Source organism: Hemitrygon akajei, chromosome 13 (genome assembly GCF_048418815.1).
Source record: "Hemitrygon akajei chromosome 13, sHemAka1.3, whole genome shotgun sequence".
NCBI lineage: Eukaryota > Metazoa > Chordata > Chondrichthyes > Myliobatiformes > Dasyatidae > Hemitrygon > Hemitrygon akajei.
Window position 1 is genome coordinate 60,859,586 of NC_133136.1, and position 102,678 is coordinate 60,962,263.

The 102,678-nt window shown below is 41.1% G+C and overlaps 2 protein-coding genes and 1 long non-coding RNA gene across 6 annotated transcripts; 1 reads left to right on the forward strand and 2 right to left on the reverse strand.

The window, feature by feature from the left end:
- Nucleotides 1–22,514: 22,514 nt before the first annotated feature.
- Nucleotides 22,515–43,106, reverse strand: gnpda2 (glucosamine-6-phosphate deaminase 2). 3 transcript variants are annotated; one of them, XM_073064728.1, is made up of 7 exons: nucleotides 43,009–43,106; nucleotides 37,833–38,013; nucleotides 34,651–34,752; nucleotides 33,222–33,404; nucleotides 31,682–31,866; nucleotides 29,315–29,489; nucleotides 22,515–25,814 (listed from the first exon to the last, which is right to left on the reverse strand). In XM_073064728.1, exons 2-7 carry the CDS (start codon nucleotides 37,954–37,956, stop codon nucleotides 25,750–25,752), a joined length of 834 nt encoding a protein of 277 aa, XP_072920829.1. In that variant the 5' UTR covers nucleotides 37,957–38,013; nucleotides 43,009–43,106; the 3' UTR covers nucleotides 22,515–25,749. The 3 variants fall into 3 exon arrangements, with proteins under 3 accessions (XP_072920829.1, XP_072920831.1, XP_072920830.1); XM_073064730.1 differs by lacking the exon at nucleotides 43,009–43,106 and adding an exon at nucleotides 42,930–42,950; XM_073064729.1 differs by lacking the exon at nucleotides 43,009–43,106 and adding an exon at nucleotides 42,638–42,819.
- An 11,933-nt stretch (nucleotides 43,107–55,039) lies between these two features.
- LOC140737926 (protein YIPF5-like) lies at nucleotides 55,040–86,680 on the forward strand. 2 transcript variants are annotated; one of them, XM_073064736.1, is made up of 6 exons: nucleotides 55,040–55,143; nucleotides 65,300–65,424; nucleotides 71,519–71,688; nucleotides 74,215–74,360; nucleotides 76,433–76,614; nucleotides 86,401–86,680. In XM_073064736.1, exons 2-6 carry the CDS (start codon nucleotides 65,312–65,314, stop codon nucleotides 86,561–86,563), a joined length of 774 nt encoding a protein of 257 aa, XP_072920837.1. In that variant the 5' UTR covers nucleotides 55,040–55,143; nucleotides 65,300–65,311; the 3' UTR covers nucleotides 86,564–86,680. The 2 variants fall into 2 exon arrangements, with proteins under 2 accessions (XP_072920837.1, XP_072920838.1); XM_073064737.1 differs by lacking the exon at nucleotides 55,040–55,143 and adding an exon at nucleotides 56,813–56,933.
- Nucleotides 75,397–101,349, reverse strand: LOC140737927 (uncharacterized). Its single transcript, XR_012101266.1, has 3 exons — nucleotides 100,574–101,349; nucleotides 94,633–94,699; nucleotides 75,397–79,090 (listed from the first exon to the last, which is right to left on the reverse strand). It is a non-coding gene; the product is annotated as an uncharacterized lncRNA (long non-coding RNA).
- Nucleotides 101,350–102,678: the final 1,329 nt, after the last annotated feature.

Sequence of the window (102,678 nt, forward strand, 5' to 3'; positions counted from 1 at the left end):
GAGGACGTCATCCGGGCAAAGATGGACACACACACAAATCCCCACTGATCTCATACGTTTCTCCTGGTGTGTCTGAAGGGGTTGTTCCCCAGACCCTCTTTTATCCTTACTCACGGGGCCTCAGATGTCAATCAGGTTGGGATGATGCAATCCCTCAACCAGCCCACTCTGGTCATTCCCTGAGGGCTTCAATGAATAGTACAGTACTCAATAAACAATTCCGTCACCAAGAGACAATGGCCGTTATCCGTGGCTTTGTCTTGCTGAGGCCAGGACACATTCCAAAACCTTGAGGATTCTCTCTCATTTCCTGGGTCCCAGACCCGAATTAATAGCGATCTTGCGATTCTCAAGAAGGAGGGGGCTACTTTGTACCCTTCGCCCCCTCAGAGTTGTGGCACATTCGTAACACCATATACACTACATCTACTACTCTTCCTTCATCAATGTGTTTAGTCACATCCTCAAGAAATTCAATCAGCGTCGTAAGGCACAACCTACCCTTGACAAAGCCATGCTGACTACTCCTAATCATATTATACCTCTCCAAATGTTCATAAATCCTGCCTGTCAGGATCTGCTCCGTTAACTTACCAACTACTGAGGTAAGACTCACTGGTCTATGGTTTCTTGGGCTATCTCTACTCCCTTTCTTGAATAAAGGAACAACATCTGCAACCCTACAATCCTCCGGAACCTCTCCCATCCCCACTGATGATGCAAAGATCATCGCCAGATGCTCAGCAATCTCCTCCCTCGCCTCCCACAGTAGCCTAGGGTACATCTCATCTGATCCCGGTGACTTACCCAACTTGATGCTTTCCAAAAGCTCCAGCACATCCTCTTTCTTAATGTCTATATGCTCAAGCTTTTCAGTCTGCTGCAAGTCATCACTGCAATCACTAAGATCCTTTTCCTTAGTGAATACTGAAGTAAAGTATTCTTTAAGTACCTCTGCTATTTCCTCCAGTTCCATACACACTCCCCACTGTCAGCATTGATGGGTCCTATTCTTTCACTTCTTATCCTCTTGCTCTTCACATACTTGTAGAATGCCTTGGGGTTTTCCTTAATCCTGCCCACCAAGGCCTTCTCATGGCCCCTTCTGGCTCTCCTAATATCCTTCTTAAGCTCCTTCATATTAGCCTTATAATCTTCCAGATCTCTAACATTACCTAGCCCTCTGAACCTTTTGTAAGCATTTCTTTTCTTCTTGACTAGATTTATTACAGCCTTTGTACACCACAGTTCCTGTACCCTACCATAACTTCCCTGTCTCACTGGAACATACCTATATAGAACTCCACACAAATATCCCCTGAATATTTGCCACATTTCTTCTGTACTTTTTCCTGAGAACATCTGATTCCAATTTAAGCCTCCCAATTTCCTGCCTGATAATTATCCTTACTCCAATTAAACACTTTTCTAACTGTCTGCTCCTATCTCTCCGATGTTATTGTAAAGAAGACAGAATTATGATCACTATCTCCAAAAAGCTCTCCCACTGAGAGATCTGACACCTGACCAGGTTAATTTCCCAATACCAAATCAAGTACAGCCTCTCCTCTTATAGGCTTATCTACATATTGTGTCACTAAACCTTCCTGAACACATCTAACAAACTCCAGCCCATCTAAACCCTTTGCTCTAGGGAGATGCCAATCAATATTTGGGTAATTAAAATCTCCCATCACAACTCTTATTATTACACCTTTCCAGGATCTGTTTCCTTATCTGATCCTCGATATCCTTGTTACTACTGGGCGGCCTATAAAAAACACCCAGTAAGGTTATTGACCCTTCCTGTTCCTAACCTCCACCCACAGAGACTCCGTAGACAATCCCTCCATGGTGTCCACCTTTTCTGCAGCCGTGACACTATCTCTGATCAACAGTGCCACACCCCCACCTCTAGCCTCCCTCCCTGTTCTTTCTGAAACATCTAAAACCCAGCACTTGAAGTAACCAATCCTGTCTCTGAGCCATCCAAGTCTCTGTAATGGTCACCACATCACATCTCCAAGTACTAATCCACGCTCTAAGCTCACAACACTCTTTGTTCACAACACTCCTTGCGTTAAAATAGACACATCTCAAACAATCGGTGTGAGTAAGTCCCTTCTCTATCACCTGCCTATCCTCCCTCTCGCACTGTCTACAAGCTTTCTCTATTTGTGAGCCAACCTCCTCTTACCCTGTCTCTTCAGTTCGGTTCCCCCCCCCCCCCCAACAATTCTAGTTTAAATTTTCCCCAGTAGCCTTTGCAAACCTCCCCGCCAGGATATTGGTCCCCCTGGGATTCAAGTGCAACCCGTCCTTTTTCTACGATCACACCTTCCCCAAAAGAGGTCCCAATGATCCAGAAATCTGAATCCCTGCCCCCTGCTCCAATCCCTCAGCCACGCATTTATCCTTCACCTCATTCTATTCCTATTCTCACTGTCGCGTGACACAAGCAGTAATCCCGAGTTTACTACCTTTGAGGCCCTGCTTCTCAACTTCCTTCCTAATTCCCTGTAGTCAGCTTTCAGGACCTCCTCCCTTTTCCTACCTACGTCATTGGTACCAATATGTACCACGACCTCTGGCTGTTTTCCTTCCCACTGCAGGATATCTTGGATGTGATCCGAAATATCCTGGACCCTGGCACATGGGAGGCAAACTACCATCCGAGTTTCTTTCCTGCGTCCACTGAGTCGCCTGTCTGACCCCATAACTATAGAGTCCCCTATCACTACAGCCTTCATCTTCCTTTCCCTACCCTTCTGAGCCACAGGGCCGGACTCTGTGCCAGAAGTACGGCCACTGTCACTTCCCCCAGGTAGACTATCCCCCCACAACAGAACTCAAACAGGAGTACTAATTGTCAAGGGGTACAGCCACAGGAGTACCCTCTAGTACCTGACTCTTCCCCTTCCCCCTCCTGACTGTGACCTGGTGTGACCACCTGCCTATAGATCCTTTCTGTTATCTCCTCGCTCTCCCTGACCAGGCGAAGGTCATCGAGCTGCATCTCCAGTTCCCTAACTCGGTCCCTCAGGAGCTGCAGCTTGACCACCTGGTGTAGATATGGTCATCCGGGAGTCTGGGAGACTCCAGGGCCCGCCACATCTGACACCGAGCACGGAAAACTGGCCTCACACACATAGTTCCTCCTTTCCGCAATTAATACAGTTAAACCTACCTTGCCTCATCCCGTTACCGCCTAAGCCCGTTGAGCCAAAACCCTATCACTCTGCTGCCTCCTACTCCGCTGCCCGGTGGGTACGGCGGTCTCCATTTTAAACCTTTCGCATTCTACTGGCTGACGTCACGCGCCTGTGCAGTCTCACAGCTCTTTTACCCCGAGTAGTAAAAAAAACTCCCTTTGCTCTGAAAAATCCACCATTCACTCGCAGCCTTCTTGCTCCGAATACTTCAGATTTGGAATGTTAAATGTAAAAACATCAAGACCATGTAAAGGTGCTCGGTGCTCGTCCCTCTATTTCTCTTAGAGGTGTTGCACTGTGATCAAGTCCAAAGTGATCCCAATAGACAGAATCCAAACTTTGATTCAGTCACTGGAGGAAAGCAATAAGGACTGCTGTGGTGATGATTTTGTCTGTAGGAACAGTAGGGAGACTCCTCCATAAACACTGCAGTTGGATTTGCCTTTTTTATTAGCTCTGCCACTACATTCTTCCTTTGCCCAGAAATGGGGTGGTGTAGATTGTGGCTCAGTTTTATCATCATGAAGTTTTGGAGCGTATCCATGGATACTATCTGTGTTAGCGGTCTTGTTTCCTTTTATTTGGCAATGACTATTTTGACTTGTTCAGATAATCCAGCTCTGATGGACCAGATGGGCTGAAATGGGATTACCTTAAGGCTACTCATGTCAGAGAGAGAGTCATGGTTGAGTGTTCCTGCCATTGAGTATTGATTGTTGTCTGTCTTCAGTACTCATGTTAGCACAGGAGTGGCAGAAGAAAAGCTGTGAAAACTCAAGAAATTAGTAAAATATCCTGATGGATGAAAAAGGGTACACAAGGGCTCCAAGACTGAGAGAACAGGGACTAGTTAGGCCAATTAGGCTTGTTAATTTGTATTTGTTATAATATTTTTAAAGCAATCAGATGAATATTTGAACAAATTAACTCAATAGAAGCAGAGGACAGGAACATGACTCTTAATATATTGCTGTTTTAAGGGAAATAGTAAATATTTAATCATATGATTCTGTTGAATGGCAGTGTTTCAGTTATGCAAACATACTTGCCATATTTAGCATGACTATTAAAATAATCTGCAAAAAACATAAGGCTTTCAACTGAGGAGGTTGAAAACAAATTGAAAAATTAGCTGATCTTTTAGAGATTTACATCCATTGTTATAACTGAATTTCAAAAAAATGTTCAACCAAATAGCTTTTTGTTTGAATTCTTTAGACTAAAACCATCCTGGTCTTGCTGCATACTAGTTCTTCCATTGATGGAATATTTAATAAGCATCTTCTATTAATTAAATCCCAGAATCAATTCTCAAAATTGCAAAGAAATTTTGGCTTGCAACTCAAAAGTTTTATTTTCAGTTAAGTTAGGGTACTGCTGATGTGTTGGCAAATGAATGGCAAATCAGCCATGATGGTATCCATGCCCAACTCACTTTGAGTCTTGAAGAATGGTATTTAAAAACGTTCATTCATCTTATGTAGTTAAATTAATTAAATCATATACTTCAAACCCCAAGATACAGTAATTGTCCCATTCTTGGCACTTGGGAAAGAAAGTACACTCCTTTCCACAAACAAAACATACACATGAAAACTTACAATCCCATTGAGAGACTGCTAATTTTATGCCAGTAAAGTGCAGTGATGGTCGGTTATTAAACTAAGATTAATTTCCTTATATACATTGGGCATAAATAGCAGTTCTGGAGAAAAAGGAGATCAATCAACAAAAAATTTTGTCTGAGAATATTTAAACAAATAGGTAAGAAACTAGACAGCCTTGTAGTTGAAGGGATTATTAACAGAAACTTCCCACATCTTTAACGGTTTAATATTCTTTCTTGAAAGAAATTCTTATGAGCCCTCCCTGCCATCTAGATCATCCCTCTTCTTACTGCTGCCGTCAAGAAGGTAGTAAAGGAGCCTCAGGAATCACACCAGGTTCAAGAACAGTTATTAACCCCCCCGCCCCCTACTCAGGTCACTCAACTTTTCTTGCCCCATCACTAAACTGTTCTGTGGACTCACTTTCAAGGGCTCTTCATCTCATGTTCTCAATATTTATTTATTTACATTTTTTCTTTTGTATTTGCATAGTTTGTTGTCTTTTACACATTGGTTGTCTGTTGGTTTGCATTAATTCTATTATGGTTATTCAATTTGCTGAGTATGTTCACAAGAAAACAAATCTCAAGGCTGTATGGGGTGTCACATATGTACTTTGATAATAAATTTACTTTGAACTTGAATTTTGATTTGTACCATGTTTGTCATTTTTCAAAGAATATTTTTAAAAATAGCAAATGCAACCAAGTTAAAACAAGGTAATATGCCTTAATGACTACTGCTTGGTGGCTCTGACATCCACCATCATGAAGTGCTTTGAGAGGTTGGTCATAGCGCACATTTCCTCCTGTATAACCACTGCAATTCACTTAATGCAGTAATAGGTCAATGGTGGATGCCATTTCCCTGGCCCTGCAATCATTTCTGGAACATTTGGACTGGAATATTAGACCATTGTTTATTGACTATAGTGCCACGCCTTCAGAACTAGAATTCCAAGCAAATTCATCTCCAAATTCTTAGACCTGCCACCCAACAGCTCCCTTTGCAACTGGATCCTAGACTTGCTGACTAACAGACAAATCAACAAGGATAGGCAGCAACACGTCTGACATTATTCTCAACACTGCTGCCCCACACAGCTGCATCTTCAGCTCCCTCACTCTGCTTGTATAGTAGATACCTCCCGCACAACAATGTGGCCACATTCTGTTCTAATTCTACCCACATGTTTACAGATGTTTACCACCATGGTGAGCCATATCTCAAATAACAGTAAGAGTACAGGAAGGTGATAGTCTAGTGACAAAGTGTCATGATAACAATTCCCTCATTTTTGGCAAATCAGAAGAGCTGGTCATTGACTCCAGGAAGGAGGATGGTACCCATGTTCTTATTTACATCAATGGTGCTGAGTTGAGAGGGTTTAGAGCTCCAAGATCCTGAACATTACCAATGGTTTCTCCTGCTCTGACTATGCAGTTACCACAGCCAAGTAAGTTCACCAGTGCCCCTACTAGCTCAGGAAGCTGAAGAAATTTGCCATGTATGCTTTGACCCTCTCCCTTTTTTATGGATGCCCCATAGAGAGTGCTCTATCCATTATATAATGGCTTGGTATGGCAATTGTTCTATCTATGACTCCAAGAAGCTGCAGAGAGCTGTGGACACAGCACATGATGAAAACCAGCCTTCCGTCTATGAGCTCTCTACACTTCTTAGTGCGTCAGTAAAACAGCCCACATAATCAAAGAACCCATTCATGCCAAATATTTTCTTTTCCCAAACCCAAGGTGCAGAAGATAAAAAAGGTCTGAAAACATATACCATCAGGCCCAAGGACAAAAAGACTTGAGTAAATCCCTAGTATGATAAGATGGATTCATCTTCACACTCTACCTCATTGTGGCATTGTAATGCTCTTACTCTGCAAGTAATACCTCATTCTGCATTTCGATATTGTTTTAATTTGTACTATCGCATTGTACTGTTGTAGTGAAATTATCTGTAGAGAAAATATGCAGGATGTGTTCTTCACTGTATGTGTACTTCACTCGTACATGTGACAATATTAAACCAATTTATCTATTTGGCCTTTGATTAACCAAGTTAGCTAAGGTGATTCATGGTAGTGGTTTAAAGTTTTTTTCATTCAGACAATTCACTGCACACATAATAAACTGGTAATAGGTTACATTCAGATTGTGGTGCCTGAATAGGTTTCTCAATAATCCACTGCAGTTGGAAATGACCTACTTAAGCATAAGGCCAAGTATATGAAAAATAGTGCTGGTATAAGAAAAAGTAGATAAAAGCATAATATTATAAACATTGACATGATAAATGATTGGGCAGAAGAATTGCAGCTTGTAAAACTTGGGCTACTGCCTCTTCAGATGGATAATTAGTTTTGGAAAGAATTCAGTACTTTACACCAAGATCAATTTTGCTGTCTTTTGAATATGTAACTTTCAGGGAAATGACTTCACTTAAAGAACTGCAGTGGTTCAAGAAGGTGTACCTGTGCCATCTTCGTCAATTAAGAATGGACAATGAATGTTAGCCATGTCTATAATTCCCAAATTGTGAAAATTAATTAAAAAGATTGAGAGTTTTAACTGTAAGGAATCCATATGTGTGTTGGAAATGTTTCTGTTACAGGAACTTACCAGAATGTGGTGAAAGAAAAGTTTCTGCAACTAAGAGAAGACATAGCCTGAAAACCAAAGGGATAATGTTCAAATTGTATTTTCTCCAACAAAGCTATATATCATACGTAAAATAAAAATATGAGAGAAATAGACTTTTACTTTCCAAGGGCATTAGGAGATATGGGCCTAGACTTGCTGATAAAGCTAGAATGATCAGCCAATTCCTCCAAATTTGCTGAGGGCCCAAACTAACCTGTTTGGAACATTAATACAGCAGTTGGCTTTTAAGTCCCTTTCAGTAGAATAGACACAAGCAATTATATCCTATCCCAGTGTCTTTCCAATGTAAATTAATTAGAGGTGTTTTAAGAATAAATTGACAAGTCTTTATCCAATAAAAACCAGTCTTGGATTGCTACTGTGTCTATAATTATGTGGAGTTGGCAGATTGCAACTTCATTTTAACTAGAATGACTTCTGGTAATACGTAATTCCACTGCATTGCCCACTAGTTACTTAGAATTAAATTAATATCACAACATGAAGTAGTCATCCAGCCAAATCACTGCACTATCATTTGATGAGGGCTGCTGTTGTCTTGTTCAAGCTGATGGATGGCTCCACGACATGCCATCTTCCATCAATTTACAGGCAATGACATGAGGGACTTGGACTACCTTTTTGTTATTTATTCTTCTGCTATCACAGTTATATGTTCCGTGCATTGTGTGTGGCTATTAATACTGTATTTTGCACCTCGGACCTGGAGGAATGCTGTTCCATTGCGTTGCATTCATATGTATGGTTGAATGACAATTGAACTTGAAATTGATATTCATACCGGAGTCCCTAACCTCATTTTGGATTGCAACTCATGTGCAACTCGTTCTTTTACGTTCAAAGCCCTTAATGATTTTGACCCGTTATAATGAGTTAGACTTTGTTTGATGAAACAGCTCCCGATGGCCTTTCACATTCCTACAGCGGACAGAAATTTAATTGCCTTTAATAAAAACTTAGAATTTTATAGCATCGATGTGGGGTAGAGACAAATCTAAAGAAAACCCTAAAATAAATCAGATTGCGTGATGGTGATAATGTCTTTATTTTGATTTTGTAGCCTGGGTAAAAATACACATGCAGGACAACAAATACTTTTTCGGGTCTTAATTTATTTTATCTGTTTTAGATGTTTTATTGCAGAAAGAGGATATCAAAATAAAAACAACAAAATAAATTTTTAAAGAAGTTTCTGCTACTACGAGTCCATGAGCCAATAGGGTTGGTCGATATCATCTGAGGGGAATAATGCTCATAGTGATTTTTGGCAAGGTATACATCTCTAGAGTTAGAAAATATGTGATAGCATTGCACCAGTGGTAGCTTTATGTCTCCGGTTTGTTCATCAGTTCTGGGGAGAGGTCCCATTCCAGACCCAACTCTAAGAATGTGTCTTGAGTTTCCCTGTTGTTTTAGGGCACTTGTTTTCCCTTTGCCTGCAAAAGCACTTACAGTGTCACATCCTGTATATGCATGCAACCCGATGAGAGCCCTACAAACCTCTATGCCAACAGTGGCAGCAACCTTCTTGATGTCTACAAGCCATGTACGGGTTCTAGTGTCACACTTCTGGAACAATGGGGCCTCAATCTTGTCACAAAATGCTAAAGACATGATAAAGACATCTGTGTCTTCTGAGCAGATCACTACAGATTGGCATCCCTCTCTTGTGGCATGGGCAGCATGGAGAAGTAGGCGGCCATCTGCTTCTTGTTGACACTGAAGAGCTGACATCTCCTCACTGTCTTGAGATGTGATTCTGTAACATTCCTCATTCACAGTTGCATACAGAATCTTCTCCTGTAGCTTTGCTCTGTACTCCACTTTCCACCATTCATGGACAAAGAAACTAATGAGACTATTTTTGTTACCGACTTTGATCAGGAAGCTCCTCCACTGCCTCACCATCTGTGTGCCTGTGATAGCTTGCAACTCATGACCAGTCTCTTCACCCCATACAGATCTTTCACTATTCTTGATAGAGTTCTCCTTGTACATGTCGAACACAACATCTATTCAGCTACTGTGACTGCCTTCTCTCAGAGCCATACCCAGAATTGTTGTGGCAACATCTCTGAAAGTAACTTGATCACCTTTCACTCTTTGGACCAAGTTCATTCCATCAACCACTGTAGCAGAGTTTCCTGGGAGTTGCTCTTCCACTGCTACATTTTATGCAAGGTTGTGGCTAAAGTAGCTTTATTTCTCTTTCTCAGCAATCCTTCTGGTGTGGACAGGACCCAGGGCAATGGTCCAAAGGGATGAGAAAGGATATGCTCCATACATAGACTGTGCTCTTGTGCCATCACTATGATGCGTCCAAACAAAGACCTGTCTGCTTTCAAGATGATCACCCTCCCATTCGATTTCACTTCTCTCTTCTTACACATATCACTGAATGTTTTTAGCTTGTTGGTTATCATTGGGTCATGGAATTTTTTTGTTGATGGATCTTCCTCTACTCTCTCATCCTTGAAGGTTGCATAGCATTACTCATCAATCTCATATGCCTTCATCAGGTCAGAGGAAATGTCCTTGGGGGCTGCCTTTGCTGTAGAGATGCTAATGAGGTCCCACTTCTCTGCAAATGGGTTGACCCATTCATGTATGAGGCTAACCACTGCTGAAAATGCTTCCTCATCACTTTGTTCAAACTAAAGGTGTAGCCATGGGCACCCATATGGGTCCCAGCTATGCCTGCCTTTTTGTTGGCTATGTGGAACAGTCCATAATCCAAGCCTATACAGGTATCCGTCCCCCACTTTTCCTTCGCTACATCGACGACTGCATTGGCGCTGCCTCCTGCACGCATGCTGAACTCGTTAAATTCATCAACTTTGCCTCCAACTTCCACCCTGTCCTCAAATTTATCTGGTCCATTTCTAACACCTCCCTCCTCTTCCTTGATCTCTCTGTCTCTATCTCTGGAGACGGCTTATCTACTGATGTCTTCTATAAGTCCACAGACTCTCACAGCTACCTGGACTATTCCTCTTCCCACCCTGTTAGTTGTAAAAAATGCCATACCCTTCTTTCAGTTCCTCCGTCTCTGCCACATCGACTCTCAGAATAAGGCTTTTCATTCCAGGAAGAAGGAAATGTCTTCCATTTTTAAAGAAAGGGGCTTCCCTTCCTCCACCATCAACTCTGCCCTCAAACACATCTCTCCCATTTCCTGCACATCTGCCCTCACCCCATCCACCCGCCACCCCACTCGGGATAGGGTTCCTCTTGTCAATAGACAATAGGTGCAGAAGTAGACCATTCAGCCCTTTGAGCCTGCACCGCCATTTTGAGATCATGGCTGATCATCTACTATCAATACCCGGTTCCTGCCTTGTCCCCATATCCCTTGATTCCCCCATCCATAAGATACCTATCTAGCTCCTTCTTGCAAGCATCCAGAGAATTGGCCTCCACTGCCTTCCGAGGCAGTGTATTCCAGACCCCCACAACTCTCTGGGAGAAGTTTTTCCTTAACTCTGTCCTAAATGACCAACCCCTTATTCTCAAACCATGCCCTCTGGTACTGGACTCTCCCAGCATCTGGAACATATTTCCTGCCTCTAACTTGTCCAATCCCTTAATAATCTTATATGTTGCAATCAGATCCCCTCTCAATCTCCTTAATTCCAGCATGTACAAGCCCAGTCTCTCTAACCTCTCTGCATAAGACAGTCCTAACATCCCAGGAATTAACCTTGTGAATCTACGCTGCACTTCCTCTACAGCCAGGATGTCCTTCCTTAAGCCTGGAGACCAAAACTGTACACAATACTCCAGGTGTGGTCTCACCAGGGCCCTATACAAATGCAAGAGGATTTCCTTGCTCTTGTACTCAATTCCTTTTGTAATAAAGGCCAACATTCCATTAGCCTTCTTCACTGCCTGCTGCACTTGCTCATTCACCTTCAGTGACTGATGAACAAGGACTCCTAGATCTCTTTGTATTTCTCCCTTACCTAACTTTACACCGTTCAGATAATAATCTGCCTTCCTGTTCTTACTCCCAAAGTGGATAACCTCACACTTATTCACATTAAACGTCATCTGCCAAGTATCTGCCCACTCACCCAGCCTATCCAAGTCACCCTGAATTCTCCTAACATCCTCATCACATGTCACACTGCCACCCAGCTTAGTATCATCAGCAAACTTGCTGATGTTATTTTCAATGCCTTCATCTAAATCGTTGGCGTAAATTGTGAACAGCTGTAGTCCCAATACCGAGCCCTGTGGCACCCCACTAGTCACCACCTGCCATTCCGAGAAACACCCATTCACCGCTACCCTTTGCTTTCTATCTGCCAACCAGTTTTCTATCCATGTCAATATCTTCCCCCTAATGCCATGAGCTTTGATTTTACCCACCAATCTCCTATGTGGGACCTTATCTAATCCTTATCCTTACCTACCACCCCATCAGCCTCCATGTCCAACATATAATCCTCCGTAACTTCTGCCACCTCCAATGGGATCCCACCACCAAGCACAACTTTCCCTCTCCCCTCCCCCCCCACTTCCTGCTTTCCACAGGGATCGCTCCCTACGTGACTCCCTTGTCCATTCGTCCTCCCATCCCTTCCCACTGATCTCCCTCCCGGCACTTATCCTTGTAAGCGGAACAAGTGCTACACCTGCCCTTACACTTACTCCCTCACCACCATTCAGGGCCCCAGACAGTCCTTCCAGGTGAGGTTACACTTCACCTGTGAGTCGGCTGGTGTGGTATACTGCGTCCGGTGCTCCCGGTGTAGCCTTCTATTTATCAGTGAGACCCGACGCAGACAGGGAGACCGTTTCACTGAACACTTACTCTCTGTCTGCCAGAGAAAGCAAGATCTCCCAGTCGCCACATATTTTAATTCCATGTCCCATTCCCATTCTGATATGTCTATCCATGGCCTCCTCTACTGTCGAGATGAAGCCACACTCAGGTTGGAGGAACACCACCTTATATTCTGTCTGGGTAGCTTCCAACATGATGGCATGAACATTGATTTCTCTAATGAAAAGCCTCATCCTGAGAGCAGATGTGGTGGAGACAGAGGAATTGTGAGAAGGGGATGGCATTTTTGCAAGAGACAGAGTGGGAAGAGGAATAGTCCAGGTAGCTGTGAGAGTCAGTAGATTTATAGTAGATATCAGTAGATAAGCCATCTCCAGAGATGGAGATGGAGATGGAAAGATCAAGAAAGGGGAGGGAGGTGTCAGAAATGGACCAGGTAAATTTGAGGGCAGGGTGAAAGTTGGAGGCAAAGTTAATGAAGTCAATGAGTTCAGCATGTGCGCAGGAGGCAGCACCAATGCAGTCGTCGATGTAGCAAAGGAAAAGAGGGGGACAGATACTTGTATAGGCTTGGAACATGGACTGTTCCACAAAGCCAACTAAAAGGCAGGCATAGCTGGGACCCATACGGGTGCCCATGGCTACACCTTTGGTTTGGAGCAAATTGGAGGAGCCAAAGGAGAAATTCCTGACAGTAAGGACTAATTCTGCTAGATGGAGGAGAGTGGTGGTAGAGGGGAACTGGTTAGGTCTGGAATCCAAAAAAAAGTGGTGAGCTTTGAGACCTTCCTGGTGGGGGATGGAGGTATATAGGGACTGGATGTCCATGGTGAAAATAAGGCGGTGGGGGCCAGGGAACTTAAAATCCTTGAAAAACTTTGAAGTGTGAGAACTGTCACAAACACAGATGGGAAGGGATTGAACAAGGGGGGATAAAACAGTGTCAAGGTATGCAGAAATGAGTTTGCTGGAGCAGGACCAAGCTGAGGCAATGGGTCTACCTGGACAGGCAGGTTTGTGGATCTTGGGTAGGAGGTAGAAACAAGAAGTGCGGGGTGTGGGAACTATGAGGCTGGTGGCAGTGGATGGGAGAATCCCCAGAGCTGATAAGGTTGGTGATGGTATGGGAGAGAGTGGCCTGGTGCTCCTTAGTGGGGTCGTGATCGAGGGTAAATAAGAGGAGGTATCAGCAAGTTGTCGCTGTGCCTCGGCAAAGTAGAGGTCAGTACGCCAGACTACAACAGTACCCCCCTTATCAGCGGGTTTTATAGTGAGGTTGGGAATGGTGCGAAGGGAGTGGAGAGCAGAGCGTTCAGAAGGAGTGAGGTTCGAATTGGAACAAGATGTGGTGAAGTTGAGACGGTCGATATTCCGTTGGCAGTTATCGATAAAGAGATCCAGAGCAGGCAGAAGTCCAGAGTGGGGTGTCCATGAAGAGGAGGAGGGTTCAGTGCACTGGAGATCTGGGGTCTCAGTGCCAGTGATTATCCATATGGTGGTTATTTGTCAGTGAAGCTGGAGCTCTCGGAGGCTGATGTGGGAGTGTCTGAGGTCCTGGATACGTTGGTGCTGATCTGTCTGGACCCTGGAGAAAGGTGGCATTTCAATCCTGGTGGGGGACCAACGCTTCTCTGGTGAGGAGGCTCATGGGGACTGCAAGGAGAAGGCTGGGGAGAGCTTTCTGGGAACATTGCCTGTTCACCCAGGGTTTCGAGCTGCTTTTGAGGAAGTGCATGGCTGCATGGAGCTGGGTACCGCATTTACACAAGGGACTGTGTGGTTCATCCAGTCGAAGCCAATTGTGTTATGGCCTGGGGAAGTAGCGAGAGTGATGGGGACCCTCAGATTTCCTGGAATGCCTGAGGGCGAGGCCCTCTTAGTGGACACTCTGGAAGATCACGTGGGGGCATCGAGATTTCCTGCTGGGGTACTGGTGAGGCCCGAATTGCAGAAGCCCTCGGTTGTACAGGCGAGCAGGATGGCAGTGATCGTCAGGAACACTACGAAGAGGGAGGTCACCTTCAAGCGGGGGATACCACTGGTGCATCTGTTCCTGGTGACGGTAATGTCTGGTGCCCCTGTGAGACAAACCGGGGAGAAACCCTCTGCAAAGGGGAGAAAGTTGACCGCTAAGTCATTCAACTTTGGGGACTCCCCGGCATCTGCGGGTTGGAAGACGAGGTAAATAAAGAAGATGTTGAAGCTGGAAGGGTTCTTTTCCACTGACGAGTTTGATGTGGGTTATTCCAAAAGCACTCGTCACACTATCCACGTGACCGAGGACAGCCCGTTCAGAGAGAGGTCGCGGCGACTGGTCCCTGCAGAGGTGGAAGACGTTCAGCAGCATTTGTGTAAGTTGACGGAAGCTGGGATCATCACTGAGTCCCGTTAGCCCCTATGCGTCCCCAATAGTAGTGGCCAGAAAGAAGAATGGAAAGGTACGGATGTGTGTGGACTATAGGACACAGAACAGGTGAGAGAGCTTTCCTGCCCCAGGGGTGAAAGCCATGTGTCAGTTTGCCATCACAGTGTAGGCGGACAGAAAGCAAGAGCAGGATCGAGTGCCCCTGGGGAGCTTCTGATGACGCCATTCCACAAGTTCACTGTAACCTAACCGGTCTGAAGACAAACCAGTTACTGGATTTGAGTTCTGGAGAAGTGGCAGCTGCTCAGCGAGATGATCTGGGTATCAGTACTATCTGGTCAGTGGTTGAAAAGGGAGACATGGCTCAGGCGGAGAAGACGAAACACACTTTGGTGCCTCCATTACTGAGAGGATGGCCCCAGTTGGAGTTGAGGAACCAGATCCTATACCAGGTCACGTCACCTCCGGACTGACCTCGGCATTCCCAGCTGGTTCAGCTTGAGAGGTATCAGAGGATTGTGTTGAAGTCACTTCATGATGATTCTGGACAGTTGAGGGTTGAAAAGACCTGTAGATTGCTCAGAGACCGGTTCTACTGGCCCCGAATGAAGTCGGAGGTTGAAGAATACTGCAAGTCGTGCATTTGATGCATAGGGAGGAAGCCATTGCCTACGTGGGCAGCTCCCTTGTCCCAAATGCAGACTGCAGGGCCCCTTGACCTGGTGTATATGGATTTCCTGTTGATAGAGCCAGATGCCAGCAACATGGAGAATGTCTTAGTCATCATGGATCACTACACCAGTTATGTGCAGACTTTCCCTACCAAGGACCAGAGGGTGTCCACAGTGGCCAAAGTATTTATTATGGCCTCCCTGTCGGATACACAGTGATCAGGGATGGGATTTCGAGAGTAAGCTCATCCACAAGTTACTTAGCAGGCTTGGAGTTTAGAAGTCGAGGACTACTCCCCATCATTCACAGGGCGATCCCCAGCCTGAGAGGTTTAATCAGACCTTGTTAGACATGCTTGGGACCCTGGAGATCAGCAAGAAGAGCAGATGGAGTCAACATATTGGGCATCTGGTCCACAGTTACAACTGTACTCGAAATGAGGCTACCAGGTACCATACTATCTGATGTTTGGGCGTGAGGCGAGGTTGCCCATTGACCTTTGTTTTAGGACTGATGTGGGTGACCTACCACCGAAGACTTATCTGATCTATGTGTCTGACATGAGGAAGGGAGCTGAAAAAGGCTTATGAATTAGCTGGGGTTGCGGCTGCTAAGCAAAATCAAGGAAATAAAAGGAGGTACGATCAAAGTTTAGGTTCTCCCAACTCCCGCTGGAGACAGAGTCCTCAAAGAATTTGGGGCTAACTGGGAAGCATAAGTTAGCCAACCACTGGGCAGCCACACCCTATGTGGTGGAGAATCAGATGCCAAACACACCAGTTTTCTGTGTGAGACCAGAAGATGGGGATGGGCCTGTCAAGTTTCTCCATCGGAACCAGCTTCTGCCTCTGGGACACAAGGTGCGGGTTGATCCAGAGCCCGATCTGGAGCCTACACCTAGTAAGAGGACTCTGCGGCGACGTGGGGCAACTGCAGGACTAACAGAGGGGAGATTAGGCCGGGCCCTGCCCCTGAGATGGATACTAATTTGGAGGATGAGGACATGGAGGTGTGGCATATGCTGCCTTTTGCTAACTCCCCACTTACTGAGGAAGAGACTCCCAGCCCTTCTCCAGCTGAGTCAGGTGAAATTGGTGGGGGGCCACTGGTGGACAGCTTGGGTCGCAGTGGGACCCTGCCAGGGATGAAGCATGGCTTAGCCCAGGGAAAGAGGGGTCAGAGTTTCAGGTGGGTATGAGTGATAGGCCAGGGAAGACCTTGCCAGATAGACCAGAAGTATCTCCAGTCGTGTCAAAACCTGAAGAGGTAGATGAGGGGAATGGAGGTCTCACAGAATCAGGAGACCACTGGATAGGCTGGCCTATGTAGCACCGGGGGAACAGACTTTGGCTCCTACCCTTGTGGGGAGCTATGTCACTGGTTTTTACACCGGGGTTGGACTCTGTGCTTTGCAGGAAGGGTTGGCAAATTATTTCAGTCATGAGGACGTGACTAAATTTGGTGGGAATGAAGAGTGTAACACTCTGTAAGGTTTCACTGCTAATGTAATGGCTTCTGTGTAGCAGCAGTATTTGGGTTATGACTAGAGATAATGGGCCTTTGGAATGTGCGCCAACCAATGAGAGGAGTGTTATCTCCTTCTTGTGTGTCTGAGAGGAGGTACTTGCAGTCATTTGTCGGCAAGAGAGAAGACACGAGGAGCAAGCTGGTAGACCACGGGGTGGAGTGGACTTGGAGTGAGGGTCCAGGAGTCAACGACGCTCGGAGAAGGTCAATGGGGAACTAATGGATGGAAAACCGTGAGCTCCAACATGCACAATAGACTGTTTCATTAAACTGGGCCCTTTTCTTTTTGTTGTCTTTACTAACCTTATAGTCAAATTAAGAATTATAAAGCTCAGTCATTTAATTGCATATGGTGTACCGTCTGATATTTCGTGGTACCGAGTTGTAACAGGGAAACTCATCACGCAGCATCCACATGAACAAGATTTCACCAGGAAGACAGTGGAGACTAACACCACCAGCCGACCTGAGGGTTACACATGCATTTTCCAACATAGTATTTCATTTGTCACTTTTTTGTCCATTCTCCTAATCTGTCTAAGTCCTTCTGCAGCTTACCCATTTCTTCAACACTACCTGTCCCTCCACCAATCTCCATTATCATCCGAAAACTTGGCAATAAAGCCATTTATTTCATCATCTAAATCATTGATATACAGCATAGAAATAAGTGGTCCCAACACCGACCCCTGCAGAACACCACTAGTCACTGGCAGCCAATCAGACAAGGATCCTTTTATTCCCACTTGCTGCCTCCTACCAATCAGCCAATGCTCTAACCATGCCAGTAACTTTACTGAAATACCATGGGCTCTTAACTTGTTAAGCAGCCTCATATGTGGCACGTTGTCAAAGGCCTGCTGAAAGTCCACATATATCACATCCACTGCAGCCTTTTTATCGATCTTACTTGTAAAATCAAGGAATTCCAACAGTTTCATCAGGCAAGATTTTCCCTTAAGGAAACCATGCTGACTTTGTTCTACTTTGTCCTGTATCATCTTAACAATTGGCTCCAATATCTTCCCAACCACTGAGGTCAGGTTAACTGGTCTATAATTTCCTTTCTGCTGCCTTCCTCCTTTCTTAAAGAGTGGAGTTACAATTTTCCAGTCCTCTAGCATCAATGACTTTTGAACGATGCCTCCACAATCTCTAATGCTAGCTCTTTCAGAACCCTAGGCTGCAGTTCATCTGGACTGTGTGACTTATGTACCTTCAGGTCTTCAGATTTTTAAGCACCTTCTCCCTTGTAATAGTAATTATACGCAATTCTCTTCCTTCACACATTACAACATTTGGTACACTGCTGGGGTCTTTCACAGTGAAGACTGATGCAAAATACTCATTTAGTTCATCTGCAATCTCCTTGTCCCCATTATTATTTCTTCAGCCTCATTTTCTAGTGGTCCTATACTCACACTCTCTTTTATTCTTATTACGTACCTGAAAAAGCTTTTACTTTCCCCTTTGATATTGTTTGCTAGCTTGCTTTCATATTTTCCCTTCTAATGATTCTTTTGGTTGCTCTCTGTAGGTTTTTAAAAGCTTTCCAATCCTCTATAGTCCCGCTAATTTTTGCTTTGTTGCATGCTCTTTTTTTTTGTTTTTACATTAGCTTTGACGTCCCCTGTCAGCCATGGTAGTACTATTTTGCTATTTGAGCATTTCTATTTTTGGAGTACATCTGCCCTGCAACTTCTTCATTTTTCCTAGAAACTCATCATTGTGCTCTGCTGTCATCCCTGCCAGCAGCTCCTTCCAATTTATTTTAGTCAACTCCTCTCTCATACCACTGTAAGTATTTCCTTTACTCCACTGGAATACTGCTGTCAGACTTCACTTTCTCCCTATCAAATTTCAAATTGATCTCAATCACATTGTGATCACTGGCTCCTAAGAGCTCTTTTACCTTAAGAACCCTAATCGTCTCTGGTTCATTACGTAACACCCAATCCAGTATAGCTGATCCCCTGGTAGGCTCATTGACAAACTGCCCTAAAAAGCTATCTCCTAGGCATTCAACAAATTGACTCTCCAGATCCATTACCAATCTAATTTTCCCAATCGACCTGCATGTTAAAATTTCCCATAACATCGCCCTTTTGACACGCCTTTTCTCTTTCCTGTTATAATCTGTGATCCACATATCAACTACCGTTGCGAGGCCTGTATATAACTGCTATCAAGGTCCTGTTACCCTTGCAGTTCCTTAACTCAAGGATTCAACACCTTCCAAACCTGTCACATCTTTCCACGGATTTGATGCCATTCTTTACCAGCTGAGCTATGCCATCCCTCTGCCTACCTTCCTATCCCTCCGATATATGTAATCTTGAACATTTAGCTCCCAACTACAACCATCTTTCAGCCACGATTCAGTGATGGCCACATCATACCTGACCATCTGTAATAGTACAACCGTATTTCTCATACTCCATGCACTGAGATGTAACACTGAGTGCTGTATTTGCTACCCTAGTTGATTCTGCATCCCTAATTGCTGCCTGCCCTTCCCGGCAGTCTGACTGCAAACTATCTTTGCTACTTATTTTTTTAAAAACATCCATCCTATCCCAAGTCTCTTCATTATGGTTCTCAACCCCCTGCCAAATTAGTTTAAACCCTCCCCAACAGCTCTAACAAACCTGCCCACAAGAATATTGGTCCCCCTTTGGTTCAGGTGCAACCCATTCTTTTTGTACGGGTCATATCTCCCCCAGAAGAGATCCCAATTATCCAAGAACCTGAAGCCCTGCTCTCTGCACAAACTTCTCAGCCACGCATATCTGCCAAATCAACCTGTTTCTACCCCCACTAGCACATGGCAGAGGTAGCAATCCAGAAGTTACTATCCTGGAGATCTTGCCTCTCAGCCTTCTGCCTAGCTCTCTAAAGAGAGGTCTTTATACAATTCCCATCAGGGTCTTTTTACCCTTGCAGTTTCTTAACTCTATCCACATGATTCTACATCTTCTGATAATATGTCACCTCTTTCTAGATTTGTCGCTACCCCCTCTGCCTACCTGTCTGTCCTTTTGATACGATATGTATCCTAGCGTAATCACAGGACAAATTACAATGACCAATTAACCTACTGACTGGTACACCTTTGGAATGTGGGAAGAAACTAGAGAACCCAGAGGGAATAACATACAAACTCCTTAGATGACAGAATTTAACTCCAAACTCCAACGCCCCAAGCTGTAATAGTGTCACACTAACTGTAAACGCTACCACGGCACCTTACCTTCTTCAGGGAGTTACTGAAAGGCTGCTCATAGAATTAAGAGGTTACAGTAGGTAAGTGAAGGGTGAAAATAGGCATCAGAGGTGGAGAAAGCTGACTGTAGAAGGGATGGGGTTTGTGTGAGGGAAAGTAGCCAAAAAAGTGGGTGTGGGTAGGGATAGACATGGCTAGAATATATCCCAATGTACTTGGAAGATAGCCAAGCTGTTTTTTTTTAAATGTATGAGCAGTTATGGGTGCAGCTTCATATCCAGTATCTGTGTGTGCAGCAGACGCTGGTCTCCAATCATCTTGCCTTCTGATAGCTGGTGTGCAGCAGCCACTCCACTTTTAAAGTAAAATTCAGTGTCTGCAGTCTCCTCAGGAGGACAGGAATTAACATGAAGACAAAAATAAAACAGACTTAATATTTTTCCATTCAGCAAATGTTAACAAAAGAGTTTATCAATGTGCATAGAGTCTTGATTTTCCAGATAAAACTTTATTAATGTTTTGGCTGGAAGAGAAAAGTGCTCGAAAAATCAAATCAATCAAGTGGTTTATAGTTTTATTTATATTTTTAATTCATGATCTCTGGATCCATAACAAACATTATTAACTACAACTTATAACCAGGTCTTGACACTGGGTCCAAGTAAAAATGGTAAAGGAAAACTCTGCCATGGAAGCTCCTAAGCCCAAATACAAGAGGAGGAGGGTTGGGCATCCATCGCATAAAAACCCAGTGCTACAGAAATGCTAACAAAAGCTCCAAAGACATCTCTAATCTATGTCTAGAAAAGTCATATGGTGAAAGTGGAAGCCATAGGATTGATCAACCTTCAGCCCAAGACAGATGACCACAGAGAGCTATTGGCTGCCTATGCCCCAGTGTGGTGTGATGGGCTTAAGAGGAAGGACAAGGAACGGTTAGTAAATAATAAAAAATTGAAGAGTAAAGTGAAAGAAAAAAAAACAAGTAAATTCAGAGAGGAACAGTTCTCTGTCCACATATTTAAAGTAGGATATTATAGTTATTTATAGTGATAATTAAGTTGTCACTGAAGCTCATTAAATTGTCATTATAAAATAATGCATGGGAGTTATCCAAAACCTCCCATATCAAAAGAACAGTGCATTGTATTAAGTGTCCATTGACTTCAACGCTGATGGTCTCAGCAATCGTAGAATGATTTTTTTCTCTGGTGATTAATTTTAGTACTTGGTACAATGAACCACTTCCTTGAAATGCAGGCAATATTTGTCAGATTGATTCAATAATGAAGAATGTCACTTTAAGCTTGAGAAGGCCCATTATTAATCATGAATGAATGTACACAGTAATTTATGCACAAAATATAAGACTGCCATTAGCCTACGAAATCATTCACTTGCATTGAATAACTGATATCTCACTGTATAAAGTGTCAACAAGAGCATTTACTAACGGACTTAGCTGTGTGCGCACAATTAGAATCAGAATTGCTATTTTGAACTAGTGTAATTGTCACTAAATAAATCTTAGATTTGAAATAACATTGTAATTTGATTACAAAATGCATATTTTAAAAAATAAGTTACAATAATTGCAGAAATTTTGTGCTTTTGAACTAACCATTGCTTCAGTACAACTGCAAATATGACAACCCCCAGAAATGGAAAATACTAGTACTGCATCCTCAAAAAGTAGATGAAGTCCAATTCACTCAACATCATCTTTACATCATTGGACTTCTTCAGTCTATCATAACCATCAGGGAAATGATAGAAAATGCCAATAATACTCAAGCTGCTTTTCTGTCAGAACCTATTAGTTGTAAACCTTATCACAACCTGCATCCAAGCAAAGAACCGAATTCCAGAAGGAAAGCAAGATAATTGTTTTTGATATCAAGGTGGTATTTAATGTAAGACGAGTGTAATTCATTCCACTGGCTGGAATGAGGAAGCTGATTCTGCTTATTACCCATTTCTAATTGCTCATTAAATTCCTTCCAGCAGATTATTTGATACCATAATTACTAATGACTGCCAAAACCTGTGACCAAATAAATACATTTCTGTTATAATTAATATTGCTACACACAAGTGTAAAAGTGGCATTAATAATTCTGTTTGGTAATAAGCAAGCTTTCATTTAGCAACTGAGAACTGCCAAGCAGTCACCCTATTAAGCTTTCATTTCAAAGGTTCAGCTAGAGGCCCCACCTACCTTTTCAGGCAATGAGAGGGCAGATTACATGAAAATGCCATAACATGAAGTGTGGCCTCCATACATGGTCTTCTCCAATGTCACAAACAAGTGTTCAGTTCAACATACCATTGACACTGGTAGATCTTGGCAAAACCTTATGACTGTTGAGTTTCTAAAGTGTCCAACGTATGTCATGTTTTCCCAAATTCTTTACAGCCAGAGTGCAAAGAGCAAGATCAATACAAAATTCATTCCAGCAAGAATTTAATGTAAGAGTACAGAACAAATGTTATTGAAAAGGTCTTTGAGATCATACATAAATCAGTGAAGGTTAGTTAGATTAAGGCATAAAGCTACTGTGTTTTGATACACAACTTTGACATCCAGGTAAAGCTGCTAATACAAATGAAAATTTAACATGCAGATCTACAACATGATGAAGCAGCAATTAGTGCAGCATTTGTATCCTGTACAATTTATGCACCTTTCGGGAATCAAATAGCCATAACATTTAATTAAATGGTTAAATGTGTGAAATATTCTAAATTAGGATTTTTTGCAATAATACTTTCGCAAGTAAACACTTAAGCTACTAATATTTCTGATAACATTTCCTTATAAACAATAGAAATAGAACCAGGATAACTTTTTTCCCCTACAATTCCCATGATTAAAACAATGCAACATGATCTCATTAATTGCACTTTATAATACTAAAATACACACAGGAAAAGCAAAGTACTGGTTAATACCATGTCATGAAGTAGTGAAACAATAAACATTAAAAGCGCAACAGGATATTCATACCAGAAAAAGTTTAAAATCCAAGCAGTAGAGTTTCCCAGTTGCTTTGCAAAATAGATATATTCTATGATCCACTTAGCTACATATGAAATTTGTGACTTTGTTATTAATATTAATGCTTAATATTGTGTAAACAATGTGCCATTGTTTAATAGGGGAGAGGCATAAACAAAATTGTATTTCTTGGGTTGGTTAGATTGTGAAATAATCAAAACAATTGAAATGCTTTTGAAATTTGATTACATTCTTTCTAAAATTCAGCAGATGAAGATAAAGACATTACTCATTTAATATTTCCACAGATGCTAACAAAGCTTACAATAACAGAAACTTGTATTTCAGCATGTCGGTCCTTTGCGTGCACATTTTAATTCCTAGGTACTGAGTGGAAGCAAAAAATACTGAGGTAATTGAAATCTGGAATCTTTTATGTAGTAATCTGTAAACATAATTGTACTTTGCAAGTACAGGAGTTACCCAGGTAATGGATAACATGACTTTCAGAAAACTGCAAGCAAATTTTCTCAGGTATAGTTTTTTTAAAAAATAAACATAGATAGGAAAGTTATAAAATTGAAAACTAGTGCAATGTAAATGAATACAAAAGTGGGAAGCAGTGTCTATATATGCAGTCACATTAGTAGCACAATGCATGTATCAGCCACATTGACTCATAATATTGAGAATAATCAACCTTATCTGCATTGTAATAATGAGATGAAAGTGATAAAGTAGTAGCAAGAGTAATGGTCCTTCTCACAAGAGTAAAGTGATTGATTTAAAGCAGTACAAGTATGAAGGAGACAGAAAAGTTCATTTCATCTCATACAAGCTTTGTCTCACTATCTCAATACTTAAAGCTATTTAAAGATAAGGAATATAGAAAAGGAATATGTAAAAGTTTTGGCATCTTTAAAGTCAATTGTGATAACAAAGCAGCGATCAGGTGCTGTGAGATGAAGAAGTTACTTTATAGCTGGAAGATCACATTTAAGAGAGAGCATTCCACTTTGCCCAAAGCTGATTCAAGATAAAGCTAGAAGTTTTTCCTAAGACTTTGATGATGCTGATCTCATCACTAGTCATTGTCTGTTGACTAGACAAGACTTGTGCTGATTCACATAATATGAAAATGTGTAGCAAGACTGTCAATACTAATAGAAAAGCAGAATTGTTTCCTGATATGTCTAAAAAAAAATACATTGGAGGTTACATGGCACAGCAAATTTTTAATCTGGGATAGAACTTTACTTTTCCAAAGATGGTGAAAAATGCCTAGTTTTGAGGATGCAAAAAATCAGCTCATCCTTTTGCTTGGAGGTAATACCATTCGGAGTACCCATCAGTATTTAACCACATCAGCAAGGTGACCTTACCAATGAACTTCCATGCAAATACAAAGGGTTGAGTCCCATTAGCAATTGGAAGGCTGGTCCATGAATCGATTATTCTTGAAATAGCAAATACTGCAGAGACTAGGACATCCCATTCAAGATTTTGCTGTGGTTAGTAATGCTCCTGGACACCAGCACATTCACGGGATTGTCACAGGAATGTAAAAGTTACATTTCTTCCATTAAGCACAACTTCACTTGTCTATACTATGGTGTGGGGGAGGGGTGGTGAGCTTTTGATAAAAGCTTCCAAGCTTTTATCATCTTGGTAGGAGCTTTGCTATGAGAAAGATTGACTGGAAAAAACTTTGTGATATTTACAAATGATAAAACATTTATCAAGGCATCCAGAATACTGATGAGGCCTAGGTAGGGGGTTACCGAATATTTTTTGAATATGATATGGAATAAGCTGTGCCTCCAGTTTGTACACAGCTTTAAAAGGTTTCCAGAAAGATGAAACTTACAAGACGACAGATTGAGAAGCTTGCCAAACAACCTGAAGTGGAAATTGATGCTGAGAGTGTCATGAAGCTGAACTTTCAAAAGATGATCTGGTGGAATGTGAAGCACGAAAGGTGGCGGAGATGAAACAGATGAAAAAAAATCACAATGTTCCAACAATAAGGAAATGACAATGCATTCCGTGAAATTGTGTTGGCAATGTCATGATTTGAGAAAATGGACCCCTTTTTTATGATTCTTTAAAGGTATGAATAAGACACTGGCCCATTATGGATATGGTAGCCATATTCCATCCAGTCATCTTAAGGAAAACTGAACAACCTGCACCTTTCTCATTTCCACTATCTTCTACCTCCTCAGCTCCCTATCCACTTCATTACTGTATCTACTGTATTATTCTGTGTCCACTGAAATGAAATTAGAGGAAATGTGTGGACTGATATAATAAGGGTAGCTACAGTAAACAAGTTTTTGACTTGTAGACAGTTTTCAGAAATATAACCTTGGGACTGCCTGTGGATGATTCCCATCTTTGCTTTTTTCTTAAACTTATTCATTGTAGCAGTTAATCTTGAACAGCTAGGCAGTCATAGGTTATGGCCTTCCAAGTACTAAGAACACTGTCATAAAACAAAAGAATTTTTGAATACCCAAGAGCAGTTTCTAAATTACTTCACAATCACTGTGTAAATGTACATGTAAATGTGTAGTTTACATTAACTCTTCAATATATAAAGAAAGGTTGCATAGAATCCAACTTAGCAATTCCCTTTTCACGTTCCAGTCAGCTGAATTATGGGAAGTTTTCTCTTGCTTTCTTCAGTCATTGTAACTTTTCATACTGTGCAATGGCTTCACAAGTTTATTATGAACATGCATTAAACCTAACAAGAAAGAACAGCCTCATTAGTGGGCAGGATTCCAAAACCACATTAAACCATAAACTACATGTAGTATCTTCTATTAAGGCACAAGCTAAATTAAAATCAGGGCACATTACAATACAAAGTACTACCATTCACAGAATAAAAAGCAAATCAGAACAAATGGCCTGGCGGAACACCAAATAAGCTAAAAGGCTTAAATGAAAACCCAGACAGTCAAATTGAGGAATTCCAATGAGTGGATTATTTAAATGGAGATGGTTATGTTAATGATGATATGGTCAATGCTTATAAGATTCAGCAAAATCACAAACAATAATAAACAAAGTAGAATTCCATGATGACTACTGTTCTTGATCTGCATTAGGACGGGCAAATCAAATGATAATGGACATAACACTGCTAACTTCAATTAAAAGTCAGTGTATAATATATTATGTCTATCTTTGCACAAGAACAGCACAGTTCCCAGTTCGAAACACAATGGTCACTTAACATATTTCTGCACTTGAAAAGTTAAAGGATCAAACTTCATAAAAACAACTGTGTTTACCTGGAATAATTATTTCATGAAATATACAGAGTTACACTCATGTTATCAAATACAGAAAAAGCTTAAATAAGAGGTGCACTTCCGTAACATCCAACCCAAATAGAACACAGGATTTCTGTAATATGGTTTGAGATCATGCATCGAGCACGGAATTCTTTCAAATGAAAACTGCAGATGAATCTGGTTGAGGTGGGCATCTATTTTTTATTAACAGATGGTATTTTGAAGAACTAGTCTGGATTAGTTTTAAATTACATAAAAGGATTGAAGAAAAAAGAATGTTGTGTTTTCCTCCAATTGCCCCAAGATATTTTGACTTTGTTCTTGCCTCTTGCAATGACTGCATTGTGAGATGGAGAGGGCTCAGTGAATATAGTCATGTGACACACTGACCATAAATGAATGAAGGCTGTTAACAGCCTTAAAAATGGTCAATAGCCATGTAACATGTAGCACAGTGACAAATTAGAGTAATTCCTTGAAATATATACAGGTTTCCCCCGCTATTTGAAGGTAGAGCATTCCTATGAAATGGTTTGTAAGCCGGAATGTTGTAAAGTGAAGAAGCAATTACCATTTATTTATATGGGAAAAATCTGTGAGTGTTCGCAGACCCAAAAGATAACCTACCAAATCATGCCAAATAGCACATAAAACCTAAAATAATAGTAATATATAGTAAAAGTAGGAATGATCTGATAAATACACAGCCTATATAAAGTAGGAATACTTTTCTGCAATTATTGCAGCACTGTCCACCGTAGCCAAAATCTTACGCAAGTGTTCTCTGCAGAAACACACGGATCTCATCGTCGTGTTTCCATCAGGGCAGGCAGGTCATCTTCTTCTATGTCTGCCTGCCTCGATGTTGAAGGTCGCGTTTTGTCGTCTGCTGTGGCTGATGTGGAAGGCTTGAAAAATGACAGTATGCTCGACTGCTTAGCCTTGCGCATTTTTCTATCATACACTTCTTTGAAATCACTCAAATCATCCTGTAAATATGCCCTAAACCTACGTACCCTTTCAAAATTAAGGCATATTTTTCTGCAATCATTGCAGTGTTGTCAATCGCAGTGAAAATCTCACGCAACTGCTTCACGTTCAGTTCCTGGACGACTTCACTTTCGGGCCATTTGCTACTGCGCTCGGCTTCAATTGTTATCCTTTCCTCTTCATCAGTTCTTCATCTGTCAGTTCTTGGTCATGGGATGCCAAAAGCTCTTCAACATCATCTTCGTCAACTTCCACAAACCCTTAGCCAAACTCACTATATCCTTACTTCATTCACCACGATCGAAACGCTTTATTATATCTAGTTTTACGCTAAGTGTAACACCCTTACGTGCTCTTTTAGGCTTTTCCAATACCCTACAACTCATCTTGCTAATGGATGCTCATAATAAATCGACATAAAGCACAGATGCTCACAGGTACGCACTCTGCCTTTTTTCACATGCTACGTTTTTCGTGCGCTGCCTTTTTTCGTAACAGTGGAAACACCTTCTGTTAGCGAAAACAGGTAACTAATGTAGGTCTTTTGTAACAGTGAGGTGTCGTAAAGCGAACGTTCAAAAAAACGGGGGACACCTGTATTCAAATTAGAGGTATGAGAGCGCACTATTAAAGAATGATTGCCATCTACATAAAAACATGCAAAATAATTTATAACAGTTAAAAAGGCTGAGAAACTTTGCATTTTAAACATCTTGATTTGAAAAAAAATGGCAACTGCCAAAATAATTAAATTCACTCTATTACACCCAATTTATTAAACACAAGCAGCATACAAAAGAAAAAACATGCAACATGTAAAGAATTCTGGAAACCCCAACAGGTCAGGCATTGTCTTTGAAATAGAACTGGGAAAGAAGAGACAAGAGTGTTTTCAACCAGAAACGTTATCTGTATTTCTCTTTCATAGATCAAATTCCAAGTTTATTATCAAAATACATATATGCCACCATATACAACCCTGGGATTCATTTTCTTGTGGGCAAATGGTAAATATAAAAAATACACAATAGATTTACTGAAAGACTGCACCCAAGAGGACAGACAAACGAACAATGTGCAAAAGTCAACAAACTGTGCAAATACAAAAAGAAATATTAATAATAATGAACTTGGGATGAAGAGTCCTTGAAAGTGAGTCTATAGGTTCTGAGATTACTGCAGTGATGGGGTGAGTGAAATAATCCCCTCTGGTTCGACAGCCCGATGGTTCAGAGATGATAACTGTTCCTGAACCTATTGGTGTGGGTCCTGAGGCTCCCGTACCTTCTTCCTGATAACAACAGTGAGAAGAGAGCATGGCTCGGATGGTGGTGGGGGAGTTCCTTGATGATGGCTGCTGCTTTCCTGCGGCAGCGCTCCATGTAGATGTGCTCAATGGTGGTGAAGGTTTTACCTGTGATGGACAGGGCTATATCCACTACTTTTTGTAGACTAGTCCTTACCGGGCCAGATGCAATCAGAAAATATACTCTTCACCACACCTCTATAGAAGTTTGTCAAAGTTTTAGATGCTATCTGACCTGGCGAATGCTTCAGCATTGTAATTTCAGATTTCCAATTTCCACAATTTTCTAATTTAGTTTTATTTTTTGAAACAATCAAAACTGCAAACATCTCCAATCAGGAGTAGATGGACATCCAGCTCCCACAGAGAAGAATACAGATTTGTTTAGCTATTTGTAACATCAATTCATCAGCCTCAAATGCCAATACTGGCACTCTCACTTAAGACTTTGATCAGTTATGACATCAAGGAATTTATTTTCAACTTGAGCAAACTCTAAATTTCCAATGTGTATTCTTGACATATAGAATTCAATGCTAAGGGCCCCACACTGAATATGACTTTCACCTCACTGCCCTTAGCTTCAATCACTACTAGCTGTTATTTTTTTCCACATCAAATTGAATTTACGACTTAAAAAAAACATACCTTGGAAATATTTCACAGTTTTAACCTTAAGCTCCAAAGTAGCATCCTCATCACAAACAAAGATTGTTCGTGGGTGCTGCTGGAAGGCAGAAACGGTCCACATATGATTGACACCCTCTTCTATTGCCTTGTACAATGCAAATGCTTTGTGTGCTCCTGTGATGAGAATCAATACCTATAAAATAAATGTTAAAGCTAATTTAGTAAGCTTAATCTTAGATATTTTCACCTTGAAACAAATGATATTAACAACGTCTGATCAATAAATGCGGACTGAAAATTTTCAAATTTAAACTAGTTTTCTCTTTCCAAATAAAAATTAAAAGGTGTACATCTTAAAACCTCATCTCTAATTCCAAAATAAATTGAATTAGATTTTGAAAAGGAAACTGAACAGAGAAGCCAACAGCTTCACAAGGTTAGCGTGACAGAATATGGTATTGCTCTACAAGGAGCTTGCATGGACTCAATAGGTCAAATAGCCACCTCCTGTTTTATAAAGACTCAACACAACGTTTTCAACTCTCCTCTCATTTTATCCATCCCTGCCAAGATACCAATCCTCAGTTTGCTGTGATACAGCACATAGCTGACCTCACAAGTAACTGTTCCGCAAAGCATAGTCTGGTATGCATGGAATTATTCTGAAAGAGGAGAATCAGCTGGGAATGGCATGAGTTCAACCTGCACTGCTGCTAAATCCAGTGCAAAAGACCCAGGGAGAAAGGCTTAGCCCTTCTTTCAGCTGCAAGTAAGCCTATATAGGCACAGCAATTACACATTACTATCACGGGGGGACGACCTACAAGGGAGAAGCAGCAGCGATCAGGTCTCTGGCACTGAGTCTGGCTCTGTGGCTCAGAAAGGAAGAGGGAAAAGAGAACTGCAGTCGTGATAGAGGATTCCATAGTTAGAAGAGTAGACACGGGATTCCGTAGGTGCAAGAGACACACAGATGGAATGTTGTCTCCCAGGTGCCAGGGTGAGGAACTTCTTGCATCAGGTCCACAATGTTCTAAAGGGGGAGGATGAGCAACCAGAAGTATTGGTATATATTGGCACCAATGACAGATAGGAAAAAGGAGGAGGTCCTGAAGAAAGAATTTAGGGAGCTAGGTAGAAAACTGAAAAGCAGAACCTTCAAGGTAATATTGCTGCCTGTATTATGCGTGAGTGTAAGATTAGGATGATTTGACAAATGAATGTGCGGCTGAGGAAATGGTACAGGAGACAGGGTTTCAGATTTCTGGATCATTGTGGGAGGCGTGACCTGTACAAAGGGGATGGGTTACACCCGAGTCTGAGGGGACCAATATCCTTGTGAGCAAGTTTGGTTTGGTAGAACTATCGGGCAGGTTTTAAACTAATTTGGCGGGGGCTTGGAAACTAAGTGGTAGGGCAGAAGATGGGGCAGTTGGAATACAAGTTAGATGCAGTGTGTACCGAGATTGTGAAGGAGGACAGGCAGATGATAGGGCAAAATTGCAGTCAGTGGATTGAATTGCAGTGTAACGGGGGACAAAACAAAAAAGGTGATGAATATAGTCCTGAAGATGTAATATCTGAATGCACACAGTATACAAAATAAGGCAGGTGAACTTGTAGCACATTTAGAGATTGGCAGCTATGACATTGTGGCTATCACTGAGTCGTAGCTGAAAGAAGATTACAGTTGGGAGCTTAACATCCAAGGATACACATTGTATCGAAAGGACAAGTGGGTATACAGGCGGGGTATGGCGCCTCTGTTAGTAAAAAATGAAATCAAACCCTTAAAGAGGTGACACAGGACCAGAAGCATGCATTTACAATGCAAACAGCATTATAAAAGTGGTTTGAAGTGTTAACAGTGCAGTGACTAAGAAAATAGATGGGGGGGCTCGGGTGGCTTGCTTACTAAAATGATTGATCAGATTAACTGCTTAGGGGAAGAAATTCTTAAAATGGCATTAAGTTTTTGTTTTAAAAGTCCTATTGTGCTCTCCAGCAGGGAACTTTTAGAAAAGGCAGTTTGCTGAGTGGCTAGCACCCACAATCATTTTACCTGCCCGCTTCTTTGTCCTGGACACATACAAGTCCCGCAGTGATGGTAAAGTGCAGCAATGACCCTTTCAGCTGACAATGTAAAAGACTGTGAACCTTTAAAATACTATAAAGAACAAAGGACAACCAAACTTTTGAATTTTTTTTTTGAACACACAGAATTTTATGTTCTGGTCTTTTAATGTCACGTGCCACTCCTACTATGCCTCCACTGAAACTTAACAATTAAATGTTTGGACTAAACCTAGAACATGTTCAGAAAAAAAAAAATGACAAGCATCCTGCAATTCTAAACCTGTATTCTTTCAGATTCGGAAATATTACCTCTTTAGCATCCATCACTGTTCCGACACCAACAGTTAATGCCATAGTAGGTACTTTGGACAGATCACCATTAAAAAATCTGGCATTAGCAAGAATGGTCTCTTTGGCTAATGTTTTCACCCTTGTTCTTGACACCAGGCTAGAACCGGGTTCATTGAAAGCAATATGCCCATCAGGACCAATGCCTACAAGGAAAATGTGAACAAATGTTACAAATTTTAGACTGAATTATAAAACTTAAACAATATTTACTTCCAGTTGATGATTAAAGCATATACCAAAATTAACCAGAACTTTAAAGCTATAAACCATGCATCAGTAAGCTTCTTAGGTATATAATGATAACCTTTACTCTTCTATGAAAACACAAGACTAATTAATATTCACTTAATTACCATATAGAAAAGTAACAGACGAGGAAAAAAAAAGTTATGAACATGATGGCCAAGAGAAGCTATTTGGGTCAATATATTCTGACAAATACTTGAGATATTGACCTGGTTTGGAAAACTGTAATTTAGGTTTGTTTGTAGGCTTAATTCAAGACTAAACTGGCTCAAACAAAATCTCTCTCACCAAGGAAGCCTTAATGCAGGCTGTCCCCAAGTAAAAGAATCAGGTTCTTAATTTACAGATGGCCATAAGTTGATTTTTGTCTTCAAGTCAGAAAACAAGCAAAAACAAAAATAATTTGACACAGTAAGTACAATCTTCACAGCACTCTAATGAGTGGAACCAAAAGCACACAAGACTGATAAAAAAACAATTCTGGCTGGAGGCTAGAGATAGGATTCTGAGATAGGAACTATTATTGGTCAGACTTTTGCATTTTATATTATGGGCACTTGCTCATAGGTGTCAATTAGTTGGGCATCCGTAATCCAGGGATGATATATAATTTTTTAACCTGAAGCTAAAATTAGAATGAATATTAGTAATGAAAATATCACTAAAGGAAGTTTCCAACTAAAGTGCAAAAATTTTCAGTTTTCATGATTTAAATAGCAATTCACTGTTGCATAGTTTATTTTCAAAAAAAGCATTAATACTTTAGACGTGGATAATTAATTGGAAATAACCAAACACTGGCTTTCTCCCTTTTTTACTTAAAATAACATTAGAAGCCGGTTATTAGAAATATCACTTCCAATTGCTAAATTTACCAACTGAGGCATGGTGCAGGGGAAAATGCGTTTTCCACATGCTCACTAAACCCATATCATTCACATCTGAATCATTTCCTAAACTACAGTAGTCAAACTTCTGCTCAACTACAAAAGCACAAATACCATCTTAGTCAACTGCACATTTCCAGAAAAACTGGTGTCTTGCTGTAATACTTATTATTACAGACAATGCAATAAACATTATGTAGTTTTGTTTCAGAATAAAAACCTGCCTCCAAAAGGTTTGACGGAATTTGAGTACACTGTAAAAACTTTGCGCACTGTTTCTCAGCGGCATGGTTTTAGTTCAACGTGTATCTTTTTATTTTATAGTATCTATGTAACGCTTTATCTTAAATGGACACAAAATATACCTCCGACAAAGAGCTGAATTCCTCCGGCATCAGCGATTTTCTGTTCAAATGCATCACACTCTGCTTGCAGATCTGGTGCATTACCGTCAAGAATATGAGCATTGTTCGGATCTATGTCAATGTGCTTAAAAAAGGAATTCCACATATAGGAATGGTAACTTTCTGGATGATCCCTTGGAAGTGCTAAACAGCAAAATTAAAAACAGATTTTAAATCCAAATAGAATATTGATTTTCAAATGACTGCAAGTAGATACATAGGTCACCATTGTTGACAAAATTTCAGATGGAGATGAGAGAGTGTAGAGGAGCCAGGTATACCAGGTAGTTGAGTGCTGTCGCAGCAACAATCTTGCACTCAACATCAGCAAGACCAAGGAGCTCACTGTGGACTTCAATAAGGGTAAGACGGGGGAACACAAACCAATCCTCAGAGGGATCAGAAGTGGAGCGAGTGAGCAATTTTAAGTTCCTGGGTATCAATAATTCTGAGGACCTAACATGGATACAATATATTGATGCAGCTGTAAAAAAAGGCATGACATCAGCTACATTTCATTAGACGTTTGAGGAGATTTGGTTTGTCAACTAAAACACTTGGTAACTTCTACGAAAGTGCCATGGAGAGCTTTCTGATTGGCTGCATATCCGTCTGGTATGGGGGGGGGATTACCGCACAAGAATGAAGTTGTAGAAGCTTATAAAAGTAGTCAGCTTCATCATGGGTATTAGCCTCAATAGTATCTAAGGCATCTTCAAGCAGATGCCTTCGGAAAGTGGCATTCATTATTAATGATCCCCACCACCCAGGACACGCCCTCTTCTCATTGTTACCCTCGAGATGGAGGTACAGAAGCCTGAAAGCACACAGTCAGTGATTCAGGAACATCTTCTTCCCCTCTGCCATCCAATTTCTTATATATATATATACACACACACACACAGACATATGTAGATACACATACACTTATTGTAATTCAGTTTTTCTCTATATTTATTGTACTGCTGCCATAATGATTAACAAATTTCACAGCATATGCCAGTGATATTAAACCTGATTCTGATACAAATCACTCAAGCTTTTATCTGCATTAGCCCCAAACTTCAGAATTATACTCTACATACACAGTGCATGTAACTTAACATCAGCTATCTGAAAGAAAATGATATTTGACCTAGTGCAATGCATATTTCAAATACTACTTTATAGGTCATGTTTAATATCTTACACTAATATTCAAATGATCCCAAAAATAATTTTCTTCACCCAGCAGTCTGCTCTGACAGATGGATACACAGTAGGTTCCTGAAAGTGAATTAAAACTTCAATATGCGGAAGTTTTTCTCTAATACTGTTCCCCAACCTTTTTTAACTGCTGAAATGCTGACAAACTCATTTCACGTTGTGAATCTCACTCTAAGCAACTCACCAACATATTCGTCCATGTTAAACGTCTTCACATATTTAAATGAAAGATGGCCACTTTTATAATATTCAATCAGCTTTTTGTAACATCCAGAAGGTGTGCTCCCTGAATAAAAAAAAGTCTAATTTATATGTAAACATCAAGTCATGCAACACTTACATAGCCAAATGGGTTATTATAGCAACTTTTCACAAAACTGACAACAGTTAACATACAGTGCAGCTGCATTCAATTCTGATTCTATAATAGAAGTGAAGGCAGCATTCAACTGAAATCATACAATGCAAGTGAAATCTAGGAGGGGGCGTACTTCAGACTTTTGAAGATCCTCTCGGGGGCAAGACTATCATACAAAATCCAAATCCCAAAAATATGTTACTTCTGAAATGATAAAGCATAGGTTCTAAATCAGACACTTATAGCTGGTCAGTTCATGCAGTCTATCATTTGTCTGATAGCTACCTGATCTATAATGAGTATAAATGCAAACAGGAACTTGGCAACACAGTGCAGGTAACAGCAAAATGAAAGTAAACAACATTCATAGAAACATAGAAAATAGGTGCAGGAGTAGGCCATTCGGCCCTTCGAGCCTGCACCACCATTCATTATGATCATGGCTGATCATCCAACTCAGAACCCTGTACCTGCTTTCTCTCCATACCCCTGATCCCTTTAGCCACAAGGGTCATATCTAACTTCCTCTTAAATATAGCCAATGAACCGGCCTCAACTGTTTCCTGTGGCAGAGAACTCCACAGATTCACCACTCTCTGTGTGAAGAAGTTTTTCCTCATCTCGGTCCTAAAAAGCTTCCCCTTAATCCTTAAACTGTGACCCTCGTTCTGGACTTCCCCAACATCGGAAACAATCTTCCTGCATCTAGCCTGTCCAATCCCTTTAGAACTTTATACGTTTCAATAAGATCCCCCCTCAATCTTCTAAATTCCAGTGGGTATAAGCCTAGTCGATCCAGTCTTTCTTCATATGAAAGTCCTGCCATCCCAGGAATCAATCTGGTGAACCTTCTCTGTACTCCCTCTATGGCAAGAATGTCTTTCCTCAGATTAGGGGACCAAAACTGCACACAATATTCTAGGTGCGGTCTCACCAAGGCCTTGTACAACTGCAGTAGAACCTCCCTGCTCCTGTACTCAAATCCTTTCGCTATGAATGCCAACATATCATTTGCCTTTTTCACCGCCTGCTGTACCTGCATGCCCACTTTCAATGACTGGTGTACAATGACACCCAGGTCTCGTTGCTTCTCCCTATTCAATCAAATTAGAACACTTGTTATTAATTTCTATTAATCTGATTAAGGATCCCCAATTCAAAAATTCACACACCGGTAGGGGAGTGATAGCTATTTGACCCAGTGCATTAATGTTTATCAACAATAATAAAGGGAGAAAGATTTTCAAGCCTTGTAAATTGGGTTTCAAATACTTTAAAACTCAATTAAGATATGTGCTGCTAAGCTTTTTAATTTCTATGCCCTTTTGTCCTCAAAGTTGCAATTTTCCAATGCTCTAATTCTCTGCAAAATGCCTTGAAACTACAGTATGCCCTCTGCCTTTAGACTTCCTCACCAAGGCAGAGTTGTTTTTGGAAAAACTCAAGCTTTGTACTCAACTAAACCTTCCCTCAGGCGCCCATTCTAAATGCAGTATACTCAAATAAAATTCCCGTCTGGAAATGTTCTCAATTCTATACCACCTGCAATTCAATCAAGAGAAACCACAAGTTAGCACAGATATATTGTGAGAGAACTCAAGACAATGGAGAGGTTTCTGATATGAAACCCACTACTCTGCTCTCTCTCTACACATGGCTGCGTGGCTAGGTACAGCTCAAACGAGATCTGTAAATTTGTCCATGACACCACAGTTGCTGGCAGAATCTCAGATGGCAATGAGGTGTGTACAGGGGTGAGACAGATCAGCTGTTGCAACAGAACACTGCACTCAATGCCATCAAGATCAGGAATTGATTGTGGACTGAAGGAAGGGAAACCTGGGGAGCGTACACAATCCTGCTCGAAGGATTAGCAGCAAAATGGGTGAGCAGCTTCAGGTTTCTGGGCAACAACATCCAGAACTAACACATTAATGCAATGACGAAGGCATGCCAGTAGCTACTGTATACTTCATTAGGCATTTGAGGAGATTTGGTATGTCACAAAAGAGAATATGCTGACTGGTTGCATCACCATGTGATATGGAAGTTCCAATGTGCTAGAATGAAAGTAACTGCAAAGGGCTGTAGATTTAGCTAGCGCCATCATGGGCACAGCATTCCACATTAATTAAAACATCTTCAAGATGTGGTGCCTCTAGGAAGTATCATCCATTATTAAGGACCCTGACCACCTGGGATATATCCTTTTCTCATTACCACCATCAGGAAGAAGGTACAGAAGCCTGAAGACCACACAACGCTTTAGGAACAGTTTTATTCCTCTGCCATCAGATATATGAATGGTCCATGAACACTATCTCATTATTCCATGTTTGCACTATTTATTTTTTGTAACTTATAATTTTTGTCTTTCACCGTACTGCTGCCACGAAACAGATTTCATGACATATCTGGGTTTATTATCACTGACATGATTCCAAGACAGGAAGCCTTAATGTTGGAAGGGAAGACAAGATGAATGAAATTATTAAAAAAAAAAATACCACAAACACAAAACACCTCTGGAAAGAGGGACAGATACTGTTCAGGCCCTAACCTTTCTCTTAGCTGTTTCTCTTACCACAGATGCTTCCAGACTTGCTGGGTATTTGCAGCATTTTAAATTTTTATTTCAAATAGCCAGCACCTACAGTTACCTTGATTTATACTGAATGTAATTACAGAGCAGAATAAGTAGTAGAGCTCGGAGGGATGAGGGCACGAGTTATTTGTCAATTTTAAACAGTCATAAGATGACCATCCCAGGACCACAAAGAACAGAGAAAGGTTGGCTAGGATTCAGTGGGGGACTGAAAATGCACGTTTGTAGTATCATTGGATAGTACTACCACTTTTGACTGCAAGATTCCCAACAGTGGTATTTACTCACCACAAAATGTCTTCCTTTAGAATATAATAATCTACAGAAATGCTATTTAAAATACATCAAAATTGTTAAATATCTGAACAAAATAATCTCATTTGAGCGGAGCAGAAATGCATACCTGTAGGCAAACCCAAAGTAAAGTAGCGATCTGGGCCTGGCTTGAATTGAACAATGGAATTGCAGATGTAACTGGCTGCCCATTCACTGGCCTTGTCATAGTCATCCAGAATAACCAACCGCATTGTAGTGAATAACCTCTTTCCCCCCCTCCAAGGAAAGATTGTCAATCTCAGTTTGATCTGAAAACAAACCAATTCTATGGTCAATGTTATAGCTAATCTTTCAGCAGTTAAGATGTTTCAAGCAACTGTTTTACCTTAATAACTTAAAATGAAAATTTAAGTACAAGTAATAACAAATTGATTATGGAAATAATTTTTTTGCTACAGGTTAAATTCTATCTTTAGTTCTCCATTCAATTCCTGAACAAAAAATATCACACAAAAAAAACTTAGGACTCATTAGTGTTCCAGATCCAATTTTTAATCCTTAATAAACCTTTCAACATTATGTACATGCAAAATCTTTTAGGATTTACATCATTTTCCTTAGGGTCACCAAATTCAGACAACATGACCATAAATTACACATTTGCCAAATTACTAAATGGTGGTTGGCATCCATCTCAAAGGACAGTGGGTGATGATCATCGTTAGAAGCTTGGGTGGAAAAAATTAGTAAATACACATTGGTATAAACAGGATACATGTAAGATACTCTCATTGTCAACTACTAGATGACTGAGTCAGGTATAATTTACAGAGAACTGTCATCTGGCCTCAAAAATTAGTCCAAGTGATAAGTGAAACAGCAAGAATTAAAACTGGATTGTAATTGAACAATTCTATTCAAGTAGAGGAGTGCCCAAAGATAAAGACAATATACCAATAAAAATAAGAGTATCAGGAAAATGTGAAAAATTACCTTGGCAGCTATTAAAATTATGGTTAGGTAATATAGATAAAGTAAAATAGAGCTGGAGATTTTCAACAGATCAGGTAGCATACAGGAGAGGAACTTCTCTCTCTCTCTCTCTCTATATATATATATATATATATACAGTACAGTTGAGAGCATTTGGAAAGAAAACTGCCTTCAATGTGAAACTATCTCGGCCACAAGGAAGCACAGTAGATCTGAGTAAAGTTTAATATCACTGATATAGGTCATGAAATTTGTTAACTTTATGGCAGCAGTGCAAAGAAATACACAATACAGAGAAAACTGAATTACACTAAGTATAAGCAACACACACAAAATGCTGGAGGAACTCAGCAGGCCAAGCAGCATCTGGGAAAAGAGTACAGTTGCCATTTCAGGCCAAAACCCTTTAAAACTCTGACAAACTTCTACTGATGTGCAGTGGAGGGTATGCTACTAACTGGTTGCATCATGGGCTGATATTCGAAACACCAAAGCCCTTTAATGGAAAAGCCCACAATAAGTAGTAATTTAGCCCAGTCCATCACGGGAAAGCAGCATCCATCATCAAGGACCCCCACCCCACCATCTGGCTACGCTTTCTTCTCATTGCTGCCACCAGGTCGGGGGTACAGGAGCTCAGGATCCACACTACCAGGTTATTACCCCTCAACCATCATGCTTCTGAAGCAGAGGGGTAACTTCACTCACCCCAGCATTGAACTGTTCCCTCAAATAATGGACTCACTTCCAAGGACTCTTCATCTCACGGTCTCAATATTATTGATTATTCTTATTTTGTTTTGTACTGCACAATTTGGTGCTTTTTGCACATTGGTTATTGTCTATCTTGTGTGCAGTTTTCATTGATTCTATGGTGTTTCATTGTATTTACTGTAAATACCCACAAGAAAATAAATCTCAGGGTTGTACATGGTGACAAACACGTACTTTACTCTTGCTTCATTAAACAAACTTTTCAAAACCTAGGAGTGATCCCTATTGGTGACAATAATTACGAAACTAAGATGTAATTACATGCACAAGAAAGAATCTCTGGTATTTTGGATTATCTTTCTGAACTCTTTATCTAATCACTTTTGAACATTTTCAAAGCAGCAAATAAAATTAACAAGCTAGCAAGTAGACATATTGTTTCAGCTTGTACCTGCCCCACTGTACTCATATCTGCATACCTCAACTCAGTTTTATCTCCCTGGTTCAGTCCCTTCCTATCTACATCAGTGACATGTGGCATGCTCTTGATCTTTTCAATGAGTTCAAGTTCTCTTATTTTCTATCTTTTTTTCACCATGGATGTCCAGTCCCTACACACCTCCACCCCCCACCAGGAAGGCCTCAAAGCTCTCCGTTTCTTTCTGGAAACCAGACCTAACCAGTTCCCCTCCACCACCACTCTCTTCTGTCTAGTGAACTTGTCCTCACTCTCAATCATTTCTGCTTTGGCTCCTCCCACTTCCTTCAAACAAAAGGTGTAGACTTAGCCATTTGCATGGGTCCCAGCTATGCCTGCCTTTTTGTCAGCTACGTGGAACAGTCTATGCTCCAATGACTGCACTGGTGCTGCTTCCTGCACCCATACGGTGCTCACCGACTTCATCAACTTTGCCTCCAACTTCCACCCCACCCTCAAATTTACCTGGTCCATTTCCAACACCTCTCTCCCCTCTCAGTCTGTCTGCTTCTCCTGACACAGCTCGTGTTATAAACCCACTGATTCTTACAGCTACCTGGACTATACTTTTTCCCACCCTGTTACTTGTAAAAATGCCATCCCCTTCTCTCAATTCTTGTCTCCACCACATCTGCTCTCGGGATGAGGCTTTTCATTCCAGAATGAAGGAGATGTCCTCCTCCTTCAAAGAAAGGGGCTTCCCTTCCTCCACCATGAACACTGCCCTCAACCGCATCTCTCCCTTTTCGCGCACGTCTGCCCTCATCCTCCTCCTGCCACATCCACGTGCCTTCATGTCTAGCACACAATTCTGCATCATCTCCAATGGGATCCCACCACCAAAAACATCATTCCCTACCCCCATTTTTTGCTTTCCGCAGGGATTGTTTCCTAAACAACTCCCTTGTACATTCATTACTCTCCACTGATGCTCCAACTGGCATTTATCCTTGCAAGCAGAACAAGTGCTACACCTCCTCCCTCACTACCAGGACCCCAAACAGTCCTTCCAGGTGAAGTTATACTTCATCTGTGAGTCTGTTGGGGTCATAAACTGTGCCTGGTGCTCCCAGTGTGGCCTCCTATATATCGGCGAGACCCGGCGAAGATTGTGAGACCTCTTTACCCAGCAGCTATGCGCCGTCTGCCAGAAAAAGCAGGATCTCTCATTTTCATTCCACTTCCCATTCTGACATGTCATTCCGCAGTCTCCTCTACTGCTGTGATGAGGCCACACTCTGGTTAGAGGAGCAACACTTTATATTCTGTCTGGGTAGCCTCCAACCTGATGGAATTAACATCGATTTCTCGAACTTCCGGTAATGGCCCCCCCCCCCTCCCCCATTTCCTATCACCTTTTCCCTCTCTCACGTTAACTCCTTGCCTGCCCTGGCCTCACCCGGTGCTCCTCCCCATTCTTCTCTCTTTCATGGCCTACTAACTTCTATTAGATTTCCCCTTCTCCAGCTGGGAATCTCTTTCAATAACCAACTTTCCAACTCTTTACTTCACTCCTCCTGGTTTCACCTACCACCTTGTGTTTCTCCCTCCCCTTCCCCCATCCCCTAACCCTGACTCCTCATCTTTTTTGCTCCACTCCTGCTGCAGGGCCTCAGCCCAAAATGTCGTCGACTATACCTGCCGAGTTCCTCCAGCATTTTGTGTGTGTTACTTGGATTTCCAGCATCTGCAGATTTTCTCCTTTGTGAACTAGTACTGTATAGTTATTCCTGCTAAAAGTTATACAATCTGAGATACGGGAACTGGGGATGGGATCCTGTCAAACTGGGCACCTCCTCTAAAACCATAAAATCTATCTATTGAGATAAGCCATTTGAGCACGCCACCCGTCAACTCTTGACTGAACCCTAGAGTAATCACAGGACAATTTACAATGACCAATTAACCTATAAGCCTTTGGACCGTGGGAGGAATGCCATGCCGTCACAGGGACAACATACTCCACACAGGTAGCGGTGGGAAATGAACCCTGGTCGCTGGTACAGTAAAGTGCTGTGCTGACCACTACACTACCGTGCCACCCATTACAGTTAAATGTCAAATGAGACTTTTCAAATACACAAAATTGTGTTTCGTTCAGGACAGCTGCATCCCTATCAGCAGATTTTCTCTTGTTGCCTTCTCCTCGAAACCTCTGACACCTTTACTAATTAACAGCCCATCATCCTCTGCTTAAATACACCCAACGACTTGGCCTCCACGGCTGTTTGTGGTAATGATTCACCACCTTCTGCCTAAATTTGCTGTTCTTAAAGTACGTCATTTTGTTCTGAGGCTCTGCCCGTTGATCATAGACTCTCGCACTATGTGAAATATTCTTTCCACATCCACTATATCTAGGCCTTTAAATATTCGGTAGGCTTCAATAAGATTTCCACCCCCTCATTCTTCACTATAATTCATTCATAATGAAGGATCTCACCCACCCTGGATATTTTCTGTTCACCCCTCCTATATCAGGTAAGCCTGAAAGCATGTACCACCCTTCTCAAGGCCAGCATCTACCCTACTGATACAAGACTATTAAATGCTTCCCAGCGTGAGGTCTCAACCTCACAATCTACATGGTTATGATCTTGAACCTTATAGTTCACCTGCAATGCACTTTCTCAGTACTGCCAGTATTTCACCTTGGATTACTTGAATGTACTATGTATTGAACTGATCTGTATGAACAGTAGGCAAGGCAATTATTCTCAGTATCATGATAATAAACCAATTCCTACCTATTTACTAGGCTTTCCTCATTCCCATTTCTTGCCCAAGCGCGTCTGCGACCTGCTATTAATACACACAAATTGCCAACCTGGGTGCGAGGTCAGGAGCTACACATAACCCCCTTTAGTGCCAGGTGGCAAACCTGCTCGCTGGATAGGAACAACTCGATGACAACCCTCCGACCTGATACCCCCGCCGCCCCCTACAGCACCCCCTCCCTCCCATCCAATCTCGGGGGAAGGGGGGCGCCACGATCCCAACAGCCTGTCCCACACCCCTGGGGGCCGCAATCAATCTGACCTGCGCCCTCTCAACGATGCGCTGCCACCCCCACGGCGGCAGCACCGCCCCCGATGCCCCCGGACCCCTCACAGCTCACCGTCTGCTCGCTCGGTACACCTGGATCACGAGACGCAGCTATCACATGATCACACACCGACAAATGACAACCACGGGGCTGAGCTGACGTCACCTCCGGCCGGAAGACGCGGAACGCTTGAAATTGGCTTTGCGCTCTCGGTGGTTGTGAAAGGGGGATTAATTTCTTATTTTAAAACTGCAGCAGCGGTAATTTGGGCAGACGGTGCAAAGTGCTGTCTGTTGTGTAGACAGCTAGTGGCAAAATCGCACTTAATCGTAATATTGTTATAAAGCAGCCAATGGGAATTTAGTTCAGATTCGTTGTGAAGGAGGTTTCAGGGAAATTGTGGTTCTTGTAATATTGTTCCTCCCTTCTGTCAAACTTCCGCGAAAGTGGCGTTAAAATTTTCAGAACTGCAACTGCACTCCAGAACACCGTCACTGAATGCGAAGTAATTGAACAGACGAGACGATGGGCACAAGAGATTCTGCAAATGCTGGAAATAAGACCATAAGACTAGGATCAGAATTAGGCCATTTGGTCCATTGAGCCGGCTCCACCATTCCTTCATGGCTGATTTATCATCCCTCCCAACCGCATTCTCCTACTTTCTTCCCTGTCTAATCGAGAACCTATCAAAGATTCAAAGTACATAAGCAGTATGCAACCCTGGGATTCTTCAATCTGCTTTATATACACTCAATGACTTGGTCTCCATAGCCAATAAATTACAGATTCACCACTTTCTGGCTAAAGAAATTCCAACTCACCTCTAATGGGATGCCCTTGTATTCTGAGGTTGTGCCCTCTGGTCCGAGTCTTACCTTCTATTGGAAACATTTTCTCCACATCCACATTATCTAGGCCTTTCAATATTCCATAGATTTCAATTTCTGCCCTCATTCTTTTAAACTCCAGCGAATTACAAGCCCAGAGAATCAACTACTCCTCAGACGTTAACCCTTCCATTCCCATGAACCTCCTCTGGACCTTTTCTAATGCCAGTACACCCTTTGTTAGATATGGAGCCCAAAACCGCACACAATACTCCACGTGCGGTCTGAGCAATGCCTTATAAAGCCTCGGCATCACGTCCTTGCTCTTGCATTCTTGACCGCTCGAAATGAATGCTAATATTGCATTTGCAATGTTGCTCAAGTCTTGAGCAACTCCCATAAATTGCTGACTGCACCATATGTGTTTGGAGTGTGGGAGGAATCCAGAGCACCTCACGGAAATCCACACAGTCACAGGGAGAACACAAACTCAGACAGCAGCAGGAATTGAACCCAGTTTACTGCTCGCTGACATTGTAGAGCTATGCTACTGTGTCGCCGCAATGTGATCATGGCTGATCTACCTATAGAATAATGTATTAAGGACCAATAACCTGGAGTACTCCAGTAGTTACATACCTTCAGCCTAAAATAAACCGATTTAATCCAACCCTCTTTTCTATGTCTATGCTTACACACTTACTTCAATATTCTCAGTGAAAGCAGATACTGATGATGAAATTTGCTGTGTCAGCATAGCATGGTATGGATTGAGGAAAAGTGCATTGGGAGATCAAGACCTTGTACCTGGACCAAAACATATGGTCTCCCAGGCAACAGTGCTCTCCTGATCTCCTTTATGCTTCTGGGATGTGTACTGCCTGATGCATGCACCTCAAGGCACTTAAAAGGTTCAAGCATTTATTTCTTTGCAAAAATCATCAAAATTGCAGGAAAGGTCAGTGACCCAATGTTAGTGGCCTCTCTGGCATCTTCAGCAATGATGCTCAAATTGCTCCCAGTCTGTTCCATTGGAGAGGCACAGGATTTGCATAGCCAACTCCAGAATTTCAAAATTGACACTATTCTAAACTCTATTGTTGAATAAAATTACCCGGCAGACAGAAGAAAAGATCAAGGGTGTCTTCAAACCTCATTGGAAATACCCCAAAGGGGAGGGGGAGCTTTTGTGTTGGGAATCTTAAGCTGCACTGGGACTATACATAGATTGTAAACAGCGGAAGGAATTCATCAAGAGAAATCCTGCAGATGCTGGAAATCCATGTAACACACACAAAATGTTGGAGGAACTCAGCAGGCCAGGCTGCATATACGGTAGTGATTCCCAAAGGGAGTGGTATTGCCATTCAAGGGGGTGGGTACATGTCCTAAAGGGGTGTTAGGGGAAATAGAAGACATTGGGGGCGTTCAGGAATCTTGGGGGGTGTGGGTGGTAAGTGGCACCCTAACTTGAGGCATGAGACCTGACTGACTGTTAGTAGAGCAGGCATTTCCAAAACAACAGGATTAGGCACTGAACACAGGAACAGCCATAGCTCTGCTGGTGGTGAGCACTCGTCATCACAATGCATCTGAAACTTGACAATTTCATCCGACCTTACCAATCAGACAGACATTATTGGAGATGCATAAATTAGCAACCAGGGTGCCTAACAGTTCCCTTTGATTCACGGCACAGATCAAGTTCATGCAACTTAATTGTTGGTAAGTCAAGCAAACCCTCTTAACTTCCTCTACAGAACTATGGATAAGCGGTCACACAACTGGAACCAAACGGTGAAATAGAGCCAATCAGAGAACCTGCCAACCCCGAGGATTCCTCTTGAGGTGTTCCGAAGCGACCTTGGCTTCATATGCGTGGTCAACTCCCACCTTTGGGGATTATGAGACCTTACGTGATTGGTCAATCACACTAACTGGAATAGTGTAAAGGTAACTTGCCCAGCACCAGCTCTATGCTGACTAACATTCAGATTCCAATCTGAATCCTTGTCAACATAATTTTCACTGTGGTGATCATCTTTATCTTCGGCTCACCATTCCTTTACATGCTGCTACCATTGTTCCAACCATGTCAACTCACTGCTGTCATCAACATCTGATAGGCATTCTCAGTTTGTGTTCATTTTTAAAATTTTTATTTAGCCCCACTAATGATGCATAAATACGTACGGTTTGATCTCCACAAGTCTGAGGGTGTTGAAGCCCTGAATTTTAATCCTGTAAAGAAACAGAAAGTGCATCAATACAATGTTACATACCTGGAGTGTGGTTTCATTCCATTCCTGTTGGCTCAGCAATGCCCCATGTGTCCCATTTGTAATATTATACTGTCTAATGAAGCCATGAAACCATCAAAATTGCAGAGAGCATTTGAAGAGCATTTGAAAAGCATTGCACACTCAAGTCATTGGCAAAGTAAGCTAAAAGTTACATTGATAGTGGTCTTGTTGCTTCTTATAACATTTCCAAAATTATAGCAAAGTGTGGAAAATCTCATACAATTAGTGAAAGATTAATAATGCCTGCTGTATCAGAAGTGCTCACCACCATTCTCAAAATGGATTCCAGTATTTTAAAATCAATTTCCCTGAGTAATAACTGTCATTGTATTGACAAAATAAGTGAAGACATTGAGTATCAACTATGCACAGGGCTACATAAAACAGAATTTGGGCTACAACTGGACGAGTCAACTGTGCAAGACAACGAGGCATTGCTAATGGCATAGGTACAGTTTATCAAAAATGTTAAAGTTTATGAAGAGATTCTCTAGTAAGAAGTTAAAAGCAAATATCAATAGAGAATCAATCTACAATGAGCTTAAAATGTATATTGAGGATAAAAGTACTTTGATTGGGAACATGACTTCTTGTGCAACAGATGAAGAACCATATATGACAGGTCACCACGCTGGTTTAGTGGCATTTATGAAAAAAGAAATTCCAAGTCTATTTGCAATCCATTGTGTAATCCATCATCAACATCTCCTTGCCAAAAACCTCAGCCAGTGACTTCTCAAGCATGATTCTTGTAATATCTGCTGTCACCAAAATTAAAGCTCATCCATCAAGTAGCAGAATATTTCACCAGTTATGCCAAGATAACAATGAAGAGTTTGAACGCTTGTTTCTTCACACTGAAGTGCATTGGCTGTCAAAAGGCTGCTGCTTAAAACATTTCTTTGATCTTTTTGATGCTGTGATTGAATTTTTGCTCAAAGTCGACAAAAGCTTGGGAGACAAGATTGAACAACGTGGAGTTGCGGCATACCTAGCTGACCTATATGACAAAATAAACATTCAAAATATGAAACTACACGGTGAAAATTTCCATTTTATCCAGGCAAAAAGTGCAGTGTCTACTTTTAATGAAAAACTGGACATCTATAAGCAAAACAAGAGGAGAAGAATGTTCTCACAGTTTTGCTGCATGGAAAGTATGGCACTCTCATTCACAGACGGTGATTTGCAAGTGCACTGATTACACCTGCAGACATTGAAGAAGGATTGATTCAAGGATTTGAACAATTTGGAAATTCTGGACTTGGTAATTAAGCCATTCCTTTGTAAGGTGGAAGAACAGGAAGAAAGCTTGCAAGGAGGAATTATCGAAGTTCAGAATGATGAAGGAGCAAAAATGCTTTTCAAAAATATTGGCTTTTGTGGTATGTTGCTACACTGTCACACGAAGTTTCCTGGTCTTTGGAGAAGAGCCAAATTGTTCTTCATTCCATTTCCATCCTCCTACATTGAGGAAAGAAGCTTCAGTGCAGTGAACCACATACTCACAAAAAACAGAAACCACTTGGACATTGTTATGCACGGGGACTTAAGGCTTTTACTTTCACAAGTTGAACCCTTGCTAAAAAACCATCAAGCTCAAGGATCACATTGATATCGAAATTGCTGTACAGGTACTGTGCAAGCTAAGTTCAAAGACAAATAAAAATTTAAAGCAGAATAATTTTTCTCATGTTAGCATATGGTGGACAAGTTTTTACACTATGGGGGTGCCGGAAGTATATTATGCCCCAGAAGGGTGTTGGCAAGAATGAAAGTGCTTTAGGGGGGTGTTGGGCTAAAAAAGGTTGGGAATCACTGATCTATGGAAAAGAGAACAGTCAGTGTTTCAGGCCAAGACCTTTCATCATGATGAAATGAAAAGAATGGCTGTGGAGTAATCAATGGGCGGGCTAATGAGTGGAGGTGTTCATCAGCTTATTGCTTGGGAAAAGTAACTGTTTTTGAGTCTGGTAGTCCTGGGTGGATGCTATGTAGCCTTCTCCCCGAAAGGAGTGGGACAAACAGTTCATAAGCAGAGTAGGTGGGATCCTTCATGATGTTACTGGCCCTTTTTCAGTATCTTTCTGTGTGTGTGTGTGTGTATATATATATACACACACACACACATACACACATATATATACATATATATCTTTAATGGCCGTTGATGCGTTGGGCAGTTTTAACTACCTGTTGTAGAGCTTTCCTGTGTGCCACAGTTTAGTTTCTGTATCATGCAGCGATGCAGCAATTTAGGATGCCCTCTACAGCATATCTGTAGAATGATGTGAGAATAGATGTGCATAGTCCAGCTCTCTTCGGCACCCTCAGAAAGTAGTGGCGTTGGTGAGTTTTTCTAATCATGCAGGATGTGTTCTGGGGCCATGAGAGGTTGTGTGTGATGTGCACTCCCAGAAAAGTGGGAAAGGAGAAGCTGAAACCATATTGCTGAAATGTAATTGCTATATATTTACTAAACTTGGCAGTATGAGTGCTATGCATTCTATGAATTTAGTAATGTGTTTACCATAATGATCTATAAAGCTTCTCCCTTGAAAGGAGGGCCACTGACATTATGCTTAGCCTGAACTCTGATTACCACAAGTGCAGCATCAAAGTTGTTCCAATTATTGTCACATCAGGCAATTACACTCTTTTTTAATTAATAGTATAACTGGTAAAATATAGGCTGCTAATATTTTTTGCCTCACCACCATGAAATAAAATCTTTTGGACTTCCTACGTTTGCCATATTCCCATCACCACCCTCTGTACACTGGTATAGTCACTTTTTTTTAGACTGTACCACCATGCAAGAGTTTGGTAATTCCTCACTCGATATGCTGGAAATGTATTGTGTCGTATTGCAACCCATCCCACACCACCGTCCCCTCCATCCACAACCAGTGGCCAGCAGCTATCCCCAGCCAGAGCTCTAAACGAGCACCAAGAAGAAAACTTGCTGAGACTGTCATCATGGTGTTATGCCTATTGTCTGCAACCGCAAAGGTGCCTGAAGCTTCTAAGCATAGACTTGCAGTGTTCAAATTGAGGTTGATAAGGTGATGAAGGAAAAAAATTGTGTTCCACATGACAATTTGTTCACATTAAACAGTAATGAGGATCAAGAGCGTGATGATTTTTCAATTTTATAAAGCAAGATCTGGGTTACGAAAGAGTTAGATTTTGGAACAAAAGTAATTCTATCAAGACCAAGCTGGACCAGTCTCTAAACATAATAGATTCTGCTGATGCTGAAAATCCAGAGCAACACACACAAAATGCAGGAGGAACTCAGCAGGTTAGGTAGCATCTATGGAAATGAATAAGCAGTTGGTATTTTGGGAGAAGACCCTTCCTCAGGATGTAGAGGCTCATGCAGTGGAAAGTGAGAACAAGAGGAACTGTATCATTGTTAAGGCGGTGGGAAGATGGGATGAGCGCAAATGCCAGGGAAATGGAAGAATGCGTGTGAGGGCAGTGTCAATGGTGGAGGAAGGAAACCCTGTTCTTAGAAGAATGAGGATATCTCTGATGTTGTTGAAAGGAAAGCCTCATCCTGGGAACTGATGTGGTGGAGAAGCAACTGAGAAAAGGGAATGGCATCTTTATGGGAGACAGGGTGGGAAGAGGTGTAGTCAAGATAACCATGGGAGTCAGTAGGTTTATAAAAGCTGTCAGTAGAGAGTTTGTTTCAGAGATGGAGACAGGGAGATTGAGGAAAAGGAGGGAGGTGTTTGAAACAGACCAATTGGATTTAAGGGCAGGGTGGAAGTTGGAGGAAATTGATGAAATTGTTGAGCATGGCATGGGTGCAGTTGTCAATGTAGCACAAGATGAGTTGTGGAGCACTACATAGCCAATGAAAATGCAGGTATCACTGGGGTCCATTCAGTGCCCATGGCTACCTCTTGAGTCTGGGGAAAGTGTGAGAAGCCAAAGGGGAAAGTGTTGAGGGTGAAGACCAGTTCTGTCAGATGGAGGAGGGTGGTAGTGGGGGGTGAACTGGTTGAGTCTTTTGTTGAGAAAGAAGTGGAGAGCTTTAAGGCCTTCTTGATGGGGGATAGAAATGTACAGAACTGGACATCTACAGTGAACATAAGGTGGTCAGGGCCAAGGAACTGAAAGGTGTTGAGATCGAGAGTATGTGAAGTGGTATGGATGTTGGTGGGATGGGACTGAACCAAGGGGGAAAGAATGGGGTTGAGGTATTTGGACACAGGTCCAGTGGGATAGTAGCAGGCAAAGACAATAGGGCTACCCAGTCAGTCAGGTGTGTGGATCTCTGGCAGGAAGTAGAAATGAGCTGTGTGGGGAAGGGAACTATGAGTTTAGTGGCTGTGCATGGGAGTGCTCTAGAGTTGATGAGGTCGGTGATGGTTTTGGAAACAATTTTCTGATGGTCCAGAGTGGGGTCCTTTACAAGGGGTAGGTAGGAAGAGATGTCTGAGAATTGCCACTTGGCCTCAACAAGGTAGAGGCCAGTTCACCACACTAGAACAGCACCTCTTTTGCCTGTGGGGTTGATGGTAAGGTTGGGATTGGTACAGAAAGAGTAGAGGGCAGTGCATTCAGAAGGGGTAAGGTTTGAGGAGTGAGCGTTGCTGAAGTTGACCCAGTTGATGTCTCATCAGCAATTAGAAAGGAAAAGATCCAGAGCAGGCAAAGAACCAGAATAGACAATAGACAGTAGGTGCAGGAGTAGGCCATTCGGCCCTTCTAGCCAGCACCGCCATTCACTGTGATCATGGCTGATCATACACAATCATACACAATACAGAATGGGGTTTCCAAGAAGAGGAGGAGGGTTGGAGATGGATAAAGGGGTCATTGGTGTGGGGTAAGGAATTCTTGCCAAAGAAGTCAGAGTCAGAGGCAATGGAAGAAGATCTCGGCATCATGACAGGTGTGGAACTCACTGAGATGCAGTCAAAGAGGAACCAAGGTAAGGGCCTTGCAGAGAACAAAATTTTCTGCCTCAGAGAGGGGAAGGTCAAAAGGAGTGGTGAAGACATGGCTATTGGATCAGTTTCTGTTTGGAGTGGATATCAGGCGTGGATTTCACAGAACTTAGGCTAGAGTGATTGCTAGGATTTGTTTCAATCATCATTATTTTACAAAATAATTTCCCTCTTAGACTGCATGAATAAAGTACATAATATTGGATCCCTTGCTGAGTTGAACAGGGATACTGCATTATCTCAACTGCTGATAAAGTGAAAGGTGGAAGCAGGAAAGAAGCAGTCAGCATGTTTTGTGACAGGATGGTACTGTGGGAGATTAAATGAGCAAAGTTATGATAATACAAAGTAACAGAAATCTGAAAAAGATGAAAATGTACAATTATCTGAAATGAATTTGATGAACCTGTGTTGTACTCTCTTTATCACAACTCAAGTACAGAGACTGAACTTATATATAATATTCCCAGTGTTGCCTCACCAGAGCCTTGATTAATTGCAATGCAACATACTTAATCTTTTACTCAAATCATCTTGTAATTAAGGCCAACATGTTATTTGTTTTCTAATTGCTTGAGTGTCTGCACATTATTTTACAGCGATTTGTGTACAGGGACACCCACATTCCTCTGAACACCAACACTTGATAATGACTCACCGTTAAATAAAAAAACTCCTTTCTTTTTTGCCGAAGTATATGGGCTCTTATTTTTTCCACTTTATGTTCCATCTGGCACGCTCCTAGCTGTTCACGTATAGTCCCCACATTTTACTCCCATCAGGAATAGCGCTCCAATGACTCACAGCCCCTTGAGAGAAAACAAAATCCTTATCTCTCCTTTAAAGGGGTGACTCAACAGTGTCCCCTATTCTCCCACAAGAAGAAAAATCTTCTCCACACCTACCTTTTTAAGATCCCTCAGGATCTTCATCGGTTTCATTTGTTCACATTCATTCTTCTCAACTCCATCAGACACAAACCACAGCTGTCCAACCCTTCCTCATAAGATAATCTCTCTATTCCAGATGACAGTCTACTAGATTTTCTCTGAACTGCTTCCACATTCATCCTTAAACAAGGAAATCATTCTTATCCATTGTTCTTCTGATGTGTGGCTGAACTGATGTATGGCTTTCCTACTAATGGTATTCAATTCCCCTTGTAATAAACAATAACTTTCCATTAGCTTTCCTATTGTAATGTTCTGATTAAGATTTTTATTTTATCAGTTTTCTACAAAAGCAGCGTGTGCTGCTAGAAAGAGTGTTTTGGCTTCAGCCAAAGATAAGCAGCCACACTGACCATCTTAGGGATGTTGTATCAGCCAATATGGATTGTCTTGGCAGTGGGATGCCATGAAACATTCGAGAGAACCGGGTTGGATCAGATTTCTGAAGGACAGTAGTCTGGTTTGGGGTCTTTTGGCAGGAGCTGCAGAGTGGGGCACAAGGGAAGATGCCTGCAGAATGCCGCTCGAAGGAGAGACCCCGTTGTACGAAGTGCTTTGTGTAGACAATTGATTCCAAAGAGGAAGTGCCAATTTTCCTGAGTTAGCCAGTTCATTCGAGATGGTCTTTGAGGGTAGTTCCAACTGTGGCTGGTGTTTCACACAGGATGTGGGTTCAGCACTGTGGTGAACTACACATACCTGTCTGGACACGCCCCCTGCTGACTGCTCCTGTGGCCCCTCCCACTGACCGTGGCTCCTCCCACAGATCCCGGTATAAAGGCGATTGAGGCCTGAGCCCAGCCCTCAGTCTCCAGGATGTAGCATGGTGGTCCACTACTGCTTGTTCTTTCTTCCAGTCAATAAAAGCCGATATCTCACCTTCACGTCTCAGAGAGAGTTATTGATGGTGCATCAAGCACATGAGTAAAGTGATACACTCAACTACTCTAGAAATGAGCTCCAACATTTATGTGCACATTGGGCTAGTTGAACTGTAATGGGCCCTTTTATTTTTCTTTTCTTTCTCATTTAGCTGTTTGTTAAAGTTGAAATGTTGGTCAGTATATTTCCTTTGTAATTTTATGTCTGTGTACAATCTCAACTTTCTAGTGAACAATAACTTTGCATGGAACAGTATTTACACAGCATTCACTACAATCAACGTTCTTTCCTGGAACATTTCAACTTTCCTGTTTGGTTGAACCCCAAATCATACCAACCCTAGTCATACAGTGCTTATGAGAGGCAGCCTTCTCACCATTGAGTCACATGGCTGTTAGCAGAGTTAGCTAACAAGCCAAGTTTGTATATGAGTCCAGTGAAAGGGTTGCACTATTTACATGTCAACAGTGTATTTGTCTTGAAAGTCATGCACTTGGACACAATTTGCACCTTTTTCAGTTTTACAAGGGGCCCAATATTCCCCAATTAATATAAGATATTTTCTGTTCTTCAAATGAAACATCCCAGTTTCCTTGGCTGCATAAGTCTAGTGAAGACAACCTCTGGCCCGCCAAGTTTTAGAGACTGAGGCACAATGGATCCCACCCCAAACCTCGGTTTGTGTGGATGGTGTGCCATTTGCTACCCTGTTACAAATTAATGCCACAAAATAACAGACAGTACACTGCATATGATTAAAGGAATTATATTTATGAATCTTTACTGAAGGGTTAGTAAAGAATAACAAAAAGAAAAGGGCCCATTCTAATTAAACAGTCAAATGCGCACAAGTTGGAGCTGATCTTGAACTTCTCTCTCACTCACACGCTGGGCCCTTGGTCAATGTGAAAGCACACACCACCTTCCGAACGTTGCTCGCAATCCATCTCGAACAAATGGGTTTCCCATTGGATCGTGTGCTATTACCGGTTCTCCCCAAAGTCTTCTCTCTTCATCTCCTTTTGAACAAAAGCTCAAGACCAACCTTACTGTCCCTCACCAAGAAAAACCTCCCGCTAATTGTTTGGCACACATTCCACATCATCCCTTATCTTCAACAATAACCCAAAGCAGAACAAACAGCTGTCTGAGTGTGTTTGTAGGTTTGAAAAGCCTTGAAAGCTGTGGTTAATCTGACTGGACCTTCATCAAGACAGCAGCAAAAACTAGCAGGGACATCAGACAGAGGTAAGGAGCAAAGCAGAAAGAAAAACATAGTCATCCCATATGTCGCTGAGTTCAAGAGAAACTCAGAAGGATATTCAACAAGCAACAAATCCCTGTGTAATTCAAATCTCCAAACACACTCTGACAGAACTCTCGTCCATCCCAAGGATCCTACACACAGACATAAACAGCGCAATAATGTATATACTATCCAATGTAGTGAAAACTGCACAGATCTGTATATTGGCATGACAAAACAGCCACTTCAGAAATGGATGGCCCAAAATAGGAGGGCTAACACCTTAGATTAAGACTCGTCTGTATATTTACACCTAATGGACAAGGGATACTCCTTTGATGATAACAATATGCACATTTTGGACAGGGAGGACAGATGGTTTGAAAGAGGGGTTAAAGAATCCATCTTTGTCAAACTTCAAACCCCATCCCTGAACAGAGGGGGTGGGGTATGTCACCTATCAGCTACTTACAACATAGTCCTAAGATCATTACCCCGGTGTCTGCACAATAGTTCATACCTCCATTCAAGCAAAGATAAAACTAATGACCTTCTCATTATCTCTACCACCCTTAACAGCCCTCATGTCATTACTATATCTTTAAACAACTCACAGAATTTATAAGCCGACAAACTACCTACCATGGATTAGAACGGAATAAGCCTCTGAGATGAATGGTGAAATGTCTTCTACACAACACAGCAAGACCAGTTGCCTGAATTTACTACTGCTTGGTTTACTTATATAATTCATACAAGTAAAAGCAAGTGAGTGATGTAATAGAAATTTGAAACAATCATCTAAGTGATTGGAGTGTAATAATATATCAATGGTGCTAAAGCTGCAAATAACATTCCATGTTAGATTTGGATGCCAGTTTGTCTATGGCCTAAAATTAGAACTTATATATATAGGTCTTGTTTTGCACTCAGTGATTGGTCATATTTAGGCACTGTTTCTTCACTGTCCTTCTTGATACTGCCAAGAAAAGGATTCATTCGTGCTAGGTGTGATCTTCTGCCTTATTTAAGGTTTGTCTTATTAACACTTTCACAACTAACAGCAGAAATGACACTTTTTTTAAAAATTTAGCTTTTGATCTAACATTGACAATTAAAATGGGCATGGTTACTGTTAATGGAAAATATCAACGCCACTAACAATTTCTACTTATAGTAGATAGCAAACAATCGTTAGATACCTTCTTCTGAATTAGTTTACCACCAAACTGTATTTGTGAAGACTTAAAAGGTGAAAGGAAAATACATTACTGAACATAAAGCATCTTTTAATAGACTTCTATGCATCAAGATTATCATTAGCTGTTAAGTAGTTAATATTTGTTTTGGGTATGGCTTAGTTGCATTGATTGGGCCTATGACCTGTGCTGGCCTTGTTGGTAAAATCAGGTGTTCCAGTTTAAGGAGTAATATGTTTCACCAAAACAGACAGTCCCTAATGTTGACAAAGCTAGGCTTATTATCGAAACAAGAATTATTTCAAATCTCATCTGACCAAGGTTAATTCGAGGTAACTGTCTTCAACATTTCTTCAAGATGGTGGTGCGACGCAGTTTGCAGCGGCCTCTCCGGAGTTTATATCTGTTATTTGTCAAGTAGGGTGCTGTGCACAATCCTAATCTGATGAAAAACGGATGTGGGAGCACGGAGAAACACCTGGAAATCTCCAGGAAGGCCTTCTTCATTGCTGCTGCAGGGTCCTCAGGGTCGCGTGGCCAGTGGCGGGGGCATCGTAGTGCGCTCGGCAGAGGATGGTGCTCAGAGAAGCTGTGCCAGAGAGGATGGTCGGAAGCTCGGAGGTTTGACGGACTCGGAGTCTGCTGCGGCCGGGGTGCTTTCATTGTGTGCTGCGTCTGTGAGGCCGGGTCCGGCAGCGCCGTGGAAGTCTGTAGCAGGGGTATTCCCTTCTGCCGTGGAAGTCTGCGTGGGATGACAAGTCTATCGGGACCCTGAGGGCTTGTGGAAACTGTGTGGTGGTTTCTTTCAAACTTATAGTCTTTTAACATCTTTGGACTATTTTAACTGTGCCCATGGTCTTTTTTTAAAATCAATTATGGTATAGTTTGCACTGTTGTAACTATGTGGTTTTGTGTAGGTCTTGTAGATTTAGTTTTTGGTTTGTTGGGTGGTAGAGTTGGTCTCCTGACTTGGTGTGTCTGGGTCTTTCCGGGGAATGCGCTAAGATATTAATACGCAGCAGCCTCTCCAGACTCTGGACTTGGGGATTGCCAAATGTTATGTGGATTTTCTGGTGTAGTCTGTTTTGTTGTGTGCTTTTGTGATATCATTCTGGAGAAACATTGTTTCATTTTTTAACTGCATTGCAGTTGTGGTTTCTAAACGACAATAAACCAAAATTCAATTCAATTCAAATTCAATTCAAGTGTGAGTAAGGAGGAATTTGATGACACAAAGCAGAAGCAAGTCCCAAGAACTAGACAGTTTCCGTTCCAGCATTTTAAAGGAGTAAGCTAAGAATATTGCTGGGCCACTGATTTTACCACACTGCTGTCATTTCAAATAATTAACTTATTCTGAAAATTTCTGTTTATTGATTTTCTATGAACATAAGGAAGGAGAGCCAGTAAATTATCAGGCTGAACCGAACTTCATTAAGCCTGAAACCCAAATTTCCCTTCGAAAATGGAGAGGGCTGACTGAACTAACCCCATCCCTTGCACCCAAAAGGCATCCAGCCATGTGTAAAATGGCCCTTTACACCATTTATGCCCTGGGCAACCTACTGACGAAGCTGCATCTCTGAAGCACATTGCCAACCTTCAGCTAAAGGAAAAACTGAGGTCAGAGCTTCACTTTGTATCGAAGTCTATAATGCTTAGGAACAGTTTCAAATTGCACCTGATATAAGAGCTATTCAGATTGATTATAATAATTTAAAAGTTCAAAGTAAATGTTATTATCACAGTACATATATGTCACCATATACAACCCTGAGATTCATTTTCCCGCAGCATACTCAGCAAATCCATAGAATAATAACTATAACAGGATCAATGAAAGGTCAAGTAGAGTACAGAAGACAACAAACTGCAAATGCAAATATAAATAAATAGCAATAAATAACAAGAACATAAAATGACAAGATAAAGAGTCCTCAAGGTGGGATCATTGGCTGTGTGAACATCTCGTTGGATAGGCAAAGGAATGTAGTTATCCCCTTTTGTTCAAGAGCCTGATGGTTGAGGAGTAGTAACTGTTGGGCCACTAAATGTAAGAATGAACCATTTGAACACTTAGAAATTAAAAGATTTGAAACAAAATAAAATACAAATAAAATGAACTTTCTTCAACTACCTTTCCAAAAAAAAATAACCTACAGGGCTGGAAAACTCCATTCAAATTAATAGTCATAGCTTAGTGCCATGATTTTCTGGGCAAAGCCAACACAATTGAGTTTTGTTGTGATAACCACAGCAAAGCACCCTGGCACAGTGATTAGTGCTGTTGTCTGATAGATGCATGGACCTGGATTTGAGCCTGATCTCAGGTGTTTTCTCTATGGAGATTTCACTTTCCCCCCATAACCACACTGGTTTTGAAGGTTTCTGTTTCCATCTATGGTACAGATCCCAAATGTTGTCGAGTAGGCTAATTGGCTTCTGTAGGATACTCCTCAATCCAGGTTGATGGGGGAAAAGAAACAGTGGGGAATTGGGAGAGATAATAAATTGGAGGGCACCAAGAATTGAGAGGGGGAATGAGACAAATAGGATTGACCTTCTGGAAACTGTCATGGACACAAAGGACTGGATAGCCACTTCCATTGTTGTAAGCATAAGACTGAACAGAGTGACAGATGTGCCCACATCTGGCATGTAGAACACTCTGGATATATGGCTGTACTGTGGAAATCCATGGTTTAATTACTAGTGAGCAACTCAGTTCAGCCCTTTATTTGTAGAACATCTGTTGTTGGGATTTTGCTGGGATTTGTTTTGTTGAGTTAATCTACAAATAGTACAAGAGCAAAGAAGCATGATCATTAATATAAATATTAAATATAAAAAGTAATTTAAAAAGCCAATAGAATGCAGCCCTCTAATGCAAGAGGGTGCAGGACTGCAAGGGCTATAAAACAAAGGGGTGCAAGTTACGCAACTATACAAGCCTTAAACTGCAGTATTGAAAGCAGTTCTGGGCACCACAACTTTAGGAAGGATATGTTAGCCTTGGAGAAGGCGATAATTGGAATAAAAGAGTTCATTTGTAAGGAGCTACTATACACACTAAGACTGAATTTAGAAGATTAAGAAGTAAAATGATCAAGGTATATAACTTATTAATGAGAAATGATAAGGTAGATAATGGACAGCAAATTGCACAGTTTTGCAAGTCAAGACTAGGGGGCACAGTCTAAAGGTTGGAGTCAATCCTCTTTCAAAATATATCCCTACACAGAAATAGTGCCATAAGTCTTTGACACAGGTTAATCATTAATTTTAAAACAGATTGATAACTTTAAGGGCTACAACACAAAAGAAGACAGACAATTAATTTACGGATACAGAAAAGTTTTACCAAAAAAATTCCAGGATGAGGGACAATAGTTAGAATTGGTTTGGAAAACCTGAGTTGTCCTCCTGGAAATAAGAAGCTGGGAAGAAACCTGATAGAGGTATTTAAAATTCTGAGCAGTCTTGGCAGAGTATAGAGATGGACATGATTCTACTTGGTAAGAAAAGGAAAGATACAGTGACAAAGATTCAGATGATATAATAATGGTTGGACTGCAGTCTACTGGGTACCTGTGAAAATGGATTCAATTGCAGTGTTCAAAAGGGACCTGGATAAATACAGTATATCAATGGAAAGAATTTTCAGAATGGTGGGGAGAGGACAGGAAAAAGAGGCACCAGCTGGATTGATCTTGCAGAGGAAAGATAAGGAATGGACAGGCTGAGTGACCTTGTGTGCTGTAACCATTCTGTGATTTAGATATAATCTCAGTGAATAACAACGCATAATCAAAAGGCTCTCTACTGACCCTCTGCTCCATTTGTGTATTGGCTCTATTTCTCTCCTAGAAGATAGGACATTGAACAGTGCAGCAAAGAAACAGCCCTTCGGCTCACAATGTTGTGCCAAACCAATTAAATTAGTAATCAAATGGCTAACTAAACTAATGTCTTCTGCCTATACAATGTTCGTATCCTTCTATTTTTCTCACATTCATGTGCCTATCTATATGACTCTTAAAAGTCTCGAATGTTTCTGCCTCTACCACCACCATAGGCCGTGCATTCAGGCATTCCCCACTCTGTGTAAAACACTTGCCCTTCCCATCTCCTTTGAAATGACCTCCTCTCACCTTAAATGCATGTTCTCTGGTTTTACACATTTTAACCCTAGGAAAAATATACTGTCTGTCTCCTCTCTCTATCCCTCCCATAATCTTATAAACCTCTATGATATCATCCTTCAGCCTCCTCCGCTCTAGAGAAAACAACCCAAGTTTGTCCAACCTCCCGTTATAGCACATGCCCTGTAATCCAGGCATCATCCTAGTAAACATCTTCTGCGCCCTCTCAAAAGCTTTGACATTCCTCCTCTAATGGGGTGATCAGAAATGTATGCAATACTCCAGATGCAGCCTAATTAGAGTTTTATAAAGCTGCAACATAACTTCCTGACTTTTGAACTCAATGCCTCGATTAATAAAGGCAAGCGTGCTATATGCCTTCTTAACCACCCTATCAAACTGTGTAGGTATGAACATGGACTCTAAAATCCCCCTGCTCAGAATCAGAATCAGGTTTAATATCACTGGCATATATCGTGAAATTTGCTGTTTTGTAGAATGATAATAAAAAACTATAAATTACAATAAATACATATAAAAGTTAAATTTAATAACTAGTGCAAAAAGAGAGTGGAAAAAATACCGAGGCAGACACTGTTAAGATCCTGCTCTTAACAGTGCACTACCTCTTGGCATTTGACCTACCAAGGTGCAACACTTCACATTCAGCCAGGTTAAACTCCATCTGCCATTTCTCTGCCAATATCTGCAACTGATCTATATCCCGTTGTGCTCTTTGCCAGTTTTCTTTTGCTATCCACAATACCACCGATCTTTGCATCATCTGCAAACTTACAAACCCACCAGTCTACATTTACATCAAGGTCATCTATGTATAAGCAACACAAACAGCAGAAGTCCCAGTACACCAGTAATGACAGATATCCAGGTAGAATAAGTCCCTTTGACCACTACCCTCTGACTTCTGGGGGACAAGCTACTTCTGAACCTAAATGGCCAAATCACTATGGATCCCATGCATTTTAATCTTCTGGATGAGCCTCCCATGAGGGGCCTTGTCACATGCCTTACTAAAATCTACATAGGCAACATCCACAGCTCTGCCTTCATCAATAACCCTCACCTCCTTGTCAAAAATCTCAATCAAGTTAGTAAGAAATGACTTGGCCCACACAAAGCCATGCTAGGTCTCCCTGAATCGGTCATGGTTTTCCAAATGCTTATAAATCCTATCCTCAAGAATTTTCTCCAGTAATTTTCCTGCTGATGTGAGACTCACCAGTCTATAGTTTCTATGCTTATCCCTTGTTTCCTTTTTGAACAATGGGACAGTATTAGCTACTTGCCAGTCCTCTGGGACCTCACCTGCAACTAGAGTGGATATAAGGGTCTGGGTCCATGGCCCAGCAATCTCTTCCCTTTGCCCTCTCAATAGTCTGAGATAGATCCCATTAGGCCCTGCGGATTTACCCACCTTAATGCTCTTTAAGAGACTCAGCACAAGAGGCCCAACACAAAGGATGTCCTTTACCTCAAAATGCCCTAGCATATCAATACTGATCTCCCTGTCCTCCATGTCCTTCTCCTTGATAAATACTAATGTAAAGTACTCACTATGGACCTCACCCACATCCTCTGCATCGAAGTAAATGTTCCTCCCTTTATCCTTGAGTGGGCCTGCCCTCTCCCTGGTTATCTTCTTGTTCTTGATGGATGTCTGGAAAGCGTGGGATTCTCTTTAAACCTACTTGTCAAGAACTTTTCTGGTCCCCTCCTGGTTTTATTAATTCCCCTCTTGATAATCCTCAAGGCGTCTGTCTGATTCTAGCTTCCTTAATGTGACATACTTCTCCTTTCTCTTCTTGACTAAATTCATCACCTCCCTCGACATCCAAAGTTTTCTTAGAAATAATTCAGAAAATGTGTAGCTCAGGTGATTGATGAATGCTTTCAGAGGACGCACTGCAATTAACAGTGCACTGTTGATGTCTCCTCGTATGGTGCCAAGTAACTTGCCAAGATCGGAGAACAACCGAAGTTCTCTTACCTTGCCATCCTAGTCCTTCTTTCTGACTAAAGCATACCTGTCCTGTACTGTGTGCAGTTGGTCTTTAAACATCTTCCACACATGAACTTGCCAAAAACAGCTGTTCCCAATCAATTCCCTTGTTCCTGCCTAATCTCTCATATTTTCCCCTTCTCCACTTTAATACTCTCCTGCAAGGTCAATTTTTATCCTTATCTATAGCGATCTTAAAACTTAAGCAATTGTTGTCACTGTTCCCTAACTGTTCACCTACTGAAAGATCAGTCACCTGGACAGGCTCATTATCCAACACCAGGTGCAGTACAGCCCCTCCTCTTGTTAGACTACCGTACCTACATATTAATTTAAGAAACCCTCCTGGATACATCAAACAAATTCTACCCCATACAAACCTCTTAAATTCTACCCATATAGATTCAATGAATAAGCCCTCCATTATGTCCCCTCTGTGTGCAGCTGTGATATTGTTCCTGATTAGTAAAGTAACTCTCCCACCTCTTACATTCCTCTCTATCTTTTCTGGGATGTTAAGCACCCATTCCTGTCCCTCTCTCAACCAGGTCTCTGTGATGGCCACAGCACTGCAGTTCCATGTACTGAACCATGCTCTAAATTCATCAACTTAACCCATAATACTCCTAGCATTAAAATACCTGCACTTCAAACTATCAGTCCTATTGTATCTATCACTTTACTCCTACCTGCTTTTACTGGCCCTGACATCTACCTTCCTCTGCATGCCTCCAATTTCTGAGTTGGTGCTCTGTTCCCATCCCCCTGCCAAACTAGTTTAAACCCTCTCAAGTCGCATGAGTGAACCTCCTGGCCAGGATATTAGTTTCCTTCCAGATTAAGTGTGATCTGTCCCTTTTGTTCAAGTCACCTCTGCCACAGAAAAGGTTCCAATTATCCAGGAACCTGAAACACTGCCCCTCTGCACTGGCTCCTCAGCCACTCATACGTCTGTACTATTATCGTAATCCTGCCCTGACTAGCATGTGGCTCTGGGAGCAATCTGAAGATTACCACATTGGAGGTCCTGCTCTTCAGTCTCTTTTCTATCTCACTGTGCAGGACCCCTTCCTCCTTTCTACCTATGCAATTGGCACCAATGTGTACCACAACCCCTTGCTGTTCACCCTCCCTCTTCAGGATATTCTGCTGCTGTTCTGTGGAATCCTTGACCCTAGCATCTGGGAGGCAACACACCATGATAGCGTCTCTTTTGCAGCTACATAATCCCCTGTCCATCTCCCTAACTATTGAGTCTCCTATCACTGTCACTCTACCTGACTTTACTGTTCCCTGCTGAGCTTCGGAGCTGGTAACTGCGTCATTGGCCTGGCTGCTGTCCCTGTGCCCTGATACATCACCTTCCCCAGCAGTATCCAAAGGGGTATACTTGTTGCTGAGGGAATGGCCACTAACAGCTGACTTCCCTTGCTTCTCCTGGTGCTTACCCATCTGGTATATGCAGCCTGCACTCTGGATGTGACCACATCAGTAAAAGGGTAATCTTATTTGCAGCTGTTTTAGTACGTTACAACCAATTTCTTACAAATTAACTAGGATTTATTGGATAATCATTGCTTATATTGTACAGGTCTATCTTCAGAGGAATTTAGAAGGTTTAAAGGTGACTTCAATAGTGATTACAAAATAGTAAGGAAAATCGATCAGTTAGATAGTGGAGTACTATTTTCACAGTTTGGAGAGTCTATAACTAGAGGGCTAAAGAAATGTCATATTGGATATTTTTGTTCTTTCAAAGTAAATCCATTTTTTGACCTTGAGACAATTGGTGAAAATTGTTGATACTGTGGATGCTGTTGATTTAAAGTAACAACAGAAAATACAGGGAATGGTTGCTCAGTCAGACAGCATTTATGGAAACAGAAACAGTTCATTCCTTCCCCACCACCCTCCACCCATCCCCCACCAAAAGGTGCTGTGGCCATGTCAGACCCACTTGAATTGTAAGATAGTTTACACCATCTCCATCCTGGCTATCACAGACTCACAAATGGACCACTGGCAATCACCACCAGACTGCTATTTCCCTCCCTTACTATACCACCTTAACCCCATCTCATCCCAAGAAAAATAGACTACTGAAAGAGACCTAAAGGCAAAAACAATAAGAGAACCAATTATTGTTATCTTGTCCTCTCAGTAAAAGTCTCATCCCCTTATCCAATGTCAGTTATCTAGGCAGGTGGTCCAGGTCACCCGAAAAGTTAATTGTTTTCCTCTTTCTACAGACATAAGCTTGCTTTGTTCTTTACCCTTTATTATATTTTGTGACATAAGTGATAGGCATAACAAGATAGGCATAATTTTATTCAAGTTCACCTTGAGCCCTAGACTCCCGTATTCTGGGACTCTAGATGTAGGATTATATCTCATCTTAATGGTTTGTCCATTGGAATGGTGACAAGCCTTTGTAGCATGTTCTGCTTTAACACCTTTCAGGTATGACATGTAGTGGCCAACCCAGAATACTTATGCTGACTGGTTTATTGGCATAAGGGGAAGTGAAGGGTTAAGTAGATTGTTATTCCTGTAGTTTACCATCCAGTACTTTTAGAGTATAAGCTTGTTCCAGTCAAACTCAGTGGAGTCATGCCAATGGAAGCTGACTTCCTAAAAATATTAGGAGAATATCCAAAGCAGTAGCAGTAACAAGTTTTAATAACAAAAAGTTCTGCAGAGGCTGGAAATCCAAAGCAACACACACACACACACACACACACACACACACACACACACACACACACACACACACACACACACACACACACACACACACACACACACACACACACACACACACACACACACACACACACACACACACACACACACACACCTACCTGGAGGAACTCAAGCAGGTCAGGTAGTAGCCATGTAGATGAACAACGTTTTGGGCCGAGACCCTTCTTCAGGACGGGAAAGGAAGGGAGAAGATGCCAGAATAAAATGGTGGGGGGAGGGGAAGAAGGAAAGCTAGAAGGCGATATGTGAAGCCAGGAATTTGGGAAAGGTAAAAGACTGGAGATGAAGGTATCTGATAAGTGAGGAGAGTGAACCATGGACCAAAGAGAAGAATGAGGGGCACGGTGGGGGGGCGTGATAGGAAGGTGAGGAGAAGAGGTAAGAGGCCAGAGTGGCGAATAGAAGAAGGGAGAAGGGGAGGGAAAAATTACCAGAAGAAGAAATTGATGTTCACGCCATCAGGTTGGAGGTACCTAGACAGAGTAAGAAGTATTGCCCTTCCACCCTGAGAGTGGCTTCAATGTGGCACAAGAGGAGGCCATAGGCCGACATGTCAGAATGGAGTGGGAATTGGAATTAAAATGTCGGGTCACCAGGAAGTTCCGGTTTTGACGGATAGAGCAGAGGTACTCCACGAAGCAGTCTCCCAAATTATGGCGGATTTCATCAACATAGAGGAGGTTGCATTGGAAGCACTGGATACAATAGATGACCACAGCAGATTCACAGGTGAAGTGTTGCCTCACTCGGAAGGACTGTTTGGGGCCCTGAATACAGGTGAAGGAGGAGGTGAATAGGCACTTTCAGGGATAAGAGCCAGAAGGGAGATCAATGGGGAGGGATGAATTGACAAGGAAATCATGGGGGGAGCAACCTCTGTGGAAAACAGAGAGAGGGAGGAGTAAGGTAAAGATGTGTTTGATGATAGCATTTTATTAACAGTTCCCATCTCCATTACCATGAATGCTGCATCTGCCAAGAATTCTATATTTTACTTCATCTGGAGATCTTGCAGTTGATTCTTGAATTTGCCATGCAAGATTAATTATATTATTGTTTTGTAGCATTTTTCCAGGATGTCTGCTTTTGATCAATTGAATCCAGAGTTTTATCAATCAAATTATGATATTAATGGCCAAGAAAACACATCTAATGACTATGGAGGCAGCAATAGTCAAGCATCAAGGGGGTAAGCCATTTTATACAGACTACCATATGTTTGATGCTTGATGTTAATGCATTTACCACACAAGTGTAAGTGAAAATAAAATGGTAACAATTTGTCTTTGTTTGCAAGACTGAGCATCAAGCCCAGCTACCGGCTCCTGACATTCAGTGGCATTACCATCGCTGAATTTCGCACTATCAATATCCTGGGGGCTACCATTAACCAGAAACTGGAGTAGTCACATACTCAATAACAAGTCAGGAGTATGATAGGAAACTCTCACCTGCCTGGATGAGTGCAGCTTCAACAAGACTCAAGAACCTCAACATTTTACAGCAGCCTACTTGATAAGCATCCCAACCACAATCTTTCACTCACTCCACCATCGATGTACTATACTGTCACAGCCACAGCCATTAGTAGCATCGACCGGAAGCAATGCTACAATTCACCAAGACCCCTTGTACAGTATCTTCCAAATCCATGACCTCTACCAGTCAGAAGTTCAAGGGGCAACATAAATATAAAAACATCACTGCATGGAGGTTGCCCTCCAAGTCACAGACCATCCTGATCTGGAAATAGATTGTTGTTCCTTCACTGTTGTTGGGTCAAAGTCTTGGAATCTTCTCCCTAACAACATTGTGGGTAAAACCACACCTCAATTACTGCAGCAGTTAAGAAGGCTGTTCATTACCCCCTTCTCAAGGACATCTTGGGAACGGGCACTTAAATGCTGGCTCAGCCCACAATGCACTCATCCCAATAGTGATGGTGTGCGAAGTTAATGAATTAAACTTTAGTGTAGATTTTGACGCACGTACATCACTATATCATGTGTCTAGCAAATGCATTTAACACCTTTCCATGTTTTGCAGATCAGTTCTGTTAAAACCTTAAGGGAATTTTTATAATGTTTCTAAAAGAACCTCTATCAGATCACCTTCAGGGTTCTATTTTCTACTCCCCTGCGAAGACTGTAATCATTTTAAGCACCCCATATGGCGTAACACAAGTTATACAAAAGCTTAAGATAAGTTCACCATTTTAAGTTTAATCCCTGCAGTGGCTTGATTGCTTTTATGGCCCAGTGAACTTTGCTCACCTTGATTAGAAAGCTGCAATGCAGCAGAAAATTGCCATCCTGGTCTCCAACGTTATTTCAGTGATGGGTGCCAAATATGCTTCAGAGATACTGTTGACACAACAAATGTGTGACACAACAAATGAATACACTGCTGATTCTGTGCAAACACCTAATATGTTCTTTGATATTAAGCAATAAAATTTGTGTCAATGTCTGCTTTGAAACATGTAAAAATCAATCTTTGAATAATGCACTATCAATAAATTCTAAGCTGAGTTTTCAGTTTGATTTGTCCATGGATATTAAATCCTGTTTATTTGTTTTTTTTAAAAAAACAGTCACATCATCACAGAGGAATTCTTTTTTCTCCCACAGATCTGTTAACTTTATTAATACCTTGCAATGCTATTATGATTTTGTTTCAACCTACACAGAAAAGGAAAAATGTAGCATTTGAATAGACAAAAAGATAATGTTCATACTATGATTCTGCATAGGTTAGGCAAAGTGGACGCTTTCTTTGTGGGTTTAGTTAGCAATTAGGCTGAACAAGTAGGACTGAGCAATAGGTTAAGAAGTGGCAGAAAGGAATGCATTAGTATGGTGCGATACCATCTAATTTAAAAATGGCAGTAATTATAGTTGGAATTGAATTAGGATCTGTGTTGATGTAGAGCACCAAAATAAAACAGGAAGAAAGCAGAGGAACAATGGCAGACACCGGAAGTAGTAGTAGAATTAAATCCAAGGATATATATATATATAGGCTAGAAAATCAACAAACTTGAGAAGATTTTATGATTCCAAAGGAGGACAAATGAAGTAATATTAAGAGGGGAAATAGAATATGAGAGTAAGCTTGCAGGGAACATAAAAACTGACTAATAAATTTTCTATACGTATGTGAAGAGAACAATAATAGATAAAGATCAAAGTAGGCCCCAAGAGTTAAAAAGAGAGGAATTCATAATGGGTAATAAAGAAACAGCAAATAGAAGAAATACTTTGTACCTACCTTCACAACAGAGGACACAAGTAAACTTCCTGAATTTGCATCCTGAAGTATTAAAGGAAATGGCACCAAAAATAGTACATGCATTGGTGGTCAATTTCCAACATTCTACAGACCCTGGATAACTTTCACTGGATTGGACTGTAGCTAATGTAACAGCAGGATTTTTTTTTCTTTTAGAAATAAGAGGGAAAAAGAAAAAAGATATTATTATTGGGGAAAATGTTAGAATTCATAATTAGAGATATAATATGGAAAACAGTGACAAGATCAAAGTAAATATGGATTTATATAAAGGAAATCCTGCTTGACAAATTTTCAGGAATTTTCTAGGAAGGATATAATTAGGTAGGTTGTTGGAGAAAAAACATTAGGTGTGGTGTATTTAGATTTTTAGGAAGCCTTTGATGAGATCTCGTATTAGACCTTAGACTGGTGACAATTTAGTGACATGGATATCAAATTGATTTTAGACAAGAAGTGATCAGTATGAATAAAGGGGAACTTTTCCAAGTAGAAGGCAGAGATTAGTGGGGTACAACAGAGTGCTTGGACCACAGACCACATATATCAAAGTCAAGCTTATTATCTTGCAGAAGTAAATGAATGTGCAAGTATTATGTAAACCTACTTGTGGCAATACTACAGGCACATAACATCAGATATGCAACATTCACAAGAAAATCATAAATTAGACATAAATTAGACCTTAAGACCATAAGACATAGGAACAAAATTAGGCCATCTGGCCCATCGAGTCTGCTCCGCTGTTCAATCAAGGCTGATCCTTTTTTTCTCTCCTCCTCAACCCCAGTTTCGCGCCTTCTCCCCAAAACTTTTGTTGCCATGTCCAATTAAGAACCGATCAATCTCTGCCTGAAGTACACCCAAGGATCTGGCCTCCACAATTGCATGTGGCAACAAATTCCACAAATTCACCACCCTTCGGCTAAAGAAATTTCTCCACATCTCTGGTTTGAAAGGGTGTCCCTCTATCCTGAGGCTGTGCTGTCTTGTCCTAGACCCTCCCACCATGAGAAACATTCTTTCCACATCTACTCTGTCTAGACCTTTCAACATTCGAAAGGTTTCAATGAGATCTCCTCCTCATCCTTCTGAATTCCATCGAGTACAGACCTAGAGCCATCAAATGTTCCTCGTATGATAACCCTTTCATTCCTGGAATCATCCTTGTGAACCTAATCTGTATCCTCTCCAATGCCAGCACATCCATGTCTCCTGACCATCACCCAGCTACTTGGCTCCTGCAGCTTTGAGGTGACTACTTCCCTGTAACTTTGATCAATTATTTCCTCAGTCTCCCGTACAAACCAAAGGTCATCTAGTTGCTGCTCCAGATCCCTAACACGGTCTTCAAGGAGCTGCAGCCGGGTGCACTTCACACAGATGCAGTTACCTGAGAGACTCTGGGTCTCCCAGTTCTCCAAAATCCAGCATGAAGAGCACACCACAGTCATTTAAATGGTACAGTAAGAGAGGGGAAAAAAACAAAAACGGAAACCTTAACAGACGCTTTACACATAGCCAACACCTCTTCTGAGCCGAAGCCTCCTTCGAGCCAAAGCCTGTCTCTTCTACTCTCACCACTGGCCTATTCCCAACAATGGCCACTCTGCTTATCCCTTCTGTACTTTTATTTAGTTTGTAGAGCTCTGTTGATGCCACAGGTAGGCCCCATACAAAGGACAAATGCTTGTGAAGCACTCTTTTTAAATAAATGCCGCTGACCTGTGAGAAGCACTTCTTCATAGAGCTCTGTTGATAGGCCCGATACAATGGACAAATGCTCATGAAGCGCTTGTTTTAAATAATGGCCACCAACCTGTGAGAAATACCTCTTCAAAGAGCTCTGTATTATACACAATTATTACAAGAGAAAACACAAGTAAGACAAAAGAAAATCAAAAACAAGAGAATCTGCAGATGCTGGAAATCAAAGTAATACACGCAAAGGGCTGGAGGAACTCAGCAGGTCAGGCAGCATCTACGGAAAAGAGTAAACAGTTGATGATTCAGACCAGGACTGGAGAAAAGAAATTAAATCAGAAAATCAGAGTAAGAAAGTCGGGGGGGGGGGGGGGGGGTTACAAGGTACAAGGTAATAGGTTATAGGTGAAACCATGAGGGGGAAGGGGTGAAGTAAGGAGCTGGGAAGTTGATTGGTGAAAGGAAGGGGGAATCTGATAGGAAATGACAGAAGGCTTTGGGTAAAAGGGAAGAAAGAGGTAGTGGACAGGCAAGGAGAAAAGGTGAAGGAGAATGGGGAGGGGCAATTACCAGAAGTTCAAGAAATCAATGTTCACACCATCAGGTTGGAGGCTACCCAGATGGAATATAAGGTGTTGCTCTTCCAACCTGAGTGTGGCTTCTTCACAGCAGTAGAGGAGGCCATGGACAGACATGTCAAAGTCAGGGTACATTGTAGTGCAAAGTAATCAAATTGTCATGGGGTGGCTATACTGAGGTACTGATTGGGGCTATGCAGGTTGGTTCAAAATCCAATTAGTTAAGGATTATAAGACCATAGAACATAGGAGCAAAGTTAGACCATTCAGCCCATCAAATCTGCTCTGCCATTACATCATGACTGTCAAACCCATTTTCCTGCCTTTTTCCCTAACCTTTCATGCCTTTAATAATCAAGAACTTATCAACTCTACTTTAAATATACCCAATGGCTTAGCCTCCATAGCTATCAGTGGTAATGAATTTCATTGATTCACCATCCTCTGGTGAAAGTAATTCCAGTTTTAAAGTGATATTCTTCTGTTCTGAGGCTGTGCTCTTTGGCCCTATGCTCTCTCACTATCAGAGTGATTAATTTCATGCCAGGTGCAGAACAATGCCGAGAAATGTGTGGTCACTGACTTTGGTGGCAAAAACAGCAAGGCAGGTCATTATCCGAATGGCAATTGATCAGGAAGGGGGTGGTGCAATGAGATTTGGGAGGGTTGGTATACCACTCAGTAAAGTTAATCATGCAGCTGCAACAGGTGAGTGGCATTTTGACCTTCATATGGAAATGAATTGAGTACAGGGGATAGTGAGAGCACACCTTCAGCATTGTGTGCAGTGTTAGTCTCATTATCTTTTTGTTTTGGAGGAAGTGTAGCAAAGAATCATTGGACTGGTTTATGAAGAGAGAATGGAGCAGATGGACTGGTAACCAGTGGGGTTTAGGAGAATATGAGGGGACCTCACTGTGTTTATAAAAACAAGATGGGACAGAACAGACATTACAGGAAGGATTATTTCAGTGATGGGGTAATATGGGGTCACAGACAAAGATTACACCTGAGATTAGAAGAAATGTCTTTACTCAAAAAGTTGAAACTCTGGAGTACTTTACTACAAAAGCAGTTGAGGCCAAATCATTGAAATTTATTCACAAAAGAGTTAGATATTCTTCCAAACGCTAAAGAAATCATCGGAAATTCAGAGAAAGCATGAATTGGGTACTAATTTGGATGATCAATAGGATTGTACTGAATGATGGAGTAGGACAAAGGGCTGAATAGATTATTCTTGCTCCTGTTTTCTATGTTTCAATGTTTCTAACAATATTTGTCATCACCAGAAAGTTCACTAGCTACCTTTTAAAAACTAGACAGTGCAGTGTGACTTAAGGGTCGTATTTTAACAGCTGTTCAGCTGTTTTCCTCCCTTTTAAACATGTGAAGTCTGCGAATGCTTCCAGCATTTCTGGTTTTATTTTGGATTTTATTTAACAGGTTAAGGAGATGTTTACTAACCATCAATCCATTCTAGTGTTTTAGATGACATCAAAACATTTCTCTAAAAACCTATTTTCTCATAAAGGAGTCTTACATTTTCTGTCCATTTTTCTAATGTATTGTCCTTAAATTATATTTCACCAATAAACCAAATTCATTTTGGTATATCCTTTTAAAGCTATTTACTTTATGAATAAATTATTAAAGGTGTTTGAAATTTCATCCTAATATGAAATGCTTATCCCTTATTTTATCTTGCAGTGAATTTGGGGATGGTCATCCACAGCCCAAAATATTTGTTCCTTCAGCAATGTCACAGACTTCACAACTGTATGCAGGACAGATCTTACAGCCATCTGAAATCTACAGTCAATTTGGCCAATCTCCTGCAATATTCGGAGGCACTGATGATGAGCCACCACTTTTAGAGGGTAATTTTTTGAAAATATGTCATTTGGAATTGGATCATGGCATCTGTACAAGTGATGAAGGGTTCCTAGTGTATTTCCCCGGGCACGGTCACTGATTTCACACTTGGCATTGCCTCCATCTCAACCACTAACTGAAGGATGGTCGTCAGATAAAGGTTACCATAGGTAACCTTTCAATTAGTAGTTGTTTGTGCAATCAGAATTGTTGATGTGACAAACTCCTGATATTGTTTCCTTTAAAGAATTTCATAAGTTTGATGTCTGGGCTTCTTCATTGACCTAAACCCAGCTAAATTGCCCATTGATGGGGATATTAAAATTATTTTTCATGGGGTAAATCACATAGGATGTTGGTCAAACATTCAAAGTCTAAATATTTTATACCTACAAGAGCTTGAACTGGAATCAGGCTATGAAGGAGTAGACAAAAAAAAAAATCTGGTTTCCATCATTACCTATTTAAGTGTGCCTTCATCAGATTAATTTTCAATGGATGGCACAAGCAAATTACTTTACAAGGCCCACACACATAATTTATATTCTGCTGGTCATGCAGTTGCAGATATAATTTTTGCCTTTATATTGTCCAGGTTCTGTCATTTATTAATATAAATCATATTCATGATCTATCTTCCGATTTAGTGCTATAGGGAAGGGCGTTATAGCTCAAACCACTTTTCATGAATAGTATATTTGGTCTAAACAACTTTTCGTGAATGATCTCTTTATCCTGCAAGAAGCATTCACATATATTTTAAATCAAATCATGGATCTGGCAGCTCAGTCATTGCTATGTTCCTTATATTACAACCCTGATATCCAGTAAGAGCACAAGGAAAGGAAATATGTTATAAATTTAAACTCGGGGTTCCAATAAAGCATTTATTTGGGTGGTAGCTCCATTATGATTTACTTTATTAAACTCTGACAGAGGGTGCACTGTGCTCTGAATACATATTTGAAAACTTTGACATTGAGAGCCTTGTAGTTTCACTTACCACTGTAACATGCATGGTTACAAACAGAAGAATCTAGGCTGTCAGCTCTATTTTAATTCAGAATAAAATTAAAATGTGAAGGCAAAAATTATTCACTGAAAGTTTTCCTCAAAGGGTCTGAAGCCCTGTACACAGTTATGTTCAGACCAGTATATGGAGTTTCAGACAACACTTGACTTGAGTGGTTTGAAAATATCTTTTCTAAGTTTTTCATAAATATCGGAGAAGTAAAACTCAGAAGCGATTAGACCATGAGGCAGAAAAGCAGAATTAGTACATTCAGGCTGAATCTGGGTGATTTGAAGAAGAAGAAGAAAGCCTTTAACTCCGAGTGGAGTCATTGGGACGCCGTCATGATTACATTTTTTTAGCAGGCTTTCTTGTTTTTACGAGGCTGAGTTGCTAGCTCGACGGTCAACCCAGCACGGATGGAAAGCTTGCAAGGGAGCCGGCTGGATTCGAACTCTGGAGCCTTCGCTCTGAAGTCCGGCGCTGATGCCATTATGCCACCAGCCAGCCCTGATTTGGCTGATTTATTTTGATTTTATTTTGCTTTGATTACGGCTGATTTATTTTCCCTCTCAACCGCATTCTCCCGCCTTCTGTCGGTAGCCTTCGACACCCTTACTATTCAAGTTCAAATTTATTGTCACCTGACTGTATGTATATACAGCCAAATTAAACAGCGTTCCTCTGGAGCACGCTGCACCCAAATACATATGTCACACACAACGCATAAAACAAAATACTACCTCAAATAAATTTATAAAATATAATTCAAAATACACGTGGAGTGCACAGCACAACTAAACAGTAAACAGCTCACTGTCCTAGTGAGAAGACATCAGTGGTATTCATTAGTATCACAGCCTGGGGGAAGAAGTTGTTACCCAGTTTGACAGTCCAAGCTCTAGTACTTCTTTCCTGATGGGACAAAGACGTTGTGGGATTGGTGGTAGGGATCCTCAACAATACTTTATACACAATGTTACCGGTAAATATCACAAATAAGGGGAAAGGTGACCCCCTAGTGAACCTCTCAGCAGTTTCTACTATCCTCTGTAGTGTCTTGTGGCCGGATACCTTGCAGCTTCTATCCCACGCAATGATGCAGTCAGACAGGACACTTTCAAGGGTGCATGAAACAGAAAATGTTTGCATGCAAATAGAGCAACCAGTTTGGAAAACAAATGGCATTTTGCACTTTATTGCAAGGTGCTGGAGTTTAGAAAAAGAAGAGTTGTTACAAGTTGATCATGCTGGGAATACTATATGCAGCTTAAATTCCATTATTTAGGAAAGGATTCAGTAACATTGGAGGCAATCTACAAGCGATCCACTCATCTTATTCCTAGGTTGAGAAGGTTGTCCTATTGAGAACACAATAGAAAGATCCATATTTTCCTTGAGTTTAGAACAATGATGTGATCTTACTGTCTACAAGATCCAAAGGGAGACGACGGAAGCAGAGAATTGATGTATTCAATCTATTTTTTGTGAATCCTAAATCACGCTCTTTTTCCCACAGAGATTGGGATCAATTTTGATCACATCTGGCAAAAAACGTTAACAGTTTTGAATCCGATGAAACCAGCAGATGGCAGCATTATGAATGAGACTGATCTGGCAGGACCAGTCGTCTTCTGTTTGGCATTTGGAGCCACCTTATTGCTGGTGCGTGAAAATGAGAATATAAAGGACATCAGAAAAAAATATTTAATTTACCTCTAGAATTTGCTTCCTCTTTTAAGTTTTATCATATATAATATGAATTTAATTTGCCACACCATGAAAATCACCAGAATAATGTTCTTTATTTTCCCAGGAATGTCACTGTATGCCCAAGATAAATTATCACAGAAAGATTATTGACTTGATGGCTCATGTTATTCATAATGACTGGCTAAACTTTTAAAAAAAATTGTGCATGTCAAGTTTTGGCCTGATTCACTTTCAATTCTTTTTAAAAGGAGAGAAAGACAAATAAAAGGTAGCTGCATTTCAATAAAATGGTGGTTAGTTTTCTAATGCACCATTATATAAAAACAGTTTGTATTTTATTAGGGTATCCCAGTTCCTCCCATTTCCCAATAATGTGGGGGTTGGTGGGTTAATTGGCCACTATAAATTGCTCAGAGTGTGTAGGTGAGTCATTGAATGTGAAGGGAGTTGATAAAAATGTGGGAAGTATTAGAGGAGGATTAGTGTGAATGGCTGCTTAATGATAGTAAAGACTCAGCGGGCTGAAGGGCCTTCTTCCGCACTGTTATTCCATTACAAGTGTAGGTGATTCGCTCTTGACAACATTTCCATAAGGCCTTTGGTAAAATATCATGTATTGATTCCCCAATAAAATGAGATTGCATGGAGTGAAGGACCATGTATCAGAACGGAGAGGGCACCAGCTATAAAATGGAAAGCAGCAATGGGATTGGAACTGGTAACTCACAGCTGGCATAAACTCATATATATAGTAATATGAAATATGGAAATAAGAACAGTGTGTGTGATCATTTTGGAAGAACCCAGTTGTCACCATTTACATAAACAATCTGGATTCAAAATTCCAAAGTATAATTCCAAAGCTTACAGGTGGAAAAATTAAATATGGTATAGTCGATGTAGAGGAGGGCTGTGACAAAAGGTAAGACTAGATAGATATCCTTAAGGTTATGCAACTGTTTTATGTACATAGAGAATACAGTTAAGATTCTAGATTCAAGATCATTTAATATCATTTCCAGTGCACATGTGTAAAAGAGAACAAAATAATTCTTACTACAGATCTGATGGAGTTCAAAAACACACAATTAGATAAAGAATACAATAATAAAAAAAATCATATAAATGCATAAACTGGCTTATACACATCGATTGATTGTATATCCATAAAGTGACGCTAGGTACAGGAGTTTCTGTGCATAAGGTGATTCTGACAGTGCTTGTACCAGACGTACCAGAAATGGGATTTCATCAGTGTGAGCATAATTTTCTGTACCTTATTTTTCATTGTTCAAGCCAATTAGTATTTACTGTCCACTGTTTCTTAAGTGAATTTTTCATGATGAGAAATACATTATTTAGAAGCAGAAGCATCAGGTACTTTTTAAAAAAAGCAATTGCACATGAAGTTGAAAAGAAAATCAATGTCAGGGTAATGAGGAAATAGCAGGGGAGCGGGATTAATTGAATAGTTCTTGCACAACAGGCACTTCGAGTTCAAAGACATCCTTCTGTGCCCTATACTTCTGTAACATATTAGGTATTTGTAACTTTCTTCCTTAGGCAAAAAGCAGATGAAAGGAAAAGAAAATTGGGAACACTACAAAAGAGATGAAATCCTCAGCATCCTCTTTTGTTGCTTAGAGATAAGTGTTTAAATTATTGTAGTTATCAATCCAGGGAGTCTCTTCAATCACTAATTATTTGGGGACTGGACAAAATATACCCAATTTAGTCTTTGCATGTGTAGCATGTTTAAATTCTCACTGAAGCTCATCTCTGATTGTTCATTTCATTTGCTTAGTTTGCTGAACAAATAGAGAGTTTCATGCCATCAATTTAGTCTGGATAGAAAAGAGTAATTTCTAACTCTCTGAACTGTGCAATGTCTTGATACAATTTTTAAAATATTTCTGTTAGTCACCATTCAATTCAATTTTAATATCTTGCAGGTCAACAGGTTCACTGAAGTAGATCTCAGGTTAGCCTGATGAATAACTTGTCTCTAATCATTTCTGTTCCAGGCCGGTAAAGTACAGTTTGGCTATGTTTATGGAATCAGTGTCTTTGGGTGTCTGGCAATTCACACACTGCTGAACTTGATGAGTGTCACAGGAGTCTCATATGGCTGTGTCGCTAGTGTCCTGGGATACTGTCTCCTTCCAATGATCATTCTTGCTGGCGTTGCCGTTCTCTTTTCACTCCAGTAAGTGTGCCAATTAGTAACTGTAGATATTTATAAGAGGCTGTTATAAACCTCTGTCAAACTAGTTGTTGAGATCAAAATGCAAGGTGCTAAAACTTCCCTGCAGTGGCACTAGATGGTGCTTTTAACTGTTCTGTCAGTCTTGTAAACTGCAAGAAAGTATCATTTATCCTGATCCATTCTAAAAATATACATTATAGGTTAGCAATAAATCTCCTTTCAGCCCCGTCTTTTCAAATGGAGACTGTCGCAATATATTAAATCTCTCTTTGTAGGTATTTTCCATCCTGGACATGATCTCTGTGAATCTACATACATCATTCATTGGGGCGGAGTGGGTAGTGGGAAATAAAAGTGCAGATTATGTAATTCTAGTTATGGAATCAAGTTGAATTTCTGTTCCTAGTGTCTGAACTACAAAGGTAAAGAACCCCATTAAAATGAAGCTTTCAAGGCTTCGTGGAAGTTCAGTTATTCCAAGACTTTGCAAGGCATAGCAGGTTTGTCAGTGTTTTTCTACAAACCTTAGACAGGATGGCTTTAAAATAATTCACAATTCACAATCTTGTAAACTGAAGGAAAGGTGCAAAACACCCAAAAATGCAGGCACAACATATGGAACATAAAACAGTATTCACTTTCCTATATTACCCTCTTGTTGATCAAAAGAAAAATCTACAATTATCAGAAAAGATTTATCGTGTAGGGACTCTACATTTTGGTTAAAACTAAGAGACATCTGTTGAGGAGAGCATTGACTGAAAATGTTTTCTCTGTTTGATACAAGTATTATGAGTTGCAGGACCAATGTGGGCATTTGGAATTTACATAATTTGGTTATGATCTGCTTGAATAATATAACAGCATGGGGATTTGAATGATCTGTTCCCATTGTAATTGCAAAATTCTGTTTTTTATGTCAAAATAAACATAACAATCTCTTGAAAGTAGCAACATTGGAGGCCATTTTTCATTAGCTCATGAGAAGTTTCCTTTAAAAACTAATGCTGCTTCAGATTTAAAACCATTCAAAATTTTTGATATAATTTCTGGTATGCATTAGTGTTTTCATTCGGACACAGATCAAGGAAGCAAAAGGTCCATCTTCCCACATACATTACATATATACCGGTAGTCTGTGTAGTCCATGCTATTGAAAGTGAAGAACTTGCCTGTTCTGCTGTAGAGTTAGCCTGTTCTGTATTTTTGGTACTGAATTTTAAAATGCTTCTGACAGTGTAATGTGTTGCACAGCATACTTGGTTGTTAAGAGAACTGCCGAATCCATTCTGTGGTATTTTATACATATATTTGAATTATTTATCATCAAGATAGCAGATAGTGAAACAGTGTTCTCCCAAAATCTTAGCCAGAGTTCTTTCGTATTAACAAATTAAACTGTTCTCATGCATGTAACTGCACTGTATTAAATCATATAGAATTAATAATGTCATTAGGTGATTATTTATTTCTCTAAATATGTCCTAATAAAATTCAAGATCGCTCAATTAATCCGTGAGTCAATGTAAAATACTGAGGGGAAAATATGAGGAAAAAACTAATGAGATTTATTGCTGCACATTTGAAAATGAAATCAGCATTGTTTCCTGTAGGTGCTAAAGATGAAGTAATCTACTTTAAAACTATTTTGTGGTCTTTAGCACACTGTTATGTTGAATATGTAGATCCCTGTAGTCAGGTTAACAGGAATAAAATTTAGGCAAGCACGGTTCCCACGGTTATCTGGATTATATCTCTTCGCACCCTATTTCCTGTAAAAATGCCATTCCTTTTTCTCAGTTTCTTTGCCTCTGCCGTATCTGTTCCCAGGATACAGCTTCCCATTCCAAGAGAGCTGTTATCCTTCTGTAAAGATCAGCATTTCCCTCCCTCTACTATTGATGTTACCCTCATTTGCATCTCCTTCATTGCCTGTACACCCACACTCACCTCATCTTCCTGCTGCCTTAAACCTGATAGAGTTCCTCTTGTCCTTACTAACCATCCCATCAGCCTCCACATCCAATATATTATCCTCTGCAACTTCCACCATCTCCAAAGGGATCCTACCACTATAGATATCTTCTACAGGGATCGCTCCCTCTGTGATTTTCTGGATCCATTCATCCCTCCTCACTGATCTCCCTCTAGGCAATTAACTTTGCATTCAGCTTAAGGGCTACACATGCCCATACACCTCCTCCATCACCTCCATTCAGGGCCCCAAACAGTTCTTTCAGGTGAGGCAACACTTTAGCTGTATATCTGCTGTGCCAGTCTATTGTATCGGTTGCTCCCGATGCGGCCTCCTCCTCATTGGTGAGACCCATCATACATTGAGGGCCTGCTTCGTTGAGCACCTCCATGTCATCTGCCACAAGTGGAGCTTCTCAGTGGCGAAAAATTTTAATTCCAGTTCCCATTCACGTTCTGATGTGTCGCTCCATGGCCTCCTCTTGTGCCAAGATGAAGCTACCTACAGGGTGAAGGAGCAAGAGTTTATGTTCCATCTAGGTACCTTCCAATCTGATGGCATGAATATCAATTTCTCCTTCTGGTCAACAAATTCCACACCCCCCCCCCCCCCCCATGCTTCTTTTATTCCCAAATCTGAGCTTTTACTTCTCCTCACCTGCCTATTACTTCCCCATGGGTCCCCTCCTCCTTTTCTTTCTCCTACGTTTCACTCTCCTCTGCCATCAGATTCCTTCTTTTCCAGTCCCTGACCTTTCCCACCCACTTGGCTTTACCTATCACCTTCCAGCTAGCCTCCTTCCCCTCCCTCCCCCCACCTTTATATTCTGGAATCTTCCCCCTCCCTTCTCAGTCCTGATGGAGGGTCTCAGCCTGGAACATCGCCTGTCTTCATCGCCTTTCTATTCATTGGCTGACCTGTTGAGTTCCTCCAGCATTTTGTGTGCATTCCTTTAGACAAGCAACAGTCTTTTGCTGTTAATGAATTCAAAGTGAAATTGCACTTAAATGGTCACTTCTTACAGCTTGCTGTGATGTACAAAATAGCTATCTTTGCTCGGTAGCCATACATTTACTGTTTTTTCAGCTTGGTTCATTAGTGTACAGCATAGAACGGACCATTTGGCATGAAGTGTGTACACTGGCTATTTGCTAGAGCCAAGCAAAGCTGAACTTACTGCCCTGTTCTCTCCCCATAGACTTGTATTTTCCACAGTTTAATGTATATATTCTATTTTCCCTTTGAAGATAAAACGGTGTCTGAAACATAGAACCATAGAAAACCTACAGCACAATGCAGGCCCTTCGGCTCACAAAGCTGTGCTGAACATCTACTTACTTTAGAAATTTCCTAGCGTTACCCATTGTCCTCTATTTTTCTAAGCTCCTGTACCTCTCCAGGAGTCTCTTAAAAGACTCTATCATATCCGCCTCCACCACCATCGCCGGCAGCCCATTCCACACACTCACCACTCTCTGTGTAAAAAACTTATCCCTGACATCTCCTCTGTACCTACTTCCAAGCACCTTAAAACTATGCCCTTTCATGCTAGCAATCGCTCTGCATTGTCATTCCTGTGGTAAAGTTTTCCATATTCCAGCAACCACTTAGCCAGAGAGACATTTCTCATAATCTTTCTGATCATTCTCCTAGTACCAATTTAAAATTGATGACTTCTCATTTCTGTGTCCCTGCCAGGTTGTATTTATCCTGATTCACACTGAACATCTTTTATTTGATAAAGTAGTAATAAATCCCCTTTCAGCCTTGTCTTCTCAAATTAATCCTCTCTTTCTAGCTATAATTCCCACCTTGAACATCATCCTTGTGAATCTACATCATTCACTGGGGGGAAGTAAAAGGAACAAATTTGATGATTTCCGGAAGTTCAATTGTTCCACGGACTTGCAAGGCCTGGCAGGTTTTATCAGCTTTTCTCTTGCAAAGGTTATTTTAAGAAAATTGAACCACTTCCCAATATCTTTATATGTTCAATATCATCAGGATAGCAATTGCAGAAGAAAAAGAGCTTCTATCCAATGGGAATGTTTTGGAAATGTTGTAGCTAACCTTCATATATTCCAAATCCTTCCAAATTAGTGAAAAACTCCAAGCTATAAGGATATAGTTGAATGTGTTTTTTTTATTTGTATTGGAGTATAACGTTGCTAATACCATTTAGAGAGAAGTTTCCAGAAAAATCGGTCAGTCTGTCAGAGGAGGTGTCTGCCTGTCTACACATGGTAGGCATTTAGCAGATAATTAATCTAAATCTCCTGTAAATTCCTTTATGTAATACAACACTTTGTTAGGTTAAATTGCTGGTTGTCCTCCAGTATCTTAGGAGAGAGGAGAGAGAGATACCGAGACAATACTTGAAATGGTGTCAATGCACCTTATATTTTTTTAAAACAGCTGATTCAGGAAATAGGACTATTGTGTAAGGAATGCACACAAAATGCTGGAGGAACTCAGCAGGCCAGGCAGCATCTATGGAAAAGGGAAAGCAGTCGATGATTTGGGCCGAGACCTTTCATCAAGACTGGGAAAAAAAAGATGGGAAGTCCTAATCAGAAGGCGGGGGAGGGGAGGAAGGAGTACAAGGAAGTAGGTGATAGGTGAAACCGGGAGAGGTGAAGGGGTGACGTAAAGAGCTGGGAAGTCGATTGGTAAAAGAGACTAAGGGCTGAAGAAGGGATCTGATAGAAGACAGAAGGGCATGTAAGAAAAGGAAGGTGGAGGAGCACCAGAGAGAAGTGATGGGTAGGTAAGGAGATAAGGTGAGAGAGAAAAGGGGGAAATGGGAAATGGTGAATGGGGGGGGGGGGGGGTAATTACCAGAAGTTTGAGAAATTGATGTTTGTGCCATCAGGATGGAGTTTGCCCAGACAGAATATAAGATGTTGTACAATAAGTTATTCAAGTTTCTCAATTTGAACAAAACCTTATATTCTGTCTGGGTAGCCTCCAACCTGATGGCATGAATATCAACTTCTCAAAGTTCCAGCAATTGCAGACCCCCTCCCCCTTGACAACATGTATAAAATTAAGTTAATTGGTAGAACAGTAACATAGCTTGTTAAAAAGTAGTGGGAGTTCTGGATCTCACTGCAGGAAAGGATTATATAACTAGAAACTGTTACCACAGAAACTGTAAAACTAGCTGGATGGACCCTTTAAAAGCCATAACCTGCAGGACACAGTGCTTGGAAATGTAATTAACAAAGTCCATCCATTGTTGACCCAGAAGTGAACTGAAGAGCCCCCTTCTCCTTCATAAACTCATATGATTCTATGAGAGAATTTTTTTTAATTTGTGGAATTGAAACCTTTGGAATTCTCTCCCCCATATGGCTGAGAATCCTTACTTGCTGCATGTTTTCAGGATGGAAAATAGTAAGTTTTGGGGCATCCAAGGGAATTGGAGGATTTGGGAGTGGTTAGGAAAGTGGAACTGAAGCCTAAGATCAGCCATCCTTACTGAGTGGCCAAGTACACTTGAGGAGCCACATGGCATTCTATTTACACATTTCCGATAACTCAGCTCAAAATATATTCTAATTAATCCTCATCAATACCTAAAAAATGTTTCCCATTAGCTGAAATATAATGAATTCTCCATGGTAATTTTAATGAATCTCAGTCAATACATGCTGCTGCCACCTGAAATGTAGGCTCAGCATGACTAATCGAATGAATCTGAGAAATCCTTCCAACTTATCCCCAGATTTGGCCAACTTGTGGCACAAGACTGTCAGTTAAGTTCAGTTTCCAGGCTTGAGATGAGCCTTGAATATTTGTTGTAATTCTACAAAGGAAGTACAAAGTGTAGTATTAAAAGTATTAACAGGACATGTCAGTGAAATTACTGGTATTCTGGTATGAAAGTCTTCAGACAACAGATTCTAATGAGAAATTTCACTTCCACTTTCAAATGTCTGCTGTAATAGTTACTGCTGAGGAGTTTTGGCAGGTTTATATACCCAAAGGATGTATATCAACTTTTTCCATCACTTCAATAAAACCTACCTCTTCCAAAATTTTGTTAGCAAAGGTTCTCCCACATTTCAAGAAATATTGCACATTTAATTTCCTCTCCCAAGTGGAAAAAAATTGACCTTGGTCTCAAGGGGCTGCCAAAGAAGAGGACAAAAGTACTCTTTTCTCCATCTGGTATGGAGACACCAATGCTTAGGACTACAAGAGGGTTGTAGACTCAGCCAGCTCCAGCATGAGCTCAAGCTTCCCCACCATCGAGGACACCTCAAGAAACTGACGTTCATCATAAAGGACCCTCACCATCTAGGACATGCCTTCTCATTACATCAGGGAGGAGGTGCAGGAGATTGAAGGCACACTCTCAATATTTCAGGAACAGTTTCTTCCCCTCTGTTATCAGACATCTGAACGGTTCATGAACACTACCTTGCTATCCCTCTTTTGCACTATTTATTAATTTTTTAAAATATTTTAACTTCTAGTAATTTGTTATTCCTGCATTGTACTGCTGCTACAAAACAACAAATGTCATGAATTATATCAGGTTCAAAAACCTGATTTGGAAAAGTTGAAACAACTATTTTGGTTCAAAGCAAACATCAATATTTAGGTGAAAGCCCTAATTTCAGTGAAGAAAAGGATGATCTTTTTTGTGCTTTCCAACGTATACTCTGATCATTTCTAATTAATTTCTGATATGATACCATAACCAGATACATCTCCCTTCTCCCTACCCTTTCAGCATTCCCAAGTGATCATTCCATCCTGGATGCTGAGTTACCTCTTCCATGTCTGCCAATACCCATTCCTCTTCCACTGGCTCCAAGACAAGACGACTATACCTGTCTTGTTAGTTCCTCCCTTTTTTGTTGTCCAGCTTCCTAAGCAATCTTTACAGTTGAAGCAATTATATACTTGCACTCATTCCAATTAAGTGCAATGTATTCAGTACTCAGAATTTTATCTCCTTAACATCAGATAAATCCAACAAAGAGGAGTAACATCTTAGCAGAACAACTCCATTTAGGCTTTACCTGAAAGTTCTTAGTTGATAGCATGAAGGTGATCAAGTATTTGCAGTGCAGAAAATGTCCTCACTTTATTTTGGTAATGGAGATCTCCAAATTCAAATGTATATTGTAGTTGGATTATGATCAGTTGTTCATGAGCGCTGCATAGAGACACTACTTCTCAAAGTTGTCTGAGACTAAATGGTGGAACCCTGCATGAGGGCTCTCCTGTCATTCTGCTTCCAAACATGAGCCTGCAGCACCATCAGTGGCCTCCAAGCCACAAACCCTGATCATTTCTTTATCATTGCTGACAATTTCAACCATACTAACTTAAAAACAGGCTTGCCTAAATTCTATCAACATGTTGACTTTGCTACCAGTGGTGAGAACACGTTAGACCTGGTTTATATCAACATCTGCCGTGTTCACAAAGCTGTTCCCCATCCCCACCTTGCATAATCTGACCATCTATCTACTATCCTAATTCCTGAATACAGACCACTGATTAAATGAGAAAAACTGGTTCAAAGGGAGATAACGACCTGGTGAAAAGGAAGAACCTCAGCATTACAGGACTGCTTTGAAAACACGGACTGGAGCTGGTCAGGGAAGCGGCCACATATGGCCATCACATTAGCATCTATGAATATGATTAATCTGTAACTGGCTTTATAGAGAATTGCATTGAGGGTGTCACCATTATTAAACACTTCTCTGAGAGGGAAAATCAGACCCCATGATTGACAGCAGAGGTCCACTGAGAACTTGCTGTGGCTGCTGGGAGATCGGGATGCTGCCTTCAGATTAGGGAATAAAATGGCTCTAAGACCAACAAGAGCTGTGCTCCTCTGGGCCATCAGGAAGACAAATCAGGATTTTTCACAGAGAATTTACAGTAATTTTCGTGACACTAGAGGCACGAGGCTGATGTAGCAGGGCATTCAGACCATAACAGAACGTAACTCCACCTTGTGCATCAATGATAGTGATGCCTTTCAACCAGATAGGCAGAATGTCTTTGAAGATTGAAGGCCCAAGGTACATTTATTATCAAGGTATGTATCAGTATACAGCTTTGCAATTCATCTTCTCTGGAAACAAGGAAGACCATGGAAGTTGTTCAAAGAGAAATATCAACCCCCACCCCCACATATGCAAAAAAAAACAAATAGCATAAATGGTGAGAAATTGAGTCAATCATGTCTGTGCATCATCGCTAAGCTCGTGACCACTTACTCTGTGGAATCTTCGAGGAGACATCACAGCGCCAGTTTGCTAAATCGATCTTCAAGCTGTAGATCACAGGCTCTAACACTACCAGAAACATATTTGAAATAAAAAGATGTAGAAGAAGTGAAAGAATCAGTTTTGTGGACTATCTGGAAGATGTCGTCTGGCAAGGAAAGCCTCCCCGAAGAGCAGGCACTCTGTTTGGTCGCAGCTGACGTGAGGGGGACCCTTGCCGGGATCAGCCTCTGTAAAGCTGCGGGTCCTGATGGCACACCTGGTTGGCTGCTGAGAGAATGTGGAGCCCCGTTAACAGAGGCTTTAACAGATATCTTCAACATCTCTCTGGTGCAGTCCACTGTCTGCGCAGGCTTCAAGGCAGTCACCATCATCCCAGTGTCCAAGAGGGAAAAGGTAACCTGTCTTAATGATGCTGATCTCAACAATAATGAAGTGCTTTAAGCGGCTGGTTATGGACCACATTAAACCTTCCTGCAACATTGGACCCTTTCCAGTTCATCTATCGCTCAATCGGTCCACCTTTTTGGTTGATGGATTTTCATTTGTAGCTATTTTCTTATTCACTGTTACATTATCCACAAAATAGATAATTGTTAATCATTACTCAAGGTAATTTTCTATGCAAGGTTAGTGACCAGTAAAGGAAGAAATTGGATGGTAGCAATATGATTTACTAACATAGCATATGACACAGGTAATCTTGAAACTGCTGTATTTAGGAATGCCAGGTTAATACAGTAGATCAGTATGCTTTCCTTTAAACTCAAGGCTCTTCATTGCTTGGCTCAAAAGATTCCAACTGAAATAAGTAGGTGTAGTTTTTGAAAAATGTGGGTCCAGTGCTGAAGAATACAACAATTCACACAAATCAGCAGAAGGGTGGCACTCCTTGGCACTTCTGTCTTCCAGTTCACAAAATGGATGCAAACAATTACTGGTGCCTTCACATACCAATAATCCTTTATGCTTTTTTCACTTTAGTGCAATATTCAGAAAGAAAATGAGCAACATGCTCTTTTTTAGAAATTAATAACAACAGGGAAGTGATTGTTTTAAAAGCAGTCGTTAAATTGCTATTAAAATTGTATGATGAATTAGGTATCAGTGATTTGAACAATAGAATGGTCTCCAAGGTCACCTTGCTGCATTAATGCTAATATCAGACTGTTGTACCCAAAATTTAGATGGAGGTGGCAAGATATTTAAAACAAGGATGTTGTAATCTCCATATATTGTGTTAGATATTCACACAATAACATCTTTCCAGTTTAAAAATGGGAACTACTAATCAAGTTTTATTGATAGAACAGTCTCCTATTTTGAGTGAACTTATTTTGGTTTGTGCACAATTGACCAAAGACTGAAAACAGAACTCAAAATCTTTATCAGCCCTCCAGTCTAAATTAGACAAACGTATACTCGTCTCCTTCAGATGAATTGGAGGTAGATTTCCAAGAAAGTCATGTAATCTTGGAGGATTTATTAAATATTTGACATTGCATTGCTGGTAATATTTTGCAGTATGATGTACTCTCATGTTCTCATCCCTAGGGGAGTACTTGGAGTTCCGCTTACTTTGATTGTCATTGGATGGTGCAGTCTGTCAGCTTCAAAGATGTTCACTTCTACTTTAGCAATGGAAGGACAACAACTTCTTGTCGCCTATCCTTGTGCCTTACTCTATGGGATCTTTACACTTCTGACGATTTTCTAAGTGTTTTTCTTTCAACATAAAATGGGTACCTCAAATGTATTTTAATTGGACCTTACAATTTTCTTGATGTGATTTTGGGATTCAGTAAACAATAAAAGAATGGCCACATGTACATAACTGCTATAGATGCTGCTTTATTTTGTATTAACTGTATAAACTGGCATCCATCACCAAAGACTTCCACTCCACAATACTAAGAAATCTGCAGTTGTTGAGTTCTTGTTTGGCTGATAAGGAGTGAGCAGTTTCTATTAATAAAAATCTCTTTTCACTCTCCTGAATCCAAGCAATTTAAGCATAGTTTGACATAAGCTTTCTCATAAAATCAGTGTAGTGGCCTATTGCATTCTAATTAGTTAAAGGTACCAGCAAATGGCACTTCCTGATACTTGTTCATCCAATATAGCGCTATTCCTCATATAAGGTTTTCCAAATGGGGCATGATTTGCTGTACCAAAGTGTCTGCCATTCATTAGATTGTCTCAATACTCTTCAGTTCCACACATTGTTGACTTCTCAGCTGCTGGAAGGGAATCCAGTGAATAGGACAATCAACAAAATAGCCCAGAATTTGGTGTCAGTGGTGAGCAGATTCACCCGTTACAGACCACCCTGAAAGGAATAACCAACCTGGTGCCTGCCCCCACTGTAGAGTTGCTGCTTGAACTGACGTGGATTTCACATGGCAATACCCTACCCTTTAACAGGGCCTCTACAAAGTAATGGGAATATGCGGTGGTTGTGGTTAAGTAAAGTTCTATCGAAAATAAAACAATCATAGCTTTAACAACTGGCTAAGTCATAATTCCTGGTTTGTGATTTAGCCAGGAGTCATGACTGTCGCATACAAGAACACTGTATGCAAGAACCTTTCTGACATTCACAGAAACATTAACTAACTTTTTTTAAAAAGTGTCTGATAAAAATAAAGAATAACCAAGAGAAAAAATTAAAATTTATCATTTCTAAAATCTGAAACTTTCAAAAGATAAAGCCAAGTTCATTTAGCATAAGAGTTAAATTTTGGTTCAGTAGAAATTGGTTCTTAGTAGCATATATCTGCCCTGAGCTTTGGATTCATTAATGTCAATATTTTACACACAAATCACGCATAAAGCACCTTAACCAAGGTGAGATTGCACTCACGATCATTTCCAGGTTAAATTACACCCATCTGTAATGTGCTCTGCCCTTCTCAGGTGTAACTTACAAAAAGGTTATTTCATCCACATTAATTTCAGTGACAATCAGATGCCCATCTCAAGCTTTGGGATTTGCCAGCATTGATGGCTTCCCACAAGCAAAGGCAGCCAAAAGCTGTTTTCATCTGTCTAGAGGACCCCCTATTAATAATCTACAACTTCTCATCAACATCCCTCTATGTCCAGATGGTTACTGATTATCATAACAGTTGTCTGATGATCAAGGTTATGTTGTTGGGAAGAGTACATGCAACAATCTTGTTCATGCTTTAGGAGTCTGAGCTGCAAGACATTTACAGGACTAGCACTGCCCAGAGGTATGGATCCTGGTGGACAAGAATTCTCTTTTACTTCCCTGGTTCCTGACATCAGTTTGCAACCCTGCCTCAGATACTGATCATAGCCACGGGAGCTACAGCAGGATCAGAATCATCACAAAGAACACCAGTGGTCTTCTGAAAGTAAGGTTCATCTGTCTAGGACACCAAGCTTTACACACCTAGCTAGTGACAGGATTTCAGGATTGCAAGCCATACATTGTGCAACCTAGCAATACAAGACAAGAGCTAGTGCTGGAGAAAGAGCAGTACACGGATGCTAGGTGCAGGTTGAAGAGTAACAGGGACAAAAGGACCATGGGGCTGAGTCGCAAGCAAAATGTGGAATTGGATTGGTTTTCTTATTGACATATGTCCCAAAATGCAATGAAAAGCTTCTTTTTGCATGCTGTTCATACAGATCAAAACATTACACAGTGCATTGAGGTAGAGCAAGACGAAACAAAAACAATGCATTACAAAGTGTAAAAGCTACGGGGACAGTGCATTGCAGGTAAGCAATAGAGTGAAGTTCATACCAAGGTACACGGTGAAGTCAAGAGTCCATCTTACCATACTTGGGAGCCACTTATTAGTCTTAGAACAAAGGGTAGAAGCTGTCCTTGAGCCTGGTGCTAGTGCTTTCCTGGGTGCCCTGGGTGTTGGGGTCCTTAATAATGGATGCTGCCTCTCTGAGACACCACTCCCTAAAGATGTCCTGGGTATGTTATAGTCCATTGTTAAGGATGAGGTTTCAGGATACTTGGGGGCACATGATAAAACAGGCCAAAGTCAGCATGATTTCATTAAGGGGAAATCTTGCCTGACAAATCGGTTGTAATCTTTGATGAAATAACACGCAGGATAGGCAAAGGAGAGTCAATGGATATTGTATACTTGAATTTTATGAAAGCCTTCCATAAGGTGCTGCACGAGGCTGCTTAACAGGATAAGTGTCCGTGGTATTACAGGAAAAATACTACCGTGGATAGAGTAAAGGCTAATTGGCAAGCGGTAAAGAGATGGAAGAAAGGAGGCCTTTTCTGATTGGCTGCCGATGTTCCACAGGGGCCAGTGTTCTGATTTTTTTCTTTTTACGTTGAATGTCAATGATTTGGATAATGGAATTGTTGGCTTTGTGGCTATATTTGAGGATGATGTGAAGATAGGTGGAGGAGCATGTAGTGTTGAGGAAACAGGAAGTCTGCAGGAGTACTTAGACAGACTGGGAGAATGGCACTGCCAGATGTAGGGAAGCATATGCTTATTGCCTTTGATAGAAAGAATAAAGGAGTAGACTATTTTATGACCAGAGAGAAATTTCAAAAATCGGAGGTGCAAAGGGACTTGGGAGTCCTTGTGCAGGGTTCCCTAAAGGTTAACTTGTAGGTTGAGTCTGTGGTAAGGAAGGCAAATGCAATGTTAGCATTCATTTCAAGAGGGCTCGAATATAAAAGCAAGGATGTAATGCTGAGGCTTCATAAGGCATTGGTCAGACCGCAGCTAGAGTATTGTAAGCATTTTGGGCTCCTTATCTAAGAAAAGATGAGCTGGCATTGGAAAGGGACTAAAGAATGTTCAAATGAATTATTCTGGGAATAAAAGTGGTCACCCATGAGGACCATTTGATGGCCCTGGGCCTGTACTCACTGGAATTTAGAAGAATGAAAAGGGATTTCTTTGAAACCTTTTGAATATTGAAAGGTCTAAATTGAGTGGATATGGAGTGTATGTTTCCTGGAGTGGGTGAGTCTAGGACTAGAGGGAACAGCCTCATAATAGAAGCGCATCCATTTAGAACAGAGATGAGGAGGAATTTCTTTAGACAGAAGGTAGTGAATCTGTGAAATTCATTGCCACAGATGACTGTGGAGGCTAAATGACTGGGTATACTTAAAGTGGAGGTTGATAGGTTCTTGGTTAGTCATGGAGAAAGCAAGGGAATGAGGGATAATAAATCAACCATGAGAGAATGGTGGGCTGAATAGTCTAATTCTTCTCTCATGGTCATTCAGAGGGTGGCGCAAGTGTGGAACAAACTGAGAGTGGAAGTGGGGTATGTGGGTTCAACTAGAGCAGTTAAGAGAAGTTTGGATAGGTACCTGGATGAGTGTGATATGGAGTGCTATGGTCCAGGTGCAGGTAAATGCGACTAGGCAGAAAAAAAACAGGCCAGCAGGGACCCGATGGGCTGAAGGGCCCATTTCTGTGCTGTACTGCTCTATGACTCTATGATACCATTCATAGGAACTCAGTTAGGTAGCCAAGGAAAAGATGGAATTATTTACCTTCAAGCAGACAAAAGATTTCAGAAGTGATGAAGGGTTTTCTTACAGCATAAGTTAATCAACAAAATTAACATGCAAGATGAGTGTTTTAAAATTTAAGAGGAGTGTGGAATCAGAGTATCTATCAAGGAGAAATGACACAACTGCCTGAAAAGTAATACAGTGCAAGACTGAAGGTAAGATCTAAGGGAATTGGGTTGATAACCTAACACTTTCAAACAGCTGCTGTAAGGAGATGAAATCTATGACTTTAGATTAGGTGTTTCTATGATCAGGAAGGATTAATATCAGAGAAATATATTATATAACACTCCCATAATCTGGTATCAATTTTTGTCTAAAATCTGTCTCATTCATTAGTCTGGAATCTGATGAGTGGATATGGCTCGGGATGGGAGCTAGACTGTGGGTTGCAAGAACCAGCGTTGGGATTACCTGCCATACGGAATGTGAGTTGTTTTGCTGCAACAGCTGGGGTCCAGAGTGCTTCTATATTTCCAGCTCCCTTTAAATTCAGAAGAACTTTTATTATACTACTGCGTGACTGGTGAAAATTGGGGAAATAAACATGTGTTTTGTATTAATAGATGAAATTATTAATACCAGTCTGCCAGTCTGGTGCCACTAAAATTCCATGATAGCTGGATTATTGAGCTTCACTGCAACATCAAAATCGAAAATAATCCATAAAAATGCATGCCAATAATAAACTCAAAAGAAAGCTCTTCATGACTTTCCTCATGCTTCAGCTATTGATTGAACCCTGTGCCAGATGGTATGGGTCATAAAATCAACAATAAACCAATGTCATTTCATTCCACGTTGTTTCATTTTACATTAGGTGATTTGGACACTATATTATTTGTGGAAACAATGTCATGAATACTCATTAGCCATCCTATTAGAAACAGACTAAATTCTCAATGCGTGTTGCATGTGTTTCTTACATTGGCATTTTAAACTTTCTCATTCTCATTGACAATTTGTAGAAATCAATATTACCGATCATGTGATCTTATGCCACTGTCTCTCCGGTCCCTGGGACTGAACTCGCATGACTCTATTCTCTTCTATCTCTTAGTCCACATAATAAGTATTTTTCTTTCTGTGCGTAGATTACAATTTCTGAAGTCTTTCAAAGATCATTCTTGAAAGCCTCTGCTTCTTCTTAACGTATTCCTTCCACACCCCTGCCAAGATCATCTACAAAAGGCAACTAGTATTCATATGCACAATAATAGCATGCACATCTGCCACTCCACCCACTCTTGGATCATCAGATATTTCTCCAATGTCATTTTGCAAGCCCACAATAAAATTACTAGAGGATTCACAGTGAATACTGACATGGATTCCTCCTTTGGCCATAATGCTGTGTGATTTTCTTGTCACTTGTGCAATATCTGAGATCTTGTACTGAGCCTCTATGTTTGTTTAGATGATAACAGTAATTATTCTTCAAAAATAACACATTAGTTTTAAAGCTTTTATATCTATGCAGACAAGCAAACTACTACCTCCCTGCAACAGAAATAAACATTTGCTTCTTGTAAAGATAGTTTGTCATTCCCTGACGTAAATATTTAAATTGGAAATTTAAACTTGTGCCTGAATTGCAATAACAGACTCATAAGCAAATGAAGTAAACAGATTAATAAAGATGTATTAAGAGAATCAAACCCCACATTTAATGTCCCTGATAACTCCAGCAGAACCCAAATGCATCCTGCAGTAGGTCAGGCTAAATAAAATGGTGACACGCATTAAGGAGAGACTGGACCCGAGGGTGGTCAATATTGCATCTGGGTCTCATGAAGTCTCACAGCTTGATGGTCCAATTAGTTTCTACCATCCATCCTTTGCTAACATACCAGTACTTCTACACGGTAAATCACTTGGATGAAACATTGACAGTATTTACTTCTATCATAGAACATAGGCCCTTCGGCCCACAATGTTGTGCCAACTCTCAAACCCTGCCTTCCAGATAACCCCCCACCTTAAATTCCTCCATATACCTGTCTAGTAGTCTCTTAAACTTCATTAGTGTATCTGCCTCCACCACTGACTCAGGCAGTGCATTCCATGCACCAACCACTCTCTGAGTGAAAAACCTTCCTCTAATATCCCCCTTGAAATTCCCTCCCCTTACCTTAAAGCCATGTCCTCTTGTACTGAGCAGTGGTGCCCTGGGGAAGAGGCGCTGGCTGTCTACTCTGTCTATTCCTCTTAATATCTTGTACACCTCTATCATGTCTCCTCTCATCCTCCTTCTCTCCAAAGAGTAAAGCCCTAGCTCCCTTAATCTCTGATCATAATCCATACTCTCTAAACCAGGCAGCATCCTGGTAAATCTCCTCTGTATCCTTTCCAATGCTTCCACATCCTTCCTGTAGTGAGGCAACCAGAACTGGACGCAGTACTCCAAGAGTGGCCTAACTAGAGTTTTATAGAGCTGCATCATTACATCGTGTCTCTTAAACTCTATCCCTCGACTTATGAAAGCTAACACCCCATAAGCTTTCTTAACTACCCTATCTACCTGTGAGGCAACTTTCAGGGATCTGTGGACATGTACCCCCAGATCTCTCTGCTCCTCCACACTACCAAGTATCCTGGAGTGGCTTGGAAGATGAGCACCTTTGGGGTGTGGTCCTTTGGAAGAACCGATTCCTCACCGACGTTGCCGACTGAAGCGTTGTGGGAGATTGAAACATTGAGACAGCTGTCAGAGGCTTCTGCTCTCGAGGATCTCTTTCTCTCTTTCTCTTGAAGGTGAGGGAGAGTCTGCTGATTGTCGAGTTGTGGGAATTTGAAGAAGCGAAGCTGCAGACTGTAACATGGAAGCAGCGGGCTGTTGGCCTTTGCCCTCGCTGTGGCAGGAACGATATCGCTCTCTCCCTCGTTAGTAAGAAACAGGGCCTGTTGAGATGTCAAAATGTTGGGATGGACAATAGTTTTTGATGGATCATGAATGATGGACTCAAGGGGCATGCTATTGCTTGCGTGATGGGTGGTGGAGAGGAGTTGTTGCTTTGTACTGTAACAAGTGGAGGAGGAGAAGGGGGGAGGTGGGAGAATGTCTTTGGGGTTCTAACATTTTTTGGTCATTCATTTTTTTTTTCACTCTGTTTCATGGATGTCTGCGAAGAGCAAGGATGTCAGATTGTATACTGTATACATTCTCTGACATTAAATTGAACCATTGGCTCTTGCCAAGTGCTTAATAAACCATGCAATCTCAATATCATGGAAACCCTGACAGGCTCTGCTCAAAGTCTTTTTCCACGGCGTAAAAGGTTGGTGGTGGTGGTGGGGTAGGAGGGGAAAAGTTTGAAAGTAACATCAGAGGCAAGTTTTTACGCTGAGAGCAATAGGTAAAGATAGTTGTGTAAGCAAGCAGTTTGGTGGATTTTAAGGTTTTAGAAAAGCACATGTATATGAAGGGAATGAAAGGACATGAATAATACACAAGAGGAAGTTATTTAATATGAATTGCCATCAGCATTGACACAAAATTGCGGACCAAGTGGTTTGCCTAGTGTAGTATTGTTCCATGCTCTGTGCTTTAAGCAGCTAGACATTTTTTCATACACTTTTCATAACTCATAATTTACAATGAGCTCAGAACAGATTATATCTTACATTTTTGCTCTTCAGGATAATGCTACATTAATTAATTAATGCATTTTCAATTAAAAAGAAAGTTAATAATATAGCAGTATGCTGAAGTATACTCTTGCAATAGTACAGTTCGGCTTATATGCCTGGTAATGACCTTAAACCAAAATGTGGGCTTGAATATTTATTGCATCATGCTCTGCTCTATGGCAGAAGCTCCTAGCTCTATAAATTATATCCCTGGTGATCATGCTATTTCACTGCTGTAACATTCAAAGATTCTATAAAGGGAGCATGAATAACATTACGGTACAAAACAATAAATGAAGGCAGCCTTAAGAGTCCAATCTCCTCTCCATTATTTAATAATGCAGGGCTTTAATTTCCTCTGTTGATATTATACTGTGGAACATGTTTCTTTTTGTGCTCTTTACAAAAATCTGTTAAACAATTGAACTGCACTAGAAACTAAATTCCATTGCTAAAACTTGCCGAATTGATTTGGTTAGGTTTTCCATCAATGATCAAGTAGTAATTAACCTGCAAGTAGGGAGATCTTATTTGATGCAGGCAATAAATAGAAATAATTTAAAATCATTGTGTATTTCAAATTACCATTACATCTGAGGATGTGAAATTACCTCTCCACGTTCAGCTCCCTGGATCCTTTCCCTCTTCAGCTTTTGTTGCTCTTGGCTCCTAAACACACTGTTATCAGTAAAGTTGTTTACCAGCATGAGTTTTTAATTTAAAGACTGCTACATCTTAACAAATTACCTTAACATCTTAACAGTTTCTGCCCTCCCAGTTATCTCATCAATATCCTTTGTTGTTGGCACAGGTAGTCTTCTTATCTGACCTTAGTTGTCCCAATAAGTTTTAATGGGCTGTTTTCTGAACCACCAAATAATGGTTTGATAGTACTGAGTGGATTTATTTTTCAATGGTGGATAATGCTTCTAAAACAACTTCAGTACAGCAATGGAGTGAAATAAAGCCCAAATGGAAAAGAGCGATAAGATTTCTTCCATGATACATGATTGTGATTCAGCTGGACTTTTGTGATTTCCCACCAGTTTTTTGTCACATCTATTAGCACCAATATTGGTTCTTCTCCAAATTCCAAATAACCTGAATTTTAATTCCCTGACTGCCATTATTTGTATTTGAATACGCATTCTCTTCCACACACCCTACACCTAGGAATTACTTTCAGTCTTCTGTTCACTATTTTACCCAGCCTCCCATTTTCCCCTCCATGACCCTTTCCTTGCCGTCAGAATGGACAAGTTTTCTACTGAGCATTAGGAAAACTGACTCTCTAGTTTGCAGTAATAAAAGTAAATTCCACGGTCTTGATATTGGCCTGAACTTCCATTGTGTTCTCTAAATATCCTTTTGCAAGCCTGGTATAAACTGTTGGATCTTACTAAGTAAATAGCTGAAACCTGGAACAATTTGTTTGATGATCTACTTGAGGGTTTCTCCAGTCTCTTGCCGTAGTTTTGATGAGAAACCAGGAACTTTCCCAGATTTTTAGGGCCTCCTCCTTGATCCCTTGTTCTGCTTCCTTACTCAATTTTAACAAGACAAAAGGTAATGCCCCAGAACTGAGCTTCAGATTCTGCATTCTCCCTATCATCCAGACCAGAACATTATTGTTGTAAGTGATTGTTTTCACTAACCATCAATAAATTCTCACTTGCCCAAAATGTTCTGATTACAACCTAAACGAAGCATTATTCTTCAATTATTTCTGCTTTTCTTTTCAGCTTTATTTTCTCATCCTGTGTTTCATTAACAGCGGTGTTAGGAGACACTAAAGAAGCACAATTATTGAAGTCTTTAGACTGGACAGGCCTTTATAAAGGTAAAGGTCACCAGCAGATTCTGTACCTCAAAGAACCGAAGTAGGGAAATTCTTACAACTAACACCTTCCATTATTCTATGATCTATGTGGTTGATTCTGTTATTTAGTATTAGATCTTTCATCTTTTATATACCATACCAAGAAGAAACAGTTGGTCTGGAAAGCTAAGCAGGTAAACTATGTCATATCTCATCCTGAAAAAGTTGATGCTGAAAGTGAAAACTTTCCACCTTATACACCGCATGCCAGTGGTGTATTTTTTCTATAAAATTGCTTCATTTGATGCCTGTTCCTTGCCTTCAATGTGGAAGATGGTTGAATTGTGTAAGGTGAGATAAGACCATAAGAGATAGGAGCAGAATTAGGCCATCTGGCCCATCGAGTCTGCTCTGCCATTCAATCATGGCTGATCCTTTCTTCCCTCTCCTCAGCCCCACTCCCCAGCCTTCTCCCCGTGACCTTTGATACCATGTCCAATCAAGAATCTATCAACCTCTGCCTTAAATACACCCAATGACCTGACTTCCACAGCTGCCTGTGATAACGAATTCCACAAATTCACCACCCTCTGGCTAAAGAAATTTCTTCACATCTCTGTTTTAAATGGACACCCCTCTATCCTGAGGCTGTGCCCTCTTGTTCTAGACTCCCCACCATGGGAAACATCTTTTCTACATCTACTCTGTCTAGGCCTTTCAACATTTGAATGGTTTCAATTAGATCCCCCCTCATCCTTCTGAATTCCAGTGAATACAGACCCAGAGCTATCAAATGTTCCTCGTGTGATAACCTTTTCATTCCCCGAATCGTCCCTGTGAACCTCCTCTGAACCCTGTCCAATGCCAGAACACGTTTTCTTAGATGAGAAGCCCAAAACTGTTCACAATACTCAAGGTGAAGCCTCACCAGTGCCTTATAACACCTCATCTTCCCTGCTCTTGTATTCTAGACCACTTGAAATAAATGCTAACATTGCATTTGCCTTCCTCACCACTGACTCAACCTACAAGTTAACCTTCAGGGTGTTCAGCACAAACTCTCCCAAATCTTTTTGGATTTTTGGATTTTTTCCCCATTCAAAAAATAGTCTGAACATTTATTTCTACTACCAAAGTGCATGACCATGCATTTCCAACATTGTATTTCATTTACCACTTTCTCTCCCATTCTCCTAACCTGTCTAAGTCCTGCTGCAGCCTACCTATTTCTTCAACATTACCTGCCCTTCCACTAATCTTTGTATCATCTGCAAATATGGCCACAAAGCCATCTACTCCATCACCTAAATCATTGATATACAGCATAAAAAATGTAGCCCCAATACCGACCCCAGTGGAACACCACTAGTCACTGGCAGCCAAACAGAAAAGGATCCTTTTATTCTCACTCACTGCCTCCTATCAATAAGCCAATGCTCTAACCATGCCAGTAACATTCCTGTAATAATGTTCCTGATGTTTTGTGGTCATGCTTTATCCAATTACTGAAACCTTATTATTAGGTGTAAACAGGATTACTGTTTACTGGGGACTGAATTATAAATGGATATTTTGGCCAATTACAAAATAAATTCATCCTTTTTTTCTAGTATGTAATATCTTGAACTCATCATTAGAATATGATAGCTTTATTCTTCAGTCCAACTACTTATGATAATCTTTCCCACCAGAAGAGCAAAATTTAACAATTGAAAACTTAGTAATACACGAAATTGAACTGAATTATCGAAGGACAAACAGAAAAGTGCACCACAAAGCACTGCATGTATTTTTACTTTAATTTGTTCCTTATTGAGTACTTGTCAGCTTTAGAGGAGACAGAAAGCTAATGGACATGTCTGGATTGTTTACACGTTTCACTGTTCCTTTCTTCTGAAGTTATTGAAGATGTTATGATTCCACTGAAGATCAAAGTTAACTCCTAGATTTTATTCTGATCTGACTCAATATATTTAATATCTAGTTGCACCGTCATATACACTTTGTTATGCCATTACGATGCAGGCAGCAAAGTCAATGCTGCCATACCCACTCAGACAGATGCGTTACAATGATTTTATAATCAACTCACCTCATCCGACCACATTCCACATTATCATGTCAATACTGTTGGTTGTCTTTACACTACCAGTTGCCTTGCTGGTTTACATTGACCACTTAAATGCAGCAGGAAAGAAGATTTTCCTGTTACATTAGTAAGTGATTCCAATTTGGATATATTGATCTGAGTTAAATTTGAACCATTTCACGTTTCTGCAGCACTTTGTCTTAGAACCATGTTGCAATGGATGGTATCAAATTGCAAGTTCAATTCACAAATATTGCTTGAGAGCTGATGTTTACCCGCAAATGGATTTGAACCAATCGTGCACGTTTCTCTGTTACACTTGCTCTGTTGTCCTTTCTCATTGATCATTAATTGTTCGTTCTGTTTACCTTGTCATGTGACACAGGCAAGGACACTTGATTCTAAACAATTGGCTTATTGATCATTACAGAATGTCTCTTTGGTGTTTCCCACTCCCTCCCCTCTTCTTTTCCCTTCAATGATTCTCCTCTCCCTGCTGCCTTCCCACTCTCAGTCCACAATATCTACATACATATCTACCATAAAATATTCTGTATATAGTCTCTCCAGTTAATTAAAAGTCCTGGATTCTCATGAGCATTTAGGAAAGTGGATGGGTGGGGGGAACACCTAGGAAAGGGTGTGAGCATGAATGAGTGAGATTAATTGAGTAATCTCAGTGTAACATACTAAATCCTTATGGAGCCTGGCAGGATAGATGCAAAAATGATCTTTCCCTGTCTCACACCATCTCAAAATAAGGGATCGATTATTCAGGAATGAGATCAGTAAATCTTTCTTCACGCCATAGAGTAAGTATATTAAAGATGGAAATGGGAAAAACATAGAACAGTACAGCAGTATGAGTCCTTTAGTCCATGATGTTGCATCGACCTACTCTGTGATCATTCTAACCCTTCCCTCCTATTCAGCCCATAACCTTCCTCTTTTTTCCAACATCCTTGTGCCTGTTTGAGTATTTTTAATGACCCTTTTGTTTCCGCCTCTACCGCTACCCCTAGCAGTGCATTCCAGATACCCACCACTCTCTGTGTAAAAAAAGCTGCCTTTGTCATTCCCCCTAAACCTTCCTCCATTCGTCTTAAATGGACGTCCTCTGATATTGGGTATTTCCACCCTTAAGGAAAAGGTGCTGACTGTTCACTCTATCTATGCATCTCATAATCTTATAGATCTCTATCAAATCATCACTCATCCTCTGCTGCTCCAATCAGAAAAGCCCTAGATTGTTCAACCTTTCCTTACAGGACATGTTCTCTAATCCAGGCCACATCCTAGTAAATCTCCTCTGCACCTCCCTTATGCTTCCACATCCATTTTATAAGGAGGCAATCAGAAATGAACAATATACTCTAGAACGAGGGGTCACATCCAGAACGAGGGGTCACAGTTTAAGGATAAAGGGGAAGCCTTTTAGGACCGAGATGAGGAAAAACTTCTTCACACAGAGAGTGGTGAATCTGTGGAATTCTCTGCCACAGGAAACAGTTGAGGCTGGTTCATTGGCTATATTTAAGAGGAAGTTAGATATGGCCCTTGTGGCTAAAGGGATCAGGGGGTATGGAGAGAAAGCAGGTACAGGGTTCTGAGTTGGATGATCAGCCATGATCATACTGAATGGCGGTGCAGGCTCGAAGGGCCGAATGGCCTACTCCTGCACCTATTTTCTATGTTTCTATGTTTTCTAAGTCTGGTCTAACCAGAGTTTATAGAACTACAACTCTACCTTGTGGCTCTTTTAAACTCAATCCCCTGATAAGTGAACGCCAGCACACCACATCCCATCTTAACCACACTCTCAGCTTGTGAGTAACTTTGAGTGATCTATGAACTTGGACCCCAAGATCCTTCTGTTCATCCACAATGCTAAGAATTCTGGCATTAATCTTGTACCTGTTCCCAATTCACATTCCCATGTTCCTATCTAATACCATAGTACAAACGTTTGTAATTAGCCCTTCCCAATTAAGTGCTTTCCCAGATAATCTGTTTCTAACCCTGTCCACAGCTATGACAAAAGTCACGGAGTAGTGGTCACTATCTCCAAATTGCTCACCTACTGACTAGGTTCGTACCAGATCTGGTATGGCCTCTCCTCTAGTCAGCCTGCCCACATACAGGCTGGACACACAGAACAAATTCTGCCCCATCTAAGCTGTTTGCATTAAGGAGGTGCCAATCAACATTAGGGAAATTTAGCCATGACAATAATCTTGTTATTTTTGTACCCTTGGAAAATCTGCCTACTTATTTGACCTGATGGCTATTGGGATGGCCAATAGAATATCCCCAATAGAATCATTGCTCCTTTCCTGTTTCTGACTTCCACCCACACTGATGGTCCCTCTTGGACGTCCTCCCTTTCTGCAGCTGTGATACTATCCATGATTAGCAATGACACTTCCCCCCCCCCCCACCTCCATCATTTTACCTCTCACCCTGTCCCTTTTGAAACATCTAAACCTCAGAACATCAGACAGCCAATCTTGCCATTGTAATAGCCAAATCTCTATAATGGCCACAACATTGTAATTCCATGTATTAATCTATGCTCTACGTTATTCACCCTCATTCTTAATACTTATCACATTAAAGTAAACAGATTTCAACCCATCCAACTCACTGCTTTTATGCCCTATTGCACGTTGGAGCTCACAATTTTCCCGTTCGTTCATCTCCATTGATTTCACAAGGGCCTCGTCGACTCCCGACCCCATTCCACATCCACTCAGTCCAACAGTCTAGGGCCTCTCCGTTCTGGCATCTTCTCTCTCCATCTTCCGCTGAACAAAAGCCCACGGGTACCTTCCTCTCGGGCATACAAGAAAGAAAAAAACTCCCCTCATTAGATGGCACACATTCCAAAGCCCCCGTTATCTCTGGCCATAACCCAAACACTGCTGCTACAGAGAAACCAATACAGTAGCAGTGAAACCTTTCCCTGGGCATTACACTCTCCCCCCACCAAATTTAGTCATGTTCTCGTGACGGTGAGATAATTTGCCAACCCTTCTTGCAAAGCACAAAGTCCAACTTGGGTGTAAAAGGCAGTGACATAACTCCCCAAAGCAGGAGGGGGCACACTCTGTTCCCCCGGTGCTACATAGGCCAGTCTTTCTGGTGGTCTCCTAATTCCGTGAGTCCTCCACATCCCCTCTACTTCTTCATGTTCCAACACTACTGGGGATACTTCTGGTCTACCTGGCAAGGCCTCCCCCGGCCTATCACTTGTGCCCACCTACAACTCGAACTTTTGGCATGAACATTGAATTCTCCAACTTCCAGTAATTCCCTCCCTCTCCCTTACCCATCCCAGTTTCACTCTGCCTCCTCCTCCGGCTGCCTATCACCTCCCTCATGATTCTGCCTTCTTCTATTACACATAGTGCTTTCCTCTTACATTCCTTCTTCACCTTTCCTGCCCATCCCCTCCCCCCACCCCTTGATTTTTTTCTTCATATTGGTTTTTCACCTGGCACCTACCAGCCTTCTCCTTCCCACCCTCCTTCCACCTTCTTTATAGGCCCCTGCCCCCTCCTCTCTTCAGTCCTGATGAAGGATCTCGGCCCGAAACGTTGACTGTTTGTTTCCACAGATGCTGCCCGACCTGCTGAGCTCCTCCAGCTTGTTGTACGTGTTGCTTTGACCCCAGCACCTGCAGTGCACTTTGTGTGCAACTTGGACCCCTCTGTCCCTTGGCGGAGCCCGGCTTCATCCCTTGCAGGGTCTCACTGTGACTCAGATAGACCTCCAGATTTCACCTAACTCGGCATGAGAAGGGTTGGGAGTCTCTTCCTCAGTCAGTGCGGAGTTAGCAAAAGGCAATGTGCTACACCTCCATGTCCTCATCCTCCGAATCAGTATCCCACTCAGGGGTGAATACCCGGTAGCTTTATTTTGTGTACAGTTGTAGCAATGGACCAGATGTCCAATATATTGACTCCACCTACTCTTGTTGCTGATCTCCAAGGTTCTGAGCATGACAAGCAAGGTCTGATTAAACCACTCGGGTGCAGATCACCCTGCGAGTGATAAGGAGTGGTCCTCGACTTCTCGACTCCGAGCATGCTCAGTAACTCATGGATGAGCCTGCTCTCGAAATCCTGTCCCTGATCACTATGTATCCGATGGGGGAAGCCATAATGAATTAAATACTTCTCCCATAATGCTTTGGCCACCGTAGACACCCTCTGGTCCTTGGTAGGGAAAGCCTGCACATATCTGGTGTAGTGATCCATGATGACTAAGATATTCGCCATGTTGCTAGCATCTGGCTCTATTGATAGGAAATTCATACATATCAGTTCCGGGGACCCTGCACTCTGCAAGTGGGACAAGGGAGTAGCCCTCGTAGGCAGCGTCTCCCTCCATATGCATTGAATGCATGACTTGCAGTATGCTTCGACCTCTGACTTCATTCGGGGCCAGTAGAACCGGTCTCTGAGCAATCCATAGGTCTTTTCAACCCCAATGTTCAGAATCATCATGAAGTGACTTCAACACCATCCTCCGATACCTCTCAAGCAGAACCAGCTGGGAACGCCGAGGTTGGTCCAGGGATGATGTGACCTGGTATGGGATCTGGTTCCTCAACTCCAACCTGGGCCATTTTCTCAGTTACGGAGGCATTGCAGCGTGTTTGGTTTTCTCCGTTTGGGCCGGGTCTCCTTTTTTGACCGCTGACCGAATGGTACCAGTGTCCGGGTCATCTCGCAGAGCAGCTGCCAC

What these genes read in the sequence shown, in the direction of transcription:
- gnpda2 (XM_073064728.1), bottom strand. Translation starts at nt 37,956, where the DNA reads ATGCGGTTGGTTATTCTGGATGACTATGACAAGGCCAGTGAATGGGCA. An exon ending in TACTTTGGGTTTGCCTACAG is followed by an intron (nt 34,753 to 37,832) that starts GTATGCATTTCT and finishes TTTTTTATTCAG; the next exon opens with GGAGCACACCTTCTGGATGT. An exon ending in AACTGTGAAATATTTCCAAG is followed by an intron (nt 25,815 to 29,314) that starts GTATGTTTTTTT and finishes CTTTCTTGTTAG; the next exon opens with GTTTAATGCATGTTCATAAT.
- LOC140737926 (XM_073064736.1), top strand. Translation starts at nt 65,312, where the DNA reads ATGTCTGCTTTTGATCAATTGAATCCAGAGTTTTATCAATCAAATTAT. An exon ending in AATAGTCAAGCATCAAGGGG is followed by an intron (nt 65,425 to 71,518) that starts GTAAGCCATTTT and finishes TTTATCTTGCAG; the next exon opens with TGAATTTGGGGATGGTCATC. An exon ending in TGAGCCACCACTTTTAGAGG is followed by an intron (nt 71,689 to 74,214) that starts GTAATTTTTTGA and finishes TTTTTCCCACAG; the next exon opens with AGATTGGGATCAATTTTGAT.